Raw genomic sequence first — 144179 nt, forward strand, 5'->3', positions numbered from 1 at the left:
ATCTAGTGGTCGCCATATGCAATGACCAGGCAGATAATTTTCTAACAAACACAATGATTCAGGCTCATTCCGCGAGTTTTTTTAGGCGAGGCTTGACGGTTTTGCCTTGTGTCGTGAGACAACTGCAGTAAACATATATTCGACGCTATATATGCTGCAGTGTCCGACATCGTCGATGGTCATCAGAATTCGAGATCCAGTTGTGAGGCCACCAAGCCGGAATTATAAACCGCAGACGCCGGTTGATGGCAATTTGCAGCTTCTGTGTGGTGTCTTCTGACACACATCACGTTTCGCTGACGTACAACCACCGACGAACCGACGTTGATTTGCTAGCTTGATGCCAAACCCCCGTGTGTTCGAAGAGGTTCGCGTCTGCGCTGATTTGACAGAAGGGTTCGCTCGCTTTGCTGATCGACCGTTATATTGAGGGGGACAGTTTTGAAACACCACTGCCACGTCGGTTCGCCGGTGGTACAACAGCACATTGGAATTGATTGAATTTTGGTGCGTTGAGTGATCTGATTGGATCTCCATACACTTCGTTAGCTCGTAAAACAGACCTAGCCTTTATGATCTGTGCCCCTATGTCGATCTTGGTACCGCCGTCTGGCTGCCAAGGTATTGAAAGACCTTCTCGACCTTCTCCTTCTCCCCTTGCGATCGACCATGGGAGCCTTGTTGGACTTCATGCTTCCGATGGCTGTTTCAATCTCCTGCAGCGATGTTGCCTCAAAGTTGACGCGGGTGATGCGCCGTAGGCGCCCTAGGCGGTTCATTCCGAGGTGTTGAAGGTTGGTCGGACGTTGAATCTTGAAGAAGTTGTTCGAAGTGCCCAAGCCAACGTTTTAGCTGGTCATTTGAATCGGTGAGTAACTGTCCAGTAGCGTCTTTCATTTGCATCCTCGGATTCATCCTGTCGTCCTGAAATCAGTGTTTGGACTCACCCCCTATACACACCAGTGGATCTGACGACAGATACAGCCGTATTATTCTAGTCGATGGATGATCCACTGCTGGGTGGACAAAAGGTCGTCTCAACGTTTACCACACGGCTGATGGATGGAAGGATGGATAGACGATCTATACCACTTAGGCCTGGGACACACTGGTGGTGTTCGTACCATGGTACAAGTTATCAAAAAAAATATTCCAAGGCTATCTTGAATGAAGACAATTATCAGTATGAAACACATTTCAAGATAATTGTACCATGGCACGAATACCACCCTGTTCAAGGTTTTACATACCACATAGCTATACGATCGAGCAGACCAGCCCGCGCTGCTGGCTCTATTACTCTACAGAGTCGGTGAAAGATACCTGCGGCGTGCTGGAGCATTAGATGCTCGGAATATCAACAGCCGATCGTTGTCCTCTCATCGATGACGTCATTATGATTGATCATCAGATCACGACCCATCGCACAGTGGTTCAGATTTGAAAATACGTGGCAAAAATTGCCAAATCATAGTAGTCTGCTAGTTTTAGCCTAAATGAATATACTGAAACATATTTGAGCTCTCAATTTCATATTAATGGCATTTTCATTATTTGTCGATTTCTTCGAACGAATACCGAACAAAATAGCTGTTTTTCATACAATTTGGCTATACACATATCATTATGGCGCTAATGTTTTGGCAGCTGCAATTTTCCTTAATCAATTATGCATACTTAGACGAGTGTTTGAACCGAATATCTACGCGGGGAGTAGCTGGGAGCGATTTGTAAGACACTTTGAAGTTGAAGTATAAGAATTTCTCGTACTAATAATATGTGATGTCAATTTTAAATCCAAAAGTGTTATTTTGATCTCTTTTCTCATTGCAGGAGCCTAATATGCACAAGAACTTACGAATAAACTTCTGGAAGCCATTGAATTACTTATATTATTAGACTTTTGTAGTGGTTGAACTTGGTTGTGGGCATTTTTTTTTATTATCGTACAAATTCGGCCGAAGGGTCTCAGATTTTCATGAAACTTTTTTCACAGGCAGGGCTCATGGATATATGAACAAAAAAAAAATTAGCAAAATTCAGGGTAGCCTATTTTCATGGAAAACTCAGGTGGAAATTTTTGGTTTTCCCCTGACACTACTTACGTTGAAAAATCATAACTCAAGAACGAAGCATCGTAGAAACACAAAATTTTCCACAGTTGAGAAAATTCGTAAAGAAAAGCCGGATAAACTATGCCCGAACTCGTGCAAAAGTTACGAAAAAAAAATTCCGAGAAGGTTATTTTATAAGCTTTAACCCTTTCCTTCCAACGACTTTGAACGGCTATATCTATGCCAAAAAAGCGTTTCCGAAAAAAGTGGTAGAACAAAAGTTATTGCAAATTGGCTAAATTTTTCGAAATCAATGAAAAAAAAATTTGGTTGTAAATCAATAGGTTTTTGATTGTTTATCAATAGTTCAACTATTGAAACAAGTAGGTAGTAGTTGGGTTAACCTTATGAGGTTATAACCATATTCTAAAAATTATTGCATCATACTCATCTAATTCCGTTTGTCCGGAGTTTGTCGAAAATCGATGGTGCTCTAGAGCAACCATGGGAAGTAGAGGGTTAATCGCTAAAATTTTTGTAATGCACTTTTTTTAACTCAAGGCCAATTTTGTTGAAAAATGTCCAAATGTGTCATAAAAGATATTTCTTTGAAAAATCATAACTCAAGAACAAAGCATCGTAGAAACAAAGTTTTTTTAATGAAAACGAAAGCAAATTTTCTTAGGAATTCAACAAAAAAAATATGAAGTGGTAAAAGTTTTCCACAAAATTTTCCACCGTTGAGAAAATTCATAAAGAAAAGCCGGAAAAACTATGTCCGAACTCGTGGAAAATTTCAAAAAAATATTTTTGAGACGGTAATTTCATAAGCTTCTATCGCTGAAATTTTTGGAATGCACTTAATTTTCGTTCCTGAGTTATGGGAAATTTAGTGAAAATGACCATATAATATAGGCTTACATGGTCATTTCCACAAAATTGGCCATAATAACTCAGTAGCTGAGTGTGATATTTCCCACGCTGGATAAACTGGATAAATCAAAATTGTAGTATTTTGGGGACCATTTGAAGTATATGTTTTATTTATGATCCAAGATGGGATTAAACATGGTGCCCAATGCAATTTTAAATTGAGTGTTCTATATTGCACTCGAAGGAGTGATTAAGAAAGTCTGGCGTGAAGAGGAATGGCACTATGTATCATCGTTACACGATCGCACATATTCCTCGCCCTCGGCAAACGATATTGTTCGGCATCAATCTTAGGGCAGTGGGGCAAGCTTTCGCTCCTCTGTAGAGGGAGACAGGTAAGCAAGGAGGTAAGCGATGGATGAGGATGTGTTCAAAATTGTTGAAAAAAAAATATTTGTAAATCTTGGAATTTCAATATTTTTTGGGACTATTTACGACACACATACACAATAGATTATATGAATAAAGCTGAGTTAGTACATACTCTTTACAAAGTCTTCATCTCTGTAAAGATTAAAAAGTACTTACTTTTACTAGTAATAATTATTTATGTAACGAGTTGCAAAAAGTTGATTTTTTCAGCACGAGTCGTACATTTATCCAACGAGGCTTGCCGAGTTGGATAAATACGAAGAGTGTTGAAAAAATCGAGTTTTGCAACGAGTTCCATACAACATTTTATGCAATGATTTTTCCATTATACAACTCATTTGAGTTGCATAATGTTCATAATGCAACTCAAATGCGTTGCATAATGACCATTATGCAACTATTTTTCATACTGCAACTCATTTCAGTTGTATAATGAACCGGTACGGAAAAGTAGGCCATTATGGTACTGAAATGAGTAGTATAAAATAGAAATTATGATACTGAATTGCATAAACATATTTTACTCAGTTTTTACTATGTGGCCCAATTCTGTACAATCATTGGCGGAGCCAGCTTTTTCTTTTTTCTTACTCACTCTTCTAAGCAAGCAAGAGAAAGAGCGAGATGAAAGAGGAGGCAAGCTGCCCCCTCTTCCATCTTTTTCATTCTCTTGTATGTTTAGGAGTGTGAGAAAGAAAAAAGAAAAAGCTGGTTCTGCTAATGTGTACAATGAATAGACATTGATCATTGCAGATACCGCGCCATGCCCTAATACCGTGACCTTAAGGATGCTCTTCACTTCAAAGTGCCCTGTAAAAATCAAAAATCCATTTTCTTGATATTTCAAACGCTATATTATTGCTTATTGTGTGTATTATGTATAATAAATATGATTAATGGAATCCCAAATGTTTAATCTATTTGTTAAAATCAAAATTGTAAAACATAGCATTGTTCCTAATACCGTGTATGTGAACCGCATACATTGATGGTCCTTTGAATCATCACTATATCAATCATACTAAGCGCATACTTAAAAGAACCTGTGCGTCAAACGTTGCCTAGAGGTTTGTGCCATTGATTCATAAAGTAAAAATTATCAATGATATTTTCAGTTTGCAAGTTTTAGCCGAAACACGGTATTTGGAACACAAAAGAAACCATATACACACTTAAAAAATAGAGCCGAACTCGGTTAAAATTCAACCGAGTTTTTATCTGCTGAACGCTCGGTTGTCTGTTCAGTTCAACGTGGATCAACCGAGCGTTCGGTGTTATTTTGATTTGACCCTGATTGTCAAACCGCGTCAAACTTACCGATGAAGTCGGTTAAAATTTAGTACGAATAACGTGGCCAACCGAACATCGGTTGGATGGATCTTATTGGAATCTTTTTTTCGAACCCTAGAGATTTGGAATCATCAAACATTAATTTCGGACAAGTTCCTTGGCTGAATTCGCTTTATTAGTCACACTTTTCTGTTACATCATTTATCTTATGGCAATTGCAGTTTAAAACTTGTTACCACGAAGAAGATCTGCTTACTAGTACTGGATAAAAATTTTCGCGAGGTATGAGCTGGTACATAATCTGAAAATAGTAGTTATACACATCTTATTTGGCATTTGTGCCACCAGACAAACATAGTTGAAGCACTTACCAACATCTGTATTCTCAATTTAGTTGAAAATCGGAGTTTTCGACTAGCGAAGTTGGATTTTTCTACAAATCCGTGCGTCGAACCTAACTTCGGAAGTGGTGCGCTGTATAGCAAACCTGGTCGGCTATACAGCGCACCACTTCCGAAGTTAAGTCCGATGCACGGGTTTGGAGAAAAATCCAACTTCGCTAGTCGAAAATTCCGGGTTTCAACTGCACGTACAATAATAAGATTCACTTCAAATCCGGCAACACAATATCTTAAAAATTGCACAAAACTCGCACGAATCCATTTAATTGTAACGTAATCAACATTGAAGAAATCAAATATGGCGGCGCAAGAGTTGAGCCCGTCAGGTCGGTGAACGAGTTTTCTCGGTATCTGCCAACCGAATCCGTATACTTCAGAAGTAAACCGACTTTCTCGGTAGATTTGACATATCAGTTTGCCAAAGACTGTCCCTTCCAACGAACAGCCGGTTTTAATCGTCAAAATGCAACAAATCAACCGAAGTCGTCGGTTTTTCATATTCAACCGAATAATTCGTTTAAAAACCAAACCGAGTTCGGTATTAAAAACCTGAATTAATCCACCTATGGTGAACAGATCCCTTCTTACACTTATTAAAATTATTGTTGTATTATTCGTATGTAAGATTGTGATTTTTGGTCATTCTAGAAAATATTGTAGATTTGGCATCAAGTTGATTGCTTTCCATAATATAATCATCGAACATGGGCTCAACTACCAGAAATGCCAGCCAGAATCTCCTAGAATCTTGTATGAAATGATCAAACAATAGCTTACATATTCTGGAATGTTGTATCTCTTGTTAACTGCCAATCTATTAATACATGGGTAAGAAAATCATCGAGATACACTTTGTCAAATATTCTTTATCAGCTGAATAAATTAGATCCAAAGTACTTGGGACTCATGGTTATGGCACAGAGAAACAGACGGCTGAGAAATTTATTATGATACATTTTATCAACAATCTCTCAATAGCGTAAATTTTATTACTCCTAAGTACTCCTCGAAAGATATCTCGGAAACAAAATGTCCAAACGGAATGAAATTCAATAGCATACTACTAGGATGCTGCACCTTCCATTTGCTGATGAGAGAACTCAAATCGATTGACACACGGCTGGTCAATTTATTATGAGACATTTTTCAAAGACCTCTTAAAAGTTAAGTTGTATTACTCCAAAGTACTCCCCGAAAGATATCTCGGTTACAAAATGTCCAATCGGAATGAAATTCAAAAGCGATTTTCTAGGATGCAGTAGCTTTCGTTTCGGGCCTTAAGAACCCGAATCGGTTGATAGACGGCTGAGAAATTTATGGTGATACACTTTGTCAAAAATATCTAAAATAATTAAGTTGTACTACTCCCTAGCACTCTTTGAAAGATATCTCGGTAACCGAAGGTCCAATCAAAAAAAAATCAATAGCGTTCTACTAGGATGTAGTAGCTTTCATTTGCTTCCAAAAGAACTCAAATCGGTCAACAGACGACTGAGAACCGTGAGTAACATTTTTTTGTAACATACACACATACACACACACACACACACACACACACACACACACACACACACACACACACACACACACACACACACACACACGTGTGTGAAGTGGCGAGAGCTGCAAATGAACGATAGAAGAAACAATCCGGGGTAAGCGTAGTAGTTCCGTCTTCGTGTGGTAGATCCGCCGTCTGGGACTACCGGTGTCGTGAGCAATTAAGGTGTGGAGCTTACTGGCTCTCGGTCGGTATTCGGGAGAAATTCCTACGTCGGGGAACTCTCTGTCGGAGTAGGATAGATCCACTGCCGGGGAGTATCCGAGTAGTGCGCGTGAAGTCATTGTGCTCAATGGCACACGGGCGGTAACGGGAGAACGTCTTTCGTCGGGGACTTCTCTGTCGGAGTAATACAGATCCACCGCCGGGGACTGTCAGAGTAGAGCGATCGGGAAGAAGCACCGGAGCATGGTCGTCAGGGCGCCTGTGAACCGGAAGCCGTCTCCAACCGGAATCGCAGGACCGACCTTGGCATCTGCCCGGGAAGTCGGTAGCGGGAGAAGTTTCAATGTCGGGAAACTCTTCGTCGGGTAGGGTATATCCACCGTCGGGGACTATCCGAGTCGTGCGCGGAAACCTCGAGTGCTGATTGGCACTCGGGCGGCACCGGGGGGGCACGCACACACACACACACACACACACACACACACACACACACACACACACACACACACACACACACACACACACACACACACACACACACACACACACACACACACACACACACACACACACACACACACACACACAAAGGAGATAATCGTGAGCAAGTCGAACTGCCACAAGGAGCTATGCCGAGATGCCGACGCAAATCCCTGGGGTGACGCGTACCGAGTCGTGATGGCGAAGATCAAAGGTCCAGCGATGCCAGCCGAGATGTGTCCAGACAAGCTGAAGGTAATCGTGGAGGGTCTCTTTCCGAAGCACGACCCAACGACGTGGCCACCAACACCGTATGGTGAGGAAAACGACGGTAGTGCGGAAGCTCGGCGAGTCTCCAACGTCGAGCTGGAAGCAGTGGCGAAGAAACTAAAAGCGAGCAAAGCTCCCCGGGTCCGGACGGGATCCCCAATGTGGCGTTGAAATCGGTGGTCCTAGCTTATCCCGATATGTTCAGGACGGTGATGCGGAAATGTTTGGAAGAAGGTCACTTCCCAGACATATGGAAGGTGCAGAAACTGGTTTTACTGCCAAAGCCAGGAAAACCGCCGGGTGATCCAGCATCGTATAGGCCGATATGCCTGCTGGACACACTTGGGAAGCTGCTGGAAAAGCTCATCCTTAACAGGGTGGTACCGTTTACAGAAGGAGAGCATGGACTGTCACAGATGCAGTTTGGATTCCGTAAGGAAAAGTCGACGGTGGATGCTATCCGCACGGTCCTGGAGAGGGCCGAGAAGGCGTCCAAACAGAAGAGGAGAGGAAACCGGTACAGCGCCGTAATCACAATTGACGTCAAGAATGCGTTTAATAGCGCCAGCTGGGAGGCCATCGCCGTAGCGCTGCACAGAATGCGGGTTCCAGACTACCTATGTCGGATCATGAAAAGCTACTTCCAGAACAGAGTCTTGGTGTACGACACTGAAGCTGGACAGAGGAGAATGAATGTGACGGCGGGAGTTCCACAGGGCTCCATCCTCGGGCCAACGTTGTGGAACGCTATGTACAACGGAGTGCTAACGCTACAGCTACCCACAGGCGTCGTGCTCGTGGGCTTTGCGGATGATATCGTCTTATCAGTAACAGGCGAGTCACCGGAGGAGGTAGAAATGTTGGCGGCAGAATCGATCGGTATCATCGAAAATTGGATGAATGGAGTCAAGTTGAAGATAGCCCACCACAAAACGGAGGTGCTATTGGTGAGCAACTGCAAGGCAGTGCAGCGAGTGGAAATCTCCGTCGGAGAACACGCAGTGGCGTCGAAGCGAGAATTGAAGCACCTGGGTGTGATGATCGACGATCGGCTAAACTTTAACAGCCACGTCGACTACGCCTGTGAGAAAGCAGCGAAGGCGATCAACGCACTGTCGAGGATCATGCCAAACACCGGTGGTCCGAGAAGCAGCAAGAGGCGGTTGCTAGCGAGCGTGTCATCTTCAATACTGCGGTACGGAGTCCCAGCCTGGGGTGCGGCGCTAAAAACCAAGCGAAATCGGGGGAAGCTAAACAGCGCGTACCGGCTCATGGCCATACGAGTAGCGAGCGCGTATAAAACAATATCGTCGGAGGCAGTTTGTGTGATTGCAGGGATGATCCCGATCTGCATCACCTTGGAGGAGGACATCGAGTGCTACGAGCGGAGGAGGACCAGCCAAGTGAGAACGTTGGTGCGAACGGCCTCAGTGACAAAGTGGCAACAGGAATGGGATTCCACGGAGAAAGGAAGATGGACCCATCGGCTCATCCCTAATGTGTCGACTTGGGTGAACAGGAAGCATGGAGAAGTGAATTTCCACCTAACCCAGTTTTTGTCTGGTCATGGCTGCTTCAGGCAGTACCTACATCGGTTTGGCCATGCCGTTTCGCCCTTCTGCCCGGAGTGCGAGAACGTGGAGGAGACACCGGAGCACGTGGTGTTCATCTGCCCCAGATTCGAGGCGGTAAGAAGATCGATGCCGGCATTAAGCGTGGACAACATCGTCGACGAGATGTGCCGTACTGAAGAGACGTGGAATGCGATCAACAGAGCAGTCACAAAAATGATGACGGAGCTGCAGCGGAAGTGGAGGAGCGACCAGCAAGCTAGGATCGCTTGAAAATTAAGTGCACAGATGAGAAGCACTGTTTAGAAGCGACAAAAAGTGCAAAAGCACTGTAACAGAAGAGCGCATGAGCGCATTGCCCCCCCTGAAGCAGTCGCAGCAGTGGTACCAGGGGGATCGAGGCATCTAGATGTAGCAGAGTTTTTCCAATCGGTTTTCTCTGCTGGGGAGGTAGGGAGGAAAAAAAAACACACACACACACACACACACACACACACACACACACACACACACACACACACACACACACACACACACACACACACACACACACACACACACACACACACACACACACACACACACACACACACACACACACACACACACACACACACACACACACACACACACACACACACACACACACACACACACACACACACACACACCAAGGTTGCAACCATTCATTTGCAAAAATTTACATTCATTTGCTATTATCTCAGTTCAGAAGCATGCTATCGAAAAACAATGTATGGATGAATTTAACCTTGTAGTTTCATCTGAAAGTTTGCCGAATAACATTGCGCATTCCAAAGTCGTGAGCGAGCTGTGAAGGCAACTTTCCACAGCGTGAATGAAATTTATATTCACCGCGTGGAGAGTTGCCTTCACAGCTCGCTCACGACTTTGGTATACGTTTGCGACCCCAATGTTATTCGGCAAACTTTCAGATAAAACTACAAGGTTAAATTCATCCATACATTGTTTTTCGACAGCATGCTTCTGAACTGAGATAATAGCAAATGAATGTAAATCTTTGCAAATGAATGGTCGCAACCTTGACACACACACACACACACACACACACACACACACACACACACACACACACACACACACACACACACACACACACACACACACACACACACATACACACACACACACACACACACACACACACACACACACACACACACACACACACACACACACACACACACACAGGGGCAGCAGGGGCAGGAGTCCAGGGGCCTGACGAACCCCCCCTTCTGCGAGTCGGGTGGAAGCTTGGGAGTCTTCCCGAAGCGAAAACCGTTCACACACCCGTGTGAATTACCACCTTTGGCGCTTCCTTCGGGGAGTGACCGGGCTTCTGGTCTCCAGACAGCTCAAGAGGAGGATGCCTAGGATGTGGCGGGGGTTCAACAGTGGGCTCTGTTGGATCCTCATAAAAAGCCACACATCTGCAAGCAACTCCGTACAAGCGACCTGGTACCGCTTTCAAAGTGCCTTAGCCCAAACACCCGGAGTGCCAACCGGGTGATCCGACTGCTGATCTGGCTCTGGCACATCAGGATTGATGCCAGTAACATCCTGATTATGGTATACTGGTCAACGCAAACGACAACGGACTACGGACTACGGATCGGATGACGACGATGGGCTGACATTCGTGCCATTCTGCTTCCTGAGTAAAGAAGGGTGACACCTTCTTGAAACGGCGAGTGGGCTAATGGTGCGTCTGCCTCCGTCCCGGTAAAACCTTGGCAGGCCTTCGGAAACGTTCTTCACTTGTCCGTCAATTTTGATGGGTACTAGGCTCGGATGTAAAATTCCCGACTTACGCTGATCTGGCTCTGGACACGAACCCCATGAAGGTTCGTGTTCAACCCTCGCTTGGCCTCCCTGTTTCATAGACAACCAAGAGATCACGAAAGCGACTACGTACAGCGGGTGGAGATAGCGGCCCGGAGGGGGGACCCAATAACATAGAAGGAGAAAACGGAAGTAACAGCGGAAAGGTGGCGAATCCGTTCGCCAGAGGAGGATTGCTGAGGTCTCCGCCTCAGCAAACAGAAGGTGCAGAACCGCGGCAAGAAGCGGCTTTACAACAAAGTGCGGTACCCTCGGAGCAGCAGCAGCTGCCGACGAATAGTGGATGGAGCGTGCCTCAACAACAGCCGAAGGTAGTTGCGGCGAAGAACTTGACGGATGACCTACACGAGTTCGTCGACAAAAAGCATAACGTGCACAAGGACATCAAGGACTTGGTGTTGAAGATTAGGAGGGCTCTCGGAGCTGCTGTGAAAGAATGGCACAGCGTGATGCAGAGAGCGGATGAGGCAGAGAGCGCATTAGTAGCGACTAAACACGATCTTGCAGCAGCTACGCAGCGGCAGCAGCAACGAGCCACGGTCGAAAATATGGAGACGCCGAAGAACCATCGGAATACTCGCTCGGAGAAAAGAGGCAGAGATACGCCAGGAGAAGAGGAAGTCCCGAAGAAACAAAGAAGTGAACGGGAGCGCGCCAGCAATCGGAGAGATGATGGATGGCGCACTGTGGAGAGTCAGCAGGCGAAGAAGAAGAAGCGAAAGGAGAAGGAAGAACAGAAAAAGGAAGAAAAGAGGAAGGAACAGGAGAAGAAAGAAAATCGCCGGCCCCCTAGGCAGAGGAAGAAGGGTGATGCACTGATCGTCGAGGCGAAGGACAAGCCGACGTACGCTGCGCTCCTCAGGAAAGTGAGGGAGGACCCGGAGCTAAAAGAGTTGGGTGAAAACGTGGTAAAGACCAGGCGCACCCAGAAAGGAGAGATGCTGTTCGAGCTCAAGAAAGATCCGGCGATTAAGAGCTCAGAGTACCGGGAGCTCATTGCGAAATCCGTAGGCAGCGAGGCCACCGTGAGAGCACTTTCACAGGAGGCAGTGCTCGAGGTCAAGGATTTGGACGAGGTCACAACTGAGGAAGAGCTGAGAGTCGCATTGACCGAGCAGTGTAACTTGGAAGTACCGGTGACAATCTGAATCAGGAGATCGTTTGCAGGTACCCAGACGGCGGCAATCCGACTACCAGTAGATGCGGCCAACAAGATTGCGGTAGCCGGCAAGATCAAGGTCGGATGGGCGGTGTGCCCGCTGCGACTGGCTCCCCGAGTCACCAAGAAAATGGAGAGGTGTTTCAGGTGCATGGAATTTGGTCACCAGTCAAGACACTGCAAGGGTCCAGATAGGTCCAAACGGTGCTGGAACTGCGGCGAAAACGGACACGTTGCTCGAGACTGCACGAAGCAACCCAAGTGCATGCTGTGCAAGTCGGAGGAAGGAAATGGCCACCGGACGGGAGGCTATAAATGCCCGGCCTACAAAAAGGCGAAGGCAGGCCAACAATGATGCAGATAACGCAAATTAATCTGAATCATTGCGACATCGCACAGCAACTGTTGTGGCAGTCGACAACAGAGACGAAGTGCGATGTTGCGATCATCGCAGAGCCGTATCGGGTTCCACCTGAGAACGGCAATTGGGTAGCGGATATAGCAGGATTGGCAGCTATACAAGTTATGGGCAGATTCCCTATAGAGGAAGTGGTGGAAAACTCTTACGAAGGTTTCGTGATCGCCAAAGTTAACGGTGTCTTCGTATGTAGCTGCTATGCGCCTCTAAGATGGACCGAGGAGCAATACAAACGGATGTTGGATGCACTCACTGACACGCTGGTAGGACGTAGGCCAGTAGTCATCGGCGGCGATTTCAACGCCTGGGCCGTTGAGTGGGGCAGCCGGCAAACCAATGCAAGAGGATATAGTCTACTTGAAGCTCTGGCGAAGCTGGACGTAAAGCTGTGCAATGTAGGAACAGTCAGCACATTCCGCAAAGACGGTCGTGAATCCATCATCGACATTACATTTTGTAGTTCATCGTTGATGGAAAACATGGACTGGAGGGTGAGTGAGGAGTACTCCCACAGCGACCACCAGGCGATCCTCTACAAGATAGGCCAGAGAGCTCCTACGTCCATACAGAGAACTAGAACTTATGAGCGGAAGTGGAAGACGAAGGACTTCGACAAGGAGACTTTTACCGAGGCACTTCGGCCAAATAGCAATGCGGCAAACCTCGACCCAGGGTGGTTGACGGAAGCGCTAGCAACGGCATGTGATGCAGCAATGCCGAGGAAGATTGAACCTAGGAACGCTAGACGCCCAGCGTACTGGTGGAATGCGACGCTCAGCACCCTTCGTGCGACTTGCCTCCGAGCTAGGAGACGAGTTCAGAGGGCAAGAACTGCGGCCGATAGAGAAGAGCGCAAGGTTGCGTTCCGTGAAGCTAGAGCTGCCTTCAAACGAGCTATCAAGCAGAGCAAGGAGAACTGTTACAAGGAGCTATGTCAGGAAGCCGACGCTAACCCCTGGGGAAATGCCTACCGCATCATAATGGCAAAGCTGAAGGGCCCAATGACGCCAGTCGAAATGTGCCCAGACAAACTGAAGGGTATCGTGGAGGGTTTGTTTCCAAAACACGATACAACAACGTGGCCACCTACGCCGTACAGCGAGGGCGATGCGGAATTTGACGTAAACCGGCTGGTCTCCAACGACGAGCTCGTTGCCGTGGCGAAAGCATTGAAGGTGAAGAAGGCTCCCGGTCCGGATGGAATCCCCAACGTGGCGTTGAAAGCAGCGATCCTGGAGTATCCCGATATGTTCAGGTCAGTGTTGCAGAAATGCCTGGAGGAAGGCATCTTTCCGGATATATGGAAGGTCCAAAAACTAGTGCTGCTGCCAAAACCAGGAAAGCAGCCGGGAGATCCAGCATCGTACAGGCCGATCTGTCTGTTGGATACGCTCGGAAAACTCCTGGAGAGGATTATCCTTAACAGGCTGACCGAGTATACCGAAAGTGTTAGAGGGCTGTCCACGATGCAGTTCGGCTTCCGCAAGGGAAAATCGACGGTTGACGCAATTCGGACCGTCGTTGAGATGGCGGAAAGGGCATCCTTACAAAAGCGGAGAGGAGATCGCTACTGCGCCGTGGTAACGATAGACGTTAAAAACGCGTTTAACAGCGCCAGTTGGGAAGCTATCGCCGTAGCCCTGCATAATATGCGGGTCCCCGACTATCTGTGTAGGATTACAAGGAACTACTTCCAGAATAGAGTCCTTGTGTACGAAACCAACGTAGGGCAGAGGTCGTTTAGAGTGACAGCAGGTGTTCCACAAGGGTCAATACTTGGCCCTACGCTCTGGAACGCAATGTACAACGGTGTGTTAACACTGAAGCTTCCGGCAGGTGTCATTATCGTGGGGTTCGCAGACGACGTTGTATTAGCGGTATCTGGCGAATCAATCGATGAAGTCGAAGTGCTGGTATCGGAGGCAATCGACACAGTGGAAAGATGGATGAATGGAGTGAAGCTGCAAATAGCCCATCACAAGACAGAAGTGCTCGTAGTCAGTAACCGCAAAGCAGTGCAAAGGTTGGAGATCACGATCGGAGAGGAGAGAATTTCATCGCAGCGCGCGTTGAAGCACCTGGGCGTGATGGTCGACGACCGCTTAAACTTTAACGCGCACGTTGACTACGCCTGCGAAAAGGCGGCGAAGGCGGTTAACACAGTAGCGAGGATTATGCCAAACGCGGGCGGTCCAAGAAGCAGTAGGAGGCGCCTCTTGGAAAATGTTGCAACCTCAATACTTAGGTATGGAGTGCCAGCCTGGGCTCCGGCGCTAAAAACGAAGAGAAACCGTGGAAGACTGGGCAGTGTGTTCCGGCTCATGGCTATGAGAGTCGCGAGTGCCTACAGAACAATCTCTTCGGAGGCTGTATGCGTTATCGCTGGGATTATGCCCATCTGCATCACCCTAGAGGAAGACGTCGAGTGCCATCGGCGGAGTAACGTAAGGAATGCTGCTAGAATGGACTCGCTAGTGAAGTGGCAACAAGAGTGGGACAATGCGGCGAACGGAAGGTGGACCCACCGACTGATCCCAAATGTGTCGGCGTGAGTGAACAGGAAGCATGGGGAGGTGAACTTCCATCTGACGCAGTTTCTGTCCGGGCACGGCTGTTTCCGGAAGTACCTGTTTCGATTCGGTCACGCGTCTTCCCCTCTGTGTCCGGAGTGTGTGAACGTGGAGGAAACACCGGCGCACGTCGTCTTCGAATACCCTAGGTTCTCGGAGATGCGCAGGGATATGCGCGGCCTGACAGTCGACAACATTGTCGAAGAAATGTGTCGCGACGAAGCTACGTGGAACGCTGTCGACAGAGCAGTAACGAGGATGCTGTCCGCGCTGCAAAGGAAGTGGCGCGAAGACCAGAGAGCGCCGGAACGCGATCGGAGTAGGCTTGATCCACCGCCGGGGACATGACTGAGTCGTCCGTTGCGTAGTACCGGTTTTTGGTCGTCGGAGCGCCGGTGAACCGGAAGTCTACCACCAACCGGAATCGCCGGGTCGACTTCGGCACCTTACTGGTCGGGATGAAAACATCGGTGTCGAGAGAACTTCCACCGTCGGGGTCTTTCTCTGTCGGAGTAGGCTAGGTCCGTCCACCGCCGGGGACTAGACCGAGTATATCGCGGAGAAGCCCCGGAACTTGGTCGTCGGGGCGCCTGTGAACCGGAAGCCAGTCTCCAACCGGAATCGCAGGAGAGACCTCGGCACCTGTCCGGGAAGAAACGGTTTCGGAAGATGTTCCACTGCCGGGGAAGTCTTTGTCGGCGTAGGGTAGATCCACCGTCGGGGACTATCCGAGTCGTGCGCGAAAAACTGGAGTGCTAAAACGGCACCGTTCCTCGGAGAAACTCAGTATGATCCGAAGTACTTGCTGGTGGTATTAGAATAACAAATTTGGTGTATGTTTGTGCTAACTGTGTCGCTGAATGGCAATAGGTTAGGTACGAAAACGAGAATGACTAGAATAACAAATTTAGAAGCGACAAAAAGTGCATGAGCACAATAGCAGAAGAGCGCATGAGCGCATTGCCCCCCCTGAAGCAGTCGCATATCAGTGGTACCAGGGGGATCGAGGCGTCAAGGTGTAGCAGAGTTTTTCCAATCGGTTTTCTCTGCTTGGGAGGTTGGGAGGAAAAAAAAACACACACACACACACACACACGCACATACAGACATTTGCTCAATTCGTCGAGCTGAGTTGATAGGTATATGTGACTCGGCCCTGCGGGCCTCGGATCGAAAGTCGGTTTACCAAGCGGTATTTATACCCTTCTTATGGGTGTAAGAAGGGTAAAACTAATACCGTGTATTGGTACTTTGCACTCGCATTCTGTAAATATTTTTAATAGCATGTTTTTGTAAATATGTGACAAATTTATCACGCCTAACTTGAGAAGGTTTAATATGCTAATGATTGAACTAGTTACTCAGTTAACCCTCTAATACCCAACACCGCCTTTAGACGGGGTATAGTTTGAGGATTTTTGTAATTTTTGTTCCGTGGAAAATCAAAATTTTCATATTTTTGGCTGATATTTAGGACTGTTCTGCAGAGGCGCCTCGTCCACATGTTCGACCTGTTCTTGGAACGGGTATAGGCTGAGAATAAAACTCGCAAAATAATCTTTAAGTAGATAATATTATACAAAAAGAATAAACTAAATTTAAAACTCCCACCACACATACCCCATAACAACTTGCACACAAGGCGCTAACATCGTTCCCAGTTTATGAAGAACGAAAGACGACTCCAAGTCATCCACCGGCAGAAACCAACAAGAGCATGCGAGAGCCAGCCCTGCGCAGCTCTCTCTTGCTCGACTCTTCGAAACTACATGCCACCGGTTCCCCGATTCATGCGAACGATGGATGCTGTTCCCAAACCAACAGTTTTCTCACTTTTTTTGCCTCCGAACGGCAGTGTTCATTCGAATTCATTTCATTTTACTCTGTCGCTCATACGTTCCCTACTCGTCTAGAACCAGCAGCAGCGTTGTCAACGTTTCTTCCCATTTTTCACTTCCCGCCTGCTTCTCACGCGAACACGCACGCTAAGCGCAACCGGCTAAAGTCTTTAAAATCATGTTGAAAATTTACAGTTTTAGAATGCTAAAAAATGTATGTTGTATCGTTGTTGGAAATTAAAGGATTATTTAACAATATCTACAAAAATGGAATAACGAACATTGATTGCACAGTATTTATATAAATACTTTGCCAGCTATGCTTACCGATCAGGTTCTCAAATGTGTGTAAATGATTGTTAGCATGCTGGTCGGTATACTCTTTAGAGAAAAAAGCGATGGATACCAGAGGCACACAGCTAAACGCAAAGAGCTTCTTCAGTGGAAAGTTTACATGTGTGTAGCAAAACCAGAAATGAATGAAAGTTTAGACTGTGGTTTCTCGGTTTGTCGTTCTACGTAGGCTGAGAACAACTTGCGCAGCTAGAGCACATTTTGGCACACCCAATGTCGTGCGCGCTTGTTATGCATTACATCCAGCGTGGATGAAGCTGGGGGCCGAATGTTCTCTAGCTCGTTGGCAACGGTTTCTAAATTTTAACTTCGAGGCCATTACGTGCTAAAACAATTTATAGAGGTGGAAATTTCTAACATTTGCGGAAAAGAGAGCATGTTGGACATGATTGAAAAAAAAAAACAAGTATCGTCGGTGTGTGAAGAACGTTAGAAAATGACTTCCACCGAAAATGGATTTTTCTAAAAGTATGTTAGATACCAAACTTCGGAAGTCGCTCAAAGGCGCATCTGAATGCGAATCGCATCTTTATTCACGATGAAAATGCGAAAGATATTTTTCAGAAAATGGTTAACAAACAAGAAGATAAAAATCAGCTTATGTTAAAAACCACAATACTAAAACAAAAAAAAAAAAACAGCAAGCATAAATAGTATAAAATAACTCTAATGTGTTTTCATTTAGTAAAATAGTAATCTGTAGAACAGGTCAGTCTGCTAGTCACGAGACGCCTCTGCGTTCTGTATACCCTGGGCTTGGATTATATCTTCCAGGAAGCTTTGATTTCAGGCATGTGGTCGATGGCCTTTGCAGTAATGATTAGAATAGCTGAATGTATAATCAATGGCAAACAATTCTGTAAGAATCAGATCTCCAAGTCATCTGATATAGTTATACTGATCATGACGCTGCATAGTATATCGAACATTTGTTGAAGTCATTTATGTGCCGGGAAAATATAATTCCAAGTTGGTGAGAATATTACAAACTGGGGGAGGGTAATAGGCCCAGTCAGACCCCTGAATGGGCAATGTGGGTTAGTGTATGGGAATGCCATTGAAGGTTTGTAATATTCTCCGAGGCTTTCGAAATCCAACAGGGCGCGTCCCCGGGTTGCGGATAGGGGGAAAAGGGAGATTTTTCACATTTGTACTGTAATCAGCCAATGTGGTATTATCTCCTATGGTGTTGTAGTGCGAATGAATGATCTCATTCTATGGGAATTCGAACCTTGTAATGTATTGTTTATCAACTTCAATTTTCTAAGCTTGATAAGGTTTTGAAGACAAACATGAGATGAGAGAATTGCCTAATAGGAAAGTCACATCAGCAGAGCTTTTACATATGCAAATGCTATCCATGGGGTCATGTCTAGCATTTAATATGTATGGCAATGACTGATTCTTACCTAGCAGGGGTACTACAAGACCACGCGGACAATTCGATTAAAGGCTTAATTGGGGATAATATATTTTCCAGAACTGAAGGGACATTTTTTCCGGGGTGACTGGCGAGTCGGAGAGGGTAGAAGTTTCCGTTTGTTATAATTGACAAAATAAACAATCGGGCGCTTTTTCTTTCTATGACTTGCTTGGTATTTTGTGGATTATTGTTTTTTGGTTTTGGAAGGTATGCGATTCACTATTGAGCCTTAAAATTATTTTGCATCTGAATAGCATTGATATCGTCAAGTCTGCACCAACACCCTAATCCCACACCAAAATACCCTTTTCCTATCCCATGGCGTTTATGTGGTCAGCAAAGACTATTCAGCCATTACCCCTCCTTATCATCGGCTTTGGACTGACTTGCGCTCTCATTGCCCCACCAAATGCTGCAAAATGAAAATGAAAATGAAAATGAAATGATATTTAGGACTGTTCTGTATATCTGAAAATGGTTTTTGGTGTATTATGAAGCGTATTTACATTTTTTTAAAAATCATTGAAAAAGTTATGTTTCAGTCACCTTTTAGAAGTCATTGTTTATTTTGTATTGAATCGCTACAATTAACATATTTTAAATTTTTCTCAAATCATTCTATCCTTGTTTAATAGCTTAAGGGAATCGAAAACACTCTAAAATTATTTTCCTTAAAATTACACGGCAAATAAAATTTTCTATGAAAAAAAATTAAAATAATAATATTTCAACAATTATCATAAAATCTCAAAATGTTTTTATCTAAAAAAAACCGTTCCCCAAATAGGTTTCCAGGAAAAATATAAAAATGTGGGGATGTTGGAAAATAAAAATTAGAAAAATCAAAAACTGAAATTCACGAAATCGAGAATTAAAAGAATCATCTATATATCATCTACACGGTATTAGGGCATGGCACGGTATGTCAATATGACACTGAATACGAAATGCAAATATCCAATCCCCGCATAAAACCAGCTGTTGGAATTCGTAAATAATCAGATTGAGAACAGATTTAAATAAAATTGGATTAATTTTTTATCATACCTAGACTGAATTGAGTTTGAATTGAATACGCTTATTGTAATAAAATGGATTTCGGTAAAAATGAAGAGAAAAGTGTTGTATTCAATAATGAGTTATAACTCATATAATCAAGCAGAACAAACTTCATGAACCAGATCGTAACTTCTCACTGGTTCTTGCAAGGTTGAACAAAATATCAGTTAAAAATTACAAATATAGGCTGCACTTCCGCATTAAGTTAGGATTATGTTTGTAATTAAATACTAGAATAATGTAACATTTAGGTTTTCTTACGCTTTTTCGGCTTCTCCTTGGCGTCACTGTCGGACGAACTGGACGAATCCGAGTCGCTACCACTGGAACTGCTACTGCTACTGCTGCTGCTGCTGGAACTGCTCTCGCTGTCACTCGTATCCGAATCCGACGACGATCCCGAAGAATCCGAATCCGAGCTAGAACTACTGTCGCTTGAACTGTCTGAACTGTCGGAGGACGATGAACCGGTTTTTTGTTCCTTTGCGGCGGCGGTGTCAGGTTTGGGAATGGCGGGGCTGCTTGAATGCATTATAATTTCGTTAACTATAAAGTTTGTCTTGTACTGAACTATAGTGGTGACTTACTTTTTGTTTTCCATTTTGTTGAGATTCTTTTTCAGCACCTGTGTTCGCGAGGAGCGATGAACATATTTTCGCTTGCCTTTACACTCGTAGCTCCAATGGCCAAATTCCAAACATTTCTGGCAACGGATCCCTTTTGGAAAGGAGGCGGCAAGCTTAGCCTCCCTGAAAGATTCAGTAACGATTATTCATTATTGGTAGGACAGGATCTGCCGTTCTACTTACTTTTGTTTTTGAGCCAGCTTTATGGCTCCCAGATGCATTATTGCTGGTTATTGATTATATTGAAAATTGAATAGTATAAATAAATAACAAACACTCAGTCGTCAAATCAATTCAATCAAAAGGAAAAGTGTTTAACTACTACAATAATTAGTTTAATAAAAATAATTTTATATTTTACTATGTGAAACGCGCAGATTGTTTATTATTTCGGCATACTTGCACCTTTGTTTGCAAATTTGACATTAGGCTATAGGGCAGTGCATGAAATTATCTCCTTCTCTTTCACTCTTACAGACATTTTGTAAACAACAAGGCCACGAAACGTCAAAATCCCATACAAAATCAAAACAGTGCAGTGCCCTATACACTGAACAAAACCCCCGTCATATCTGTCAGAATTCGAGCAGTTAGAGTGGAGCACCGACACAAAGCAGTTTTTGAAAAAAAAAAAGAAAGCGGAAATCACTTAATGGTTCACTGCACGAGTTTATGCTGGCCTGCTTACACTCACAGAAAATCTGAAGTTTGAGCAGTGTCGGCACCTCCCAAACGTCAAATTTTCAGTGAGAGTAAGCAGGCCAGCATAGATTCGTGCAGTGGATCATATTTTTTTTATTCCCCATGGCTGCTCAGTCTCAGCATGTCTCGAGCACTGATCAGTGCCAGTTTTCAGCCGAAAATGAATGACTGTGATGATCATTTTTAGGGTCTGTTCGTACTAGACGTAACTCTTAGAGGAAATTCATCAAATACATTTGCCCGGTGTCTTTTTCGTGAGCACACTGCCACCTGCTGGTATAACCGCGCGAGACACTGTCGGCCACGATGGATTTCGATTTGACGTTTGCTAACACGCACACTACTACACAAATCGCCTGTAATTTTCGTTTGCATCTTTCAGCAGCGTGTACACTGTTTGTCTGTGATATGTTGATCGTTTTTCAGCCTTTTCTATGCGATAGAAATCGAGATTACCATCTTCAAAATCGCGAGGCAAATTGTTAGAAAAAGAAGGAAGATATGAAAATTAACACGGCGTCCCGTATCACCTTAATCGCCAATCGCCCCGGACTGCTCGAATTGTTCTCGAGAATAACCCCTTTCTGTGTAATTTTTATTGAATGTGTAAGACTGGTTGTTTTGGTTTAAAAACGTCATTCCTCTGGAATGGTTTATCAGTGATTGTTTTTCTTGCAAGTGGCAGCAGTTTTCCAAGTGTTTAGTGAAATTAGTACGAATAACTTCAAATTTTGGTCGCCAAAGTTAGTGGAAATACCTGTTTTTTGTTTGTGCTCTGAAAGTTGGTCGAAAAAGTTCTAAAAAGTATGTATTCAATTGGTGTAGCCGTCTCATGACGGAGGTGCAAAATTCCACGCAATTGCTCGCTTTACCAATTATCGGGATTATCGATTTTTCATACAAATTTTCTTCCGTCGTAATGTTGGAAAAAATATAATTTGTTTCCCAGCTGGGGAAGCAAAATAATGATTACTGTTTTTGTACACTGGAAATGCACGGCCAATCTAAATTGAAATAAATATTAGCTCAAACAGTAAATAACGGGCTGAAATGATATGTTCGATAATATGGATAATATTTAAGATATATAACGTTAAGCTAGAAAAATGCAAAGTGAGATATCCATAATAAATAAATAATGGAAATACCAAGTATGTCAAATCTACAATCAAATGCCATATAAGTGCGTAACATGTTTCGAATTGGTAAATAGTTACGAAGTTATAAAGCAGTTCATTGACCTGATGAAGCTACCTCAGTCATTTTAAATTACACCCACATACTTGTAAAGCTTCCTTAGCTTTGTGTAATATCAATTAGCTGTACAAAATTACATTTACCTACTGTGGTGCTAGCAACTACGCTCTTTCAAAGATAGCATGATATCTTATTTTGAGATGATTATCCTTATAGGTACTTGATTAGATACAAACGGAGTGAAATATTATCATAATATGATAATACAAATATAGAACTTCTTTTTATGTTGAGTAAGTGTTACATTAAACTTGCAACACTCGACATTATGGTGGCCCACACTTATATGAAAAACATATTATTCGCCAAGTCTTTCCTCCTAAATGAGTTGTTTTGGACTCCCAGAAGCTACGTTCAAAATTTGAACGAGATCGATTAAGTGCCCCCTTAGACTTAATCGATCTCGCTCAAAGAACTTTTTGGTATTCCCATACTTTGTATGGGAAAACCTGGCCAAATTATCCTACCAACTGCAAATGCTTTTGCAATTAACAATTTACTACAGATCTACTTATGAAATATTTCGATTTATCTTGAAAATTTCATAAAGCACATATGCTGCCCCTATTCGCATAACAGTCCCATGTTTGCTGGGTTTCCTATTCACATGAGACTGTTGTGCGAATGAGGGCAGTTTGGTAAGCACAAAACTGAATGAACTTTTCACGGAAAATATAAAAATGGATCGTTATAAGGCTTCTTAGAGGACTCCAGGATAGTTAAAAACTTCAGGAAGTAGAGGTAGGCGGGGCAATATGGACACCCGGGGCAGAATGGACACCCTCAATATTTTGAAATATGCGAACTTTTTTGAACTTTTAATGAATGGAGAATATAGTCCATTTATCTAAAACGTAGTTTCAGGAAAGAAACATTCAAAATTAAAATTATACTTGATTTTATACGAAAAAGTTGCGTCCTCCGTTTTTTGTGCATGGAAATTATAATTTTCACACCATCTAAAATAAGATTTAGTGATTAATTTATTGCAGGTCGATTAAAACATGATATTTCTAGAAAACATGCAAGTAATTTTGCTGTATCTACATGCTTAACATGTTTATATTTTCTTCTTTATTATATCAAAAATCAAGTTTGGAAATATCTTCTGCTGCCGGGGCAAAATGGACACTCACCTTTTTGAAAGAAGCGACAAGGGAAAAATATAACCTAAATCACAAACCAACCAAATTCTTCGATTTCAGTATATTTTCGGTTAAATGTTCACTATAGTAGACATAGGGTGAAACAAATTGGTCAAAAAACGAAAGCAGTGGAAAATAGTTGTTCTAGGCACAGCTGAGCATGCCGACAAAAACGAAGCTTTATCCAAAACTGCCTGAATTTAAATTAACTGGACAAAAATGAACTACTTCGGCGTATTATTCATCCATAATAGTTGTTTTGTAATCAAATGACTTTATAGGTGTAAATAATGTACGAAATTCGTAAAAGTTTCATGGTGTCCATATTGCCCCATGGGGGTGTTCATTCTGCCCCGTATGCTTGAAGATGGTCATGAAAATCTAACATTTTTCAAAACATTTTTTGAAGTGGATAAATCATTTTTCTTCGTGAGCATTCTTATGCAATAGATGCTAAATGGACTTTAAAAGGATACATGTATCAAAAAACTAAACTTTTTTGACATCTTGCCAGGTAAAGTTGGCAAAAACCTTAGGGTGTCCATATTGCCCCGCCTACCCCTATGCTGTTAAAAATTTATTGAAGTTGTGCTGAAAAGTGGTATAAAAAACTGAATGAATTCCTTATAAAACATATGAAATATAAAACAATTTTGTATTGGGATATTTAAAAAAAATTATAACGTTGAAAATACAACAAATTAAATACAATGCTTTTAAAACAGTTTCCAATGGAAATTAAAAATAAAACAAAACAAATTCTTCTTGTTTAAAACGGCAGATAACTTTTGATAGAAGAAAAAGACATCTCTAATTGTTTGATATGTTATGTATAAATGTCTCAGCTTTTAATTGATGCAAAAATTTTGAAAATCGGTGGTTGCCATCATGGTGAAAAAAAATGTTTTGGTATAAAAATCCTAGATGGCGGCCAAAATCAATTTGGCCGACCCAACTTTTTATAATTGTTAATAGTAGCTCTATCCAGAGCCGTAGCGTGGTCCCATGGCGCCCTTGGCAAGCATCCAGATTGGCGCCCTACGACAATTGAACATTGCCAATTTTCATTTTTTTTTTCAAACCATTTCAACAAATCTCAAGTAACATGCTGATGAATTCCGCATATGCATATGTTTAACAGAAATCCAATTCATGGCACCAGAACCTTATCGTTTAAATATAGTCAAATATTTAACAGTTAAGAAAAGTCGATATCTTGAATTTTGAGCTACCATTTTGGATTTAAGTCCGCCATCTTGGATATTCTGGTCGCCTGGACTCCAGACTTCTTCCTTATACCGGATATATTCATATTGCATGGTTTTTTTCAAAGTTTCTTCAGTTGGATTTTGTTGGTTCGAATGAGTTTTTGTTGAAATCTCTGAAAAACAAATCCTGCTGGAATCATTAAAGGAAATTATGCTAGAATCTCCGGAGGTATTCCTGCTGGAATATTCAGAGGAATACCTGATGAAAACCCAGGAGACATTTCAGCAAGAATTTCCAATAGAATTCATGGAATAATTATTGCAGGCAGAGGCGCCTCGTCCACATGTTCGACCTGTTCTTGGAACGGGTATAGGCTGAGAATAAAACTCGCAAAATAATCTTTAAGTAGATAATATTATACAAAAAGAATAAACTAAATTTAAAACTCCCACCACACATACCCCATAACAACTTGCACACAAGGCGCTAACATCGTTCCCAGTTTATGAAGAACGAAAGACGACTCCAAGTCATCCACCGGCAGAAACCAACAAGAGCATGCGAGAGCCAGCCCTGCGCAGCTCTCTCTTGCTCGACTCTTCGAAACTACATGCCACCGGTTCCCCGATTCATGCGAACGATGGATGCTGTTCCCAAACCAACAGTTTTCTCACTTTTTTTGCCTCCGAACGGCAGTGTTCATTCGAATTCATTTCATTTTACTCTGTCGCTCATACGTTCCCTACTCGTCTAGAACCAGCAGCAGCGTTGTCAACGTTTCTTCCCATTTTTCACTTCCCGCCTGCTTCTCACGCGAACACGCACGCTAAGCGCAACCGGCTAAAGTCTTTAAAATCATGTTGAAAATTTACAGTTTTAGAATGCTAAAAAATGTATGTTGTATCGTTGTTGGAAATTAAAGGATTATTTAACAATATCTACAAAAATGGAATAACGAACATTGATTGCACAGTATTTATATAAATACTTTGCCAGCTATGCTTACCGATCAGGTTCTCAAATGTGTGTAAATGATTGTTAGCATGCTGGTCGGTATACTCTTTAGAGAAAAAAGCGATGGATACCAGAGGCACACAGCTAAACGCAAAGAGCTTCTTCAGTGGAAAGTTTACATGTGTGTAGCAAAACCAGAAATGAATGAAAGTTTAGACTGTGGTTTCTCGGTTTGTCGTTCTACGTAGGCTGAGAACAACTTGCGCAGCTAGAGCACATTTTGGCACACCCAATGTCGTGCGCGCTTGTTATGCATTACATCCAGCGTGGATGAAGCTGGGGGCCGAATGTTCTCTAGCTCGTTGGCAACGGTTTCTAAATTTTAACTTCGAGGCCATTACGTGCTAAAACAATTTATAGAGGTGGAAATTTCTAACATTTGCGGAAAAGAGAGCATGTTGGACATGATTGAAAAAAAAAACAAGTATCGTCGGTGTGTGAAGAACGTTAGAAAATGACTTCCACCGAAAATGGATTTTTCTAAAAGTATGTTAGATACCAAACTTCGGAAGTCGCTCAAAGGCGCATCTGAATGCGAATCGCATCTTTATTCACGATGAAAATGCGAAAGATATTTTTCAGAAAATGGTTAACAAACAAGAAGATAAAAATCAGCTTATGTTAAAAACCACAATACTAAAACAAAAAAAAAAACAGCAAGCATAAATAGTATAAAATAACTCTAATGTGTTTTCATTTAGTAAAATAGTAATCTGTAGAACAGGTCAGTCTGCTAGTCACGAGACGCCTCTGATTGCAGGAATGCCTGGAAGAGTTCCCGAAAAAATACCTGAAGGAATGCTTGTAAAAAATGTGGAGAACCTGTTGAAGAATTTCTGAAAGAAGAATTTTTGAAGGAAATCCTGAAAAAGTTTCTTAAGAAATCTCTGGAGGATTTTCTAAAATAAATCCTTAGAAGGTTTTATGAATCCCTGGAGCAATCCATGGAAGGATTTCCAAAGAAACCTTTGGAGAAATTTTGGATGAAATCCATGGCAGATTTTTTAAAGGGATACCTGGAAAAAATCTGAAATAATTCCAAATTTATGATTTTTTTAGGAATTTATGAGGATGAAAAGTTTGCTATAGGAATTCGAACAGAAATTTATGGAGCAATCTCTAACGAACATGGAACAATTTCGGAATCAATGAAGATTTTCTAAGCAATATGAGAGATTTCTTCTTTCTAAAGGAATCTGTGAAAGACTTTCTGAAGGAAATTGGTTGTATTTCTAAAATAATTTATAGATGATTTTATATAAAAAAAAAACCTGAAAGATTTTCTAAAGGAATCCTCAGAAACATCTATAAATGAATCGGTGGAGGGATTTCTAAGGAAATCTCTGCAGAAGTGTCTATAGGAATTAATTGCAGATCCGTTACCCTTTTAATCTATTTTTGTAGGATTCTCTAAAAGTATTTCTGAAGAAAATTTTGGGAAATTTAATCAAAAATTAATTGAAGATTTTTCAGGCAAAATCCAAGAAAAAAAAGAAAGAAATCATCAATCATCTATCATCATCATCAACCCCTAGAAGATTTTATAAAGGGATCTGAGGAGGAATAGTTTCGGTAAGAATTTCAGGATATTTTTTTTAGATTTTTTCAAAGGAATCGCTAGAAGAATTTATGAAAGAATTTTTGGAAGATTTTGTGAAAAAAAGCTAGCAAGAAACTCCGAAGAAAACCGGGTGAAATTTATTGAAAATTCCAAGAAGATTCTATTTGTTTTGAGAAAATTAAAATAAAAACTCATTGATAGTTTTTGGGTGAACAGGGCTTGAATGGTTTGTGCTAGATTTCAAATAGTTTAAGCCCAAATATACAAAGTTCTTTTCAACAATCGTATGAACTGAAAAATAATTAAAATACTTTTTGTCAACACTGTAAAATACTTGAATGAATGCGACGAATTACTTCGGAAGTAACCGCAAGACATTGCCCAGTGAGAATGTTTAGGAATTTTCAGAAAGAAACTTTCACTGGAATTCTAAAATAATATTGCTTTGTTCATTGAAAAAAACTTGAATAGTTTCTCAAAATAAAATACATCGTAGATAAATTTCCAGGTAACATCGTGGTAAATATTCACAATAATGTAGAAAAATCTGATTGTTGAGAAATCGGACGAACGTCGAAAACACATGATCAATCTTCGATACTTTAGAAAACAGTGAAATCTTGATAACATTCATCCTGTTTGCTTTTAGCCTTAGGCCTTTTCGGCGCCCCTCTGAGGCTGGCGCCCTTGGCGGGGGCCAACCTGGCCAACCGCACGCTACGGCTCTGGCTCTATCTTTCCTCTTTTCAACAGCAATTCATTTTCAAGTGGTTTTTTGGAAAAAACTTTTGAGTTATAACGGTTTACATGAGCCACCATTTGACCAAAATCGAAGGGTCTGCAAAAAACTATCGGTTGGGTCCGATTGGTTGGGTCCGACTATTTAACTATCGGTGGGTCCATCAGTTTGAGTAACCAAATGCATTTTCCTTACTTTTTTAGCGAGGACTTTCAGAAAATCGCCATCCTAAACATTTTTGAAGACAAGGTGGAAATAGTGGGCCGGTCTCAGCGAGAATTACCCTAGTGTCAAACAGATACTGTTTCTTGAGTTCTTTCCTTGTCAAATATTTGACCCTGTGTACTTCAGGCCTTAGCCAGTTGAAGAAGCTGCTACCGACACGACACGGCTATCTAGGCTGATCGGGAACAGAAAGTAATATTGATGAGCAACTTCTTTCAAACCCGAACAGCCGACTTTGGTACCTACTCACGATTTTGAGCGCACAAATCTCTTTGTAAACAAAACCAGCGTACCTTATTATATAAGGCTTATTACAAGTACCAAATAAAAAAAAAACAATGTTCTGTTGTTTAAAGCTTGCACAGATCTTAAACGCCTGAAGTTCTCATGCACTGATGAAGCGAAATTTCAAGACGTTTGTCCTTAAATACCAAGTATTTCACCAGGATTTTCGTCTACTGTTCGTCCACTTCTGCTGTTCTATTTTTTCAAATATTAAATTTTATTGTTGTAATTGCTCGAAATTTCTGCAAATTTCGAATTTCAAAATTTAGCAAATTTTGTTCTTTCTTCATGTAAAAACTTACATAAATCGAGAATCATGGAAAACCATTGAAATGAGAAGACACTCGGTATAAGAAAACCTTTCTCTTTAATTAAAATAGAGCATAAAAAAAGCGTTCAAGACCTGCGGCGTTGTGGCAGCAGTGACAAAACAACCCGGCCCCAACCTGTTTGAACTTGTCTAGACTCTAGAATATGCGTTATGAGTAGAGGTTATGTCGTGAAAACTTGGAAGTTTGAAAGGGAAATATGTACCAGTTCCCTATCAGTTCAATGTCCAATAACCATTTTTTTGGTAAATTTATCGATAAAGCGAGTTTTTCTACCTAGATCCCATAAAAAAAAATCTGTAATGCGATTTAACAAAAAATACCCTCACTTTAGGAGGCCAATAGGAGTAATATTAAATCACAGAGAAACTCCCACAACACTTGTGCTACATTACGTTACAACGTCACGAAAACCTAACCGCCCAATGCTAATCATGTATGTTTGATAGCGGTAATGACTTACCGTTCAGACTAAGGCCTGAGTGACCTCTGCTGTACATAGGAGTCGTCTCCATTCCACTCGGTCCATAGCTGTATATCTATCTCCAGTTCCGCATTCTGCGAAGGGTCCGCAAGTCGCCCTCCACTTGATCGACCCACCTATCTCGCTGCGCATCCCGTCTTCTTGTACCGGTCGGATGACTCTCGAGAACCATTTTTAGTCGGGTGGCTATCCGACATCCTGCTGACGTGACCCGCCCACCGTAGCATCCCGATTTTCGCGGTGTGGACGATGGTTGGTACTCTCAGTAGCTGATGCAGCTCGTGGTTTATTCCGCCTTTTCCAAGTCCCGTCTGTCATCCGCACTCCGCCGTAGAGTGTACGCAGCACCTTCCGTTTGACAACTCCAAGCGCGCGTTGCTCCTCTGCACGTAGAGTCCATGCTTTGTGCCCATAGAGGACGACCGGTCTAATCAGCGTTTTGTAGATAGTTAACTTGGTGTGACGGCGAACTTTGTTCGATCGCAGAGTTCTGCGGTGTCCAAAATAAGCTCGATTTCCTGACGAAAGGCGTCTCTGAATTTCTTCGCTGGTGTCGTTGTCGGCGGCCACAAGTGAGCCCAATTACACGAATTCTTCAACCGCCTCAATTCCGCCACCGTCGATGGAAATTCGGTGTGGCGGGCGCGGTGATTCTTCCCTGGAGCCCTTTGCCATCATGTACTTGGTCTTCGACACATTAATGACCAGTCCGATTCGCCTGGCTGCATTCTTTAGTCGGATGTACGTATCCGCCATCGTCTCAAATTTACGAGCAATAATATCAATATCATCGGCGAAACCAGGCATCTGAACGGACTTCGTGAAAATCGTTCTACTCGGGTTTATCTCCGTTCTCCTTATTACACCCTCTAAAGCAATGTTGAACATCAAGTACGAAAGACCATCACCTTGCCGCAACCCTCTGCGAGATTCAAAGCGTCTTGAGAGTGTCCCTGATACTCGAACTACGCACATCACTCGATCCATCATCGCCTTGATCAATCATATCCACGATCGTATCAGTTTAACCGCGAATCCGTATTCGTGCATAATCTGCCATAGCTGTTCTCGATCGATTGTATCATACGCCGATTTGAAATCGATGAACAAGTGATGTGTGGGCACGTTGTATTCGCGGCATTTCTGCAACACCTGGCGGATGGCGAACATCTGGTCCGTTGTAGCGCGTTCATCCATGAATCCAGCCTGATATTGCCCCACGAACTCTCTTGCAATCGGTGATAGACGGCGGCATACAATTTGAGAGAGTATCTTGTGTAGGCAGCGCTCAGTAGTGTGATCGCGCGATAGTTTCCGCAATCCAACTTGTCACCCTTTTTGTAGATGGGACACACGGTACCTTCCATCTATTCCTCCGCTAATACTTCCTCCTTCCAAATCTTGGTAATGACGCAGTATAGTGCTCTCACCAGTGCTGCTTTACCATACCACGGGAAGCTGCAAAGTTTACGCACCGCTGGCCGTTATCATTTTATACGGCGTGCAGTATATTGTGAAGCAAGTACAATGATACACTATGGCCAGGGTTCGAGAAAATTTTCCCGACCGGAACGAGAATCGAACCCGCCGTCTCCGGATTAGCGGTCCATAGCCTTAACCACTAGGCTAACTGGAGACCCCGTATGTATTACCATAGCTGTTTTTATTATTTATTTAGTTTTTATTAACGCAGTCTTCTATATCACAAAACGAGTTTTATTATTTACCCCGACGTTTCGGCGCAGTTATGGCGCCTTCTCCAGGGGAAACTGTAATTATTATTAGTTTCATTACAATGTTTTAAGTATACTAAACATTTTTTTTAATTTACAATAGAGCATTCATTTTTGGATTGGGGTTGTGGCGAACTGTAACTGTCGGGGTTTCAAAATTTTGGTACCTACATGCTATAAATTATGGATATTTAGTGTTTCCGTTATGGATTTTTGGTTGGAATTATTTCAACTTACACTAACTGCGGTGAGAATCTAAATTTAAAAATTTGATCTCTATACTTTTTTGCGCGTTCTCCAGTTTGCCTAGTGGTTAAGGCTATTGATCGCCAATTCGGAGACGGAGGGTTCGATTCCTGTTCCGGTCGGGAACATTTTCACGACTCCCTGGGCATAGTGCTTCACAAAATACAAATTCATGCAATGGCAGGCAAAAAAGCCCTTCAATTAATAACTGTGGAAGTGCTCAAAGAACACTAAGTTGAAGAGAGACAGGCCAAGTCCCAATGGGGACGTAGAGCCTGTCCGTAACCCCATTATAACGCTTTTTTGTTGAAGCTCTGCGGCAGTATATGGAACATCTCCAGAACGATTGCTAGAACGCCGGGAATCATGGTGCTCTTTTAATGTGAAGAATATATGTAGTGTATAGTACTATATCAGTTAAAAATAATACTAAAGTAACAGCATGTAAACATTGACCTCACCAAAAGTGAATGAATTAATTAATTTTTCGGGCTGTTTCGCCCGATTACCGGTCTGTGTATTTCCTCCCTGTCCTACCTGCGCGTTCATGTCGCCGACAACGATTTTCACGTCACGCGGCGAGCAACCATGCATGTGGACAGTGGACGTTGATGATGCTGTAGTTGAAGAAACGGCCCTTAACTCTTAACATGCACATCCTTGCGTTGATCGGCTGCCACCCGATCACACGTTGTCGCATCTTGCCCAACACTATAAATCCTGTTCCCAGTTCATTGGTGGTGTCACAGCTTTGGTAGAAGGTAGCCGCTCGATGCCCGCTTTTCCACACTTTCTGTCCAGTCCAACAACGTTCCTGCAACGCCACGATGTCGAAGTTACGGGGGTGTAGTTCGTCGTAGATTATCCTATCACATCCTGCGAAACCTAGTGACTTGCAATTCTATGTTCCAAGTTTCCAATCGTAGTCCTTATTTCGTCGCGTGGGTCTTTGCCGATTGTATCGAGTCGTATTTTCTCCTATGTTATTCGCAATGGGGATTTTTACGGGTGGCTTATTGGGCCTACGCCAACACTCCTGTCTCGCCGGAGGGCCATCGTGCCAGTTCTGTTTAACGTCCCAACCAACACTGGGACGACCACGCTGATGGGGCTACCACATTTCTTACTCAGCCGCTGGATGCCAGAACAGACGCTGTTTGAGCCGCACCTCCTTGGGGAACAGATGCTCGGGTCGTACCTCCTCAATCTAGCTGAAATCAGAAAAACAACAGTGCCCAGGCTGCACTACCAGCTTATCACACAACGACACAACTCTTAGCTGGCGGTCTTTATCATCGCTTGACCCGTGGAAGCAGGAGGTAGGAACTTGTGAGGACCAGAGTTATGTTGGACGCTCTCCTTATCGACTCACCGTTTTGCAGCCCATAGCGGAAATGAGCACACATCAAATGGAAGTGAGGAGGAGGCGAGCGTCGCTAATGGCCAATCGATCAACTACCGATTATTTAAATCGACGGTTGATAACGTGATCGAATAGAGTTGGGCGTGCGTTTCCCTGTCATCGAATGCATAATAAGTATTATCAATGACCGTTATTGTGTCTCTCGTCACAATCAACGAATTCCTTATTGGTGCGATTGACCTTGAAACGATTCGTTGATTATGATAAAGCACCTCCGCAATGACTTTGAATGGGCTTACGAATTAATTTACGCGATACAATTAGCCAACCATGCTGCTCCATTTTAACGAAGTTCCGCTCGAGATGGCATTTTTCAAAGTGCAATCAAACAGGAACCCGCAGAGACGAAGGAAAACTTCCGAACATTGACAGATGTCCGGTCGGTTTGGTGGTACTGTGGGCACGCAGTACGCATGTCCCGGACCAAGCACACGCTCGCCGTCGTCAACGGTTCGGGCCTTTCGGGCATCCTTCGTGCGGAAACGTGTGGATGAGGTAGTAGTTTTTCATCCTGGCAGATGCGCATTTGCAGAACGATTTCCGATTTGGAATTCGATCGGTTGCCGTGTCAAGTGGTGGACGGAAGTTGAAATTCAGTGGAAATTTTCTCCCAAATTTACTGTGCTGGATAGCCCCTTTTCAAACTCCTAAACCTTCGGGTGTGAACAGTTTAGCACCGCAAAGTCCTTGCCCATAAAATCTGGTAATTATTTCATTCCAATCGTTGGGTAATTCTCTACATCTTGGAAAATGAAAAATTCTTTGTCTCTAATTGACACTTACTGGGAGTGAAAATTTTTCATGCCTAGGTGGATACTCTGATCAATAAGAAGAAAATAGCTTTTCACATTTGTGTCGTTTGAGTATTTTCATAGGAAATGCGAGCAAAGTGCTGTATTTATTGGTAAAAAGAAGTTGTGGCTTATTATTTTAGGTATTTCCAAGAACTTTTCATTGTTGAGTGAAATAAAGTGAATAGTGCAAGCATTTGATCTAGTAATAGCAAGGACTTTTCTCGTGTTACGTGATAGATTTTTCTTTTCGTCCAAATAGCAGTTCTTGAAAAAAGTTTACTAGAAAACGTGATAAAGAAAATCGGAAACAAGAAGAATTCAATTTATCTAAACGAGGAATCCTCGTAATTGCAGTGAATATGTTTTCCGGATTAACAAACCAAGTCAGCTCATGGATTGGAGCTGCCAAAGGCGAACCACAGGACGAGGAGGTTCCAACACCCCCGAATTCCGCTGCAACAGCTACGACGACGACAACGACAACAGCCCCTCCACAGGCAGGAGCAGACACAGCTGCGGCCCCTCTAGGAGATGAAGGTGACAAAAGGTAGGTGAAAAGTGCGATGGCGATGATCACATAGTTGTGCGAATATCCATAGCTCAGCGCATTGATCCGTGCTAAAATCCTATGTGAACTTTTGCGTATCACGCTATGATGCATGTTAGAAGAATTTTTTTTGTCACTTTCTGAAGCTTTATCGACTAGACTGAGAGACGACGTTTCTGTCACATCTCTGGCTAAGCTAGCAGCGAGAGTGAAAATTTCCAATCACATGATGCGAAGATTCTGTCCTACGCTTGAGTGCTTGGGGTGTTGCTGTTCGTATAATTATAAATTCTACTTTTCATTTTTCTATTGATACTTTGAAAAGAGTGTGCGAAATTTAAAAAAAGGCGGATTCTCAAGACACGAAGTAATCGAAATAAATTTCTATTCAAATGAATTTTTATCTTCATGATTCATGCATTTTTTCGTAAATTTGAATAGTTGAAAGCTACTGATAGTTACCATTTGAAATTGTTTTATTTTATGAAATTTATCTAGTGTATTGTCTGCTTCTTCTCATTTCCGATTCATACCTACATCTTCATTATTAGAACAGTGTTGACTTTTCAGTTTAGTATTCTATTCGCACTTGCACAGTAATTTACTGGGTTCTTTTACGACCTTGTTTGCAGTCCTATAGGGTATTGTACCATTTGGACAGTTGAACCTATTTTGGACACTTTTCGCTATGACTATAACGATTTCACACCAATAGAACACGATTGGTGAAGTACTAGATTTGTAGTAATGAGCTGAATATTAGTATGGTGAGAAGGTCAATTCTCCGTTTCTGCAATGAAATGGTGCAAAAAGCGTGGGTGTTATGATTCCTTGCCTAATTTGATGCTGTTTGAGCAAAACTTTGGGCAACAGTGTTGTTGTTTTCTCCATTTCTTGCAACACAAACAACATAGTTATCCAAAGTTTTGCTCAAACAGCATCAAATTAGGCAAGGAATCATAATACCCACGTTTTTTTGCACCATTTCATTGCAGAAACGGAGAATTGATTTTCTTACCATACTAAAATTCAGCTCATTACTAAAAATCTAGTACTACACCGAACGTGCCCCATTGATTTGAATTTGAAGTATATGGAAGTACAGTCGGGTCTCCTATTAGACGCTGCCACCCACTTTACGCCCACCGCGTTTTCCAGGCTGTCGTCTAACCAATTTAGTTCATTTTTTGTATGTGATGAGTCATAAAATAACCTTTCGGCAGTCGCGTGGTTGGCCACTACCGCCAGCACCATGCTCATGCGGAGTGAAAAAAGCGAAATTTGTTCAACGAGTTTTACAAAATACAACAGCGTGATCCCTCGAGGGATAAGCACTAACTGATCAAAAAAAAAAAAAAACAGCTGGATTGGATGCTAGACAGCCAAGAAATTGTGATGGGCGTAAAGAGGGTTGCTGCTCCTAATAAGATATTCGACTGTACATGGTCGGCGTTAAGTCAGACCGGACCATCTGTTTTTCAATGATTTTGGAAAAATGTCCTGTAGGCACATGGGATATCAAATTAAGCGCATTTTTTTTTCTGAAAAACTATAATTCGTCTATGTTATGATACATCTACATCAATATAACATCGGAAAGTTCTGAGTTATCAAATTTCATCGCTTATCTTTACCTGCCCAAAAAATCGTGTAGTCCACTGTGACTGAACGCCGACCATATATAAAAATGAATTTCTGTCTGTCTGACCCTTATGGATTCGGAAAGTACTGGTCCGATTGGCGTGAAAATTTGTATGCAGGGTTTTTATTGGGACGGGATAGATTCTTAACGTGGTTTGAAAGCAGTTTATGACATTAAAAATCGACGTTAGCAAATATTGCATAAAAATTTACGTAAACAACTCAATAATTATGTGGTTATTATAATAGGAAAAATATAAAACGTTGTTATTATACTGCCGTCCTACGCATAATTGTCCCATGTTATATGGGAATCCCATATAACATGGGACAACTATGCGTAAAACGGCAGTATAGGAAAAATATAAAACGATCGTAAAATATGTTTACAACCCAAAAAACGAAAATTTAAATGTGTTATTTCTTGGCTCCTATTACCGCTCATAATAGATCTATTCACCGCTTACTGGATTATTTTTCCATGGAGTCACATAAAATATACATTTATAAAAACAAAATAACTTTGATTTACCACAGTATCAGTTTATCCAGTTTTGTTAAAATTTACTCTCTTACGGGTTTTACTGTTTTATACCTGTTGGATATTTCTTCCGCTGTTTTGTCTGAATGTTCCTATGCTGCCCTGCAGCGCAGTGTGGAAAATATATTTTTTTAAGAACATGATTTCAGGTACACCCACTTCAAAACTTGGTGAAATGAAAGTTTTTTAATCTGGCAGCATGTTGTTACATTCACTTTTGTTACGATAATTTACTAAAATTTGATAATTTTTGTATGATTGACCCAAAATGAGAGGTGAATGGGGCATGAGCGGAATCTTCAAGGAATCTTGAAATTTCTGAAATCTCTGAAAGTACCACCTGAAACGAAATCAAGAAAAATCTCTGATAACTTCTGGCGAAATCCAAGTAGAATATTTGATAATCGTTCTTAAGTCATTTCAGCGGAAGTGTTTGACGAACCGTGGCGGACTTTATGGTAGACTAGCAGGACTAGAGTAATTGTCCCTGGGAATTTCATATTGCAATCGCTGACGAAATCACTGAATGCTTGAAGAACACTAGACAGCATCTAGGATTTCTTTGATCTCATAGATTTCTCATAGAATTGATGATTTCAGCCTTAGAAACCTGCCTGACTTCCTGCAGTAACCATTTACTCTTCCATAAAGTCCGCCACTGGTTCGTCAAACACTTCTGCTGAAATAACTTAAGAACGATCATCATAGTCACAATTGATAGTTTTTTTTGATAGAATTTCACGAATCTTATCTAAATATTTCGTAATTTTAATGTTGATATTCATTAGTTTTCTTCATCATAAGATACGAGACAAGAAGATTAAACAGCACATGACTTAGCATCATTCAGTAAATTATATCTAAACTTATTTTAAAGTTCGTCTGAATCCTATATTTAAGGCTTTGAAAATATTCATTCTTTTAAATTTTCCTTAAAAGGTTACATTTAATTTCCACTGTAAACTATGGAATTTCAGAATCGGGAAAATTTTCAAAAAGCTACCGGAAAAACCGGGTAAAACAGGAAAAACTCGGGAATTTTATTTGTTGTTCTGAGTGGCCAGCCTACGCACTGCAACCCCATTTCCTCGAAATCCGTCTCTTCCAGGCAGCATTTTTTCTTTGAAAAGGTGTGTGTCTACTGCTTCAACTTCCATTTGTAACGTTCTACGTTATTCCGAGTCTCATGCTTCTCCACCAAAATTTCTTCACTCTTCGTTCAACAAATAGGGGAACTGGGGGTAAGACGCCCACGTTAAGGAAAAGTCCTATTTTGACCACGAAACACTTTATAGTACACAATTTTTTGACACAAATATGAAGCATCAACATGTTTCCTTCCAAATGCAAGAAATCATCAACCAGTTTTATGTTTTGCTACTTAAAAATTCAAATTTGAAAAAAAGTTTGATTTTCAGCATTTTAGTTTGAATACGGGGTAAAATGCGCGACTAGCTATAGCTAACGCCAGGATGCCAAATTGTGCACATATACTTGCGTGCATGGTTTATTGTCGTGAACTGTATTGTTCGTGAACTGTATACAGTCGTTACATAATTATGGATCACCTGTAATTATGGGTCAATTCCATTTTACTGCACAAGGAGCTGTTTTACCAACAATTTAGACAAAATGACCCACGGATGTGTGATTAGTGAACTTATTTATAATGCAAATGTGCTATTGTATGGTTCTTATTTGTGTTCTTCACAATTTATGCCAAAATTTGGATCTCAATTACTATTTTAATGTAATTAACTAGGGGTGGGCATTTTACCCCACACATGCCTCAAAAGTTTGGACCCTTGTAAAAAACTTATAAGGGTCAAATTTGATATTTTTTTCACCTGAAACACAAATAATGGAAGTGTGCAAAACAATTTATGTGGATAGCGAGAAGAAATTTCTTGTAAATTATGAAATAAAGTACAAAAATTTGATAGGTTATAATTGCATCAAAAGTAACAAAAAGCATTTTTTGGTGTATTTTGTACAATTTTTATGATAAAAATATGTAAACTCAAATGTTATTTATTCTTATTATTACGATTGCAGTTGAAAAAAGTATAAAAAGTAACGTGGTTTGCCTAAAACAAGGGTGGCCCATCTTTCCCCCTATGGGCGTTATGGCCGCAGTTCCCCTACTTCTCCTCCAAAATCTCTTCACTCTTCGTTCAACAAATCGTTCCTTTGACCCTGTTCCATGTATCCGATTATGCCCTCGACTGCAGAGATGTCCATATCCTCAGTGTGGGAAAGAGAAATAGAAAATACACCACTCTCGCTGTGCATCTGAACAGGAGCCCTTCTCTTATATGTGGATCCACCACTGCGATTCGGATGCGCGCGAGCTTGGTGGGTAGAAATAAATCTCTTAGCTCCCTGAGCACTACACCCTAAAACGAAAGTACACAGCGAATGAGTAACTTGCGAAAAGACAAAGGATTTTTCACTCATATTTGCGTAGGACTGGATCAGCACAAAAAATGTGCTGATCCGATGTTACACAAATTTGCGTGAATTTTCACACAAGTTTGCATGAAATCTTTTGTCTTTTCGATCGCTGCGTGAAAGTTACTCCTTGCTCTGTGTACATCGATCTTTCCGTGTAGGCCACACAACAGTGCGACGAGAGAGATTTCAAATTCTCTTCGGTGAAAGTGTAAAAAATCACCCGCACGGAGAGACGAAACTACCCAAAAGTGAGTTCTTCCCACCCAACTTCGGGGTTGCGTGCATCAAGCCAATTTTGAGTTGATGGAATCGATGTTTTTGTTGGGTTGTTCCCGCTTGCTTCCATGTGAAAAAAATACCTAATTTTAAGTTTTTTCCACTCAACCGAAATTTTGACTAGGTTGTATTCACTCAAATTTGAGTACTGTGCTAGAAACTCAGTTTTGGCTTGACGCACGGAACTGCAAAAGTTGGGCTGTTTCTCTCTTCACTCTCTGACAACAACAGAAAGAGCGCATGAAAAGGGAGATGAAAAAGAACTCAAATTTGAGTTTAAAAGTACCTAATTTTGAGTTTTTCAGTTTCTCCGTGCGGGTGCGCGCTCCAGTGAGGTTTTTGCGCCAGAGTGCGCGCTGCGGTGAAACGCCGGAGAGTTCTCGCCCCGGCGACACCATGGTGATAAATCGGTGACTGCTGGGTGAAAACACGGGAGAGCGCCGGAGAGCGATGTGCGCGAAAGAGTGAGCCACACTCGATCCAAGGCGGACGAGCAAGAGCACGCACTAGCGCTTGGTCTACCTACCACCCAAAACAAGAGAAACTTGCTTCTTGGTGTGGTGAAAAATGTTCCTATCCCCAGTGTGGTCGATAAACTGACGCCGCAGTGAATCGCTACGGTGAAATGCCATCTCTGCTCGACTGCATAGCCAATGACTACTTTAGCTGTAATTCAGCAGTCCTTTAGAGGGGCCTCGTCGAGCTCGCCCTCGTCCGGTAATGCTATCTCGAGATTCTGCGTGTCGGTACCGTACATTGTTGATTACAGAGAGTATTGGGTGCAGTTTGACCATCAGTATAATCGATGTTAGCACCACGATGTCGTCGATATCGTCGGAGGAGTGCCGTTCACCGATCAAAACGTGGTTCAATTGGGAGTCCGTTTGCGGTGTGATTTCCAGGTGTAACGATAAGGGAGGCTGTGTTGGGAAACAGTGCTACGACTGGCCAGGCCATGTTCTTGGCGAAGGTGAATAGGACACTGTAAACACATAAGCGTAAAGAGAGCCTATAGCTCATTGGAGGTAGCTTGTGACGTCATGCGACTTTCAATATGACATTGAAAGGCACGTCATCGAAAGCATCCTCAATATTCAAGACATCACCCAAGCAAAATCTACGTTTCAGCGAGTGTTTTCTTGAAAACGTATGCAACTTTGTGTAAAAGAGTCACGGTGGACATCCCAAATTGAATAGGCATGTTAGTCAGACGAACATCACATATGTGATAATCGACAATGCGTTTCAAGCATTTCAGAAAGAAAAAGGTAACCAGATTAATCTGGAAATCATTCCTTCTTTAAACAACGCACGCACCCTTTCGGGATAAAACTATAAAGTATTTTCACGCCATGAAAATACCCAATAGAAAACTACAAGAGTTCAAAACATGTTTGAAATACTCAAATCCCACTGGAGAAAAATAGAACAAAACCCTATTTGCTCCTGAAGATTTCAAGTAAGCAGAGCTTTTTAGTGCTCACTAAATCGATTCTATAGCTACAATCCTCGGAGCAGAAGCTAGAGATTCGTAGCTATACAAAAGCCTGGTATATCCGGAGATATTTTGATTTTGAACAGATCAGAGTTCCTTTCAGGAATACCTCTTGCGGTGTGCACAGACCGCAGAGGACAAGCTTCTTTCAAAGCAATAGTTATGATATACTACAATGGAGGGCGTTGTATGTAGTAACAAAACCACAATGAAACTCTCTTGGAGTAGCAATTGAAATGAGTTATCCATACAATGTTATCGCAACCAATTAGTACAGGTTCCCTAGTTTGTTGAGCAGGGACGCCTGAATACGTAAAGTTTGCAAAGGAACATTCAAAAGAGCAAAGAAGGTCAAATAATGGAGACTCCTCATCTGACACATGCCAATCAGTCAATTAGCATAGCATAGCCGACCGTACACATCCTGGGGTGGCTGTCGATTGAGACGTTCAATGCGTCAGAAAAGTTGCCTGGGACTTGACAAACTTTTCATTTAACGAACTCTCGACACCTGGTCAGGTCCTTACGATCTGCGGGGATTCCGAGGAAATGTTGATTAGATATCTACTCAGAATATGTCCAAGAACTTGGCCCACTTCATAGATATCTGGAGTTGGAAATTGAATGGGGTGCTTTCCTTTGCGAAACAGCGTATGAGAAATTGTCATGGTTTAATCATTTACCTGATTACCACTGAAAGAGTATACATAACCATTAAGAAAGTCGCACAAATTTCGTAGGTGATACAGCCCTAGACCACAGCCTCCTTCCCATCGGATACCAAAACACAAAGATTGAAGACTTCTCTGACCTCTCGACAAGACTGACGCAATCCTACAACAGTCGAGAGTTGTCCTGGTCTCGTCCTTGCGACTGCTGAGGAATATGAAAGGATGGTTAGTTAGACACCTAAAAAAGATGTAGAAAGTCTACGATCTCTCAGGCCTAGGTGTCAAGGGAATATGGGTGTTATAGGTGTTGTTAGTGGAAGGGTACTCCAAAGGATGCGGTTGGGCAACTTGCAGGCACACCATAATTAGACTGCTTCGAATTAGTTATCTGCCCAATACGTCCTGGTTTCCTCGTCATCTTAATGGCATTTACTTGATATTTCGGTTGAGAACCTGAAATATTAGATAATATTAACATTGACATCGAATAAGCTAAATACATATTAGTGATACGGTCGCCACCGTTATAATTTTTTACAATATTATTTGTTTCATACAATAAATTTACCTGAATCCTGCTGAAATAAAACGTTGATTAGCAGCAAAATTTAAACAAAAATATTACATAAACATCAAAAAGTACATCAAACTTTGATCTTGAACTAGTTGTAAACTTCTGCCTGATTACTTTCAATCAAGATCAATTTCAAGATCAAAATTTGATTTGGTAGATCTTACGCCGCAACGCACCATTCTAAGGTGATCTACCCACGTTGCGGGAGCTGACACATGCCAATCAGTCAACTCATGACAAATTCTGCTCATGGAGGGTTGGGTTAGGTGCAATTCTATGTTAAGTTATCCATGAACTAACTGTACCACCTAAGTATTCCATCAAACATCAAGCATCAAGCACCCTTAGCAAATTTGTGCCTATACTAGCTTCCATATTCATACGCAACACGATGAAATTGAATATAATAACCACAGACAAACAGACGTAACACATGCGAAATTTCCATCGACCACGCTTTTAACGATCATTTTAAATTTTCATAGTTGTGGCTTCCACAACCAGAGGCGCGTGCATCGTTTTTCTATGCGTTTGACGTTTCACACTAGCGCCTTCTGTTGACGATATTGCACAACACAGTGATTCGTGCAACTTTTCCACCAGGTGATGGTAGTGTGAACTGGGCGATGGATTTCCATGAAAATCGTTCAAGGTGTTACGTCTGTGCCTGTGTAATAACATTATATTCTAAAAGCATTATTTCATCCTTCAGCAGTCACGCTGTTGTATTTTGTACAATACATTAAAAAAACTCGCCTGATCTACAGAAATCAACGTGGTGTTGGTAGCGGTGAGCAATTTCTGGAAGATTAAGGATATTTAGGACTAGAATTTCTTGGTTCCTGTATGAGTCCTTTTTAAATTATCTTCCAATACTATTTACTGGAGGAATTCCTCTAGAAATTCTTGAAATAATAAAAAAATCATCAGATAAACCTAGAGAACTTTTTAGGTACATCCCTGAAAAGATGATTGAAGGATTTCTAAAATTTCCTAAGAAACTCCTGAATGCATTTTTGAACAGAACATGAGAGGAATTTCAGAAGAAACAGAAGGAACAATCCCTGGAAGATTCCTGGATAAATCCCAGGAGCAATTCCTACAGGAATGCCTGGAGGAAGCCCTGTAGAATCCCTGGAAGAATTCCCGAAGGAATCTCTGGATAAATTTCTGAAAGTATACCTGGAGGAATTCCTATATAAATTGTGGGTCGAATACCTAGAGAAATATCTGAAGAGATCTCATGAGGAAATCCTAGAAGAAATTCTAGATAAATTTCTGAAGGATTCCTTGGAGGAAGTTCTGGAGAAATACCTGGAGGAATTCTGGGAGGAATCCCTAGAAAAAAAATGAATTTCTAAAGAAATTTATGGAGAAATCTTCGAAAGAATTTTTGAAGGAATTTCTGGAGGAGTTCTTGGAGAAATTAGTGGAGACATCCCTGAAGAACTTCCTGGAGAAATCCATGCAACAATTTCTGGAAGAAAATCTGCAAGAATTCTTAGAAGAATTCCTGAAAAAATCTTGAAACTATTCCTAGAGTAAATCCTGGAAGAATTATAGAAGAAATTCCTCGAGGAGACCCTGGAGAAATTCCTGGATGGAATCCTGGAGGAATGCCTGCGTGGATTTCTGAAGGAATCCCAGGAAAAAATTCTAAAGCAATCCCAGGAGAAGCTCCTGGAAGAACTCCTGGGGAATTCCTGGAGGAATCCCTGAAGCAATTCCTGGAGAAATATCTGGTGCAATTCCTGGAGGAATCGCTGAAAAAAATCCTGGAGAAATCTCTGCAAGAGTCCAAGGAGGAATCCCTGGAAAATTTCCTGGAAGAATGCCTAGGAGAATTCCTGGTGGTATTCTTGGAGGATTCCCTGAAATAATTCCTGGAGAAATCTTTGGATGAATTCCTGTAGGAGTCTCTGGGAAAAATCCCTGGAGGAATCCCTTGAAGATTTTCTGGATAAATTTCTGTATTAACTAGATGTTGGATTTCTCGACTATGAAGTCTCCAAACTCCTTGGAACGACAACGGGTTTAATTCGTCCCTACGTTTCGACAATGTTTATTGCCATCTTCTGGGGGAAAATCATTTGGTTGGTTCTGTGTTTCTATCTCCAGTTTTCTGTATTAATTCCAGGTGGAATCCTTGGAAGAATCCCGGAAGCAATTACTAGAGGGATCTCTGGAGGAAGTCCTGGAGGAATGCGTTGAGGAAAACCTGGAGGATTTCTTGGAGGAATCTCTGAAAAAAAAAATCTTGTAGGAATTCTTGGATGGATCCCTGGAGGATATCCTAGAAGAATGCCTTAAGGAATTTCCAGAGGAACTCCTGAAGAAATCTTTAGAAGATTTTCTGGCGGAGTTTCTGGAGGAATCGCTAGATGAATTCCTGGAGATTTTTTTAGAAAAACCCCTGCAGGAATTCCCAGAGGAATCCCTGGGGAAAATCTTAGACTTGTGGATGAATCTTTTAAAAAATCGTAGAGAAATACCAGAAATAATTCATGAAGAAATCGCAGGTTGAATTCTTGGAGAAATTCTGGAGGAATCCTTGGAAGAGAAGGAATTCCGAAAGCAATTCCTAAACAGTTCCTGGAGGAAGTACTGAATTATTTCCCGAAGGAGTTCCTTAAAGAATACAAGGGAGAAATCCTGAAGGAATCTTAAAAAGAGTTCCTGGGAGAATCTTTATAGGAATTTTTTAAATAAGTTGCTCCAGAAAGAACCACAGAAGGATTTCCCGAATTAAGCCCTGCAGAAAATCTTGGAAGAATCCCTGGAAAATATCTTAGAGAAATAGGGTGCGTGTACCAATTATGGCACTACCTAAGGAAAGCTTTTTATACAAAAATAACAAGAATACCAACGAAAGTCATCAATAAGCTAAAAGACAGCTTAGTTTCCATACTTTTCAGGAAAAATATAGAAACGGAGCCAAAACTACTTTTAGTATTTATTACAGCGTGTGCCAATGATAGGAACCCTGTACCAGTTATGGTTACATTTTTTAACTTCGGTTCCTTTTCGCACTATTTGCATGCATTCCTTATGGGGTTAGCCATAACTGGTACACTATGGCGAAAAAGGGTGCAAGGAAGCCGAAATTTTAAGGAAAATGATTTATTTCTACCATGATTTGAGGAAAATGTGGAGCTTAAATGAGTGAGACCATCTTTTGTGAATGTGATCTGTTGTTCACAAAATTTTTCTTGTTGATTTACATCGTTGAAGGGTGAAAATCATCTATGGCGAATAATTGGTACTATAGCCATAATTGGTACACTTACCCTACCTGTAGGGATTAACGGAGTAATCTCTGGAAATAATACTCCTGGAGGAATCTCTAGAAGAATTCCTGGAGGAGTTTCTGGAGGAATCTATAGAGGCATTTCTGAAGAAATCCATGGATGATTTTTTAGACGAATCCCTGCAGCGAATCCCAAAGGAATCCCTGAAACAATTCCTGGAGAAATCTGTAGAAATTCGTGGAGGAATCCCTTGAGAAATTCTTGTAGGAATCCCAGGAAGAATTCCCGAAGAACTTGCAGATGGAATCCTTGGAGAAATCCTTAAGGAATTCTAAAAAGATTCATTGGAGGGAATCCTTGAGGAATCCCTGTAGCAGTTCCTGAAGGAATCACTGTGGGAACTCCAGGAGGAATCCCGGAAGCAATTCCTAGAGGCATTCCTAAGGGAATCCCTAAACAGTCCCTGGAGGAACTACTGGAGTTGTTCCTGGAAGAAACACTGAAGAAATCTCGGAAGCAATCCCCTTAGAAAATCACAGGAAAACTTTCTTAAAAAAAACCTGGAAGAATTTCTGTTGGAGTAAATATGGAGGAATCCATTTCTCCAATAGTTTTTGGTCGAATTATTGTTGGATGCATGGATGGATTGCATGGATTCAAAAAAGATTGTTTTGTACAATGTTTAAAGGAACTCCTGGATTATTTTTTAGCTAATCTCAGATAAAATTTCCTGTAAGGGTTTCTGGAATATATTCCTGCTCTGAACCTCCATAGATAAGAATAAATTTCCGGAGGAATATCAAGTGAAACCAAAATATGAATTCTTGAAAAATTTTGTGGAAGCAATATATGATGGAATCACTGAAGGAAGATATGGAAAAAATCCTGTAGAAATTCGTTGATGCATCCTTGCAGAAGCATCTGTAAAAAAATCTGAAGAAATCGTGGGAGGAATTCTTGGTGCATTTCTTGGAACAAATCTTGAAACAATCACTATCGGAACCCTGCAAAATGCCCATGGAAGAATTCACGAAGGAGAAACTCCTGGAGAAGTCCCTTGTGGAATTTCAGAAAGAATCCTTGAAGAAGTTTCTGAGAAAAATCCTAAAGGAATTTTTGAAGGTGCCTTTGAAAGTATTGGTAAAGAAATCCCAGGTATTTTGCTCTTAGCATGACGTCTGTTTGAATTGGATACTAGTGAAAATTCGTGTCGCAGTAGCACATAAATGCACTCTATATCAGCATATGGTTCTACAAAGTCCTTCCTTTGCCCTACCGGAACCGGTTCCGCATATCTGGAAAATTTGGCATTAGACAAAAAGATGTCAAATTGAATTTCTGGAAATTTCGGCTTTCAATCTAACAAATTGCGTTGATTAATCGCCGACGTTACTGTTTACTGTAACCGCAATTTCTCTGTTGTCTACCAACAAATGGACAAAATATGCGACTCCCAGTGGCCCAATGGAGATTTTTTTTTGTTAAAGTGGGAATTGAACTCACACTCCGTTGGTTACAATATGTCTAAACGATTGGCGCCGCTAATTTAATGAATATTGAGGTAAAAATACGGTAGACTACCTTGGGCTGGTCATAAAACAGATACCGGTTGTTTGCACATAGACTGAAGAGAAAAACCGTAACAAGATAGTTAGTAAGTATATTATTATAAGATAATTGACTGAAATTTCATGTTTAAAAGACTTGGCCTAAGCTAAATTAATCATCACAATAATGCTCTGAATTACTGCAAAATAGTGGAAAAACTTCAAACATGATTAATTTCATTTTTCGTCGATAGAATATTTTGAACTAAGGCTTTTCTGAAAGGTTAGACCATAAACTGAAACCCTGTGAAAGAAGATTTTAGGTTCATTCAAGTTTGATAATATGTCGGTTCCTGGTATGCGTGGCCCCATCAAACCCTATCCAATTTCCAAGTTCTTGGACATATTCTGAGTAGATATCTAATCAACATTTCCTCCCCATCCCCGCTGATCGTAAGGACCTAGCCAGGTGTCGAGAGTTCGTTAAATGAAAGGTTTGTCAAGTCCCAGGAAACTTTTCTGGCGCATTAAACGTCTCTATCGACAGCCACCCCAGGATGTGTACGGTCGGCTATGCTATGCTATGCTATACCTGTTTAGTGGACTCTTGCCACTACAATGGATCAGGCGATTCGTAGTGTTATTCTTAGCCAATTGAGACAACCGCTACCGACGATCTGATCGGGAAAAGAAGTTGATGGTCAAGTTCCAAACGAGCCCGAATAGCCCAGTCGGAGGAGTGCCGTTCATCGATCAAAACGTGGTTCATTTGGGATTCCGTTTGCTGTAGTGATTTCTAGGTGTAACGATAAGGGAGGCTGTGTTGGGAAACGGTGCTACGACTGGCCATGTTCTTGGCGAAGGTGAATATGATGAGTCGTAGGCCCATTTTGTTCTTCAGCTGATGGGCACTAAAGTTTCCAATCGTCTGACTGAAATCCTCCTCCTGACCTATCTGAGTGAGAGCTATGCATGTTGAGTATGCTAAAATTGATGAATCGGCCCTTGATACTCAATCTGCACATTGAGGATATCGCCGTAAAAGCTGTTCCCAGCTCGCGTGTATTGCCGCAGCTATGGTAGGTGGTATGGTTACCTCTAAACGTTCGCACCATGGTTTCTATCCATCGCAACTCCTACAGCGCTACGATGCCGAGTCCGCGGTCCTTCAGTTCATTAGCGAGTATGCGGGTGCTTCCGATGAAATTGTAAGATCTGCAGTTTCACGTAGTTTTTTTTTTTTCGTCGCGTGGGATCCGGTTCGTTTCCTTTTGTTTGCTCGTAGGGAATGTCCCTCAACCCTCTAACAGGCAGAACACCAACCTGTGCCTGTGCCTCTAACTTTCCAGAGAACCAGTGTGCTTAGTTGAGCTTAAAGTCCTTCCCTGACGTCTAGACGCCGATCGCCGCCCCTAACTTGGGAAACAGACGCTGTTCTGAGCTGCTCATACTGGAGAACAGACGCTCAAGTTTGCAGAAGTAAATCATAATATGGCAACATAAACCACTATGCGGAGAAGTAGGTTCTGTCGTAGATGGGGCGTCTCGCCAGAAAAAAAACAAATACAAGAGAGAAACATGTTTAAATCTTTATTCTATGCAGATCAATAATGGCTATGTCATTTGTTCGACACTTCCAAATACACTTTCTACGCCTAACTTAAACGTCGCTAGGGATCTTAAAAGAGATTTTTGTCCTCTAGCTTCACGATTTATCCAATAATTGTATCACTGTCTAGCCTAGTAACGGCTATTAAATACTCAATCTCGAAACACTTGAACGTCATGTAAGATCGTTTGCACAAATCATCCGGCAGTCCGTTGGCAAACTGTTTCGCCAGGCAAAGAGTTTTTGCTTCCATCCATTCGGCACGATTCAGTGGCGTATCGAGCTGATGTTGTTCGAAAAGATTGTCCAAGTTAGCTCCATAATCGTCCTCGTAGAGTCCAGCCGCTATCAGGAGACATCTGATGTGGCAATGAGTTATCGGGTCGTCTGGGTATTCCAAGTTAAGATATCTGTACCAAAAGATTGCTGGCTGCAGGAGTAGCTTTACGCAGCTTTGCTCTATGATGCGTAGCTCCTCCGCCGTGTTGGGTACGAACAACAGTTGATGCGACGGTATGAATGACTGTACGTATGGAATTGACATTTTGTATTAGGTTTTTATATTACCGGAACAACGGAAAGGAAATAACTTACTGTCGTCAACAGCACCAACAACTTCCAGAGCCTCTTCATTGTTTTAGAGTTAGATGCATTCTACTTCTGGCTGGCTTATCCACTTTTGTTTTAAGTAGGGCTTTCTGAGCTCAACATTTTTTTTGGACGATTATCAATCAATGGAGTGCAGTCATTGTACGTGAGACTTACGTTCTTTTTAGTTTTCTTTTTTTGTATATAATCATTCTTAACTGTTGAGTCATAATAAGTGTGAATGAGCTACTTGAGTTCACAGTGCCTTGCCGGTGCTAGTATGTTCTGAACCATCTCGAAAAACTTTGATCCAACTGTGATTAGCCTGACATGATTGTTGTACTTTAATTAATATAAATAAGAATTATTGGTGATTGGAATTAGGTACCGTAATCCGGGGTCAAATTGATCACTTTAAAACAACTTTTGCGGATAACATGAGTGCCTGTTCAAATGTTACCAAAAGAATATCTATAAAACCAGTACCCTGTGGATCTCCATGGAACCATGTGACAGCATTTTGTTCAACAAATTTAAACTTTAAGTTAAGTAACTCCAAATATCAAAATTTTAGAAAAGCCACTTTGGGGCGAAATTGATCAGTATACAATTAAGCATCGGCTGGAAAGGAAAATTTCCTTCTCCGCTTAATTTTGCTCTTCTAAAACCGAATAACGCGTCTAAAATCTTACAACTAGTGAATTTAATACTTAAAATGCAAAATTAAATTTTGAAATTTTCCTTTAAACGCCTAAAGGTAGGCAATTTTATATAAATTAAGTGATTTTTATCACAATAAATGACTATTTCCCTATAAAATGAACTTTTTATAACTATTTCATGTTCTGATTATCTGCATAACATCCCAACCAAGGCTCCACAAAAATGTTAAAACAGAGAATTTAAGGGAAGTCCTATTTGCAATTGATTGTTTAGTAGCAATGATTTCAGCTTATTGAAAAATACATTGCAAATTCCTTTTAAAAATAAGGCAAAACTAACTTTTTTCTTAAAAATTAAAAGCCAACACTCATCTCTAGGCATCTACGAATCAGATGACGTAAAAAGTTTAAGATCATTACGACGCTTAAGAGTTCCTAGTATGAAATTACAATGTAGTACCCGAGTGATCAATTTCACCCCGCTGATCAATTTGACCCCGGTTTACGGTACAATATAAAACTTTCATCCAGTTTTTAACTGGCTGTTTTTATAGTGTTGTTATAAAATTACAAATGGTGGTTGTGAAAGGAACGGAATAACCTTAAGTGTTAAGGTGCTCGTACCAAAGCGTGTACGGACGCCAAATATTTGACCACTTTTGACAGATACATTTTAGCAAGTTGTTTGACTTTGTTTGCCCCTATTTGTTTTTAGAGAGTAACACATATTTTTTTTTCTCTGGTACACCTTGGTCAAACTTTAACTGTTAAAAGTGGTCAAATATTTGGCATTGGGCAAAGAGTGTCATTCTAGCTTTAGGACGGATGTTCTAAAGGATGATCAACTTCCTTTAACCCTTTATAAGGCAGTGGCAACTATATTGCCACCTTATACACATATTTTTTTCTGTTCGTTTGGAAAATTTTTACAACTTCTGTTTTAACTGATGGACACAATAGGCCTTTGTGAGCACTCATGATTTTTTTGAGCCATAACTAATATGAATGGGCTTTTTTAGAACAAAATGTCTCTCCAAAAACCGCCATTTTTGACTGCATAAAGGTTTATAAGCTCGAACTTCTGTTGTGATGAGCGAAATGAAAATCGAATCATGGGGAATGAAAGGCCTATGTTCCTTTTACTTGTGGACAAAATTTCAACTTGATTGCTTCATTACTATTAGAAACTCGGCCTTTTGAAAAAAATGTACTATAATAAATGGACATGTACTAAAATTGTCATATCGTCCAAAATAATTGACCAATCGAGTTCAAATCCACACAAGTAACTCATGAATATTAGGGCAATAACCTGTCAAAAAATCAGCATGATTGATAAACGCACCACAAAATAACAACATTTTAAACTTTGTTGACAAAAAAGTTGAAATTTAGACCAATTTTTTTCATACAAAATCGACCATCGAATTTTTTGAAAATAAAAACGTTTTTGTTCGTTACACCACATGTACTTTATATTCTAATGTAGAACGAGTGGATTCCGTGCCTGGTTCTCTCGGCCTTATAAAGGGTTAAAATTTAGTGTAGTTTTCCTACCAATGTGGATAGGTTGTATTCGAAGCGGAAGCTTTCGCTTTATAGCAAGTTTATGGTAGAGACAAGCATTTTTCAAGTTTAATATTTTAGCTTTGATTGCTGATTTAGTATCACACAGATAAAAATAATGAGGATTACATGTTATGTAAACTTCACTGCAGTCTTTTAAACTTCCAGTTTTGACAATTCAAATATTATTGATAACACTAGTTTACAGCATTTTTGAACTCGGTAAGCTGATGATCGTTTTTGGTGTAGAATCAAGCCCTGAGTTTGAAAACGCGAAGGAAAAAAAATACAGTAGAGCGCAAAATTTTTCGACTTTCCATACATGGTTGATGATTTGAAATCAATTTTTGTTCTATTTTTAAGCAAAGTCGCTCACTTCATACATCTCATTCTCCGAAATCAATGCTCCGATTGAGCTGAATTTTTTACTGTAACTCGCCTACATATGATATGTCAAATAAACATTGAGAAAGAATTTTTAAATTGTTTTTTTCTTATTGAAAAAAATACATTTCTTCATATATTTTTTGGAAAATTTGCTAAATTTTAAGGAGATCGTCCCTAAAACTCGCCAATATCTTGAATTTCATCAATCTGACGCAAAACCAACATTCAGATGATCGAGTGGTATTATATTCAGCTTTTGATTTATGGAAAAAGATTTAAAATTAGTTGATCAAAACCAAGATATTTGAATTTCATTAAATTCCATATTTTAAAAAGCTATAAAACTCGATATTGAGCTAAAACTTAAAAACTGTTCCACTTTAAATTTTTTGAAGCACGGTTTCGAAATCAGCGCTAAATTATGCTTCAAAAATTTTGGTCGTTGACCGAAGTTCACGACTTTCGTTTTATTTTGTAAACTAGTGTAATTGTTGTATTCTTTAATCACTTAACCTAATTTACAGTTTTTTTTGTCCACTAGGGCACTGCGTGAGCGATTCCAATTGGAAGCTGTACTTACACCACCGACGAACCAATGTGACAGCTAGAACAAATAAATAATTTATTCAATAATAAACAATTATTCAAACTTGTTGTCCCCGACTCCATGATGAAAAATAGCGAACACTGCCGCCACCTCTATTACAATTCGCGATGATTTGATAGCTTCACCCTAAACCCCCGTGTGTTCATATAGAAACTGGTTCGCGTCTGTGCTGATTTGAAGTGTTCGCTCGCTTCACTGGCCGACCGTTAAATTCAGGGGGGATTGTTTTGAAACACCACTGTCACTTCGGTTCATCGGTGCTTACACTTTGTACATCGCCTAAATGTATTATTCGTATTATTCCATTCTAATTCAACTATATCAAACTGGTTGCCTTTGCGCTGCTTTCACTTTCTACCCTATCATGGTAGAATGACGAGCACGAGGATGTTGATGTGTTCATGTTGGTTGTTCCTTATTCCAGTCCGATCGGGAGTCCATTATGAGTTGCCGTTCCCCGATGTTCAAATATCCGGGTCCGTTTGAACCATGGGCTCAGAAAAGGGTCAGTGTCAGCTGCTCACAGGGCGAAAGAGCAACTGACGAATGTGCCGGGGCTGGAATCGAACTCATGACCATCTGCTTATAAAGCAAACTTGTGACCAATTGCGTCACGGGCCCCGGCCGATTATTGATATATGTAAAGAAGAATAGGCACATTCAACGTATCTAAATACCAAGGTAAGATACTCTAACTAATATTCATGTATTAGTGAGAATAGTTATGAAATTTGCGCAGATTTGTATGGGCACATCACTATTTAGCAAACTATTTTGAGAAATTAAGCACTCACATCTTAGAAGTAATTGGCTTCTTTAACGGTGTTGAGATAGTTCGATATTCAGAATCTGCATGTCAACCTGAGCCGAAATCCAAATTTTCATAAATTTTGGTGTCCGGGAACCTATTTAAAAATCAATTTGAAGTTTGTTTGGGAGCGATTCGTCGAATCACCCCTCGTCGCAGTTTGTACTGGGCGGAGCTGTCAAACAGTTGCCCAGCTGTCAAAAGGTGATTTCAAAAAATCTCTTTGAAATTGATTTTAGAACAAAGTTCTAAAAATCTGAAAAAATCATAGTGACTAAGAAAAATGTGCTCTTTTATATAAAATAAAAAAATCAGTACATTTTTCGAAATTTAAAAACCCAATTATTTAATTGCATCTCACTGGATTAAAAATGACCTCCATACAATAAAACAGGAAATACAATCAACATTTGAAAATTTGTGACATTTTTTTATTTGGTTCTAAATATAGGTAGTTTTACAGCATTTAGAAGCTTCCAAAATACTAAAACTTCACAAACTTTGCAGAAATATGACATTTTAGAGTAATAACGCCAATTTTTCATAACTAACGCAGATGTGTTGGTGCGTCTCGTTATTGACCTTGGTATTTGGATACCGTCGTTGGGGGTGAGAATGGGTCAAAAAACGATACTCAAATTTGTTTGATTGTTTGTTAAATAACAAATGCAATTGAAGTCGGAGTAACTTTTTATTTGGTATGTATACTCTCCTATGTGGTAATGATAGTTTAGCAAGAAAGTGTCACGTTATATGAATTGCTTAGTAAACTACAAATGATTGAAAATTGACCCAATCTCACCCCTTAGAGGGGGTGAGAATGGGTCAAAGTATTCGAAGTCACCTATCTAAGAATATAAATTAATTTTATTGATTATATATAGTAAACCTACTTAAAACACAATGTTATCATGGCGAATAAAAGCTTAGGTAATTTTAAAAGATGATTAATCCACCTTAAAGGGCTAATACAACCGAAAAAATGGTTGAAATTTGATAAAATAACGTTTGAATACTGTATCATCATTTTTAGCCATCATAATCATCCTCATTAAGAGTTTCAACCTCCATGAGAGGAGGAGAAATACAATGAGGGAGGGACGAAGAAAGAATGAAAGATTGATTGTAAAAAAAAACATGCTAGTTTTTGTATACTGCATAAGAAATGTTTAACCAAACCCTCCGTTATAAACTCTTATGTACATGATCATTGGCCTCTATATTGCTAAAGCAAATCACTCCATCTCAAGATAGAGGGTCGTTCAAATATTATGTCTATTGTGTGAGCTTCCGATATTGCAGTACACTAAAGATTAGCTGATGATTAGAGGAGCTGTCCACGCGCATGGGTGTATTGTTATAAATGATTTTAGGCACTAAACGTATTAACACACTCGTTTGACGCTTCTCGACATATTTTTGAAAGAAAGCGTGCTTTAGTGAAAATACGGTAAACATGGCACCACTCTAACGTCAAATGGGGACTGGATAACAAGTTGAATTTTTAGTTAAGGTTATGTGGACTCGATAACTTGCTTGACCCAATCTCACCCCCATTCGTAATATTTAGACATAGGGTCGAAAATATTAAGTTTTTAAATAAAAAGAGCAATAACAGCCCGCTTTTTTTATTACATCAACCAGGTAATACCTACAGCTAACCATTTATAAGAAAATTTATGGTTAGGTACTTGTGTTAAACATTACAAAGGAGAAATTTTTTCAGAGTGATTTACTAGTAGTTTCATCATATAAGTTTAGCCACAAATTTAACAAAAAGCGATTATTGCAAAACATCTTATTCTGCATCATGACGTGTAAAAACATCTCCCCTTTGAAATAATATAAAGTTTTCAATATAAATTATCGATAGTTATTGAGCTATTTCAAATTTTATGTTTCTCTGTTTTAATAAACAGTTTTTTTTTTTCGATCTGTGCAAGTATTGAAACAATCTATCACAGTGTAGAAATGCTCCCCGAGCCGTTTTTATCTGGAAAAATAGTTTTAGGCCTAAACTAATAGCTATTAGCGTGGTTCAAAAAATCGTTTTTGCTTCATACCGCTCATTCGATTCGTAACCAGTTCCTTAGCCTTCTCCCAGAAAAATTGCAGTGATGCCGATCGAATAGTGTAATCATCATGATCAAAGATTTTCATTCTGGATAAAAATCGATAACTAATTAATGAGGTGTCGGATTTGAATGTGGTTTTCGGCAAAGTTGTAGCTGATAGAGTAGCCTAGGAGAACTAAGAGTCAACTAGCACTCTAGGGCTAGGGATCTAATGCTACGGTCAATTGAACGAAAACCATCCTTTTCCCATAGTAATTCCCATACAAACTTTGAAGGGCTTGTGCACTCTCAATTTTCAACCAAATCAGCTCATTTTCTGGGAGAAGGCTTAGAAACTGGTTACGAATCGAATGAGCGGTGTGGAGCAAAAACGATTTTTTGAACCACGCTAATAGCTATATGCTAGATTGTATTTTTTTCCCGGAGTAACACTTCGCGAAATGACATTTGGCGGAATAAACCATTTTGCGAAATGCACCGTTTCGCCGAAAACCATTTGGCGGAATGTACATCATGATAAGATTCAAAATTCAAATCAGCACTGATCAACATTCCAAAGGAAATGATTCATATCAATTTTTCTTTTTTTTTTGTAACAGTAAACTTTGAAAGAACAGTCTATCAATAAAAGAAGGGGAATTTTCTGATAATATTAATTTAGCAGTGATCATACCAAAAATAGTATAATGCATAACATTTATGAGAGAGCAGCATTTGATCAGAAGAAGGAAAAGTGTCTGATTGAAAATAACAGCATATTTGTAAAAAAACAGCGTATGTTTGAAAGAAGAATAAACTGGTGACACAAAAATGAGAGTTGTTCTTACATCTATTATAAAAGTATAAGCTAGTTAGACATACCAAAACAGAGAAAGCTGGTAAGGTATCGCTAAGGAGTGTTATTTGATTTAAGGGTTACGCGGTGGTCGCCCGGTTTACAAATAGCAACATTTTGATATAATGCTCTCAACCAATAAGGGTAAATGTGTAGTAGCTGAGAAGCAGGTTGAAATTCAGAATTATGATACTAGGTTATTAGGCCGAAGGACATTAGCCTGAATGGAAATTAGGTTGAATAATCATTGGGCTGAATAGAAGTTAGACCAATTCGATAATAGGCATTGAAAGATTTGCCTATTATTAGAAGGAGGAAAAATCTTCGAAGAATGAGTTAGTTGCTGGTTCACCAAATAACACTGTAGCACTACAACTTAAAAATAAACAACCTGTTCTTAAAGGAGGTAAAAATCTCAGATGCAGGTATCAGTTTGATGACCAGTAAGTTTGGACAACCTACTTAAAAAAAACAATTCTCCTACGGAGTTAGCAGTAAGACCGCCAATATAGATACGACATAGGGTAAACAGGTATAATATGCCCCCCCTAAGCAGAAATGGCAATATATCTGAAACTGGCGCCTTATTCCATCTATTGTTCACTGCAAATCGTTGATACTAAAGTTAGTGAAGTGTTGCATGCGAACTTTGCCTTACGAGAGGTGGCTATGGAAGCTTTGAAACGTTTTTCGAAAACGTTCCAATATTTGCCTTTTCAAAACAAACGGGGCAATACGCCCCATCAAAAGAAAAACGTCCAGCCCGGTGATAAAACTGTCCCAGGGGATAATTCCACCACATGCTTATCCTAGAAGGGTCTTTCAACAAGTGTTTAACTGCATAAAAGTTGCATAGTAACAAAGGCGAACAGAACTAGCTTCGTTTACAATGAAGTCAGCTCACAAGAGGTAAAATATTACGCCAAAAGCCTCAATTTCAGACTTTTTGATATTTTTATTGCTTTTCTGTACCAATCCACGAACGGACCAGCTTGATGGCAATAATTCTTCAATATTTGAGATTTCTAATCGATCACGCATGTGAAAAGCGCTTGAATCGCTAGAAAATACAGAGGGGCGTTTTGCCCCGGTGGGGCGCATTATACCCTTTTACCCTAACAGTGCAAATCGAAACAACAGCCCTTGATTTAAAGAAAGATAAATTGGTAACAATATGGTCAGCAGCCTAGCTACCAAAAAAATCTCTCACAGAAGTTAACTACGAAAAAAACTCTCTTATGAAGTTAGCAGTTGGATCGCCAGCCAAAATGTTCAATAGTCTAACTTGAAAGAACAGCCTATAATCAAAAGAAGGTCAAATAGTAATGAATTTGATCGCCGCAAATTGCACAACACATAACCAGCTTTTGATAAAAAAGAAGGTAAATAGTGAAAAATTGAACATTTCGGTCGCTAAACAACAATGTTACTGGAAAGAACAGTCTTATTTTAAAGAAGGAAACATCTGATGTTGCTAGCGCTTTAAGGTACAATTTATGTGACATGTTTCCGCGAAACTGTACATTCCAACGAACATTGATGACTCGCTTTGGGGGGTCCATCAAGGTAGCATTCTGGCGCTCAGCCAGCTTCCCGAGTGGTCCTTACTACCCCTTTGTCCTCGGAAGGCGAGCAGGATCATCAACCAACTGTTATGCAAACATCAAGAATGGATACTACGTGCAACGCGATTCTTACCTGCTGAAGACTCAGGTCCTACCAGGGTGTTCTCCCCGCGACCACTTAATCGCTATAACGGTCGATTTCGACTGCAAGGCACCGGTTGACCTAAATTGCCCAATTTGAACCCTTGGACCACTTCTTGTCTCCATTGCACCTCTTCGATCGATTTAGCGTAGACCTCTAGTGTATTATCGTCAACGAAGCCGATGATGGTCACGCGGAATGGTGAATTTAACCTCAAAACTTCTCTACAGTCTGTTGAGGATGATCCGCTCGACTACTTTCACCTCCGTAACTTCCTCTCCCATCCGAACACAAACCTGCAGCCTGGCGTAACATGCGCCATTTTCGCCTAAAAATAGCATAAATATCACCACACTTACTCATTTAAAATGGTTCCTTGTATATGCACTGCTGATCTGACGGTACTGGAGCAGCAACTACGAGTGGTCAATACTTCATATTATTTGTAAATTAAATAAAGCGTGAAGATTTTTTGGAACATTCCACCAAAAAATCGTTTACAACGGTCATCACAGTTAGGTCCTATAAAAATCTTTGTTTTGTTTCCTTTCCATTGGCGTTATGCAACATTCTAATTTATTGCACCCATAATCCCAGTTTTACAAACCTATGCACCGATTTTACTGCAATTCGGTTTACTGAGAGCCAACAGGAAATCGACTTCAAAGCACTTGAACGTCAGGAAAGTTCGTTCACACAAATCGTCCGGTAAACCATCGGCAAATTGGTGCGCCAGGCAGTTACTTTTCGCATCCATCCATTCAGTGCGATTCAGTTTGGTAAGTTCTTTGAACTGTTCGTAGATATTGTCCAGGTGGGCTCCAAACTCGTCTGTATAGAGTCCAGTCGTTATACCGATGCATCTCAAATGGCAGTGCGTTATCGGGTCATCAGGATACTGAAGGTTCAGATACTTGTACCAGAACGCGGTGGGTTGCCGGAGCAGTTTCATGCATATCAGCTCGACGGCCCGAAACTTTTCAGCAGTGTAGGGTATGAACACGAGTTGATGCGTCGCTATGAACAACTGGAGGATTAGATTGTATGTATTATTTTCATGTGGGCGAAACTACGAGATATTGGACACTTACCGTTGCTAGCAACAGAATTACAAAGGAATTAAGAAACAACTTCATAGTTTTAGGCTTGGTCGTGTTCTGCTTTTGCTAGTTGATTCACTTTTGTTTTATGTATATGATTCAGCAATTTCGTTTTGTTGTCACAGCTTATCAGTCGTTGGAATGTATTTGAACGTGAGAACTTTCCTTTTTTGGTTCCTGGTGTGTCCAATATAACAATAAAAACGTCAGCATGGAACTCCTACAAACTTCAGTCTTTCCGAAGTATTCATATGTTTCCTGATCGTTTCTCGATCACCGTTTATGGTTTTGTTTAACTATACTTGCTACCTGATTTTTTTTCAATTCAAAACAATTCACTTTTTGTATTTCAGCTTAGATTACTTGATGCTAGTGACGTTTCACAATACTGATTGGATATAGCGTTCTTGTTACAACAGTCATTTTGAATATTGTCATTCTCCATGAAATGCCAGATTCTTCGTCTATCAAGCTGTTAAGTGCGCAGCAGCACTTTCGGTCATTCTTCAAATGTAAGATTTCAAAGGCTTCTATTATATGTAGGTATATGAGTAACACAATAATAATACCTATGATAATTCACCATCGAAGAGAAAAAAAACATTTTTTTTTTGTGCGTGCGAAAAAAGGCGTGTGCGTCTGCTTCTGATACGAATTGTGCGTTTTAGTAGACATGGAAGAGCTTGCGCTTTTTCCTTATCGTTATTTAGTTTTTTTTTGTGGCATCTATGCATACTGTCTGGGCCGGAATTTACTACGTGACGAAAGGACTAAATTGGAATCCGGTAATGATAGCGCTACATAGTAACATGCCATTCTGTCACTCTTAGCCAGGCACTGGGTCTGGCTCCTTGATTAAAGGAGAACGGGTTTCGTCTAAGCCAGACGGTTTGGCTAGATGGTACGCATAGCAGTTACAATTTCGAACAAGTGCGCAAACTACGTATTGTGGATTTACCGGCTACTTGTATTCTTGAGTAGCCGTTACAAAGTATCCGTTTTCATATAAAAATCAACTTGATTGGCAAAAAATCAATGTCGCTGTATAGCTAGTGGCAGCGAGAAATAGCGCATACAATAAAAATGTTTAAAAACATTTGTAAGTTACTCTTTTTATAAAACGGCTACTTTGGAGGCCATACTGAAGCGACCGGTAGAATGCAAGTAGCCGGTAAATCTACAATATTATTAATATTGATGATAGGGCTCTATTGCAAGAAAGTTAGCCACCTCAGACGATGAATCGAGCATATCTTGTAAACCCTGACGATACACAGTGTTTGAAATAGTTGATTTTGCGATCAAAATTAAATAACTTGAAAAATATTGATTTTAGATTAGATATATTGGGTGTCCTCGATGGAGTTTCTTGATATGATAACGCGCTCAATTTGCTATAATGAGTTTAGTGATTATTCCACCTAAAAGTGATAGAAATTATTTTTGCTGAAATCAAAATTAGAGAATTAGTTTCTTCAGAAAAGTTATAGATAATTTTATTACAGGAAACTTTGCCAAAGACAGCAATGCTCAATAAGGTATTGTCTATTTAGAATCCAGTCGGACAAATGACGTATATCTCAGGGATGGAATAACAAACATAAAAGGTGAAGCCCTCAAAACAAAGTTCTAGCATAGCATATGAAAAGGGCCTAAAGGCTTTTTGTAAACAAACATATTTCGTACGCTGTAGGGCCCATCTCAATCGACCCATGCACACCAACACCCTTATCAGAAAAAGCAATCTTCGGGCTATCTGTTAAGGGTGCTGATTAGTATGGGACACGCTTGTATGAAAAAAAAATCCTCCATAATTTAAATTGACCAATGTTCTTGCAGAAAACTCATCCATGAATCATTCCTTCGAAGACCGCAAAACGATTGGATGCTTGTGAAAAAAGTTATTTAATTATTGTCGGGCCGCCACCAAACCGGACTTCGCACAATCAAATCGCGACGCGACCCAACTCACGACGTTTTTGATTCATGTCAAAAGTAGTGCACATCCTTCCCGTTGTTTTCAGCAACACAGCCCACTAGACGCGAAACAGTTGCGAAACTTGTGGACCAAGAAAATTACAATTTTTGATTGAATGTCTGTTTTGATTCCAACCGGATAGACAATATTACCAATTAGTGATTCGACGAATGGCTCATTGCTTTGTTTTATCAGCATCACTGCTGCTGTCGCTGTAGCATGGGGTGGCGCGAGACATCACCAACCCAAACAACAGTAGCAGCCAAAGTAACAGCTGCAGTGCTGCTAATAAAACAAAACAATAAGCTATTCATCGGATCTCTAATTCAGGCCAAACATTTCAATAGGTCCTATCTGCATTTGAAGATAGGAAGAAGAAATCTTGGTGAAGTTAATAAAATTCACGGTTCAATCAACTAAAATTTCCTATTAGTTTAGAGATAACTAGAAAAAAGGTTCAATTCAACTATTATATAGTTATAATAACTATGCATCATAGTTGAAACAACAATACTTTTTTGCTGATTTGATTGAAGTGTATGGTTGATTTAACTGTATTAATAGTTGAAGTAACTATATTTTTGTTGAACATTTTGACAGCTCATTATATAATTCGGTAGAATCAATTATATTTTATTGGGATTTCTAAACAATTTTAACCAAGTAAATAATAATTTCGAATTGTTTTTCTGCCAAGGAGTTTATTTTTTTCACGACTTGTTTGCGTTAGTGAAAAGTTAGGCATGATTTATGCGATTACTAGTTTTGCCGTTTTTGGTGTTGAACCATTTTTGTGTCAAGTGTTGCACTCATTAATTTCCTGAGGAAAGCGAAACTTGTCGTTCGTCCTGTAAATGAATATGTAGAACTTGTATTGAAGTTGTATCTGCAAATTTTTAAATACTCAATAAAATTACCTGAGAAATTCGGCATTTATTCAGACCGTAGAAGGTTGATTCGATACGCCCGTAAAGGTGGTCGTACTATGTCGAAGTCATTTGCTGTAATTTCGAAAAAAAAAGCATCTAAATTTAATGCTTTCGTTAATAATTCTATGCTTTACTGAGCTGTTCGATGGTCTGTTACGGAAGACGAGTTTAGAATATCCTGACTCAAAAAACTTTTACTTCGATCCTCTCTTGTACAGTGTTGCTACTCTCAGACGCCATGTTGAAATGAACAAGAACATGCGCTTGGAATCGACATCAGCATTGACATGGTTCATTCAACTATATATCATTTGTTTTATAATATGTTCAATTAAATTCAACAAATCCATAGTTGTTATTATTATTTCATAATTAATAAGAATATATGGTTGTTTGCAAAATAAAACATTGTTTATGTAACTGTAGAAACATATTCATAATGGCAAAAAATCATGACAAAAATAACTATAAGGTCAACAGGCTCAACAACTATCAAAAATATTATCTTGACATGACAAAAATCTGTTCCGTGTATAAAATAAACTTCATAGCGTGTCGAACAGGTGAGGAGTTGCAAATGGCTCTACCCCATTTGGCATAATGCCGTTTGGCATAAACCTATTTGGCATAATGGCCATTTGGCATAACGGCCATTTGGCATAACAAATATTATGCACATTCTTATCAAGAAGGCTGTTCTTCGTGTTATGCCAAACGGCATTATGCCAAATGACCATTATGCCAAATGGCCATTATGCCAAATGGCATTATTTCAAACGGCGTTATGCCAAATGGCATTATGCCAAATGGGGTAGAGCCTTGCAAATAACGTATTTTTATTAATGTTGTCGACATAGCAATGCATTTTTCAAATATGTGCTAATACAAACATTATTTTAGTTTTATCCAACATAACACAGATGTTGACCAAAATATAAAGAGTAACACAGCGGTTCTCAGGATCGTTCAAAAAAGGTTATCGATATTAGGCCCACTTTTTTCTTTCTAAAGCAATGAGATATTCACAATTGTTCCGGAAAAGATCATTTAGTGCAGATCTATTGTCGAACCCTGTACAAGTGGGACTTTTTCGCACCAATGATGCTTCTTAACAACTATGAGGACTCCACCTACGCGCTCTAAATTACGTGTCGAACAGATGCGGTCACAATAAATATCATATTGGAAGACAGTCTCAAGTTAGTGAAACCCGGGTGCAGCCAAGTCTCAGTAAAGGCGTTGAATTCGTAATCACAACTGCATAGTTCAAGAAACAGATCAATGTGCCGTAAACCGGGGTCAAATTGATCTCCGGGTTGAAATTTATCTGACGGGTTTCAGTAAGATAAAGCAAACTTTAAATAGTTTCCGTCCAGGTATTGTATGTTGGAATGAATAACTGCACGACATTGGTAAGGAAACTATTCAAAGTATGCTTTATCTAACGGAAAAACTTCTGAACAATTTCATCCCGAAGTACAATTTGACCCCGGTTTACCTGAGCGCATTTTTCCAAAATTCTTAGGAATGAAATCAATTCAAGGTCAAGCTCTCAAACGCTGCGATAATTTGCTATCTTGAGAAAAAATATAAGGTCATAAGTGCAGCATATTGTTTTTCTCTTAAGCCTTAGGTGTCTTTTGAAGTCAATACAACCTAAATATGTTGTACATAAACATATTTTAATATATCATGGCTAACTTTTGAAAAGGGCTTACTTGTTATTAAAAAAACTGCAATTTTTGTGTAAAAAAATAAAATAACGTATTCGCCAAATAATGTGCATATCTATGGCTTCGAGTACACGGGGTCAAATATTAGATAAACAATGAACTAAAGAGAAAACATCTGTTCGACACTAATGAAAATTTGATCGAGTCAAACCAGATGTTTGAGCATTGGTTTATGGTTTGTTAAATATTTGACCCTGTGTGCTTGCGGTTTATGTTCAAAATTAAACATTTCAATTGATGGTTTCTTCAAAAATGAAAGTTTCAGCTTGAAAACAAGCATATCAAACAAACATTATTTATTTTACAATAGAAAAACAGATCCTATGAGAATTCATTGCTGTCGATTTTAAATCAATTACGTCGAATCAATCAATTAAACATTTTTTTGGTTTTGCCTATTATTGTTTTTGTTCGGGGTGAACTGTCATTTTATCGAATGAACTGTCATTCTATTCACAGAAATTAAATTTGTTTTGTTTATTTAACCATCAAAACAAAGGGATTGGATCGCAATAAAATCACGTTATACTCAGAAAAATTAGCTCTTTCGATAAGGATATAGAAAAAAGCAATATTTTATTCACTAAACAACCCAATTCGAGAAACAGTTAGAATATTGTTGTCTGCAATGTTCAATGAAATGCTCTGCCCCTATTCGCATAACAGTCCCATGTTTGCTGGGTTTCCTATTCACATGGGACTCTTATGCGAATGGGGGCAGTGCTCGTCATTGTGAATACGTCATTTGGAGTAAACAATGAAAAACGGGTTTTCATGTATTGTGTTGTTCCTTGTTGTGCATCGTCCTGCATGGGGTGAACAACGCAGTTAATCGATTACGTTAGCCATAATGGACTACTCGCTTTGCGCGCAGCCACAGTTGATCAGCAGGAGTAAATCAATATAATTTTGAATGGCGAAATGCATCTAAACTTAAATTACTTGAAATACAAAGCTTTTCCCGAAAAAATATTTGGTAGGCTTAATAGTGGTCACCATTGTGCACAACCACTACCAAATATTTTTTCGAATAATGTGTTCCACTTTGAAGAATTTGCCTTTAGATGGTATTCGCCATACAATATTTTTGCGATTTACTTTTAGCGATTTTTCGCGCATAGAAGCTAGCGCCACATTGGTCGATGCGGAGAGTAGGAAAACAGCCGATGTAGTTAATTCATTGGGTGCGATCGTCCGACAATATGAAACTTGGTAAGATCTTTCCGATTTAAAATTTGTACATTATATTGTTGTATTTCCATATCTCTTAATTCGCTATTTTCACCATCATGTCATCTTTGCAATTCCATCCACGATTTGTGCAAGTATTCGTGCTATGCTATTCTATGCTATGCTTTTTTTTCTTTTCCCATGCTATGCTATATAGATATTATTTATATTATGTATTATCAGTAATTTATATTATTGAAAGTTACGCCTTTTCCCAAACTTGATCTTGTTCCCAAAGGAACATTATATGTGGGTCAAACAAACTACAGGAAACAAATATGCATCCACACGATCAAAATATTTGTGTCCGTCTGCTTGTATTCAAATTATCGGACTCGCGTTTTCGAGCTCCGTGTAGAATGCGTTCTTGTCATCATCAGTGCTTCCGGAGTGATGGTAGGGCAGTTCCGATTTTAAACATGTCAAAAATTCAAAGCTCCCATATGTTCATTACCATCCTTGGTGCAAAACTAGAGTTCTGTCAAATTTTCAGTCAATTTGGTGGTGATTCAATGGTGGCCCAAAAGCGAAATAGGTTTATATGGGAATTACTATGGAGAATGTTCAAAAAAGGTTCTCCACGTTGTAGAGTATTACCACATGGATGAAGTCATAGGGTCAAGGCCAAATTGAATTCTTCTAATCTCAATGAGGAATGTTGCCGAAGGCTGGAACTTATTTCGAAAATCGGGAAACAAGGTACTCCACAAATTCCCGCTCGCATGCGCACCCTTCTACACGACGTCCTGCAAGGTGTACAAGAAGGTATAGGTAACACGCATACCATGATTGCGCGTCAAGCGCGTCGATCGAGCTGTGGTGTTCTGTTGGATAAATATTGATTAATAATTTCTGTACCGTGAGTCGAAACGAGTTGCGGTCTTCGGCAACATTCATCATTGAGATCTGAAGAATACAATTTGACTTTGACTTTATGACTTCAGCCATGTGTTATTGCTCTAAAGCGCGTAGAACCTTTTTTGAAAATTCTCCATAGTAATTCCCAAATAAACCTATTTTACTTTTGGGCCTCCATTGAATCACCACCAAAATGGCTAAAAATTTGACAGAACTCTAGTTTTGTACCAAGGATTGTAAAGAACATATGGGAGCTTTGAATTTTTGACATGTTTAAAGTCTGAGCTGCCCTAATGTACCTACACGTTAAATAAATGTGCTGATCCTCAACCTGCACATTCTTTCCAAGCTTCCAATCGTAAATCCTTCTTGTTCGTTGGGGTCGTTGCCATTGGTCTCTTTTGGTATTATTTTGTTGCTGGCTTACTTTTTCGATTTGTTTTCTTACGGTTGGCTCGCATCCCGAATACAAATTGAGATGTAGCTAAGCATTAGCAAACAACATCAATACACTTAGTACTGTCGTTTTATGTTGTAGCTTTAATGTACTCTGACTTCAGCTTGACATATGAAAACATGACAATGCATCTGACTCTAATGTTACATTAGCATCTAATGTCATACTGATGTAAAACGATGTGTATATGAGCATCAAGATACATAAAAAAACGTTAGGATCTGATGATACATCAAAATGTAACGTCATGCTGATGTAAAAAGACGTACTCATGAGCATCAAGATACATCCGAAAACATTAAGTTCTGATGTTACATCAAATTGTAACGTCATGCTGATGTATAATGATGCAAGTATAAACATCAAGAAACATTCAAAGACATTAGGCTCTAATGTTACATTTAAAAGTAACGTCATGTAATGTAAACCGATGTTCTCATAAACATCAAGATACATCTAAAAACGTTAGATTCTAATGTTACATTATGAGCTAATGTCGTACTGATGTTGAACGCTTTACTCTTTAAAAATCAAGGACATTAGATTTAGACGTTCCCTGATGTCTCCTACATCAGGATTACATTGCGATTTAGATGTGTTTATGCAAGGTAGCATACATCAGAAAATCAAATGTTTTTGATGTCATGAACAATACCCAGAACATCACAACCTGATGTTTTCAGACATTTCTTGATGTGCAAAAACATTAGATTTAAATGTTTACAGAAGTTTTTTAATGTGCAAAAACATAAGACTTAAACGTTTTCTGATGTATGTTGATGTATGTAAACATTAGATGCAAACGATATTCTAATGTTTTACGATGTAAAAAACGTTACCTCTAGACGTTTACAAATGCAGATACATCTGAAAACGTTGGGTTCTAATGTTAAATTCTAACCCTAATTTCGTACTGATGTTGAACGACGTATTCATAAAAATTAGGAAACAACCAAAAACGTTTACTTCTAATGTTACATTAACAGCAAACGTCATGTCATGTCATGTCGTTATGTGCATAAACATCAAAATGCATTCAAAAACGTTATCTTCTAATCTTACTACATTATACGCCAACGTCATGCTTAAGTAAATTGAAGTACGTAAAAACATCGAAATAAACGGGGTGACATCAGATTCTAACGTTGAATCACGAAGATATCAATCGATAACGAACTTGGTTCTCAAATTATCTAAAGGGAAGTGTCGGCTCGTGTATTGCGCATATCAAAAATTCTGATATGCATTTTTTGAAGAGGGTTACCGGACCACATGGTGGTGACCCTCTTTGGGCCTAATGTGCCCCTTTAGCAAACGGTAAAGACAACACCTCAAAATTAAAGGTAACATGTGAGGACATTAGAAAAACGTCAGAATATAATGTTTCTGTACATGAACAAACATTTGAAAACGACTAGATGTTACGTTTTTTACATCGAAAAACATTAGAATAACGTTCGAATCTAACGTTTACATACATCAGCATACATCAGAAAACATTTAAATCTAATGTTTTTTCACATCTAAAAACATATGAAAACATCAGGTTCTGATGTTCAGGGTAATATTCTTGACATCAAAAAACGATTGGTTTCCTGATGTATACATTATGTTACCTTGCATAAACACATCTAAATCGCAATGTATTCTAACGTTCAACATCAGAAAACATTCAAAACATCTGAGAACATCAAAAATACATGCGAATCGCATGTTTCTGTGCGTCAAAAAAAACATATAAAAACGTCTAGATTTGACGTTTTGTACATTGCAAAACATCAGAAAAAACGTTGGAATGTAACGTTTTCATACATCAATATACATCAGGGAACGTCTGAATCTATTGTTTTATACATCAACATACATCAGAAAAACGTTTGAATCTTACGTTTTTGTACATCAAAAAACATCTGAAAACGTCAGGTTTTGATGTTCTGGATAATATTCTTGACATCATAAAACATTTGATTTCCTGATGTATACATTATGTTACCTTGCATAAACACATCTAAATCGTAATGTATTCTAATGTTCAACGACAGAAGTACATTAAAACTTGATGTTGATGTACACATCAAAATTAAATGTCAGGCTAATGCAAATTTTTATTCGGGATGCCCGATGACCAACAACACGCTTACTTTCCGGTGGACTAAGGTGCACGGCTTAGCTAAGAGTCTTTCACTAGAAATCAGACTAAAGCATAATTAAATTTCATTTTTATTCAAAATAATAACGTTCTCTTAAGTTAAAAATAACAAACTTTGATATTCAACATATTGAAATTCGCATTTTGTGATGAGTTTGTGTGGATTACATGGATTTAACCGAACAACATCGTCAGCATTATTTTCTCGCAAAATTCTACCGCATTTCGGAACCTCCCAAGAAGGCACTAAATTCATCCACAAAACACATAAAAGCCAAATAAACTCTTCGATTTAAATCACGTGGAATTCCGTTAGCGTAAGCGTTTTGGATGCAACAAATCTTCTCTTGATAACACTCATCACAAGTAAGACAGGTTACATTCTTGTACTGTTCATACAAGTTATCCAGCTTTGGTCCTGTTTCATCGTTATAGTAATCCGCCATTATACCAAAGCACCTCACGTGGCGGCGGGTGATGGGATCGTCTAAATATTGTAACTCCAAGAACAAGTTCCAGTATATCTCCGGTGTCTGTTGGAGTTCAACGCATTTTGCCTCCACACCACGTAGCTCTTCCTTGGTGAGAGGCTTAAACGCAGCATGGGAGATTACAAAAAGCTGAAACAAGAAAATTGAAAGCACAACTATGCAGGTAACGACAATTCGATTTCTGTTTTTTTTTACCGCAGAAAAAAGTAACCAAAATTTTACGATCGCCTCCATGGCTTCGCTACTGTAAGCCGTATGAAACCAATTTTGAGAAACCAACAGTTACCTCTGTTATATACAACAGTTCATTAATCAGCATACCAAACATATCGGTTACACATTACAAACGAACGTGACAGAAAGCCAGAAAAGAAATTGCTTGAGTTCACCCCTATAGGGATGGGTTGGCATATACAGAACGTTCAATTGAGGAACTCACCTACTTTCGAAAACAGTTGAAAATTCCCAGTTGATTTTTTTTTGTGGTTTTCTATCACGATTTTTTCCTCAACTATGTAACCGATGATGTGGAAATTTAGTCTCGAAAGTGCCGGATGTGTCGAAGACCGCAGAAGGATCCGACCCTTGCGACAAAAGTTGTAGCATTCAGATTATCTGATGGTGCTTGACATTTAACATGTAAAGGAATAACATCAATAATATAAACTCAATTTTTGGCCTGTATTACCAAACGTAGCGTCGTTATACTTTGCGATCTTCGGCAAAGTTTTTCGGCATATCCAGGGCTATACTTAAACGTCATTAGGTAAATAGTTTTAGACAAAAAAAAATCAACTTATGGCAAAAATTCTAAATGGAGGCTTTCACATATTTTTTTAACTAAATTGAGTTTGATTGACCCAAGGTCGTAGCCAGCTTTTCGGTCAGGGGGCAAGCACCCTTAGAAAATTTGTACCTACAGGGTGCGGCAGGAAAAAAAATGCGAAAATTTCAAGGGGCTATCACTCGCTGAATATGGGATATATATGACTATTTTTTATGACAGTGTATCAGTCAACGTCTATATTTTACCACTACAAAATAAAAATGAACATATTTGATTTTTAACATGTGATAAGGTAAGCCTAAAAAGTTGGTACCGTAAAACGGGGTATCTTTGATAATGCGGGTAACTTTGATAGCGCGGCAGGCTTTGTATAGTTTATCTTATAACTATGATTCCTTCAACCAGTTAAGAAGAAGACAAACGTAAATCAATTCTATACATATGAAAGTTCATCTTAGACGTATTTTCATTAAAACCAAGTTTATATACAACTTTTTGGACAAAAAATAAAAATTGTTGATATTTTTGTCATTTGTCAACCCCTTCAAACAATCTGCTATACGACTTTGTTACAACTATTTTTTCAGTGAATGGACTCTTATTCTCGAAAGATTCATGATAGTAGATTCCAAATCTGGCCTTGAATCTTTTAACGAAGTGTGTTTTTACGAAATGGAAGAAATTTTGTAAGCTGGGATAAAAATTTCCATACATGGATAAACGCCTAAAAATATGCAATGCCCATGTAATTTCATGTAGATAAATCTGTGTTGTTCAAAATTTGTTAAAAAACTACCCAAAAAAAAGGAAACTCACCATGAATAGCATGTTATCATATGTTGATGTACCGTTAAGCATATATTATTACAAAGATAATGGTTTTTGATAGCTAAATTCACTGTGTTTTCCACTCAATACTCCACAAACTCATTTTCATATGTAGCATTTAGTAAAAAATCAAAGTTTTGATATAAAAATTCTATCTGATATATTCCACAAGGCTTCTCTCATCATGTTCATACTCCTAAGATTTCAATCTGTGATTATTTTTCAAAATTTGATGTGTTTTTCAGGGCGTTATCAAAGTTACCCAAAAATGAAAATCTGAATCTCGCTCATATGAAAAACTAAAAGTTAACCGAAATATTTCAGAAGATCGAATCTTTCAATTGTAATTGATAACTGATACCCCAGTACTTGTTTAAAAAATTTAAAAGTCGGGGAAATATTGTTACATGGAAAAATATTGAGAAAATTCGCTGAAAAACTATCAAAGTTACCCCGTTTTACGGTATTAATAAACTGCGCGCCCAATGGCCATAAGACAAAATAGTAAAAAGAATTAGGTTCAATTCGATGAAAAACCAGGCCATACTAATCCAGAGCCATGTAGTTTCACATACCAGATGAAATAAACACATATATATGATGTTATTGTATAGAAAATCAAAAATTATGTTTTATCAGGTATGAAATTTAGCGACCCGTGTATTTTTCAGTGGTTTGAAAATTTTGATTGTCTTCATATTCAGGATCAGGATGTAAACATTTTATTATGTTTCCAGTTCAAAACCGAATTAGCGACATTTTTTCTTTTACTTCCGCTGCTTTTGCCTTGCGTTTAACACTATGTCGGAAGTGGGGCGCTGTATAGAGTACCAGGTGTACAATACAGCGCCCCACTTCCGACATTGTGTTTAATGCAAGGCAAAAGCAGCGCAAGTAAAAGAAAAAATGTCGCTAATTCGGTTTTGAACTGGAAACATAATAAATTATTTTTTATAAAATTATTCTGTTAGAGATCATGGCGTGTTGAAACATAGATTGGCTAACGTCAAATGGACGAACATGAGGATTGAAGTTGAAAAAACCTTTTCGCATTTTTCCCTGCCGCATACTGTACTAGCTTTCAAAACTAAACGCAACACGATGAAATTGAATATAATAACATTATATTCTAAAACCATTATTTAACCCTTCAGCAGTCACGCTGTTGTATTTTGTACAATACGTTGAAAAAAGCTCGCCAACGTGGTGCTGGTTGCGGTGGCCAATTTCTAAAAGATTTAGGATTTTTATTTATTTCTTCTAGAGCTCAGATTTTTTTTTTGTTAATATCTTTTCTGTTAATATCAAAATATTCGTAAGAAATTATAGCTAAACTTAAGAATTACGAACTCTTTTGAGGACAACACCCGAATTTTCTTCATGATTTCCTTCAGCATTTTTTTTTTCAGTACAACATAATGGAAACCTGTCCGAAGATTTTTTTTTTTTTCTAAATACATACTATGTCATCTAAATGTCTGCTTATTAGCAATCTTGGAATGCCCTGGATCTCTATTCATCTAAGAACAAACCTTCAGTCGAATTGTTCCGAGTACATCCTTGTCGGAATCTCCCTACAGTTTGTTGCATATACTCATCTCAGAGAAAATCCGATAGAAATGTCAATGGACGTATTTCCGGAAGGGTCCATGGAAGGTATTCTCGTAGAAGCCTTGAAACTATCACTGGAGGAAACTCTCGAGTTATTCATGTGAGAATTTCTTGCAGGTATTTCCGGAAAACTCTCAAATAATGGAATTTTTGAAATAAAAAAAAACCTGGAATTTATTTAAAAATAAATGTCTGGAGGATTTCAAGAAGGAATTCCTAGAAGAATTCTTGGTACACTTCCTAAAAAAATTCCGGTAGAAATCTCTGGGAGAATTCTGAAAGAGTCTTCCCTGGATGAATTCCTGAAGGGTTCCCTGGAAAACGTCTGAAAGCACTTTAGCATGTAAGTACTTATATGTTTAAAGTTAGTCACAGTTTCTACGAAATCAAAACCTGCGCTGTCGCGACTCTTTTGTGGCATGTGTGTTGCTTGGAAGAATCCCTGAACTACTTATTGTCTCGCTTATTGTAGGAATTCCTGATGGAATCTTTGAGTAAACTTCTGATGAAACTGCTGGAGGGATTCCTGAGAGAATCCCCTGATAATATCCTGGTTCCTGTATGTATCCTTTTCAACCTTCCTATTGCATCACGTTGGGTTCGCTGGCATAATGTATGTTTTGGGTAAAAAAATACCCTAATGCCAAACGAGGCTTAAATTATCTTCCAAAACTATTCGATTTCTGAAGAAATCTCTTGAGTTATTCCTAGAAATCTTAAAGAAATTTTCGAAGGAATCCTTAGAGGAATTCTTGGATAAATTCCTGAAGCAATTCCTGCAAAAATCTCTAGAGAAAATCGTGGAGGAATGCCTGGAGGAACCTCTGAACAAATTCCTGGTGTACTCCCTGGAGGCCACCCTTGAGCAATTCTTGGATGAGACTCAGCAGGAATTCCTGGATGAAATCTTGGAACAATTCCTGGAAGAATTTCTGCAAAATTCCTGGAGAAATCTCCAGGGGAATTCAAGGAGAAATGTCTAAAAAATCCCTTGAGAAGTTTCAGGAGGGTTTCCTGGAAAATCCTTGGAGGAATTTCTGGAGGATTTCTTGGAGGAATCTTTTAGAAAATCCCTGCAGAAATTCGTGGAGATGTCCCTGGAGGAGTTCCTTAAGCAATTCCTAGAGAAATATCTGGAGGAATTCCTGGAGGAATGCCTGTAAGAATCCCTGAAAAATTCTTGAAGATTTTTTGAAGAAATCCCTAGAATAATTTCCCGGAGAAAATCTTGGAGGAATTGCTGACATAATTTCTGAAGGATGTCCAGGAGCGATTCCTGGAGTAATTCCTGAAAAAAATTCTGGGGCAATTCCTGGATGAATTCCTGAAGGAGTTCCAAGAGATATTTTTGGATAAAATCCTGGAAGAATGCCTGGAGGTATTCTTGTGGGAATTACTGGAGGAATCTCTACAGAAAGCCTGGGAGATTTCTATTTTTATCATTTTTTCACTTTTGAAAAATCTATTGAGAAATTCCTGGAGGAAATTCTAGAGGAATTTCTCGAGGAATTCCTGGAGGAATCCTCGAAGGAATTCTTTAAGGAATCCATGGGGAAATCCTTGCAGAAATGTATGGGAAATCCTCGAAGCAATTCCTATAGCAATATCTGGAATAATTCCTGGAGAATCCCTAAAAAAAATCTAAAAGTATTTCTGGAGAATTTACTGGGAAGTTTCTGAAGAAATTCCTTAAGGATTTCCTGGAAGGATCCTTGCCGAAATTACTGGAGGAATCTTTGAAGGGATTTCTGGAGGAATCCCTGGGAAAATCACTGGAGAAATTCGTGGAGATATCCTTTAAGCTAAGGAGAAATACCTGGAGGAATCCCTGAAAAGTTCCTGGAGAATTTCCTGGAAGAATTTCTTAACAAATTCCTAGAGGATTTCATGCAGACATTTTTGGAAAATTGCTGACAGGATGTCCAGGAGGAATTCCTGGAGGAATTCCTGGAGAAATTCCTGGAGAAATTCCTGGATGAATTCATGGAGGTATTCGTGTGGGAATTGCTAAAGGAATCTCTGGAGAAATTCTTGAAGCAATAACTGGATGAATTAGAGAAATTCTGGGAAAAATTTCTAAAAAAGTTCCTTGAGAAATTCTTTAATGAATTTCTTGATGAATCCCTGGGGGAATCCTTGGAGAAATTCGCGGAGAATTCTCCTAAGAAGTTCCTGGAAAATTCTTAGCGGAATTCCTGATGGATTTTCTGGAGAAATCCCTGCAGCAATTCCTGGAGGAAAATCTGGAAGAATTCCTGGAGGAATTCCTAGCAGTGAATCAAAATTCAACCATCGTGCAACAATAACGACAATATCGTAACCTGAATTTGTTGCGACATTCTACTCAATGCGGCATAGGTTTGTCCCAACTTGAACAGAATAGGACAAAGATAGTGCACCACGAGTTAAGAGATTTTAGAGTCATGCATTGTGATTTTCGAGCGGTAACTTCGAGTCGGTAAACACTGTAATGCTGCTGAAGATGTACCATCAAAAAGTTTCGATTTTGGGTTAGTATGATTATTCACGAGTTGAAAAGTACGCAACAAATTCAGCTTCTGTTTTAAATGCAACAAAAAAAAAGAGATCATGTCATTATCTGTTACCAGTTGGGATAAAGAGTAATCGCCGTGTCTTCGTTGTGGCTTGTTTTGTGCCTCTTTTGTCTGACAATTCTCTTCACTGATCCCAAGAAAAATTCCAGAAGGTATTCCTAAAGAAAATCCTAAAAAAATTTCTGAAGGAATCCCTGAAAGATTTCCTGAAAAATAACTGGATGAAAAGCTGACAGAATTTATGAGGGAATTGGGGTAACTTCTGGAGGATTAATTCCTTGAGGAATCGCTGAAAGAATTCCTGGAGAAAATTCTGCAATAATCCCTGGAAGAATGCCTGAATTAATTCCTAGAAAAATCCCTAAGAAAATTCCTGGTGCAAGTCCTCCCCCCCCTGCCCCCTCTGGCTACGCCCATGATTGACCGTCCGTAGTTGGTACTCCAGTATCGCCAGATCTGCTACACTCACACAAAACCACCATGTCAGATTGCATTCGCTTACCTACGACCATACCGTTGAGTTCTTTGTGCCTGCGCAAGTTCATGTAAGGACGGCAGTGTGTTATAGGGAAATGACTGTGTAGCAGAGGGTTCACGTTGGTGTATGGATGCCAGGCGTAAGTTGATAGCTTGTGAAACGATTATTCTGAAGATGATGCAGCATAGTTCGCAGATTGCATAACTGTAGGCATCATATGATTGATTAACATTGTGATGCGAAGTTGACTTTTTCAACCCGTTTCTAGTTAATCAGCTATCGAGTGAAGCTATGAAAACTCTAGAAACTGTTTTACAATAAATTAAGAGTGACCAACCTGTTCTGTTTTTTAACTGATTTGTTATATCTATCAGTCATTAAGCCAACGACTCTAACCACTGGTTCTATCTTTTATCTTTCTTTCCGTAGCCCAACCAAAAGCGGTGTATTTTCTGGCGTATCGTCAAAAGTGACAGGTTGGCTCGGAAATGCATCTATGCCGTCAATGCCCGCGATGCCATCCATGCCAACGGTTTCAATGCCAGCGATGCCTGCGATGCCTTCCATGCCCTCAATACCCGGCCTACGTAAGCAAAACCAGGACGAAAACGGTGGCATCACGAACGAAGGCCTAGCCACATCGCCAGAAAAGACGAATCAAGGTATAGCCGCCGGAGCGACGGATGCAGCCGACGACGAAGACCGGTCCAGGTATATTAGGTAAATGGGCCGATACATAATTGATTGAAATTATGCTAGTTAGTGAGACGGAAACACTCGTAAAGAAAAGAGGAAACGAAATGAGAATGTTGGATAGCTCAGAGAAATATGCGAAATTCAATTTGCATCCTCCTCGAATCAATCGATCGTGTAGAGAGTTTTGTGCGCGCAAAAAGTGGCGCAATTTTGCTTTAAAGAAGCTGAGTTGAATCGACATGTTTTATGAGTACCTACTACTAATATACATGAGTATATTTGCATTCATTTTCTCTGCGCTAATGCTTGCTTCCATTTTTAACATGTATGCCTTTCTCTATTATGAAGTGTTCTTCTAACGAGCCTGATCAATAGTCGGTTTTAGATGTACTCGTACATTTTTAATGTCTGCCGGAAGCGATGTAGGAACTTTTAGACTACCTTTTCCTAAGTGTATTATACGAATGAACAGTTACTATCATCCTACGAACAAGTTTCCCATTAATAAGGAAAGTTATAAAATATACTCTCCAATAACGTTGATTCTAGTTGATTTTGTTTTCCGTTTATGGTTTCATTTCATTAGATGGTTTTCTTTCGGTTTGTTGTTTTTATTATCGATTTGTGTTTAAGTTTCTTAGCTATGTGATGTACGCAAAAGAAATTTTCGTGATGTGTAGAATTACAGTAAATAGCACTTCTCCCATCATTCATAATGTCACTCTCGTCATTATCATAATGGTTCTCGTTGAATTTATCGATTCATGTTAATTTTCTAAAAAGCGATGTAAACTTTCATGATAAATATGTCATTTAGTGTTATTAGGTGATATCCTTACCACACTGTGATCATAAAGGAATGTTTTTCATCGCGATATCCATGCTTTCATATTATCATCCAATATTTCTTTCTTTATATTTTCTATATGAACGTGGTACTCATTGCCTGCTCGTTTTTCATCAATTCACGTTTAGTGACATTGCAACTATACAGTTCACTAGCTTGCTATTTCTTTTCCCATTGTTTCATGTTTCATCAAAATTGAATTCGGTGTGGGTATAATGTTTACATTTTATGTGGGTGAATTGCCGCGATGTGTAAAAACTCTGACTATGGGTATTGTGCACCTAATTGTAATGCAATGTGCATTTACTTTTTTTAAATACGCGAAAACTTCTCAAATTTTGACTGTAAGTCGAATTCGTTGTTGAATTACAGGGTAGCCCAAGTTCTTCCCGGCCTAACAACGTAAACAAACGATTTTAGTCATAAATCATACAAGTTTCTCAAAAATTGCCATCTATCAGAAGCTGCTAAAGGAGTTACAATCTGTTACAATGAGAATCTGCCCGAATTAGCAGTAAAAATTGCCCTATATTTTCATTTCTGGAAAATCTGTGGCTTCGTAGCCGTGCGGCTAGTGTTACCAAGCACTTTGTCGCATCGTGCTGAGGAGCGCGGGTTCGATTCCCGCCGCAGCTGTCAGGAAAAGTTTTCGGCTGTGCCACTGGGCGTTGCATGCTAGTCCGTTGTCTAGTGTCGTGCTTCCTTCAAAGAGCGAATAGCTCACTGAAAGCATTGAACGTGTCCGTGTCTTTTAAATCACAAGCAAAAGTACAATGATACATATTGCCCTTTTACTGGCATTTACCAGATTTGCTAGTATGTCTGAAATATGTTGGAAAAACTTGTAACTAGAAGGCACGAAATGTTGCTAATTGACAAATTGAGAGATGAAATTTGTGAAAAAATCGCATTCTGGTGGGATTTGAACCCACGACTCCGTATTCGCTAGACCGGCGCTTTAATCAACTAAGCCATAGGACAGGTAATGAATCTGCGGAATAGAAAGCCAAGCTGACTCCGAAGCCACACCGTGAACACTCCTTTTTCACAAACCCATCTCTCTTTCGGCTTAGACGCCAATCCACAACACACTCGCGTTTGTGCCCACTAACTACACTGCCCCTTTTGGCATGTCAGTCCCATGCTGTTTCTAATGCGAATCATATTTTTGTCTCTCACGAGCCCATTTAAAATAAATTTGATATTTTTCTCGCATCATTTCACAGCTCAATGTGCCACGAAAAGTTTATGCACCACATGAAAATACTTTTTGGAAAACATTCGGAGTTATAGTGCAAAACGTAGGCACTTTGAAAAACAACATGGGACTGACATGCGAAGAGGGGCAGTACAAGTGTATTCAGCATGGTATTCAGAAGTTCTTCAAGTAACTTGTCACCGTTTCATGTAGGTTTTCTCAAAGATTTTTCAAAGATATACCTCTGCTATGGATTTTTCAAGTTCCTCTTGTTATTTGTCCAGTTTTTTTTTCTAGAAATTCTGTATTCTTTGGCATGTGTCTCCTGGAATTTTGTCTAACGGTTTCGGACAGATATTTCTCCAAGAGCGCTCCGATTTTGCTAGACTTTGCTAGAAATTCTTAGTAGTTTTTTTAGAAGAAAAAGTATGAACAAAAGTGCTGGTAAAACATCTTCATTCACTTGCTTCTGCTCAGAAAATCAACATGACCTGCGTTCATTTACGAATCAAAAGTTCAATTTTCTTCCAGCCCTCAGTTAGTCCATTCCAGTTGAAAGTACCTTTTCTTAAACAGTGCAGAAAAGGAAAAAAACGCAAAAGTACCTCCTTACTCGCGGATTTGGTGCGAAAGATTTGTTCGCGAGTATTTGGAGCGAGTTTTTCCACCCTCCTCGTTACAATCCTGTATTGGACGAGTACATTTGACATTACAATAGGAACAATGAGAGGTCGTCGTCACTAGTTGCTATCTGAAAGACTATAATATCGATTAGCATTAGCTAAATCTTAATATTTTTGGCTCAAAGAGAAAACTCCGAATTCTCTTTTATGTATTTTGAATCCACTATCCACGCACGCACGAACTGCAATTTTCAACAACAATTACTATATGTTTTATAATAATGTCTTTTCATTCCATTAAAAAAAAAACAAAAACTCGTTCACAAACTCTTTGCACTTCAATGTTTCGCATATCTCTGTACCATAATCAATTTCACAATCGCTTCACGCAGCATCCAATCACGTTAAATAGCCATGATTCTCCTGAACACTACCGTTTGCACATCTCATTTCATCGCCCTATCCTCTGGACAGCGCTTTTCTGTTTTATGCACTTTCGTATCATAACTTTCTGAAATATCTTGCCAATACGTAACTTACGCACATAACTAATTGATATTCCAAGTAACGCAAATGTTTCCAAAACAAAACAATAGTAACCGTAGACTATATTGCAATGCAGATAGAAGATCACAAAAATTTCTTCATTTGTGTATGGCCCATTTGAAATCTAGTTTTAAGTGATATTATTTGAACATAAATGTAGTTTTCGATTCCATTCCGTTTATCAAGTATCGTATTCGTTTCCATATGTAATTTTGACCAAGGTATCGATCTCAGTTTTATTTCGTAATCATAGCGTCACATTACACCACGCCACATGAGTAACCCAAGATCAAACTAATATATCCATTCATAACGCGAAGTTTGCGATCTATATTTGGGGACATGACCAGTTGTTATCGGTTAAGAACAGTTATTCACAACATGCTACTGCTTCAACATCCATCACAACAACTAAGACAATTTTTACCAACGTTTTGAAATCATGTCGTTTGCTGGGCGATTTGTATGGTGATTATGAGTAAACTGGACGTAAGTGCCTAAAAGAATCCCCTTTTCTAAATCTATATACAAAACTGGTAATGTTTCTTAAACGATCTGCCTTATGACTAGATTGTTATTATTTCTTTATTATAAGCATTTTCAGCCCAAGGCTGGCTCATCCCTTATGCCTTAGCCCTGGAGCTATATTTTTCAATTAGCTGATGACCTACGACCAATAATCAAGGTGGTAATATTCGATCATATGCCCATTATATTTTGGCAAACAAGATTGTCGATAACGTGCGGAACCACTCCAACTAAAAAAAATAGTATGCATGAGCAGAGAGCAGAAAGACGAGCTCAAGGCCTAATTAAATTTAGGTTGTACAAGCACAGTCTATTGATTTTTGTCCAATCTACTCCACTTAATACACCCTCTTCGGCCTTTCATGCTCATGTCTATAAGTCAAAAGCACCGTAGGGATGGCTCATCATATACCTACCTATATCCAGAACGTTGGGGTTATCTCGGTGGGCCGGTTTGATTGAGTTAAGGTTAATTTTAGCTTACATCCCGCACGTACCTGCCAGAACAAACTCTTTAAGAATATTGCCGCCAACAGCTCCAAGTCGCCAAGCAAACGACATGACCGCAACACTGCTGATAACCATAATTTATCTATATATTTGGTATACAATATATTATCTTTTTTCTTCTCATCCCGTCTCCTACTTATATTGTAATTTGTACAGACCACAGGAAAGGTACACTTTTGTTCCATAAATTGTTTCAGCTTCAGATTTTTTGGTCCATTTTTCCATAATCTTGTTGTTATATTTTGCTTATTGAAGTTCGACACTATCAATACTTTGAGTTGGTATTCACATAGAAGCTTCGTACAAGTTTGCTTTTGGCAGCTTTTGCTAGTTATAATCGATGGTAAGATGATTAATTATGCAGATCCTTAATTAGAGCATTTCTCATACATAGTAGAGTTGGATTCAAATGAAATCATTCGGTGCACAAATATTTTTACAACAACGCGTATATCATTATGTGTGACTAATCAGTCGTTTTATGGAAAAACTTGAAGTAAAAACCTGTATGATATAACCATTATTTTACTATAGTACTGATTTTCCGATCATTTGTCAGATCACTAGAGTGGGTCAACGTTGTATGGAGAAACTTTAAATTTGATCGCACCAACCCGGAACAAAGCTTTTTCAATCTATATTAGCGTCCAAAACAACTGTGCAAAATTTGGAAGTGATTGGTTGCGTCCCCGTATTCCGCATTGCGATTGAAATTTGTATGGAAGTTAGTATGGGAAAACGTACTTTTTTGTATTTTACTCATAAGTTGAATTCGTTTGTTTAATACCACGTGACTAATGACGTTAAAGTATAGCCTAGGATATGCCGAAAAACTTTGCCGAAGACCACAAAGTGATCCGACGCTTGTGAAAAAAGTTATTTGCTTGGTAACTTAGGCCAAAAATTGAGATTTTATTATTGATGTTATTCCTTTACATGTTCAACGTTAAGCACCACCAGGCAATCTGTACGTTTTAACTTTTTTCACAAGCGTCGGATCACTTTGCGGCCTTCGGCAAAGTTTTTCGGCATATCCTAGGCTATACTTTAACGTCATTAGTTGGATGGTTTCAGACAAAAAAAAATCTATGAGAAAAATGCAAAAAAGCACGTTTTCCCATAGTAAATTCCATACAAATGTCAATCGCAATGCGGAATACGGGGATGCAACCAATCGCTCCCAAATTTTGCACAGCTGTTTCGGACGCTAAAGGGAATCGAAAAAGCTTTGTTCCAAAAAAATCGACTTTGTTGACCCAGTCTAATAGTCACCTACAATAATACAAAAGGGTTTGATGATTGAACGCTTACAGCGCCACCTAGCGGCAAAATTCGAAAACTTAAAATTTTTGTGGTGTATATATGTATCACATCATCGGATGTGATGTCTTTTCTTGTAGTTATGATTCTCTGGCTCGGAGTGTCATAACTTTTATCGATTGTGTGGGCACTAAACAGTTTCGCCCCTTTCAAATATCCTGGAGCAGATCATGGTGAGATATTACGGTAAAGTATATTCCGAAAGTGGGTCGTGCGTCGTATGAAGTAGCAAAGAGTTTCAGGCTTATTAGTTTGACCTCTTTTCTTCTGAATTGGGTTTTTAAATTAAGAAAAATGTATTGATTTTCTGATTTTATACGAAAGAGCACCTTTTTCTGAACCACCATAATTTTTTCAGATTTTTAGAACTTAATTTTGGTACCTAAAATTGATTTCGAAGAGATTTTTCGAAACCACCTTTTGACAGCTGGCCAACTGCTTGACATCTCCATCCAGTACAAAATGCGACGAGGGGTGATTCGACAAATCGCTCCCATACAAATTTTAAACTGATTTTTGAATAGGTTCCCGGGCACCAAAATTCATGGAAATTTGGATTTCGGCTCAGTTTTGCATGCAGATTCTGAATCTGGAATTAACTCAGCACCGCTAAAGATGCCAATTGCTTAGAACCCATTGTCGATATTATCACATACGTGATGTTCATCTGGCCAACGTGCTCCTTCACGTGAACCAACATGAATCCAATATACCTTTCAATCTGCTAAGTCCTCTGTAACTCTTTTACACAAATATGTTTACAATATCGAGACATTGCGTCGAACAGCGACTAGCATATTGAGTGTTTGTGGATGTCCCAAGAGGGAGTCTTGTCACCACTTTTGTTCTGGTAGCAGATATGCTATTAAGGCAAGTCAATAATAGCGGTGTTCCTACTTATGGTTTTGCTGAGCACTAACTATCAATAACTATTCAATCTGAGTAAAACATCCATTGCGTCGCTTTGGTTCTGAAATCAATGTGTCTTGATTGATCAGGTTAAGTACATTGGAGTCATTCTTGATTTCAAGTTTTCCTGGACACCTCACATTGTGATGTGTCGTGTGTCCACGGACTGTGTCCACGGAAAAATCCAATATGGCCGCCCCATGGATCCTGTCCAACACACCTCCTGCAGCGCTACGACGCCGAACCCGCGGTCCTTCAAGAGATCGGCGAGTATGCAGGTGCTGCCAATGAAGTTGAGAGATTGCCAGTTCCACGAACCGAGTTTCCAATCGCAAGTCCTTTTTGTTCGCTGGGGTTGTTGTCGTTGGTCTCGGTTCATATAATTCTGTTGCTGGTTCTCTGTTACAATTTTTTTTTACGGCTGGCTGACATCAACCTCCTACTTTCTGGAGGACGATAGCACACTGTTGAGCTTACGGTCCTTCCCTGGAACTCAGACGTTGATCAGCTGCCCCTAACATGGGGATCCCACGCTGTTGTGAGCCGCTCCTCCTGGAGAACAGACGCTCAGGTTTACAGAAGCAAACCCCCTCCCCCCTTTCCCTGTCAGCCTACGACCAAAGTTTCCACCGGGGTTGGTTACCCGATCTTCCCTAAGGTTTCTCATAGTTTCTAGCCGGTACCACGCGGAGGATAGGAGTTGAATTGCGCAACATACTCAGCCTTTAACCGTGCCAGAGCCGACCTACTGATCCTGAAATATCAATTTTGGACGTCAAAATTTGACGTCATTCTTATCGTCCTTCTACGTTGATCAAATTGACGTTAAGTACTATAGATCATTTTTTTTTCACACTTCTGAACGATTTGAATCGTGTCTATGATGAATTAAAAAGAAAAGTGTTCTATCCAATAAGATCGAAAAAGCTAATAGGAAGAACATGCCGCGATATAGGGGAGTGGAACCATCTCGGCAGGGGTCCTATTTTGGGCACTTCTCTGCTATAATTCAGCCAATTCTGAACCAATTGACACAATTTTCGGAACGCGATGAGATACGTCTAGTATCTAGCCGTGTACAAAATTTCAAGTCAATTGGTTTGGAATTGACTGAGTTATAGCGAAGAGTGCCAAAAATACCGGCCGCTGCCCAAGTGGTTCGCTACCCTAGGCATACCCCTATGAACGGAGTGCGAATTCATTCCGAGAAAGCTACTGATCGATAGAACTTGTGATGAAAACAGAACATACATAGGCTGTCGGGTGCCTGAAACTTTTGCCAGTCTTGGTAAGGTGGTATGAACTACCAACCAAGCCGATCTGTTTAAAAGCACAGGTCGTACGGCAGAAGTTTCACGCATGCGTGAAACATGCGTTCAATATACATGGCCTACTTGCCTAATTTCACCTTCTAAAAAAATATCACACTTGTTCGCTACCTAGCGAATACTATCATATCTATCATTTCATTATCCACTTTGATCTCTACTCCCATATACTATGAGTAGAAAAAGACCGATATAGCCATAAAATCATCAAGTTATTAGGGGTATTCACTAAACAGATTAAATTGCTGCGTAAGCCATGATTTTCTGCTTATTTGAAATGTTTCATGATTTTGCGAATGAAATAATCGAAGATTGCCTTGGTGATCGCGACGTTTAATCAGTTTAATCAGTTTACGCTGTTAAGTGAATCCCCCTATTATGATGATTTGTTCTTAAGTTATGATTTTACAAAGAGAACGACAATTCCTGAAAAAAAAAAACACATTTTGAAAAAAATACTAAATATAGGTAGCTTATAAAACTTCCTTCCAAAAACATTTTTTTGAGAATTTTTCTGGACTTCGTAGCAGTGGCGTCGCGTAACCTCACTTTTTACCTGTGCACCGACCCTAAAACTTGCAATTGCAGGGTATTTATGATCAAAATCGAAATAGAAATGAATGAATGCAGCTATTCTTGTAATTTTCTAATTATTACAAGCAAATATGTACAAAAAATTCAAGAATTTATACTTGGTGCACAGGTAAAAAGTGAGGTTACGCGACGCCACTGCTTCGTAGGATATGTTAGCCAATAGTGAACTCCTTTATATTTTTCTTTAATTTCCTGCTCAAATCTGTGTTTAACAGTCAACTTCCATCGAGAGATGATGATTCCTGTTCCTAGCCAGTAGTTCCAAGTAGTTCATAGTGGTCTTTGAATTCTCGGAAAAAGCTCGCCACATGACTGGGTAGTGTGATGGGTTTAGGGACAAAAAATCTTCTTTTTTTCTTTTGTTGTTAAAAATGTATGGACAAATTAAGTGATTTTAATCTTCGAATGAGTGTAATCAGTTTCGTACCTTTTAATTCCGCCCTGATTGCTTATCCTTTGACAGATACGCGTATTTCGACTACCACTTGTAATCTTCCTCAGTGTCAGTTATTCACTCTTTTAATGTATCCACTGATTTTAATGTTTTCACAGAATAATGGGGTTTTAAAGTTGGGTAGTACTAGTAAAAATACAAATAGTATTTCTCTTCGAGTAACCAATTTTCTTTTTTAAATTTCACACCAAAATTTTGAAATGCTTCCAGCACAAAAAAAGAATAGCAATAGAAATTGCTGAATTTCAGCAAGGCTTTGCTGATTATCTGTCAAAATTGCTGAAATAGTTCAGCAAACCGAAAAAAAACCTTCGCTGATGCACAGCGATTTGTATTACTGAACGCAACTAGCACAAAAAAGCAGAAAAGTTTGCTGATTACCAATTTCAAACCAATTGGCTTGAAATTTTGTACTAGACATTGGTCGTATTGGACCGTGTACAAAAAATCAAACAATTACCATTGACTGAGTTATAAACAGAAAGGGCCCAACATAGAAGCCCCTGCCCAAATGGCCCCACATCCCATGCCAGGTGCACATTTGTCAACTTAATTTCATTAGGGAAAAATCTCCTAGTCCGGCACAGATGCCGGTCATTCTGTGTAGGGCATCTACGACAAAGTAAACAGTGTCGTAAAACTAAAGCAATTACCTGACCTGGTCGTCTGTGTCGTCAATCGTTGGGAAAGTCTTCTTTTCTCATGGGGGAACTGAAGGGACCGTTAAATTAGGAAAAATGTTACATGATGCGACATGGTTATTGCATTTGCAACTTGCAAATGCAAATGGTTTTGCAAATGTACATTATATTTGGGAGCGTCCATAAATGACGAAGTAATTTTTGAGCCGCTATTTTTGACACTCCCTTCCCCCTTCGTATCTCATTTTCCTATACCTAATACATGGATCATTCATAGCTTAATCAGGGACTCCCCCTTCACCCTGAAATGCTACGTCAGTTATGGACGCCAACTTTATGCAATTGATTAGAAATTTTGTATCAGAGAAATTTATTCAACCATGTTTTCAAATGTGATCGAAGCCAGACCGCTTGACAGTATAGACAGTTTTCTATTCCTATTCCATGGAACAGCAGAAACATTACTAGGATAGACAACGGTGTCTGAGGGACGCAATCAACAGTTACTGGTCGTTAAAAAGTTGAATGATGAACAATGATTACCGAGTGCAATCATTTGCATAAACTCCGTAAATGAGAGTGAAAGTTTAGTCATTTTTTTTTTTGCTTTTGCTTTATCATGGAAAAGCATAGTAAAAAATCGTATTTCTATCGAGAAAATTTCTATGCGGATCAAACCAATTGATGCGGGTTCCGGAATACCTATAATGGCTGTCAGTATAGTATTGGACTACAGGGGCATGTTTCCGGAAATATGGATTTTGTGGAACTCAGGGTGACCGGACCGGTCCATTCGCATTTTGTAGCTACCTGTGGACCCTGTTGCCATTCTACGCATCAAAAACATTAAAAGAAACCTAACCCTCCTTACTTTGAAATTCGGTGAAACCCTCCAATAAACATGACATACGAAGAGCTCCGAAGAAATCTTAGAAACAATGATGAAAACACACTTTCCGTGTTCAATCGTTGCTTTCACTGATCAGAATGCATCTATATCGCAAACTGAGGCCAATGAAACCAGGAGATATATTCATGAAGATGATGAATCAACTGTGTCGCCGAAGCCCCTCGGCGTTGATACCACCTTAACAATACCAACCCTGCCAGTCGACACAACCGTCTGTATGACAGCGCGTCACGTATCGGATGACAATGAACGCTGTCAGGGCAGATGAGATGACTAAACAGATTGAGGACAAAGCGGATCGAAAAGTGAAGTACAATCTACGAAGATCACGTTATCTGTTACTTAAAAGCTATATTTTACGCTAAAGTTATTTTCTTAATTACTATTCTTACATGCAAGTGAATTCTCAGGTAGAAGAGTTTGTAAATTTATAACTTGGCCTTAAACTAAACATTTATCCTAAACTTAGAATCTATATGTACAACTCTAACCTATTACGTACGGAGAAGCTGGGCGAAATCTAGACTTGATTGATTAATTCTATGAGGACTGAATAGCAAAACAGTGTGTGCAGGAAGTTAGTGCCGGAACGAGAGTAAAAGACACACATATATGCACTAAACGTAAGGAATTACACATTAAAACTTAACCCTAAAACATGCCCTAAAAATATTGTTTACATGCACAGGAATTAAAAACGGTCCTAAACTTCGGACGAATAAAGGCCGCTACGAATTCGGAAACCATACATGGTCTTTTATTGTTACCGCGATACGCTAGTAACAAATTTTTTAATTCGTTTACCGAAGAACGATGTCGGACTCGGCCAATGCTGCTGCCACTACTGGTAATCAAGGTAAGAGCTTAGCTAATCAATCTGAAGACGCGCATGTAGACCCCCCTAACGAACCCCAAACGATGAACCCAAATAAAGATACCCTTCTCAAACCCGGTGGGGACAAAAAGGCACCCTCTGTCAAAAGTAGGTCGTCGAAAAGTCGGGAACACAATGTCCCTTCCCCGCGGGACAAACAGTCTGAAACGATCGGTCACAGTTGTCAAACGTGTCGTTTCGCGGATCACAGCCGGATGGTGCAGTGCGATGATTGTGATGGTTGGCACCATTACAATTGCGTGGGCGTCGATGATCGTATCGCGAAAAAACAGTGGCGGTGTGTGAAGTGTGATGATAATCGGAAAGTTCGTCGCAGTTCCAAAACTACGAGGACGGAAGCGCCAAAAAAGAAGGCTACAGGCAAAGCGAAGAAGGAATCCGGGACGAAGCAACCAGATCTACAGGAACAACGGAAGCACCTGGGGGATCAGCCGGCAAAGTGTATAAAGGCAGCATCGGTGAAATCGGGAACTTCGCGGAAGTCGTCCAGAGCACAGCTGGAACTGCAACTGCAAAAACTAGATGCTGAGCGAACCCTGCTGGAAGATAAGAAGAAGTTAATAGAGCAGCAGTACAGTGTACTCCAAGAACTCGCCGAACTCGATGAGCAGGTCGAAGGCGCAGAAGACGGTGATGAAGTAGATGGGGCTTCCAAAGTGGAGGATTGGCTGCGTGACGGAGTTAACTCGGACACGGATGACGAGAGCACGGACTCAAGCGAAGGTGCAGACGAGGACATCGGAAGTTCATCGGAGGAAGACATCGATGACGATCCTCAAGAAAACGGATCGAAATTCAATCCGATTCGGCGCTCTACACCAAGGATGGACCCTAGGAGCATGCAGAAAAGTGTTACACGCAGCAACCAGTTAAACTGTAGCCTGAACCGTAACCAACTCGCAGCTCGTCAAGTTGTTGCGAAGGATCTGCCACCATTCACAGGGAACCCCGAGGAGTGGCCGATATTTTTCTCCACCTACGAAAGCACGACTCGGATGTGTGGCTACACCAACGACGAAAACATGATTCGGCTGAGAAACTGCTTGAGAGGAGACGCCTTCGCCGCAGTGAAGAGCTTTTTGCTTCATCCGTCAACTGTGGATAGAGCGATAAGTGCCCTAAAACTGCGTTTTGGGCAACCGCGTTTCGTGATTCATTCGCTGAGGGACAAGATAATTGCCATGCCGCCGCTGAAGCCAGATTCAATCAACAGAATGATCGACTTTGCGCTGGCAGTTCAGAATCTCGAAGCAACGATCGATGCGTGCGGACAGAGGGACTTGATGCGAGATACGTCGTTACTGGGCGAGCTGATTGGAAAGCTCCCTGCTTCGATGAAGCTGGAATGGGCGAGGCATACCCGCAGCCTGCGGAAGGTCAACCTGGCGGCCTTCAGCAAATGGATGTACGATATGGCAGAAGACGCTTGCCTAGTTGCCGAGCCACGCAGGAATCAAGAAGTACATCAAAGTCACGAACCGCGCAAAAACTCAAAGGCATTCCTGAATACGCACACCGCTCAGCCGAGCTGGAAGAAGGAAGATCAGCAGGCATCACCACCAAGTATGACCAGATCTATAGGGGCACAAAAGAAGGTCTACTCTCAGGCCTGCATCGTTTGTAAGGGAAATTGCGCCACTCTCGCTAAATGTGGAAGGTTCCTAGGGCTGTCTTATGACGGACGGTGGTCTACAATTCGTGAAGCTAAAGTCTGCAGGAAGTGTCTGAAGCAACACAAAGGAGGCTGTGAATCGAAGCAATGTGGTGTGAGCGGATGCACCTATAAGCACCATCCCTTGTTGCATAAGGAACTGAATGCAGAAACGGCGGCGGTAGTGAAACCACAACGTGAAGAGCAGTCCTGTAACACACATCAGTCGGGGGCAAGTCCCATCCTTTTCCGTTATGTTCCAGTCATTGTGTACGGCTGTGGTATTGTTGTACACTGTTACGCCTTTCTGGATGACGGATCCTCGAAAACGCTCATGGACGAAGAGTTGGCAAAGGAACTGAACCTTTCCGGAGAACGCCATCCACTTTGTCTAAAATGGACTGGCGGTTTGCATAGATCGGAAGACGAGTCACGCAGCGTTCAAATTGAAATCTCCGGACTGAAGGGAAAGCGCTTCCGCTTTGAGGACGTTCGTACCGTTACAGAGTTGCAGCTACCCAGTCAAACACTGGATGTTCAGCAGCTACAGTCGGAATACTACTACCTGAAGGGGGTTCCCGTAGAATCCTATCGTGACGTCCGGCCGAGACTCCTGATCGGAGTTCAACATGCACACGCAACGCTGGTGAGGAAGAGTCGCGAAGGAAGGCCCGGTCAACCGATCGCTATTAAAACAAACCTTGGCTGGACGATATACGGCGGCGCTCCGGCAGAACAATCTGTGAACATGGTTCATTACACAAATCACGTCTCTTGCTGCGATCACGATACCGAAAAAGCTGATGAAAATCTCGGTCAAGTGGTGAAGGAGTACTTTTCACTCGAAAGCCTTGGCGTCACATCACCAGTCAAACAAATTCGTTCCCAAGAAGATGAGCGCGCTATGAAACAATTGCGGGAGCTTACCCAGTTCAACGGCGTGAGGTACGAATCAGGATTACTATGGAGGCGAGACAGCGAACGTTTACCAAACAATAAGGCGATGGCATTGAAACGCTTCAACCATCTGGAACGCCGCATGGAGAAGGACTCTGAACTAGCTCGGATAGTGAAAGAGAAGCTGATAGAATACGTTACCAAAGGCTACGCACGTAAACTAACCACAGAAGAACTGGCAGAAAACCACGAACGTGTCTGGTATTTACCAGTTTTTCCCGTTGTTAACCCGAATAAACCAGGCAAAATTAGACTCGTCTGGGACGCGGCTGCTACGACGAATGGAGTCTCGCTGAACTCTGCGCTCCTGACCGGACCAGACTTGCTGGAACCGCTAATGCACGTGCTGTACAGATTCCGGCAAAATCGTTTCGCAATTTGTGGAGACATACGTGAAATGTTTCACCAAGTCGCTATTCGCAACGAAGATCAGCACAGTCAACGTTTTTTCCTGAGTGACGAGGAAGGCCAGCCTGAACCCGGCACTTACGTCATGCAGGTGATGACTTTTGGGGCCTCTTGCTCACCGACAACTGCCCAGTTCGTAAAGAACACGAACGCAGAACGCTTCAGCAAAACACATCCAGCTGCAGTCACAGCGATCGTACGGTGCACATACGTAGACGACATGCTCACCAGTACTGAAACAGAGCAAGAAGCAATCGAGCTAGCGAAATCCGTCTGGTTCGTCCACAAGGAAGGAGGATTTGAAATCCGCAATTGGATGTCCAACTCGCCCACAGCTCTGGCAGCCCTCCACGGCGACTTGAATCATGAGAAAAGTCTCGACTTATCGTCCACTCTCGCAACTGAAAAGGTGCTAGGCATGTGGTGGTGCACACAAACGGATTGCTTCACGTACAAGATAAACTGGAGCAGGCTTGGCGAAGACTTGCTGACTGGCGAACGCTACCCCACAAAGCGAGAAGTTCTCCGCACCATGATGACGATCTACGATCCACTTGGCTTAATCGCTCACTACCTAATGTTCCTAAAGGTACTGCTACAGGACATCTGGCGAACGGGTATTACTTGGGACGAGACAGTGAATCGAGAGTGTTTCGAAAAGTGGCAGATGTGGTTAGGGCTTCTTCCGGAAATCGAGAGTCTCCAAATACCACGCTGCTTTCGCCTTCAAACGTCAGCAGGAGAAAACACGGAGATCCAATTACATACCTTTGTTGACGCCGGTGAAAACGGCATGGCTGCCGTTGCGTATCTCCGTTTCGTGGAAGCAGGGACTGTTGAGTGCTCGTTAGTTACAGCGAAAACCCGCGTAGCGCCGCTTAAATACCTGACTATTCCTAGATTAGAACTCCAAGCGGCCCTCATTGGCGCAAGGCTAGCGCACTTCATTATCCAGGGATTGGACCTTACAATCTCTCGATGTGTTTTCTGGTCAGATTCCAGGAACGCGCTCTCGTGGATATGCGCAGATCACCGTAGATATAGTCAATTTGTGGCTGCCCGGGTTAGCGAGATCTTGGATCTAACAAACGTTGCTGACTGGAAATGGGTTCCAACGAAATGGAACGTGGCTGATGAAGGAACCAAATGGCAGCGACGTCCTTCATTCACAGCTGAAAGCAGATGGTACAAAGGGCCTGAATTCCTTTGGCAACGAGAAGAAGAATGGCCTTCTGTGCCCATTAAGCTCGAAGAGACCACTGAAGAGTTGCGCGCCACCATTCACGTCCACTACGAAACGGCAAAGTCGGAGTTCCCGATAGAGAGATTCCGTGACTGGAGAAAGCTGATACGTACGACGGCACATATTTTCCGGTTCATTGCGAACGCCCAGCCGAAACGGTTTCCTCGGCTAACGTGCGGCATCACAAAGGAGGAAATGCGCAACGCAGAAACCTTCCACTTTCGGGCTGCGCAACAAGACAGTTTCCCAAACGAGTTTGCTGTTCTCCTTCGGAACGATAGCAAAGTAGCGATCCCTAAACGAAGCCCGCTATACAAGCTGAGCCCCTTCATCGACGGACAAGGTTTGCTGCGCATGGCAGGCAGAACCGCAGCGTGTGAATACCTATCACCGGATACTATTAATCCCATTATTCTACCTCGTGATCATCGGATAACGCACCTCGTAGTACGAAGTTATCACGACAAGTTTCACCACCAAAATCATGAGTCGGTGATAAACGAAGTGCGCCAGAAGTTTTGCATAAGTCGACTGCGCCGCGTTTACGCCAAAATCCGGTCAGAGTGTCAACGTTGTAGGTTGAGAGATGCACGCCCACGACCTCCAGCAATGGCAGATCTTCCTCCATGCAGACTGGCCGCATTTGTCCGCCCGTTTACCCACACTGGGGTAGACTACTTTGGCCCTATGGAAGTATGTATTGGGAGAAGGGTTGAGAAGAGGTGGGGGGTCCTACTAACATGCCTTACCATACGCGCAGTCCACATCGAATTAGCTAGCTCATTAACCACTAACTCTTGCATCATGGCACTGCGCAACTTTATTGCCCGGCGCGGAACTCCAGCTGTATTTTACAGCGACAGAGGAACCAATTTTATTGGTTCTGAACGCGAACTGAAGCAAACTTTGAAGGCCGTCGATCAGAACAAGATGGCACAAGAGTTCGTCAGTTCCACGACATCCTGGAGCTTCAATCCACCGGCAGCCCCTCACATGGGGGGAAGTTGGGAAAGGCTGATTCAGTCCGTAAAGCGGACCCTGTTGGAGCTCAAACCGTCTCCACGACCAACTGGTGAGGAATTGCGGAACGCGTTGATAGAAGTCGAAGGTATCCTGAACGCTCGACCTCTGACACATGTACCCATCGAAGACGAAGCAGCTCCTGCGCTTACACCAAACCACTGGCTACTAGGAAGCTCCGATGGGTCCAAACCTTGGTCGTTGCTGGAAAATGACTCGATCGCGCTGAGACGTGGCTGGCACCAATCCCAAATACTCGCCAACCACTTTTGGGAGAGATGGCTACGTGAATATCTGCCGGAGATAACAAGGCGCACCAAATGGCACCAGAGGGTCGCGCCTATCAAGGAAGGTGACATCGTGCTGATCGTCGATCCGGAACTCCCGAGAAGCTGCTGGCCAAAGGGGCGCGTCATAGGTACAGTCAATCGCGACGGGCAGGTACGTAAAGTAACAATACAAACCGCGAAGGGAGTCTACGAGAGGCCAGCTGTAAACGTTGCGGTTCTTGACGTCAAGGGCAAAGAGGAGTTAGCGAACTCAGAGATGGAGTTCCCAAACTGGGGGGGACTGTCGCCGAAGCCCCTCGGCGTTGATACCACCTTAACAATACCAACCCTGCCAGTCGACACAACCGTCTGTATGACAGCGCGTCACGTATCGGATGACAATGAACGCTGTCAGGGCAGATGAGATGACTAAACAGATTGAGGACAAAGCGGATCGAAAAGTGAAGTACAATCTACGAAGATCACGTTATCTGTTACTTAAAAGCTATATTTTACGCTAAAGTTATTTTCTTAATTACTATTCTTACATGCAAGTGAATTCTCAGGTAGAAGAGTTTGTAAATTTATAACTTGGCCTTAAACTAAACATTTATCCTAAACTTAGAATCTATATGTACAACTCTAACCTATTACGTACGGAGAAGCTGGGCGAAATCTAGACTTGATTGATTAATTCTATGAGGACTGAATAGCAAAACAGTGTGTGCAGGAAGTTAGTGCCGGAACGAGAGTAAAAGACACACATATATGCACTAAACGTAAGGAATTACACATTAAAACTTAACCCTAAAACATGCCCTAAAAATATTGTTTACATGCACAGGAATTAAAAACGGTCCTAAACTTCGGACGAATAAAGGCCGCTACGAATTCGGAAACCATACATGGTCTTTTATTGTTACCGCGATACGCTAGTAACAAACTGTGTTAGAAGGTGCCAGGAGTGATGCATGCATTCTGGCTGATCAAATTATTACTGAACAAAAGGTTGAATGGGCGATTGATTCCTTTGAACCCTTCAAAGCGCCTTGTAGGGATGGAATTTTTCCTGTACTACTGCAGAAGGGTAAAGAAATCTTAACACCTATTTTAACCAAGTTATTCCGATTAAGCTTATCATTAAGCCATATCCCTACAGCTTGGAGAGAAGTGCGAGTCACTTTTATCCCAAAGGCAAATAAGAAGGATAAATCATCACCAAAATCCTTCAGACCCATAAGTTTATCGTCCATTATGTTGAAAATAATGGAAAAAATACTAGGCGAGTATATCAAATCGTCATATTTAACAAAAAGCCCATTGAGCCAAAACCAATTTGCATATCAAGAAGGCAAATCTTCGGTAACAGCAATTCATAAGCTGGTTACAAAACTGGAAAGATCCTTTAAAGCAAAGGAGATTTCACTTGCTGCGTTCCTTGACATTGAAGGAGCGTTCGATAACACTTCTTACGATTCAATGAGGAATGCTATGTCAAGACGTGATTTTGACAGATGCATTGTTGATTGGATAGGAGAAATGTTATCTAAAAGAGAGATTTCATCTAACCTTGGCAGCTCATTTATTACCGTCAGAGCAGTAAAGGGTGTCCACAAGGGGGCGTGCTATCATAATAGTTGATGATCTCCTCAAAAAACTGGAAGCACAAGGCTTCGAAGTAATTGGCTTCGCTGATGACATAGTCATTCTAGTTCGTGGTAACGTTATCACTAACAGAATGCAAACTGCCTTAAATTTGGTCTCCTCGTGGTACGATAAAGAAGGATTGAACATAAATCCTTCTAAAACCACGATCGTACCATTTTCACGACGGAGAAAAAAAAACAATTACAAATTTAAAATTGAAAGGAACTTTTTTGGAACTCTCAAATACAGTCAAGTATCTTGGAGTATATCTTGACAGTAAACTAAATTGGAACTTACATCTCGAGCAGGTACTTAGTAAAGCTACAAGTGCTCTATGGATCAATAAGAAAACTTTTGGTAAAAAATGGGGATTGAAACCAAAAATGATCCACTGGATTTACTTGGCAATTGTGAGACCCAGAATTACCTTTGCGTCACTGGTATGGTGGCCTAAAACAAATGAAAGATTAGCACAAAAGAAGCTGGAAAAACTTCAAAGATTAGCTACTCTTTCAATTACCGGTGCAATGCGAAGTACACCGTCTAAAGCGCTTGACACTTTACTTCATCTACTTCCACTGCATCAATTTGTTCAATTAGAAGCTGCAAAGAGTGCTTTTAAGCTCAAAAGAACTACACAACTCTTTGAGGGTGACCTGAGCGGGCATCTCAGTATTCTGAAAACAATTAGTATCGGCTCTCTAATCTTACATAATAGTGATTGGATGAGAAAAAGATACAATTTTGAACGCTCTTTTGAAGTGATTAATCCTGGGCGAAATCTGTGGACAAATGGTGGCCCAGAATTACACCCAGGATCAATCGTATTTTACACTGATGGTTCGAAATTGAACGATCAAGTAGGTGCAGGAGTGACTGGCCCCGGGATCAACGTATCAATTCCTATGGGCAAATGGCCTACAGTTTTTCAAGCTGAAATCCAGGCGATTTTAGAATGCAGTAATATTTGCTTACGCAGAAACTACAGACATTCAACAATTTGCATGATGTCTGATAGCCAAGCAGCTCTAAATGCTTTGAAATCAGAATGGAGTTTAAAACATGGGAACATGAGAAAATAAAATCCAACTGGGAAAACACCACTTTTGCAAGGCAGTCGAAACGTTTCATAAAGCCGGACATTTCAAACACTCGCAAAATTCTAGAACTTTCTAAAAAAGATCTTAGTTCGTTTACTGGCCTTATAACAGGTCATTGTCCGAGCCGGTATCATCTGAAGCTAATTGGAAAACTTCAAGATGATGTATGTCGCTTCTGCGGCATAGACACAGAAGACTCGGAACATTTGCTATGCCATTGCCCGGCAATTACAGCTAAAAGAATTAGGTTCTTCGACAAGGGGCTGATTGAACCCTTAGATGTCTGGAGAACAAACCCCAATGCGGTAGTGCAGTTCATCCGAACTGTATCACCGTGTTGGGATCACGCTTACAGTCAAGGTTTGATTATTGCTAATACCAATGGTGATACGTCAACTTGACATAGCTAAATAAAACTGGGGCATTTGTCACAATAGATCTAAAAACTGGTCGCAGTGACTTATATACCCAACAAGGAATAAAAAAAACATGACATATAATCATGTGTTACTAGAGAGCAATGTGTTTCTAGCAGAGTTTTAACTTTCAAACGCCAAAACAAGTGAAAATTTTCAAGTGCACACATGTGTAGAACCACAATGACGATTTGCATGGAAAAGTTGTTCGGTTTGTAACCCGTCGGTGATTACCAATCGATCAACTTTTCAGCGCAAACCGACATTTGGTTCTTCAGATTTATGCTCTTGAAAATTCGTGTTGTGGTTTCGTTATATCTTCACCTTGAATATCGAGAAATTAAATTTGAAATGTCTACCGTTTATCCTGCCGGCACCACTAGGGCTAATGCGCCAAATATTGTTCTTCTCATTTGAACTGTAACATATTCTTTCTTGTGTATGGTTTAAATAATTAAGTTGAAACGTATTTTTCGTGTCTGCATAATTAATCTTCAAACTTTGTCTTGCACTGCTTCTATAATCCATAAATATAGGGCCATACTATTAGTAAGAGCTTTGCTTTTTTCCAGTTCAAACTGTAGTAAACTTGTACGAAGTATTTTGATTATTCACAGGTATTTACTTGTTCCACAATAGTTTTGAATTTTTACACTATTACACTATTTACTCACATCGAACACGATATAGTTCCTAAGTATTACCATTTTCCAATAGCTATGAAAACACGTATTTTTCGCATTTTCCCCTATAATCAACTTTTTGAAATATTTTTTAAAGAAGAAATCTAGTTTAAAACTTTATGGATTTGACTTTGTACTTTGTTAATTTTACCGTTTTTTCGATTACCAAACTAAACCGCCACTTGCTGAACTTGGAAGAATAACACCTCGGTTTTCGTTTCATGTTTTCATTTCCAACACCAGTGCCACAGGAGGAGCTGATTCTCGTCCCGCCACAGGCCCCGGAACACCAACAGACGAAAACGCCGGACAAATTGGTCAAGGTACTAGCCAACACATGTTGTTTCTTCTTTACAGTATACGATGGCGATGGTGGCAATGTTGATAGTGCTAAACAATTGCTAATACTTCTTTCCAGTTACCCACAAAGTCACAGCTGGAGCCAAATCGATCGGGTCGTTCCTGTATTCATCGTTCAATAAGGCCGGTGATAAAATTAAACACCTAAAGGATAATGTTAGTTGGCACCGCCATTTAGCGACTTCGGCACAAGAATGATGAAAGCTCTATTGTTTCCTATTTTTCCTCTCTAGACCCTTCTCGGCGAGTTCAACAAAGAGCAGGAAGCATTCATTAAGAACCAGCAGGGAGGCAGCGGTCCAGGTGCTTGCCCATGGACCGGTCACGCAAACGAAGCCAAAATTAAAGAAGAAATCCTCAGTCTGTCAGCGGTAAGCGTTGCGGGCTTTGGTTTTTGAGGAAGTAACAACAGTGCTAATTAAATTTATGCTTTCTCCGCTCTGTGTCTTCTTGTCGTCGGCAGGATCGTCGGAACTTTGTGCGAGCACCACCAGCCGGGGTTGAGTTTGAATTCGATTATGATGTCTCTTATCCCATTGCGTTAGCCATCATGAACGAGGACAAAGAGCTAGAGAAAATGCGATTTGAACTAGTACCTAAAATGTAAGTGACTTTTTTCCATCAATTAGCTGTCGTTTAATTATTAGTTAGGCTTTGTTTTACGTTTATTTTAACTAAAATATGAAAGAACTATGGTACAACGATCCGAGATGATGAGAACGATCCGAAAGATAAAATGTATTTGTTTAGGGATTTTATTCAGTACTGCAATTTTCAAGATTTTTCTGTACGCTCTCCCCCACTTGTAAGATCTTTTGTATGAAATCCTTAATATCCGGTAACCGTACACTGGGGCAAAAATTTCTTAAGAAATTCATTACAGCGCTCTTATGAAAAATCTCATAAGAAGGCTCTTATGAAAATCATAAGATATCGTATGAAACGTTTCCCGAAAAGCCAAACATATTATTGCACTCCAGCCGTTCCAACTTTCGAAGCGTCGATGGGCGCGTGAGTAAAGCACGCGTTCTCTGATTTCGACGTCCCTGGTTCGATTCCAGGTTGCGATTTTGTTTTATATTGCGCAAAAATATTTCAAAAGATGTCTTTTGAAATGATATCATAAGAATTTCTTATGGAAATCAAAACTTTTTCTGATGTCGAAATTTCATAAGACAAACTTATGCCCTTCTTAAGATGAGTTTTCTCAGTGTACCATACACGAAATTTATAATACTTTCGAAGCAATCGAACGAATTCCTAATGTTTGTCTGTAGCCTGAAGTCATCGATACCCGGCTGATCACGAATCTGAAAGAATCGTTAGATATCACCCTAACGAAGTTTGTTGAGGGCTGCAAGCCTAACCTAATGAACGTTAGCAATGAAATAGTCTCAGACTATGTTTGGGAGACCCGATAGTGCTCCGGAACCAGTTCCGGTACCGCATCGAAAGTAATCAAATGTACCATGCGACACATCACATCACAGCTTTTTTAATAACCCGAGGAACGGTTACCTGTAAAAAAGGCTCATACCACATTAGAGACTACTAGTAGGGTTGCACAACCAGCAGTTGGTGCTTCGCCGGAACTACGAAAATAAATTAAATCAATGCAATATGTGCATTAAATGTGCAATAAATATGTGTAAGAGAACAAAATCTTGACAAATTAAACCCATATAACAAACAGACGTCTCACTATACTCACTACCTATCGTTCTTGTTTTCAACGGTCAATAAAATATAGCCTAAAATGTGCATAAAAAACTTTTCCGAAGACCGCAAAGTGATGTGTGGTTGTGTATAAAGTTATATCTTAGCTTGTTAGTATCGTCTTGATATTGATCAGCCTCCAATGTTAGTGAAGGTGCTCAAGCAGTCAACTGAGAAGTCTGATAATATTCAGCCATGCTTATACGTTGAACATAACGTCGGACTATGTGCCATCAATAAGTTTTAAGTCAATGGCTTTGATAAAATGCTTGCTTTTCTTTAAAAATATCCGGATTCAGGAACACTTTGGCTTAAGTCGACGGAATGATTGTGAGAATATATTCGACGAGAAAGGCATTTTCACCACTAGGTGGATTATTTTGTTTTTTTTTTTTTTATAAATATCTCGTTTTGTCGATGAGCGGATTATATGGGATGATTGTTTGGCGATATTTTTTACAAATCCCTTATCAATTTTTGGCGGATGCACGCAAATTCGCCAGACTTTTCCTCAAAGCTTTCTAACAAATTTCTTTCAACATTTATTATGACATCCTCACCGAGAATTCTGGTGGATGCCTTATACTATCTTGGCGTGTACTCAGCTGATTGAATTCCAAAATGTGTAGCATATTCCACGAAAAGGTCATTGTAATGCCTCGGCAGATTACTGACAAGATGTGTAATAAATTATTCCCAAAACATCAGAGCTATTCAGTCATGGTTTCTCGATTTTGACGCCCCTTTACTGGTACACTTGCTGATACATTCCCATGAATGAATTGCTGGAGGAATCTCTGAAGGAACTGCTTGAGTAATTCCTGAAGGTACTGCTGGAATAACTTTTGAAAGAATCAATGGAACAACTTTTGAAGAAATTCCTGATAAAATTTCTGAAGTAATTCTAGGAATATTGAAGAAATTCTAAAGATATTTTTGAAAGTATCGGTGAAGAAATTTCAGAAGGAAGTAAAAAAACTAATGAATTCCTGAAAGAATTTCTAAAAAAAAACATATATTTTAATAATCCATACCTGGATTTTCTGAAGAAATTTTAGAATAAATAACTGAAGAAACACCTGGAAACCCCTTGAAGAATACCTTACAAATCCTTTTGAGATATTTTTGAAAAAAAAATCCTGGAGAAATCCCCTAATAAAAATCCCAAACAATTTTTTTAATGAATTCCTGGAGGAAGCCAGAAATTCCTAGAGTTATGCTTGGAGGAAATTTTACATATAGAAATACTCGGCGAAATTTCTGATAAAATCTCTGTGCGAATTTCTGCAGCAATCTCTTCAAGAATGTCTTCTAGGCTTTCCATAAGAATCCTTATAAGAATCCCTGAAAGAATCTGAAAGAATCATTGGAGGATTTTCTAAGACTCTATTAAGAATTCCTTGGAGCAATTTCTGGAAGAGAACTGTCTTGAAGGAATATCTAAAAGAAGGGTGAAGAAATTTTGGAAATTTCCTTTATAATCTATTGTAGCAATCGCTTGCAATCTTTGGCAAAAGTTCTTTAGAAAGCTTCTGGTAAACATTTGAAGGAGTTCTGAATGTTTGATTCTCAATGCATTAGTGAATCATTTTCTAAAAAAAATCCATAGAGTATTTTTGAGAAAGTTCATGGAAGGTTTTCTAGCTGAATGCTTTGAAAAATTTTTGGAACCTCTATGAAAAAAAAAATCTGAAGAATTTTTAGATGAATTTCTTGAACAATATTTGCAAGATTTTTTGAAAGGAATTCTTGAAGTATTTTGTAAAGCAATCCATGCAACATTTTTGGAAGCTATCCGTACTAGACTTTTTTCAAAGATCTCGTGGAGAAGTTTATGTAAGACATTCTAAAGTCTAGAGGAATCCCTAGAAGATTTTGTGAAAGAATTTATGACTGAAATTTTTCAGGATTTCCTGGATGATTTTTTTTAAATTAATCTACGAGGAGCTTCCAAAGGAGTATCTAAAATAATTTCTTTAAAAATCCCTGGGAGATTTTTTCAGGAACTCGTAAAATATTTTTTAAATTAATGCTTGGATACATTTCAGCATGGGTGCATGAAAGAATTAGGTAAGTTTCTATAGGAATCCCTGCAGAAAATTTCTGAATGGATCACCAATTTTTTTTAAAGTCGCTGAAGAAATTTATAAAGAAATCCCAGGAAGATCCCGACTAGAAGATTCTAACAAAAATATAACATTACTAGCTGACCCCGGAAAACTTTCTCTTGCCTACTGCGGGTTTTTGACGTTTCAAGTCTTTAGCCAAGCTCAAGTCCCCGTTCAAAATGTATGAAAAAATGATTTTCAATAACTCTCAATTTTTCGATGTTTTTTGCCTCATAAACCTTCCTTGGGTGAAAACAAACAGAACAAAACTAATACGACCAAAATTGGACCTTCCGTTCGCAAGTTATGCGCGGTCCCACGTATGCCACTGCATTTTATATATACAGCCATTCCATAGAAAAACGATATAGTGCATCTCCGATTGTCGTGATACTTGGTGGGCTTGTAGTTCTTCGGAAATAATTAGACCCGTATTTTTTTTTATTTCTTCATTAGGGTGACCAATTTTTATGTAGTCCAAAAAATCAAGATTTTTCAAAACTAAAAATTTTCAAAAAATCGTAACTTTTGAACCATTTGACCGATTTCAAACTCCTTTTTTTGTTTGAAAGCTATTGAATTGTAGTTTCCAGGAAAAATACGTTAAAGGGGCTAAAATTTTTTTTATTTTTTTTTTATTTTTATTTTTGTGTATTTTAACTTAAATGCTAATTCTACACTAGGAAGGGGCTAAAATGTAAAGAGTACTATAAAATATGCAAATACATTAGTTTTTTCACGTTTTCATGGTCTCGGGACCAAAGAGGTACCCTGGTTTTATATTTTTATCAGAAAATTCAGGAAATTTGGCGTAACATATCAAAAAATCAGAAATGTATGTTGTTTTGTTTTTGAGATATAATTTTTTGAATATAGAGAGTCATGTATTTTAGTACTAGCTACTCTAAAATTGCTTGAAATTGCAAATTCTCATAAAACTATGCTTTTTAAAGTGATTCCTGGTGGTTTTGGTATCCATAATATTATAAGGAATCAAAATATAATCAAATTTAAAAAAGTGTCTTGTATGGGAAAATTTGACCTTTTATTTTCAAAAAATCATATCTCAAAAACTAAAAAACGTACATCTCTGATTTTTTGATATGTTACGCCAAATTTCCTGAATTTTCTGATAAAAATATAAAACCAGCGTACCTCTTTGGTCCCGAGACCATGAAAACGTGAAATAACTAATATATTTGCATATTTTATAATACTTTTAACATTTTAGCCCCTTTAACGTATTTTTCCTGAAAACTACAATTCAATAGCTTTCAAACAAAAAAAGAAGTTTAAAATCGGTCAACTGGTTCAAAAGTTACGATTTTTTGAAAAATTTTAGTTTTGAAAAACCTTAATTTTTTGGACCACCCTATATGAAAATTGGTCATCCTAATGACGAAATTAAAAAAATACGGGTCTAACTATTTCCGAAGAACTACAAGCCCACCAAGTTTCACGACAATCGGAGATACACTATATCGTTTTTTATGGAATGGCTGTATATAGATAATAGATAATAAATTATAACAAACCTTGCTATTTATAACTTTATTGGGATATAATCAAGTTTTAATATCTTTGGTTTAAAAATTCTGGATAAATATCCATAGGAATTTCTTCAGTAATCCCTCAAACAATCTCTGAAATAATTTGTGAAAAATCATGGAGGAATTGGTGAAGCAATTCATGTCAGATTTCGTAAAAAATGTGACATTTATGGAAGAACGCATGTGAGATTTTCTGAAATAATCTGTAATATGACTTTTATTTAACAAGAAAAGGCGACGAAGTAGATAGCAGTACACCTACCTATTCGTACTGACACATTATTCGCCAACCAGTAAACATTCCAGACAACCAGTAATCGTATAAGATGTTGCATAAGATGATAAAGTGGAGGCCATATGCGTGCATGCCTCCATTTAGGCGCATGTAAAATGTACGCATATCGCCTCCACTTTAACATCTTATTCAATATCCTATACGATCACTGGTTGACTGGGATGCTCTATCAAGTGCCTGACATGCATCTCTAAATTTCCGAAGCACCCCTTGAGGCAATTAAGAAGAAAATCGTAGAGGATTTCCATTCTTTACAGGAAAAATATAGAAACGGAGCCGTAACTACTTTTAGTATTGATTACAGCGTGTGCCAATGATAGGAACCGTGTACCAGTTATGGTTATATTTTTTAACTTCGGTTCCTTTTCGCACTATTTGCATGCATTCCTTATGGAGTTAGCCATAACTGGTACACTATGGCGAAAAAGGGTGCAAGGAAGCCGACATTTTAAGTAAAATGATTTATATCTAACATTATTTGAGGAAAATGTGGAGTTTAAAAAAGAGCGACTATCTTTTGTGAACGTGATCTGTAGTTCACAAATTTTTTCTTGTTGATGTACATCGTTAAAGGGTGAAAATTAACTATGGCGAATAATTGGTACTAAAGCCACAATTGGTACACTTACCCTACGATGTTAATCCTATTATTTTCAAGTTGGGACAAACTTATGTCGCATTGGGAGGATTGTCGCAACAAAGGGGCCGTTCATAAACCACGTAGACTTTTTGGGGGGAGGGGGGGGTCTGACCAAAGTCTACGCTCCATACAAATTACAAAATTTTTGTATGGACAAAAGTCTACGAGGGGGGAGGGGGGGGTCTGAGATTGCCAAATTTTGGTCTACGTGGTTTATGAACATCCCCAAATAAAAGTTGCGACATTGTCATTATTGTTGCGCGATGGATGAATTTTGATTCACTGGTTAGCTACCTTCCACAAATATTATATCTAAACAAAACAAACCATGGCAAACGGACTGCAGAACTGTTTCTCTTATTATTTTGATTCTACGCGTAGTTTTTTTTTTTTTTATTTCTTGGCAAACATGAATAATGGTAACTTTAAGCACCACAACTGTTCAGAGAAATCTTCCCTTCACTTACATGTTTTTATCTACAACATTTCAGCATCACGGAAGAGAACTTCTGGCGCAACTACTTCTACCGTGTTTCTCTGATATGCCAAGCAGGAGATCTGGGTACGCTAGGTGACAAAAACGAGTTCGTCAGGCGAGGAGTCAGTGAAGATACAGAGGGTAATGTACCTTGACACTATTAGATGTCCTACTAAATCTAGCTATATTTCTTTCTGCTCAATATTGGTGTCTATTAGCCTTAATCATATCTTGCGTAGAACACATTAAACATGATGATGTTTTATGTTTTGTATTCTTTTCATGCCTTGGTTTATATTGTTTTCATTTTTCTTTATTTTTTCACTTTCTGCCGACAAGAACCACCAATAAGTCGCGAAACAGTGAAAGAGCCAATTGTTTCGAGTACAGGCGAAAATGCTGACAAAAAGGTGCAACCGTCGGTGAATGAAACGGAATTTGTGTCGGAATCGTTCAAAGCTAGTGAAGAAGCTCTCGAAGAAGTGAGAGCCGATATGAAAAAGCTCGGAATCGATACTCTTGTCAAGCAGGCTAGCGAAGGCATTGGTAATGCTGCCGAGAAAAGTGGTAAGATCTGTGGTTGATGTTCGGTCGAATTTGGGAAACGGCAACGGAAATCGCAACAATTACTGATGGTTCTTCGCGGCATTTTAGGTTCTGATGTACATGTATATACGATTTTTTTAGGTTGAAGCATTCATATGTTTTAAGTATTAACGATGGCATGATTCAAAGGGATAACTTTAATTTACTTTCAAAGATAAATACAACAACTATTGAACTGACCTGAGCACGTGCGTACGTGTGTGATTATGAAGCAATTTTGCACAAATCAGATTTGCCAACACGCACAACCCAAATGTGAAATGCATGGCTTAAATGAAAAATCATAATATCTGGTATATAAAATAAAACGTGATAGAACAATTAGCTCTCGCCAAATGCGCTACTTACAGTCTACCACTGATATCAATACTATATAGATAGAAAAAAGCATGGCATACTAACGCATTATCTCGATAAGAAAATAATTATTGTACTGAAAAGTCACAATTTTGGTACCAATATTTAATTGACGAACAATCACAACGTTTTTAGCATTTTGCGTTCGGAATTGAAAATCTTGGATGACACGCACAACTATCAATGTATTTTTGTGCATTGATTAAAATCAGTCGGACTGTAAATAACATCGAGATATTGCATAATTATGTGATTAATTAATATTAGTTTAGAAGAGAACTAAGTAGGCGCAATCGTATTACTTAATACCTAGTTCTCGTTTCACTAAGTATACGAATCATTTCAGCCTCTCAAAATGTTATTAACAGTTCTAGAAATGGTAGGTTTTCTTGAACAATTTTAAATAATCCCAAACCGCCCCCTAGAATATGTTGAATGATTTTATCGCCATAAACCATTGTTCTACAAAAACACCACCAACAGCTGACCTTACCCTGATGCTTCTCTGAATACACGTTTTTCTGTTTCAAATCTCAAGGTTTTTTTTTTTCGTTAGGCAAAATAATTACTTTTTAAATACCATAAAGCATTTTGTTTATATCCTGGAATGTTCAAGGTTATTTAACCCCTACGGGACGACTTTTTTCACCAACCTCGCCGCTGGCGCTGTAGAACGCGTCAGCGAGGTGCAAATGACCCAACCGTCCTGAAAGGGTTAAACGACCAGCTAACAAAAAAGTTATGGCCTAAACCATTTTCAAAATGGGTGCACCTCGGTGTGCACAAAATTACCAAAATCACATTTTATTGTATCGATAATATCTGCGACAATATAGTAAACCGATTTTGATGAAGTTTTCATGTTGTTTTAGTTACATACCCTAAGGAACATTCTGAGGTTCATTTGGTTTTGAAGATGTTCTGTTTCCAATTTAAAAAAAAAATCTTTCATTTTTTTCGAAAACATTTTTAAAGATTTTTTTTAAGAATGAAAATAGAAAGAATGTCCTCTCTTGTCTTTTTATGTGTAAACGTCAAGCGACAAGACAAGTGGCGCTCTCTAAGCTTATCAAGGTGGAAGCTCTCTGTAACAGTGTGTTTGATTTGTCATAAGAGAAGGTTGTGTGCGTATGTTTTGATATTCGTATACAATTAGCTGAAGATTGAACTTTCATCCGCATATAGAGCTGCGGTAGTGTCCCCCAAGCATCAGCGGAGTGGGCATTCTTGATATTGTTATTCTTTGATTTTATCGTCACTCTTCCTTTTAAATCAGAACATCTGTGACAGAATCACAACTCTCTAATAATCGAACAGGATAATACTAAGGTTAACTATTTCCTAGCACTTTATTTTGTAAATACCCTCTCTTGTATAATTTACCATAGCAAATCCACAAATCCGCATTCCTACCATACCCCACAAAACCTACACGAGGTCAACCTTTTGCCATTTCCAGGTAATCACCTTATGAACGGACCCGTCTTAAGAAATTGCTGTAACATTCGGTTTCCGTAATTGCCCCGTGAAACCCAATTAGAATGGTATCATCCCGGTATGCACACTACATCCTCATTGTGATTGGTGCCTTTTTCTAGAAATTAATCATTTGCCAGTTATCCTGATTCTAGCTCGTACCTTACATGCATCCTGTCGTCCTACATAACTTATTTTGATAATGTTTTGTGTTGTCCTGATTTGGTATGCACCATATTTCAATATATATTCCTCTTATGAGTAACACTACTGTAAGGTAATCAAAGCACACGTAGCGGATAGTGCTTGCGATGGTGAAATTTTGTTTGATTTTAATAGAAACGTACGAATTTATTTCTGAGAAATGGACTTCTATGGTAAACTGAAATATTATATTCCTAACATTCTTGTATCATAAAATGTATAATATATGTTAGATTAATTTTGTCTGACTTATCACTTCGTGTTTTACTATGCTGAGATATTACTATCACTGCAAAGGGTGTTTTTGCTGGTTTTGACGGACTATTAGTAGAGTTATCAAGATATGCATTTTCCTTAAGCTGTTTTTGTATTGCATTATTATCTTAGCTGATATAAGTTTTCATAAACTAAAACTTGTGTATATCTTATTTTGATTGTTATCATACAGCACGTTCAATAATACATTCTGAGTGTCTAATGTATATTATATAGAATGTGGCTAAGTGAAACAGATTCAGTAAGATGGAACCCATAACAAAAAACAAGATTAAAATTTTATAAAATTTTATATTTCAATTTATTTTCTAAGTTTACCAATGCCACTATCATTTTCTGTTTCAACTAGCCACCAAGTATAAGGCTTAGTCACTTACACAATGATTGTCACCTAAGAATGGATCCTCATAACTTCTTAAAGACCTTTAAAAGGTCCTTTTCTTAAGATGGACCTTTTAATTTAAGGTACCCCGGGGCAACCATTTTTTTAAATTACCGTAATCTGGAGTGAAGTTGATCACTTTTCCTCTATTTTTTTTTACAATGAAATCAGGTACAATGCAAATGATTCCAAACAAATATCACTGAATGGACCTGTATTAAGTTCCGTATACGAAATTATTACAACAAACTGCAACAGTTTGTAAAAAAAAATCAAATAGCCAAATTTGAAAACTTTCAATTCGGGGTGAAGGTCATCAATCAATAACATAACATTCTAAGATTGGAAAATTATTGAACAAACTTAATTTGATGATGCAAAATCTGAATAAGTTTCTAAAATTCTCACAACTGATGTTTACCCACATTAAACGCCTTATGATAGGCAATTTATTAAAAAATCGTCTTGCTTGCTATTTTCAAATATAACTTATATGTTAACATGAATTTTAACTAAAACATGGGTTCAATATGCTTACCAAGAATGAATAAAAGTCTGATATACATATAATACGTCGATGAAAAGCCATCTTTTGAAAGGTAGTCTTTTTACTGAGTCAACACATCCAAAATAGTCGATATTTTTTCATGTTAAATCTGACACAATTGGCAAAAAAAAACCTTCAAAGAGTCACACAATTGATTTACGTCAAAAGTTCTTACATTGAAACAGAATTGTAGCATGCTCTACAGTTGAAGGACATGGATTCCATAGTGATCAGCTTCACCCCGCTGATCAACTACCCCCCAGATTATTGATTATTGATAATTGTGTTAATCTTTCTTTGATGTTTTCCTTGCGCAAGCAAAAGGTACATGGTTCATTTTTTAACAAGTACTGGCTGTCTTAGTACGTGTTAAGTTACTTTAAAAATATTCAGTTACTTTAAAATATTAATATTGATTTGGGGTAACATTGATCATGATCATTAAAAACCCTATTGCTTAGGCCTGAAGTACCCAGGGTCAAATATTTGACAAGCAAAGAACTCAAGAAACAACATCAGTTTGACACTAATGAAAATTCGATCGAGTCAAACAAGATGTTTGAGCATTGGCCTATTTTTTGGGACAAATATTTGACTCTGTGTACTAACAGCTTTACTAAATTCGGGGTCCCTTATTTTGAATATGTTGCCTAAATTCTTACAAGTTAAGTACTTTTTGAGTTATTTTAGGATAAAAATCTCTAAACCATGATAAACGCCTAGTACAGAAGTACACACTTTCATATATATATATTCTTGAAAATATGGCTACTCAACTAACATTTTCAGCGCTATAAGCTTCAGTCATTTGAATTCTGTTGTGTAACCATCGAATGGAAGCAGTCAGTGCTGAAAAAATGGGAAGCTAGTCAAATACAAACCATAAGCTAATATACCAGTGCTGAAAATTTCATTTCGTCATATCTAAATTCAACTACCTACAGCTCACTTTAGAAGCTGAACCTGAGAATACGGTATGTGAAAAACTTGTGCGGCTAGACCAGTTCTGCAAGAAAGTCACGAAAAAACCGTTATTTTTCAAATATTTAAGGTAAATGTCACGGAATATCTTCGGAAAATGCCAAATGATATTCACCGTGAATATCATTGGCATTTTTCGAAGGTAGTCCGTGACATTTACTTTAAATATTTGAAAAATAGCGGTTTTTCCGTGACTTTCTTGCAGAACTGGTCTAGCCGCACAAGTTTTTCATATATCATATTCTCAGGTTCAGCTTCTTAAATGAGCTGTAGGTGATTGAGCTTAGGTATGACGAAATGAATTTTTCAGCACTGGCTAATACACGGCTGCAAAACTCGGTTTTCAGCTACCAAACTCGGTTTTCAGAAGTCAATCGCTTTTCACTAGGACTGCCTTTACTGCACTCTATTTCAACTCCGGAAGATTTCTCGAAAGATGTGAAAACTTGAACAAATCGATTAGGAGTTCTCACTAACAAAACAGCTGCTACTATACAGTACCATTCGTAATACATACTGACAAATCCACAAACCAGCAGCGCTTTCAAGGCCGTTGCGATATCATCACAGCTAGAAGCTAGTAATAACGAAACTGTTGGTATATCAACACAGCTTGTCGGATGTGAACATTATTGTCAAAACTAACTTTAAGCGGGATATATAGCTACAACAGAACTACTTTACAGCTATCCATCTTTATGCTGTGAAAACTTTTATCCAATTCCGGAAGATTTGCCGGAAGATGTGCAAATCAAATAAGAGTCCCAACGAATGAAACAGCTGCTTTTATACAGTACATTTTGTATTTTTGCCAAATACACAAAACAGCAGCGCCTTAGAACTTGTTGACGCATCCACACAGCTAGTTCATTGTAAACATGATTGTGTTTGACGTTTGAAGTTGGGTAAGGTTTCTTGTGGCACAATTATAAAGCCTTGTCTGGAGTAAAACAAAACGGGCTATTTTCTATGCTATTTATGTGTAGTAGCGCGGCAGCGAGAACATCATCGGGACCAGTGGATACGGAGATCGGGAGTTCGATTCCAAGTATCGGCAATTTGAAAAGCTATATTTCCAGTTGCACTTGTATTGCGTCGCGGAAGATATCCATAACCTAATTATTTTAATCAAATAATTTGGGGTTGCCGTATAATTATTATTTAACAACTGTAAAAAGGCTGAAAAAGCGCCTTCTCAAGATGTTATTCAGTTAGTGGTTACATAGGAGCGGAAAAAAGAGCTATGACTTGGTGGCATAGAAACTGCTCGCACAGCTAATACATGTGCATTAAGTTCGTCAGATTCATAGAAGCTTCCGTTCATATGCTTGCATAGAAGCTTCCGTTCATATGTACAACACAGTAACTCAGCATCATGCCGTATTGAGGACGCTTTGTTGACGTCTTGGTTGACGTTTATATCCACAATAAATGTTAGTTTGGTAAACCATTACTTGATCTTATTATGGCGACCGTGACATATTTATAGTCACACTGTTGGCGCAACACATATCAAAGCAAAATGTTTCATGCTCACTAGAGCCACCTACTAGCGCTAACATACAGTAGACGTTCGCTCGGTTCAAGCGCTTTAACTGCAATGATTTTTAACTGTAAGTCCGCTAAGTGCAACAATTTTGCAGTTATCGCACCGCTATCCGTCAAACTGAAATGTCAAAGCCGATGCGATGTTTTTTGCATGCACTTTTGTTGCAATGCGATATTTTCCGAATGCACATTGGCTGCATTTTGCAGCAACTGACTGTTCTTTGACGTCTGTCAGTTGTTGCAGTTATCGAATTTCTTTTGGTAAGTGAAACGTAAACATGTTGCAGTTATCAAACGTCTACTGTATACCCAATTCTCGATTTACACGAGCGATTGCGCGAGCGTGTAAAAAAATCCGAAATTTGTTTGTCAAAGGCATATTTGTTCATGATTTGTCGATAAATCCTTGTGAGAAATCACATTACTTTTTTACGCGGTACGTATCTCCCCCATGCAAAATGAGAATCGAGTATAGTAAATTACGTACTCCTATAGGAGAGTTTCTAAATTTTTCAACAACGTTGCAAGACCAGTCCCACAAGAAACATTCAAGGTCTTCATCGACACTTCAAAAATGCCCATTGATATTCATTATAATCCCGTAACGTGCTTATTGGTTAAGCAAGCCGTATATCTACATTTCACCTGCTTACTGTTCTATCATAATAATTAATCTACAAAACTGCCCCTTATTGGCAATTGTACTGCTACTGAAAATGTGACAACTGTTGCATAGCACGATCTTTTCAATCTCTAAGCAAAAAAATACAGTCCAGTACATCTGAAATTGCATAAATGGCCTCTTTTTTAAGCGTAGAGTAAAGTAAGAAGGATTGGGAGAGGAATAGAAAATGCATCGGGAGAAGAAGCGTGGAATTTTAAGCATATATTAGTGTCCTTTTCGATAGTCTGAGGGATAAACATTTAATCAGTCGTATACTAGGCCAAAACCTGCATTTAAGCATATACGGCTTATTTTGCTGTAAAGGCGCATTTCAACTGCTTATTGGGTTGCCTGGGTAATTATCAATTGGATTTTCGAAAACATTCTATGACAATGTCCTTAAATACTTATCAGATTGCTTTGATCTGACATGGAGACCGTGATGTTGAGGCAACATCGCAGCAAAAAGAGCCACCTACTGGAGAAAATATGCAGGGGATAGACAAAATGATCGGGACAGGCAAAATTTTCACTTTCCGAAAAATGTTCAACTAACTGTAACTTTTAGAAAAGTGCATCGAATATTCTCAAATTTTTACTGTAAGTTCTTCAATTAGTTGTGAATCAGTGGACAAAATTTGGAAAAGATTAGACAATTCTTCACGAAGTTATAAAGATTTTTGAAAAAGATAAAATTATCCGATAGCCAACTTTGAGGTGTTATACCTCCGGATTCAATGAACCGATTGCAATGAAATTTTGACCATTCATGACTTATATAATGAACTCTGGAAAACATTTGACTTAACTTAAAATTTTTAACAAGTGAAAAAGTTATAGCGATTTTATTTTTTTCACGATTTTTTAGTAAATTGGTCTATTTTTAATATGCATCCCATTACTTTTTCAATTTATTGGCGGCTATGTTGTTACTTTCCCACAAAACGCATTTATATATAAGTCAATTAGAGGGAAACTAAATGAACTATAATTTGCATCTTGAATTTTGAAACGATGTTGATGTTTTGGATAATTTGGTGTTTTATTAGAAAAATAATCCAATCGTTATAATTTTCTTCCGTGTTAAGAATATTAAAGTAAGTGGATGGTTTTTCATAGTTCATTATATAAGTCATTAATGGTCAAAATTTCATTACATTCGGTTAATTGAATCCGGAGATATAACAGCTCAAAGTTGGCTATCGGATAACTTTACCATTTTCAAAAATCTTTATAACTTCGTGAAGAATTCTCCGATCTTTTCCAAATTTTGTCCACTGATACACACCTAGTTGAAGAACTTACAGTAAAAATTTGAGAATATTTGATGCACTTTTCGAAAAGTTACAGCTAATTGAACATTTTTTGAAAAGTGAAAATTTTGCCTGTCCCGATCATTTTGTCTATCCCCTGTTCCTGTACATCCGATTCTCAATTTTGAGTGGGTGTCCTCGATGATGTTACAGTTCAAACATTTTTTTAAGAGATAGATAGGTGTCAGATAAGGCCAATTTTGGCGTTTTGAAATTTGTGAAAAAAACCCTCACCGTTTTTTTTTTGCACGGTTGTGTAGAAAAACATCCATAATATTTTTTTGTCTAACTCGTATTTTTTTTCCTAATTTTTCGAAAAATCATATTACTTTTTACACGGCACGCATCGCCCATGCAAAAAGGGAATCGGTTGTATAGTAAATTACGTACTATAGGAGAGTACTTATTCTTTTCAACAACGTTGCAAGACCAGAAAGTCAACGAAAAAAATGTTCCATTCCAACTTAATCTTTCAAAGTTTTCATCGACACTTAAAAAATGCCCATTGAATATCAATTGGATTTTCGAAGCCATTCTATGACATTGTCTTTGAATATTAGATTGCATTGAATATTAGATTGCATTGATCTTACATGGCGACCGTGACACATTTATAGCTACATTGTTGACACAAAACCTATCAAAGCAAAATGTTTCATGCTCACTAGAGCCACTCACTGGAGCAAATATTAACTAAATTACGTACTATAGGAGAGTATATTACGTACTACTGGAGACACTAGCCCTCCAACATGACTCATTATTCCACGATAATTGCAAAAGATCTCAAAATAGATCACTGGTCGTTAATGAATTAATGCAAAATCACTTGTCAGTGCCCATTTCTACGAGAAGCATATTTCTTACTTGATTCATGCCATCATAATGAATACAGAAATAAAGTTTAAAGATTTAGTTCATATGTTAGTTCTTAGTTATCCTATCCTTTCGTCATAAAATAGTACGATCATTTTGTTTTATCATCCAATCATAGATAAATACACCAACACATATTCGAACAGATATGATCAATCCGCGAATGACGGATTACATTCAGCTACAGCAAATGTAGAGTCTTGAAACCGATTTCGCAAATAGGGTTGCCAGATTCACTTACTGTGGCTATATAGTTACTGGTGGAATAGCACTCTGAAGCTTTCTGAAGCTTCCAATCAAAAACATACTTTAGGCTGTTTGAATCGACTTTAGTAGATGTATATGTGTACAACTGCACTAATTCGGTGTGACAGAGCTAACGTTTGGAGGAAGTTAATCTGGCAACTCTGTTTTCACTTGTCCATATAGTTTCAATATCATTTTTGATTTCCTGTAGCGTATTGCAATAGTATCATGGCACAACTTTATTATGTGTATTTTTATGACGTATGTTTTCCAAGTCCAGCTTTCACTGTAAAATATTGAATTTCTCGCTTATCAAGCATTATTTCTATATTAAGTTGATTTTATAGCTTAGCTAATATTATGTGCGACGGAATTATGACTAATAGTATACTTTTCTTATTCCTTCTTGCTTTCAATCAACAATTGATAATCAAACAGCCTAAAGACGTAGTTACAATATTTAAGAACATAGACCCATTACGCCCGTATCAAGACAGATGGTCATGGAAGACAGCAAACAAACGTTACAATATTCATGAAAAGATATGTAACTAACTCCAAAAGTAAAAAATAATTACCGATAGTTTCATACCGTAAACCCATCTTAGCTAATATACAGCAACACACAAGGATGGAGCAGGAGGATTTTTCCCTTCATATAACACGATCATACGAGCACACAAAGAAAAATCAGAATCAATTATGCCATACCTTAAATTTTAGTATAATCCCTGTACAATTCAAAACACACATCTTGATGTAGAGCATGGTTACGTTAGTATGTATATTTGGAGAAGCCATAACGAGTCCTGAATCAATCAGAAAGTGTTCTCGTTCTATTCTGAATTGTTTAGTTTATTTCTCGTGATTCGGTGCTAAAGACCACCGATAGTTATCCCTGACAAGTATCGTTTCCATACCTAAACTACTCGAAAGTAAACTATCAAACACAATAAGTGTACTTTTCTGTCTTGATGTGATTTTTCTCGTAACCTCAGAGTAATGTTAACCCCAGAAGAAAGCAAGGAAGGCTATGCGAAATATCTAATGGCTTACCACTTGATGGCATATGTTTAAGAGATCCGGTGAACGAACCTCTAATATGGCTGTGGCTTGTCTTATTCACAAACACCTATCCCGGCATTGATCGAAAGCCCGATAAGATGAAAACCAAAATCTATTTTATTCTAATTCACAACCCACCGAGGCCGAGATTCTCGTATAAAAATAAATTGCGCTGATTTATCTTCATATATTGGAGCCACAACTTGTCCGACACATGCACCTGTTTAATCTTCCAACCAAATCTAACCTAAATATTGTTAAGCTGCAGACATTTTCCCCGAAACCGAGTTAAGATATATGTAATTGGCTTGAACTTGTTTTCTTTGGTTCAGTAATTTTAATTTTCACAACCCGGATACAACTCCGCGTGAATGCCATTTCAAGACGCTAAGCTGTAACAAAACCCAAGAGTAGTCTGTATAAAACCACATATTTCGCGTTGAACTTTACGAAAGATTATCATTAAATAGCAGTATTCATATATATACTAACAAATCGAAAGAAGGGAATGAAATTAAAGATTTTTTCAATGTTGTGCATTTCGTTAAAATCTATACATCTTTGACGACAAAAATAATATATACAAAAACCATTAAAAGAGGAAAAAAGCTAAAACTAATTATTCAAGGGTGTAGGATGTTAAGAAACTGATAAAGGGAAATATTAAAACATACAAATATTAATATATGTACTTATTTAAAGAAAATATTTAATTCGTTGAAACTCAATTACAAAGAAGAGAAACCACACGTAATTTAAGAGAAAAGACAATACAACCCAACAACGTCGTTGAGAATCAAGATGAATCAAAGTAACATAGGTGAACGCAAAAACAAAAAAAAGTAACCAGTCCGAAATCGTGTGGAAACAGCATGGGTATGGCATGGGGTCATACATGCGCAGCAAAGAGCGACAGACGAAACGACGAGCACATTAGATCGATATATGTACTTAGGTCGAAACAGACAGAAAGGTAAAGTTTTCAGATTGGCATGCAGAAGTGTACAGAAGTAGAAATGTTGGAGAACTCTCTTCAGTTGCAACTCTCTAGCTAAAGTCTGCTGTCGACTAGTTTACATTTGAACACGCTTACACATACAGACGTTTAACAATTCGCACACACACATATCGGAGTTTTATATTTGAAAATAGGCCACAACGATGTCTGATTTAGTTTGGAATTCCGGTGTCTGCATTTAGTGGATCTCATACAATTTGAAATATTAGTAACGAATGATACGAATTACGAATTTGGCAAATAATATGGAAGTGCACAAAGAACACTAAGCGGAGACGCAGACTCTGCACCAGTTGGAATGTCCCGTCAGAAAATCGAATAAGTTACAGAACTGTTAAATAACGACTTGTGAATTTTCTTTTTTCCGGAACTTTTCTGGAAATTTTCATGATAGCTCTAGAGTCTTACAATACGATTCAGAAATAAGAAAAAGAGGCAGCCAGCTTTTTTATTACTCTCTGGGATTCGAAAATGTATTTTGACTTCTTCATGATCTGTTGCTAATTATTCATCCAAAAAGTTTGAATATTGCTTAAGTTAACGGTGATCATAAAACTTCAAAAGAAATTATTGACTAACTCCAACCAATTACATTTTGAAATACCACGAGATTTTGAAATCAAAATATAGAAAATTCAGTGATCGCTCTGATTGGTCATGGTAGAGAGCCTGAAGAAGACGGCACCTGGTTTCTTTTCGCTCTATTGTTCAAGCAGGCATTTCAAAATTTGTCATCGTTTGACAACAGATAATGATAACGGAAAACGCATGAAAACTTCAGTATGATGAACAATACAGCACAGTGATATTCTCGCGATACGCTGTCGAACATGATGATTGTTATTGCTTTTTTCACTGAAAATTTTCCTTGCTTCGCTGAACAACATGACGTTTTCTTCCAGCGAAGGCTTACGCGATACAGAAAATCGCTGAATTTCACACTAACACTGCAGAAAATCTGTCAACAATAACTCAATACACATGCATTTTTAGCGAAAAGATCTATTTGCGTGACAACAATCCACTCCCATGACTACCGGGCGGCCGCCGTCAAATATCAGGATTGCCAACTGTCCGGCGACTGCTGTTAGTTTTCTTTGTCGCCGAATCTGGCGCTGGGTCTTCGGCGCGGAAACCCAAAGGTGGGAATAAAATTTTGGGGTTTGCGCGCAATACAAAGAAGGGTAGCGCTCTGATGATGCCTTTCAAGTTCGTTAAGTTGTCAAAGTTTCCAATTCAAGGCAAGCAGCAATAATAGAGTTAATAAACTATAGAGGAAGAATGTCGCTGGCGTCGCTGCCGAAACATCTCTTGCTGGCGGAGATAGGCCGGGCTATAAGTGTCAAAGCGAAAAAGTATGCAGTTTGACAGATAGATACCCGACATGTTTGCGAGCGAGAACAAAGGGAACAGCAGCGACATTCGTCCTCTATAGTTTATTAACTCTATTGCAGCAATGAATCGCAGATTCCTGAATTCAAACAATATCAGACCTACGTCGGCAAGCTATTCGTTGAATTAATTGTTTGGTTTGCGCGTGATACCACCTTTTCTCTCAACGCGGCTTCACTCTCTGTTTGCCTACAAAAAATCATCAGTCAAAAAGTTCTATAGCAAAATTATGTAATGCAATAAACTGTATAGACAAATATAAATTTTAAGGCAATTAAAAATAAGCTGTGATTAATTAAACATTGGAAACTACAATGAAAAGAGTGTATTATCGGGTCGGCGGACGAAGCTAGCAGATCACTTATTTTAACCACAAAAGAGCAGATTATATTAAACGGAGCGTGATTCATTATGGAAAGTGGTGCATCCATGTGTGAGGGTGTGTACATATACATCGCCACTTCCTGTAACGACACACCGTTCTAGAGACAATGAAAGGATGATTCTAATTACGATTGTTTTTATCGGATTCAGTATTTATCGAAATGTAACACGATAGAATTTTAATTTCCACTCAACATGACATAGATAAACGGATGTAGTTTTTGATGTAAGCCATTACTCACTAGGCAGAACACTGAAGGGGATCACCAGTCTTCATTCATCAATACCAGAATCAACCGATATGAGATTGACGTTTACCTTCAGTGCATCAGTGCTGCCAACTCACAAACGTTAAAATCAGCTTTAAACGCCTTCAACGATGAAAATTACTCGAGCGTTGTATCCGTTTGTCTGTGCTACTACTATAATGGCAATAGGCGAAAGAAAAGCGTGATGCTATTGTTCAATAGGTTCATTTATTCACACAACTAGTTGATCGTTATTTATGCCAACAGCGTGCGTAACTCTGGTAATTATTTAGGTTGGTAACGTTAACGTAGATACGGATAGATTAAATAGTACAATAAATAGCCGAGAAAAAAATGAATGCTTTACCGCAGGACAGTGCTTTATAGCCACAGTAGGTAACAAATCTAACGAGATATTCGAAAAACCACTTTGCTTTGCTGTTGAATCATTTAGAAAAAGGACGATTTTCGTTGTGGGTTATTGGTTTTTAAAACGCTTACTCAATTTAATCCGTTTCTAAAAATTTCCGTTTTCCTACTCCCCTTCGAACATCGACACCACCAATCTGCGCACCTCGAATAAACGCAATTGTTATTTGAATTCAAAAACACACAATGTGGACCTTAAACACGCCACCAACGAACACTCCATGCGTAGAAGAGCAATGGGAAAAGGATTTGGAAGCGGAGCTGCAGGATTACGAAGTGGTAAACGATGGAAACGATCGCTCCAACTGGGAGAAAGATGTGGACGAGCTGTTGGACGACGAAACCGATTTGAAATAAAATAAATGTTTCAATCAGTTGCTTTGTAACGTGATGAATTGTACTGTAAATAAGTGAATGAGGTCTGATAAGATTAATATTTAGTGCTTATAGGTAAAAGTTTTGTTGTAGATTCATTCTCCGTTTAGTGGTGATCCGAAATCATTTTCACATTTTTCAATTATCGCTTATTTAGTTTAAGTAGATGAACTGATTTTTGGTGAAAATAATTCCTTTTTTTATACATTAAATTAACTGTGATTATGTCAGTTTGTTATGACTAGCACTTATTTTTACTGTAAGGGCTTATATCTATCTGAGGATTATGAAGAAACGCGCTGAAGGACACATCGTATTACAAAGTAATTGATCCACATAAAGCTAGAAATCAGGTCTAAACAGAAATAAAAATCGAAGCTTCATCTAGCACTCACCATTTATGATGAGATTTTGACGAACAACAAAGTTAAGTATGACGTCATTCGATTTTTCATTGTCCTTCTGCTGAAAGCACGAACTTTTCTTTTCCTCCAATTTGTTACTTTCCAATCTTCTAGAATATACAAGCGTGCAGCAGTCCAACAGCCATTATTTGAAAAGGTTTTAATAAAATACTTCTTCCAAAGAAACTTTTAATGAGTATTCAAATGATTCTCACTCGGTTTTCCAATTGTATTGCTCTGAAAACGACTTAGCAACTTATAAATAGTAAAATGTTGTACGGTACTCAGACTGGTGAACATTCTCATACCGGCGAGAAAAAGAACGTTTTACCTAATCTATCATTGTTCATGTATTAAAACACCGAGCCCTTTAACGTGACATGGAAACTATTGAAACTAATCTACTGTACTGTAAAATAGTAATCCCACTACACACACGAAATAAGTTCATAAATTCAGAAACCGATGTTTAGCTACGGTAAAATCGCTGTGAATTATAAATAACCAAACCCAACCAGACCTGACTCTTGATCATTAGACCAACTTCAACATCTTCAGTCAAACTTTTCGTTCCTTCTCATAACCATTCTTCAATCTAGGACACTTCTTTAACATTTCCAAATAAAAAAAAATGATTTATCACAAGAATTTGCTGAAAAGTGACGATACTTCAATCCATTTTACGAAATTATACTGATCATGCAACACTTCTTCCAAAAAAAAATTCTCTACGATTATTAAAAATGACAAACGAAGCAGAATTAAATATAACGTTTATAAAAGGCTAAGAGGCACTTGAACGAAAAAAAAAACACAACACAATCTAACGTGAGAACTTAAGAACACTAATATCAAACACAGACAAAAGAAAGAATAAGAAACATTTCATCGCACAGATTTAGAGAAAGCAAAAGACAAACAGAATTACACAAACAGAAGGTTAGCCTAGTCGACTTTTCGTTTTTCATAAAACAAATTCTTGTTCATTGTAAACAAATGGAACGCCGTACAGCGCCGAGGGGCAACGCTGTGCGCATCTTTAAAATACGAAAAACCAAACTAATTCCACACAACTCAAACTGCTGGCAAAAGGCATCCCACTAAACAACTCGATCTGTTCAGTAGTGACTCTTAATGTTCGATCGAGCCGGAAGGAGATGCTGCAGTTTTTAGATATTTAACAACCAGCAATCAACAATTGTTTTCGGTTCTTTTCCTCTTTCGTTGATCTTCAATCTCTTCAAACTCGTGAATCCGACGAAATTATGGATGCATTGTATTCTGTATTTATTGACAACTGGAAATAAGATTGTTTGATATATTGAACTAAATATAAATATACATATTACGATATACTACCGAATATATAGCATTAATATGTGTAAGAAATCAGTAATAACAGTAAATAAAATAAAAAGAGGGATATTGTGAACATTCAATGAATTGTGGCATTACTTTTCATTCACACTAATACATACCGAACTATCCTAATACATACCGAACTATTCAAATCTGCCGGGAAAGATTGCTTCAACAGGGAGAAGAGGCAATTTGTCCACTGTTAACCGAAATATTCAAAGCGAGATCGCAAGATCGGGAGATTTCTACCGATTTCGGAGGTACGCACAGCTATCTGTTAGATCTATGAAGGGCTGTCCTGAACTATCGCCCTTACTGTGCACTATGGGGTGGCTCCATACAAACAGGAGGCTAAAAATATGTTTGCGCCAATTTTATAATGTCTTGTTCCTATTCGTATGAAAAACACCTCATGAATACTTTTAAGGTCTCCAAACTCCTTGGAATTCAGTCCTACTATATCTATAAAAGTTGTATCAATAAACACGTACAGTAATTGTGATCCATTGATGTTATGTTTTGTTAAGGCATATGTTTTGAGGATTCCCACATCATCTTTACCACAGAGAAATAGACGTCGCATTCTATTGATCACCTTTTTAACGATGCAAATATTTGGTAGTTGGTCAATTGGCCACGGGCGGCGCTCACATCGTTTTTGCTCCTGTTTGACGTTTGCTCACTACCGCTATCTAGTGGTTGCACGGCCAAGCACAGCATGAATAGTATTGGGTGGTTAAAAACAGACACGGACACGTTTAGTACTTCCAGTGTTTTTTTTTTATTCTGGTGGGCCATGTTTACGTCCAGGTTCTATTGTATTTTATACTGATGGTTCTAAGATGGGTGAAAATACTGGTGCTGGAGTTTTTGGCCCCTGTATTTGGTCTAGTCCCACCGCAAGAGGAACACCACACCAATCGTTCTGCCAATTAATTACCTGCATCGGCTGTTTTCCAACTCTCCGCATCGACCAATGTGGCGCTAGCTTCTATGCGCGAAAAACCGCTAAAAGTAAATCGCAAAAATATTGTATGGCGAATAGCATCTAAAGGCACATTTCTCGAAGGGGAATAAATTATTCGAAAAAATATTTGGTAGTGGTTGTGCACAATGGACACCACTATTATGCCTACCAAATATTTTTGTAGGAAGAGCTTTCTATTTCAAGTAATTCAAATTTAGATGCTTTTCGCCATACAAAATTAAATGGATTTACTCCTGCTGATCAACTGTGGCTGCGCGTCAAGCGGGTAGTCCATTGGAAGATTATGCTGACACCAACATTTGGTGGCTCCATAGAGGAGATACTGCCACCAACACCACCGATGAACAATATTTGTTCCGTTCGCGAATTTTGAAACTAGAGCGGGGCCATTTCCAATCAGAATCGTAATATTCTGATTAGAAACCACCTCGCTCTAGTATCAAAGTTCTCGGACCGAGTGAATCCGGTGCATCGGAGGATAAGTCCACAGACAAACAGATGTACCGCTTGGAACAAAGTGCAATTAAAATCATCGTCACGAAAGCGTAATCGCCCAATGCTAATTACGCTGTACTTCGCAAACCCACTGAGTAGATGGCGGTAGTTAGCAAACGTCAAACACTAGCAAAAGCGCTACGAGCGCCATGAGGGAGAGATTTGCGAACTACAGAATATTTGAATAGTCCCTTAAAAGAGGAAACGATGGGAAGTGGGTGGAGTGAGACGTCTGTCTGTCTGTCTTTAGTCCATTTTACGAGCCGATTTTATGAATGGAAATTTGCCAGGAGGTGGCGTCCTAAACCCATGAAAACCCATTGTGCTCATCACGCGCCAAGCAAACAATCGACCACCATCAACGTGCACGTTGGATGGTCGCTTAATATTTACCAGGCATGGTACACTAATTACGTAACGCAAAAATTGACCTTTTCAGACCCCCTCCCTCCCCCCATGTAACGCTTTTTGTATGAAAAGCCAAAAAAAATTGTATGGATCGTAACGCTAAGCTAGACTCCCCCCCTCCCCCTATAGCGTTACGTAATTTGTGTACGATGCCCTACAAATGACGAGAAATAGTGTGAGGGCACCGGTTTTGTCCAGTCTAAGGGAAATCTTTTTTTTAAATAATAAATAGGGGTAGGCGGGGCATAATGAGCAGCTTAAGCATTTTGCAATCAGTGTGTAATTTTTACGTATAATCCTCTTTTGAACCTTAACTGGCAAAAACTAATCGTTGAAATTTCGAATTTAGCTATAAATGTTTAAAATTCAATATTTTTAAAAACGTATAAAATCGTGGATTGCATTTTGGGGGTGGGGCGAGCACCCTAGGTGTGGCAGGATGATCAATCGCTGTTTTGTACACAATCAAATGCTAATTGACTGTTCTTGTCAATGATAAAGCATGCCGGCAAGAACCGATGAGAATTTGAGGGGATTATGGGGTTTAATTTGTAGGGAACTGCGGGGTTCCATGGAGTTTACTATTAAGGCATTTTTAAACGATGGAAATATACAGATACTGATTTTTTCAAAATAATAAATTGAAAATTTATAACAAAACCTTACTACATGCATCGTAGTGGAGAAATTAAAAAGTGAAATTCGTTTGTTTGAGATGTTAATCATTTTCATCACTTTCCACCAGTTGCTCATTTTGCCCCAGCTCTTTAATAGTAGTTTACGCAACAAGGTGCAGAATGAAGATTTTTAATTACGACGAGTGCTGTAAAAATCGAGTTCTGCACCGAGTTGCGTACAACGTTTTTTTGCAATTTCAAAAATTACCACTTGATGATAGTTTTTAACAAAATTTTTCATCAAACTGCACACTGATGTTCATAGCCATGTTTTATGATATACATATAATCATAGTAGGTTATACTGTGCAGTTGTCACAATTTTTCAAACTTGCGTCCAGAAAGCATCAAGAAGTTGATCAAAACTGAAAATAGTGCTGTAATGGTCCATTACGCAACGCAAATCAGTGCTGTAATGTTCATTACAGCACTGATTTGCGTTGCGTAATGAACCATTGCAGCACTGTTTTCAGTTTTGATCAACTTCTTTATGCTTTCTGGACGCCGTTTTGAAAAATTTTGACAACTGTACAGTATAACCTGCTATGATTAGATTATCTTAAACATGGCTATGAGCATCAGTGTGCAGTTTGTTGAAAACTATCCTCAAGCGGTAATTTTTGAGCTTGCAAAAAACGTTGTACGCAATTTGGTGTAGAACTCGATTTTTACAGCACTCTTCGTAATGTACGAATCGTGCTGTAAAAATCGTCATTCTGCACCTAGGGGCAGGACAGATCTAACGAGAGCAAATCTGTGTTCGAGGTGTTGCTCAGAATTCCTCACAGTTCCTCAGAATTTCTCCCATTTATGCCAAAGTGTGATCTGGCACCAATGTCAAACTGCAAAGTGTTGCATGTGCTGAATGAAAATTGCAGTTTTGGGGATGTCTTTCGATAAATTTCGTCGATCATTGCTAAAAAGAGTTACTCAGAAATTCTCAGAGTTGCACTCGTTTGCACAGTGTCTTGCCCCTAGTTCTGCACCTTGATGCGTAAACTACTATTTTTTATCAAAACAAATATTTTGCAAGTGTTACAAATACATTTCATTGACCCAGGAAATATCAAGAAACTTGATAGATACCTACTACGTTCTTATTTCGATTCCAAAACCTTATTTTAGGTCAGCTGATTTTTATAATATTTTCCCAGTCATGACCTAGGATAAGGATGCGTCACGTAGTCAGCCGATTTGAGACCATTTTGCTGTCAAACGGAGACCAGTCGCTGATTGGTTGAAAATTAAATCCGTTTGCTGCGATCAGACCGCTTTGTTGTTGGTTTGGCCGTGTTGCTAGTTTGCAGGTTTAGCATGTGATACCAATATTCAAAATCTTTGCATTTTTCTATTCAAGTTTAATTGACTCAAATATGTCAGCAATCAAATGTAAATCAACCTAAAGTGACTTGCATGTCTGAACATTGATAGAATTCATTGATTTGGTACAAAATCAATTGATTTTTCGATATATTTCACTATTAATGAAAGTACTTTTCATTTGATAGCATTTTTACTTGCAAGTTATGCTATTCCAATTGTTAATAGTGATTTACGGCGCGAAATGTGCATCAAAATTTCAATTGTTAAATTTAAATTGTGTGAATGATTTGGATTAAAGTAAAGTGGCAGCACTGGATTTTCATCTTCGACAAAATCGAACGAAAAAATAACAAGGCAGGCGAATTTCTGTTGTCACATCCTATCCTAGGTCATGACCATCTTCACGCATTTTGACCATTTTTTTTTTCAAAGCAAACGGCTTTTTTGACAAATTTTTCGTCATCAATTCATTGGATTTGAGATAATTAAGCTACGTTAAGCTGCTCGTCATGTTCCGCTTACCCCTATACCGAAGACCACTGCTGAAGATCGGGATTCGCTGTTATCAATACACGTTTATACAAAGATACCACCTTAGCTCAACAGGTGGCGGTGGCGTTGGTGACGCTTGCCGTCAGTATGAAAAAATAACAGAGTTACATGTCTTCTTGGTAGTCTTCGCCTATACATATATATATATACATATATATATATACGTCGAGTTAATTGAAAATTTTGTATCAGGTCAGACACATTGAATAAACTAATAAAGATGCAAAGGAATTATTCTTTAATGGGCTTCTTAATTAGTCATGTTTTATTACTGTAATTAAGTGAACTACTAAATGATTCATTTACATTCATAACATAGAACAAATTCAAGAAACATAATCGAGAGTTACACAAAGTTTGGTTTTTTGCAACCAATGATTAAAACCTGAGACATTACAACAAATTCTCAAAATTATGTCCATAACCTCTTTGTAGATCCAGCTCATAGAGTAAACGTTAAAAAATGGTTATACCTTTACAGCATAACTTGGTCATCTCCGACCAAACCTGACACTTTGGGTTCATCCCGCTCATCCGGGGTATCTTGCGATTTGCTGAACTGTGCAGCCAGCAGCTTTGTCCTTTGCTCCTTCTTCTGTGCTACGTTCACGTAGATTGGCTTTCCAGCGATGAGCCGCCCGTTCATGTAGAACATTGCTTTCCGGGCAGCGTCCGCATCCGTACCAAAGCACACGAATCCGTACCTTTTCGACTCGCCGCTTTCGCTTCGAGCTACCTTAGCGGAAGTGATGGTCCCGAAAGGGGCGAACATTTCGCGCAATCTGTCGTCACCGATGGTGCCGGCCAGGTTCTTGACGAACAGGTTTGCCGATTCCGGCCTGCTCATCTGCTGGAGGCGGTCTTGAGGGCGGATCATCATGGTTTCGACACGCTGTGTTGACTAGAAGGTAACAAAATAGATAGATTGGTCCGGTGTTAGCAGAAATTGCAATGAATAAGCTACACAATAATAAATAACGTACACAATAATGCAAATTTAATATTCGATAACAAATCGCTGATAAGCCCGCAAGATTAAAACCGATAAAACGCGCTGGATTCGCAGTTCCGAAAACGTAAACAGCGGCTCACCTGTTTCACTGCCGTGCACTCGGCAGCTCCCGTTCCTTCACAATAAATCAAGCATAACTTTTCAAAAGGACGTAAATAGCTTTAAAGATAAGATCTGCATATTGTGTATAATATTCAGTGTTTTTGATTTTTGATTGATTTTTTTGACGTTGAATAACGTCCTTCGGCAACATATAGGGGTGTAACTTCAGAAAAACTAAAAATCGGCCGCGTCACGAAAAGTGGTCAGCTTTTGAACGCTAATAACTCAGTCATTTATGAACGAATTTTAAAAATTTTAGCACCGATCAGACGCAAATATTTCCAGCAATGATGTCAATTAATAACAACTATTGATTTTCAACAGCGAACTATTGAAAATTTAGGAAAAGTGAACCCATGTTTTATTCAGCCAATCACGTTCGAGCGCAGCTTTGGACTTTTCCGTCGAGCGCCTGGCAGTATAAAAGCTATTTCTTCTTCCCCTTTTCCTTCATTCTTCATCAACACCTCGAGGGGAACGCATCGGCAGAGAGCTGTGTGCAGTTTGCTCCGTTTGCGTTTTCCTTTAGTGTTCTTTGGCAAGCCGAGCGCGGTGGTCGGTGCCTCTTCGCGTGCGGCAGCTCGTTCGTCAGAGACGGAGGAGCACGGCTCGGTTTGCATTTTCGCTCAGCATTCTCTTCTCACAGCACATTCTCACGCTGTCGACCGCGGTAGACGAACGGACGCGGGACGGGACGCACCGACGACAACCGAGCAGCAGCGGCGGTGGTGGAATAATTTATCATTTCCCCAGTTCGGAAGCGGATGGGCGCCGACGACACGGCAGTAACGCGGTTTGGTTTTGTGAAATCAAAATTCTCAGATCAAAATTAAACAGCCATTATTAGGGCTACAATTTTAAATTCCACGTAAGAGTTGATTCGAACTCCTGCAAACATTTTGAAACCTACTTCGAGAGCACCGCCAGCAACCTAGAAGCAGCCGCGGCGGTGGCTCATTCGCATTTTCCCAGTGCGGTAGCGGATGGGCATGGCAACAACTGGGAATATTTTAACCGCTTGATAATCTATTCTAAATTCAAGATACGATAACAAAAGCCTAAACTTATGCGCGCATCATAAATCTGTTTGAAATTTCTACAACTTTGAAAAATGGCAGGTTTGCTGGAAATGAAAACTGTTAACCAGCGCTGCCAAATTTCAATAAGAATTTTAGAACTTCAAATATCTGTAATCTTTAGAAATTTTGGTCGAAAATACATGACTTTTGTACTATATACTGTCATTCCTTACTAAACATTATAATATTGGTTAATGCTAAGCCTACCTACTGATTTGGCAATGGCTAATAATTATACTCCGCTATAATAAATTAATGCAGATAAATTTGTATGGCATTGCTGAATTTTACTCCCCTCACATCTAAACAATCACGTTCGAGAGAGGAAGCCAGGCGATTGTGCCGTATAAAAGCAAACTGCTTCTTCTCATCTTCTTTATTCTTTCGTGACCCCTCGAGGGGATCGCATCGAAGGAGCGCTAGCCAGTTTCTCCGTTTGCGTTTTCCATCAGTATGCTTTGGCAAGCCGAGCGCGGTGGTTGTCGGCTGTTACGTTGAGCACATAGTGGCTGAGGTGCGATGCAAAGAGAAAAGAGATCGGATAAGCGGCGAAGCACACTCTGTGGAAACTATATGCAGAACGCATGAACCGTACATAGTAGATGAGTTGCGATGAGTGCGCAGATGCGATGGAGCTGCTTCGACGCATGTGATCGCAAGAGAACGCAAGAGAATGCTTGTTTGGTATGGATTTTATGATTGCGCTCGTTGTGTATGTAAAGCAATGCGGATTTAATGAGTTGGGAATGCTAGTAGGTAATATAAAATGCGTTAATATGTTGTTTTTAAACATAACTCAATGCTTTTTCACATGACATGCATTTTAATGAACCAGACGTAATAAAAATTAATCATACTGTCTATCGATCACCATGTAAAATAACATATTTCATTGCATATATGTTCGGGATTTGAATCAAGTGATCAATGTTTGATATGGTCGTTTGTTCAGTGCATGTTATTCATGAGCAAGTTATAAAGTTTAAGGTTTTATGGTATTCAACTTAATTGCTAAAAGGATTCTGATTGAAAGGTTCTGCTTTTTTTCTTTGTCAGGCAAAACTAGATCCCTTAACGAAAAGAGTGTGACGTCGATTTTGATTGATACTCTTTTAACTAATATAAGTATGATGAATATTGTGTACTTATTAGAGACATCTTTTCTCGTTGATATCGCCAAAAATTTTGTAATAAAAAAACCTATACCCAATAATACATACTTGCCGAATTTTTGTTTCTTTTTGCCGAGGTCAGCACAATCAAGTAATGTTTTAATGCCGAAAATCAGTATAACAGTCTCATATTCATTTAAATTGAAATCAACACTCAGATAGACCAGTTCGGAAAGTAAAAATATGTGTATACATAAAGACATCACGCGGATATAATTACATGTTATATGTACATTCTTTTCTCAAATAATTAATTCAATAATCTCAATCTTGTACAGTTACACCAGATTTTTTTGAACTGGTCGGTTTTTGCAATTGCAACAGGATCAAAACTGACTAAATTAGAGCAAAAAAACGGCCCGCGCAAAACAAAAAACGGGTGCATTTTATCTTTCCGCTCTTATAGATGAAACGATCATTTCACTACCCACATCCAAAGAAGCGCTTCAACATACAAGCGACTTCATCGATCAAATCACGCGAGTCGTTGATGCGCACGAAATAGGCGAAAAAGGATGTGAAAACAACATGCGCACCCTCATTGAAAATCTCATGCACTATGGCCTATCAAACATCCCTCTTCTCATCTCATAACTTATCGCATCCGATCGCATCTCACCTTACCCACTATGGTCACAGCCTTACGCTCCCCTACGCATCGTTGTACACGGCGCCAGTGGAGCAATCAGCCAGTTCAGGCCAAACATGTCTAAAGGTCCTATCTGCAAAAGAGAGGCTCTCTTTGGTTTCCCTCTCTTTCGTTAATATCTCAGCTGTTTATTTGTATTATGATTGTCTCCTTGCATTGAACGATGGCCTAAACAATCGTCTTTTGATTTGTACTGGAAAAATAGTTGAAAAGTGTACCATTCCATTGCAATAACTGAAAGAGAAAGTGAACAAAGAGAACCTCTCAAATGCAGATAGGACCTATTGAAATGTTTGGCCTGAGTTCAAACTGGTGCGCGGCAACAACGAGGGCTTTCTTTTGCCCCGAGTTTGCGCAGCATCGCCATCGCAAAACCCCCATCGGAATCAACGCCACCGATGCCGTTCTGGATTTGGTTGGTATAGCTACCGATTTTCACCTCATACAACAATGGATTACCCGCTTTCGAAAAAATTGCAACAGATGGCGCTAGTGAGCAGGAGTTTTTTACCTTTTAAATATATGAAAGCGGCGTCGGTGGTGTAGTGGTAAGCGTGGTTGCCTCTCACCCCAGTCGGTCTAGGTTCAATCCTAGTCGACGCCGTCGGTATTTCTGAGACAAAAATATCTGATCACGCCTTCCCTCGGATAGGAAGTAAAGCCGTAGGTCCCGGCCCATGTGTTGATGGGTTCGATATGTAGGGTGTCAGGTGTGTGTGGATGTCTCCCTGACCGTCCGTGTTTAGGCTTAGTACCAGAAATAGGCGGACGTTAAACTAGAGCTGATGCCGAACGGTGTCGGCTCGCCAGAAATAAGAAGAAGAAGAAGAAATATATGAAGAAAATTACAAAAAATGGTTTTTTGACTCAATAAACGTTTTGTCAGAAAAAATATTTGGTACAGGTTGTAGGTAATAATAATAGCCATCAATGTTACCAAATATTTTTTGTCACGATTTCGAAATATTTAAAATATTTGAAAAAATGTTCAAATTCCCATACATTTTTTCGACCGAAAACTTCTGCCTCGATCTTGGTGCTCTTCCTTTTCCTATACATGGCATCGAATATAGTGGTTTCTGCTTTTAGTGGTGTTGCGTGTACGTACACGCTGCATTACACGAACACTACGTGAGTTACTGGTTGAAAATAGTAAACAAAGATCAGCTGTTCCCGGCAAAATCAAATGGGCATATTTTCAACCAGTAGATTTGCATTAGTGTTCGTGATACCGCGCTGCGAAACCACTATACATGGAGTCATGTTTACTTTTCCATCTGTCAAACGAACAGAAAACAAAGAAAAAGAACAAGCAAGCACAAAGGTTTGGAATCAGCTTCAGCAGTCAACAACAGTCAAAAATGAGAAAAATACAAACGGTGCGATCCGGAACGCCGGGCAACAATCTTCGTCGTCCGCAGAGAAATTTCGGAGCTCCAATTTCTATCAGGTTTGTAAATATTATCCTTTAGATAAGCTTTAAGTTAGGATGATGTGAATACATATAGGTTAGTCAATGTTTTTGTTCTTTTTTTTGCAGAACAGCGACGAAGAAAATGCAATCTGGCCAAGAGTTCTTATTTGGCAGCTAATGGTCCAAACGTTTGTAGGGAACCTCACGCCTGATGAAGAACCTGACGTCGACGCTAATAGAAGCTTGTGGTGCTGATTGATTGATCCAGGCTGGCTTTTACGTTGTTTTTTATTGCCTATATTCATACACGGTTAGACGAGACGGAACAAACTTCGGATGATGTGCAGATGAGGATTGCCCAGGTGTTGGGCCCCTTTGTGCTAATTCTAGAAAGCAGTTCAAATACAGCAAGGTAGGAATACGAACGGGAAAGGTGATGCGGGTGGGGATCTTTTAAGTTGGGCCCTTGGGTCAAATGAAGACGTGGATGGCGATATAATTACATACCCGATCGAATGATGTATTCTGACTATCACTAGTTGATTCATGGAAAATTAATATTCCATTTATGTTTTCCACTATACTAATGGACTTTTTTTCTGGCTCGACATGCCAACTGGAACTTAGTCTGACTCTCTTCAACTTAGTGTACTTTGAGTACTTCATCAGTTATTCATTGATGTGCTTTTTTCGCCTGCCATTGCATGAAACTGTATATAGTGAGGCAAGCACAATGATACACTAGGACGTCGAGAGAAATTTTCCCTGACTGGAACGGTAATCGAACCTGCCGTCTTCGGATTGGCGATCCAAAGCCTTATCCACTAGGCTAACTGGAGACCCGGCACCGCTTAAACGCCAAATTTTCTGTGAGTAAGCAGCCCAGCATAAAGTCGTGCAGAAGTCCATTCCATACATACATTGAGGGGTTAGGGTGGGGGCGGCTCATAACGTCCGGGACCATAATGCCCCGGTTCTTATGTCTTAGGTTCTTATGACGCGTTCTTATGTGAAAGTACGTCAAAAAGTTTAGATGTGCCTTAAAATTTCGTGCACCACATTTTGACGCGTCTGCATGCTAGAACGTTGTATCACGGACAAAAACGCCATAAAGATCTGGGATATTATGGCCTCGGACATTAAGGTATTGCGCTGAAATCCAGATTTTTCAGAAAGCACGATGGCCTGACCTGTTCATTCTCTCAGATGTGTTTCATATAGCTAAAATTGTCGTAAATATGATCATTCAAATTCAATTTCGAGGGTACCAGGGTACCGTGCTGGCATTCTACGTATTCTACGGGTGTATTTTTTTTGCTATTTGTTCAAGATGCGTTTCAAGAAACCGCTTCAGGATTCCTACAACAGTTCCTGTCAAGATTTCTTCAAGAGTGGTTTTAAGGATTCCTCCAGGAATTTGTTCTGAATTTGTTTGAGGGGACCTTCTAGAAGTTTTTCAAAAATCCTTTCCGAGGTCCATTTAGGATTCTTTCCAGAAATTCCTCTTGGGATTTCCCTAAGATTTTCTCAAGGGTTCCTTCAAAAATCACTCTGATGTTTCTGCAGAAGTAGCATCAGGGATTCCTCCAGGGCTTGCTTCAGAGAATCCTTCTGAGATCCTTTCGGAGCATCTTCGAGAACTCCTTCAAGAATTGATTCAGAGATATCTTTCCTTCCTTCGGAAGTTGCTTTCCAAGAGCTCCTCCAGGGATTGCTTTTAGCTTCTAGGAGTTTCTTAAGGCATTCTCCAGTAGTTTTATCAATGATTCCTTCGCAATTTGCTTCAAGGATTCCTGGAGTTCGTTCAAGGATTCCTTCAGGAGCTCTTTCTGGGATTCCTTCAGGTGTTCCTTCAGGAATTCCTACTGGAGTACCTAACTACCTACCATTCATCCAGAAGTTGCTTAAGATAACCCTTCAGGGATTTCTTAAGGAGTTTATTCAGAGATTCCTTCAAAAGTTCCTTCAAAAGTTCCTTCAAAAGTTCCTTCAGAAACTGCTTCAGGAATTCCTTTGAGGGTTTCTTCAGGGAATTCTATCAGGGACTCCTTCTGGATTTCCGACAGGGCTTCCTTGCAGAGTTCTGCCAGTAATCCTTCAGGCATGCCTTCCACGAGCTCTTGCAGGGTTTTCTACAGAAATTCTTCTAGAGATTGTCCTAGGAATTCCTTCAAGGGTTCCTCCAGGAGTTCGTTCAGGGGTTTCTTCAGGAGTTCGACCAGGGGTTCCTGCAGGACTTGCTTCAGATAAATCTTCTGGGATTCTTCCAGGGATTCCTTCAATAGTTTATTCGGAAATTTCTCCATTAGAAGTTCTTTTTTGGCTTTCTTCAAGAGTTCCTTCAGAGATTTTTTCATTAGTTCAATTAAGAATCTTTCCAGAAGTTCCAGCCAAGATTCTTCCAGAAGCTCATTATGGGGTTTCCCCAAGAGTTCCTGCAGGGGTTCCTTCAGGAGTTGCTTAAGAGATCTCTTCAGGGAGACTTGAAGTTCATTCAGGACTTCTTTCAGGGATTTTCAGGACTTCCTTCAAGAGTTCCTTCAGAAGTTGCATCAGGGATTCCTTCAGGAGTTCCTTCAAGAATTCTTTTTTGGATTTTTTCTGGAATTCCTTTTTAATTTTTTTAGGAATGCTTTCAGGGACTTCTTCAAGGATCCTTCCAGAGCTCTATCAGCTCAAAAAGTTCCTTCAAGGATTCCTTCAAGTAGTTCTTGCAGGGTTTCCAGAAGGAATTCCTTAAGGGATTTTCCTGGAAATTCATTTAATGGCTCCAGTAGTTAATCCAGAACTTTTTTCAGTAGGTCCATCAGGGATTCCTCCAGGACTTTCTTCAGAAAACCCTTCAGAGATTTCTACCAGTAGTTCCTTTACAGATTCCTCCAGGAGCTCATCCAGAGATTGCTTCAGGACATCAGGTGTTTGGCAGGGGAAACTTTATGAATTTATCCAAAAGTTTTTTAGGGGTTCGTCCACAAGTTACTTTAGGAAGTCCTCCAAGAGTTTTTTAAGGTTTTTATACAACAGGTATTTCAGGTATTCCTCCAAGATTTTTCTTGGAGCTCCTTTGGGGATTGCTTCAAAACATTATTAATGAGTTCCTCCACGAATTTTTCAGGAGTTCTGTCAGGGATTTATCCAAGAGGGATTTAACCGAGAGGGATTCATTCAAGAGTTATCTAGGAGTTCTTTCAAGATTTTATCTTGAACGTTTTTGAAGGATTCGTCCTGGAGTTCCTTGAGGGATTCCATTATGAATCCTTTCAGGATTTCCTGCAGGGATTCCTCTAGATCTTTATTTAGAGATTTCTTATAATTCCTCCAGGACTTTTTTTTTTCACAGATTGCTTCTAACTGAGATTTTTCAGATATACCATCGGAGATTTATCAAGAACTCACTTAAAAGATTCTTCTAGGATTTCCTTAAAATATTCCTCCTGGATGTATGCTAAGATTCCCCTACAAGTTTTTCAGGGATTTCTCCAGGTTTTCCATCAAGTGATCCTTCCAGCAGTTCCTTCAGCAATTCCTTCATGAAGGGCGTAGCCAGGGCTGTTTTTGACTAGTAAAAATGAAATTCCAGATTCCAATTCCAGATCCTCGTATTTTTTTTAATGTATGCAGGAATTCCTTCGGAAATTCTTGGAGGAATATCTTCGAAAATTCCTGAGGGTATTCCTCCCTGGCCAAGTTCGCAGGGGTTGACGGTATTAAAGTGAAGGAGTTTCATTTTGATTATTGTAATGTAGTGTTCTTTAGTGAAACATATCACCTTTTTAACACTTTAATGCGCCTCCAACGGTTCATCACGAACCGGCTGCTGCAGATGGAGTATGGCTGATCATATGCATCAGACATGCTCGATAAACATGGAGGATCCGCCAGGGCTCATTAGAGTCTATTCCCAAGCAATAGTTCCAAGTCGGTTGGATTTGAGAAGGTTTTGATGATCGTTACAAATCCTAATAAAAGCATTATAGGATTTGTGACAGGTTTTGGAACCTTTTACAGCCAGCTGACTTCAAAATGTTGTTTGGGCTCTATTTCCCACGTTTCTCGGTTGATTTTGATTAGTAATTCATTAATGTCATAGTTGCTTTTTCGAATTTTTACAATGTTGGTCATATTTTCTTTAAATAAAGCAATTAAAATCGACCGAAGAATTAATAGTGGGAAGGAGATTTGCAGCACTTAATTGTGCTGATAGATTCGAAGCTAACGTGCGAACACTTAAACGCATTGTTGACGTCAATGCGTTCGACGTGACAGTTTGGACGAAAAACTGATTGCTTTTTATTAACTGAACAACGTTACTTTTGTATGACTAGGTTGACATTTCTAGGCCGCGCATGAGAATATGACATGGTTTATCTTGGTAGGACCGATAGGACAATTGAACGAATTTGAACATTTTTCATAGTATTTGTAGGAGGACGAATACATAATAGTTGACAAGCAATCTTTATTATTTTAAAATTTTATTGCAATCAACTGACCAACTTGACGTATTTTTGTTTATCTCTTAGATGGCATTTGGACACCAACAGAAAAATATCAGAAGTTCAGTTGCATGTTTCTGTGGGTTTTGGACCGATGACAATTTAAGGACACAAGAGATGAACACAGAGAAGTAGAAAACGATTAGCGAAATCAAGAAAACAATTTGACACAGGATCGACTATATTTTAACATACAGGGTTTGATTGATTCGATGAAAAAAAAAACAAACATACGACAACTGACTTAACGAGAAGAAAAACATATTGAACCATACCACAAAATCGAACAAGACGACAAACACAAACCGTGTGACCATAACACTACATAGGCAAATCCTGACTGACTGGCCAATTGAAAACTTTCCAACCTTCTACCGTAACTTTCTGAGTCAGTAGGCAACAGTGTCTTAATGGATATCATTTTCCGCGTACGGCTGGCAAACTGCTTCTGAAAGATTACGTACTCTTTTCTATCTTCGGGTCTAGTGTAGAGGTTTCAACTCTATTCAGAGTGCAGCTAGAAACCTAGCAAAAAAAAAAAAAAAATTCCTGAGGGTATTCCTTTGGAAATACCTGGAGAAATTCTTTTGGAAATTCCTGAAGGAATTCCATCCAAAATTCCTGGAGGAAATACTTCGCAAATTCCTGAAGGATTCCTTCGGAAATTCCTGGAACAATTTCTTCGGAAATTCCTGGAGGAATTCCTTCGGAAATTCCTTGGGCAGTTCCTTGGGAAAATATTGGATGAATACATTCGGAGATTCCTGGAGGAATTCTTTCAGAAATCCATAGAGGAATTCGTGAGGAAATCCTTAGGTGAATTCCTTTCGAAATTCCTGGAAAAAATAATTCCAAACTTCCTGAAGGAATGCTTTTGAAAATTCCTGGAGGAATTCCTTCGGAAATTGCTGGACGGATGTCATTGAAAATTCCTGGAGGAATTCCTTCGGAAAGTCCTGGAGGAATTCCTTCGGAAAGTCGTGGACGATTTCTTTCGGAAATACTTTTTGGATTTTTTTTTTGGAAATTCTTGCAGGAATTCCTTCGGAAATTCCTAGTGGGATTCCTGGAGGAATTCCTTCGGAAATTCTTCCTGGAGGAATTCTTTCAGAAATTTCGGGAGGAATTCCTTCGGAAATTGCTGGACGAATTCCTTTGGAATTCCAGGAGGAATTCCTTTAGGAATTCCTGGAGGAATTCTTTCGGAAATTCCTGGAGGAATTCCTTCGGAAATTGCTGGACGAATTTCATTGGAAATTCCAGGAGGAATTCCTTCGGAAATTCCTGCAATAATTTCTTCGGAAATCACTGGAGGAATTCCTTCGGAAATTGCTGGACGAATTCTTTTGGATATTCCTGGAGGAATTCCTTCAGAAATTCCTGGAGGATTTTTTTCGGAAAATCTTTTTAGATTTTTTTTTTTTGAAATTCCTGGAGGAATGCCGTTGGAAATTCCTAGCAGAATTCCTTCGGAAAATCCTGAAGGAATTCTTTCGGAAATTCCGGGAGGAATTCCTTCGGAAATTCCAATAGGAATTCCTTCAAAAAATCCTGGAGGAATTCTTTTAGAAATTTCGGGAGGAATTCCTTCGGAAATGGCTGGACGAATTCCTTTGGAGATTCCCGGAGGAATTCATTCGGAAATTCCAGGAGAAATTCCTTCGGGAATTCCTGGAGGAATTCTTTCGGAAATTCCTGAAGGAATTCCATTGGAAATTGCTGGACGAATTCCATTGGAAGTTCCTGGAGGAATTCCTTCGCAAAATCCTGGAAGAATTCCTTCGCAAAATTCTGGAAGAATTCCTTCGGAAAATTCTGGAGAAATTCCATCGGAAATACCTTAAGGACTTCGTTCGGAAATAACTGGAGGAATTCCATCGAAAATTCCTTGGCGAGGTCCTTCGAAAAATCTTGGATGAATACTTTCGGAAATTTCTGGAGGAATTCTTTCAGAAATTCCGCGAGGAATTCCATCGGAAATTGCTGGACGAATTCCTTTGGAAATTCCTGGAGTAATTCATTCGGAAATTCCAGTAGGAAATTCTTTAGAAGTTCCTGGAGGAATTCTTTCGGAAATTCCGAATGTCCGAAGAAATCCCTCCATGAATTTTCGAAGGAATTCCTCCAATGAATTTCCGAACAAATTCCTCGAGGAATTTTGCCAAGGAATTTCTAAAGGATTTTCAGAAGCAATGCCTCCATGAATTTGCGAAGGAATTCCTCCAGAAATTTTCCGACGGAATTCCTCTACGAATTTCCAAAGAAATTCGTCGAGGAATTTCCAGAGGAATTCCTCCAAGAATTTCCGAAGAAATTCTTCTAGGAATTTTCAAAGGAATTCCTCTGTGAATTTTTAAAGGATGTCCTCCTGGAATTTCCGAAGGAATTCCTCCATGAATGTCCGAAGGAATTCCTCCATAAATTTCCGAATGAATTCCTCCAGGAATTTTGCGAAGGAATTTCTGAAGAATTTTCCGAAGGAATTCTTACATGAAATTCCAAAGGAATTCCTCCAGAAATTTTCCGACGGAATCCCTCCACGAATTTCCCAAGCAATTCCTCGAGAAATTTCCGGAGGAATTCCTCCAGGAAATACCGAAGGAATTCCTTCATAAATACCCGAAGGAATTTCTCCAGGAATTTTGCGAAGGAAATCCTAAAGCATTTTCCGAAGGAGTTCCTCCATGAATTTCCGAAGAAATTGCTCCAGAAATTTTCCGAAAGAATTCATTCACGAATTTCTGAAGAAATTCCTCCACGAATTTTCAAAGGAATTCCTCCAGGAATTTCTTGAGAAATTCCTCCATGAATTTTCGGATGAATTTCTTCAGAAATTTCCGGAGGAAATCCTCCAGGAATTTCCGAAGGAGATCCTCCACGAATTTTCAAAGAAATTCCTTCTGCAATTTCCGAATAAATTCCTCCTGGAATTTCCGAAAGAATTCCTTCATAAATTTCCGAAGGAATCCCTTCAGGAATTTCCGAAGGAAATCTTCCAGCAATTTCCGAAGGAATTCCTCCTGGAATTTCCGAGGGAATTCCTGCAGTAATTTCCGGTGGAATTCCTCCAGGGATTTTCAAAGGAATTTCACCTGTAATTTTCAAAGGATTTCCTGCCGGAATTTCCGAAGGAATTCTTTCATGAATGTCCTAAGGAATTCCACCAGGAATTTTCGAAAGAATTTCTCCAGGAATTCCTTCACGAATTTCCGAAGGAGTTCCTCCATAAATTTCAGAAGGAATTCCTCCAGGACTTTTGCGAAGGAATCGCTCACGGATTTTCTCAAGAAATTCCTTCATGAATTTCCGAAGGAATTCCTCCAGAAATTTCAGGAAGGAATTTCTCCAGGTATTTCCGAAGGAATTACGCCAGGAATTTCCAAAGAAATTCCTCCAGGAATTTTCGAAGGAAATCCTCCACGAATTCTCGAAGGAATTCCTCCAAGAATTTCCGTGGAAATTCCTCCAGGATTTTCCCGAAGAATTCTTCCATGAGTTTCCGGAGGAGTTTGCCCAGGAAATTCCGTAGGAATTCCTCCAGGAATTTCTCCTGGAATTTTCAAAGGTTTTTCTCCTGAATTTCCGAAGGAATTCCTCTACGAATTTCCAAAGAAATTTCTTATGGATTTGCCTTGAAATACCTCCAAAAATTTCCGAATAAATTCCTCTAAAAATTTTTGACGGTTGTCCTCAGAAAATTTGCTTAGGATTTTCCGAACATAATCCCCAAACGTGTTTCTGAAGGAATGTTTGAAGAAGTTTCTCAAGTTTTCGTAGGAGTTCCGCAATACATTTTTGAAGGAATTTCTTGAGGAATTTCCGAAGAAACTTCTCAAGGATCTTTCGCTGGAATCCCTTGAGGAATTTCGTAAAGATTTATAATAAAAACCGAACGAACTTATCAAACAATTTCTCACGAGATTTCCGACATTTCAGACATATCTCAAAAAAATTTCCAAACGAACTCCTTTAACAATTTCCGAATTTTCCTTATCAAGGCATTTTTAAAGGAATTCTTCAATAAATTTCCGAATGAGTTCCTCTAGGAAATAAAAAATCACAAAAAGCATTTCTTCAGGAATTTCCGAAATATTTTTTCAAGGAAGTTTTGAAAGATTTTAAAAGAAATTCCTTGTGGAATTTCAGAAGGGATATCTCATGAGACCTTTAGTGGATTTTTTTCAATATTTTCGAAAGAATTGCTTCAGGAATTTGGGAAGGAATTCTCACAGAAACTTCCGGATGAATTCCTCCAAGAGTTTTTGAAGGTAGCTTTAGAATGAAGAGCTTTAGAAATGAAGGAAATCCTCAAGAAATTTCTGAAGAATTTGTCAAGGAATTTCCGGTGGAATTCCTCAAGGATTTTCGAAATAAATTCCTGAAATTATTTTTTAATTGATTCCTTCAAAAATTTCCGAATGCATTCCTCTAGCAACTTCCAAAGATATTCCTCCAGGAATTTCCAAAGGAATTCCTTTAGAAATTTTCAAAGATTTTTTTTTTGGTAATGCCGAAGGAATTCATTAAAGGATTTTTCGAAGAAATTTTTCCAAAAATTTGTTAGTTAGCCGGGGCCCGTGGCGTAGTTGGTCACACGTTCGCTTCATATGCGGATGGTCATGGGTTTGATTCCCAGCCCCGGCACTTGCAATTTTTCGTCAGTTGCTTTTCCCCCGAGAGCAACTGACACTGACCCTCTTCTGAGGCCCATGGCTCAAACGGACCCGGATACCTGGACATCGGCGAACTGCTACTCATAATGGACCCCCAATCGGACTGGAAAGGAACAACGGCCATCCATCATCATCCTTGTGCTCATCATTCTACTAGGTATAAAGTAGAAAAAGTGAAAGCAGCAGAAAGGCAACCAGTTCGATAAAGTAGAATAAGAATCTAGGCGCTGTACAAAATGTAAGTACAGCTGTCAATTGAAATTGCTCACGTAGTGCCCCAGTGGACAATAGAGCTGTAAATTAGGTTAAGTGATTAAAATAAAAAAAAAATGTTAGGGTATTCCACAAGTAAGGGAACGTCCATAAATTACGTCACGCTTTGAGGGGGGAGGGGGGGTTCAGAAAAGTGTGACAACCCATACAAAAATTTTAGAGGTCTCATACAAAAAGTGTGACATAGGGGGGAGGGGGGGTTGAAAATGGTCGATTTTTGCGTGACGTAATTTATGGACGTTCCCTAAAGGAATCTTAGTTTGATTGGGATTTTTGAAAGAATTCCCAGAGAAATTCTTAAAGTATTTTCTGGAACTTCTCAAACGGATTTCTGGTGGAATTAAGAATGATATTTGTAAAGAATTACTGGGGAAATTCTCAAAAGAATGCATGGTGAAATTCGTAATAAAATTTCTGGAGGAATTATTGAAGAAATTTCTGAAGGTATTCCCAACGGAATTACTTCAAGTTTTCCGAAAGTAATTTCTGCTGGAATATCCACATTAAAATAACCTGGAAAAATATTAAAGAAATTTCTGGAGAAACTGCTGGATAAATTCAAATTTATGATGGCATTTGTTAAGAAATTCCTGAAGCAATATCTTGAGGAATTCCTCAGGATTATAATCATATATGATTTTTCCATTGAACCATTCCTGTTAATCACCCATATTTCATACTTCACTTATATTTTTTTAAATTATGAAGTATTTGAACTCCTTGTTACTGCAAAGTGGTTTTCAGCGTAAGGGTGCTCGAGTGTTTATTCTGACTAGTGATTCCTTCAGGATTCCCTGAAGCTCCTTCATGGATTTTTTCACTAATTCATTTAGGAGTTTCTTCGATGTTTCATCCAGGAGTTCCTAAAAGGATTTCTCAAGGATATCAGAAAGAATCCTTCCAGGAGTTCCTTCCATAATTTATCCAGGAGTTTATATAGATTTTAGTAGGGATAGCTCCAGTATCTTCGCTGTGTTTCGCAAGTGTTCACAAGGTAACGGTAGCAGTCTTAAAACAGGAGTAAAAACGATGGGAGCGCCGTAGTTGCCGAACTAAAGAGTATTTGAATTAACCGTTGAAACTGTAAACAATGGAAAGCATAGACTGTGATGCTCACTAAGACGTCTGTTAGTCTGTGGTACCAGTATGGTGTAAGGTTTCCTAATACATAATATGAATAAAAACTATGTTTGAACATAAAACTATATATCGTTACAAAGTTGGGAATTCGTTCCCGTTTTAATTGTTTTTATTTTTTTCTATTTATTCTTGCAGTTTCTTCTGGCAATCGAGATTATTCAATATTTATCTTTCCGGTACCAATTCCACATGGCAAACACAATCATAGACACAGGCCCGGATTAAGGATTGTGGGGGCCCGGGGCCCGAGGGGATGTGGAGGCCCCTCGGAGAGATGACCAAAAATGTTTTTCCTTATTTTCAGTACAGTACTTGAGTAATATGAAAAATAAAGCTAGTGTTAGCAACCAAAAAAGGTTTTTGTGGGGGCCCCTAAAATGTGGGGGCCCGGGGCCCGGGCCCCCCCGGCCCCCCCTTAGATCCGGCCCTGCATAGACATCACCATCCTGGCCTCCTGTAGTATTGGACAAGCTCAAAAGAATCCCTATTTTACTATTATATTTGTTACTTATTTCTTACAATAAAAAAAAACAGGGGGGAGGGGAATTGGTGCTCTCTGAAGTTTCCGAAAATCCAAGGGTAAGTTCACCATAGTCTCCAACTCGGTCTCCAATGTTAAAACTTTCGAATAGTTCATAAGTTATTCTTGCATTGAATTTTCAGTTAAAAGCTGCGACCTAACGCATTTAATCATACACTTTCTCCCAACAACTTTGAAATACTTTATAGGGAATTTTTGCAATTAGTCAGAAATAATCGATACTGGTTCACAAAAGTTCTCTCAAGATGCGAGGTGACGCATTGCAAGCTATATCATATTCTTTTTCATAAAACTTTGAAATACTTTATAGGATTTTTTTGCGATTAGTCAGAAATAATCAAAGCTGGTTCACCAAGTTCTCTCAAAATGCGAGGTGATGCATTTCAAGTCATATCGTATTATTTCTTCTTCAACTTTGAAATACTTTATAGGAAATTTCAAGTCATATCGTATTCTTTCTTCTTCAACTTTGAAATACTTTATAGGAAATTTTTGTGATTAGTCAGAAATAGTCGATACTGGTTCACAAAAGTTCTCTCAAGATGCGAGGTGACGCATTGCAAGCTATATCATATTCTTTCTCATAAAACTTTGAAATACTTTATAGGAAATTTTTGCGATTAGTCAGAAATAATCAAAGCTGGTTCACCAAGTTCTCTCAAAATGTGAGGTGATGCATTTCAAGTCATATCGTATTCTTTCTTCTTCAACTTTGAAATACTTTATAGGATTTTTTTGTGATTAGTCAGAAATAGTCGATACTGGTTCACCAAGTTCTCTTAAAATGCGAGGTGATGCATTTCAAGTCATATCGTATTCTTTCTTCTTCAACATTGAAATACTTTATAGGAAATTTTTGCTATTAGTCAGAAATAGTCAAAGCTGGTTCACAAAAGTTCTCTCAACATGCGAGGTGACGCATTGCAAGCTATATCATATTCTTTCTCATAAAACTTTGAAATAGGAAAATTTTGCGATTAGTCAGAAATAGTCAATACTGGTTCACAAAAGTTCTCTCAAAATGCGAGGTGATGCATTTCAAGTCATATCGTATTCTTTCTTCTTCAACTTTGAAATACTTTAGAGGAAATTTTTGCCATTAGTCAGAAATAGTCGATACTGGTTCACAAAAGTTCTCTCAACATGCGAGGTGACGCATTGCAAGCTATATCATATTCTTTCTCATAAAACTTTGAAATACTTTATAGGAAAATTTTGCTATTAGTCAGAAATAGTCGATACTGGTTCACAAAAGTTCTCTCAAGATGCGAGGTGACGCACTGCAAGCTATATCATATTCTTTCTCATAAAACTTTGAAATACTTTATAGAAAAATTTTGCTATTAGTCAGAAATAGTCGATACTGGTTCACAAAAGTTCTCTCAAGATGCGAGGTGACGCACTGCAAGCTATATCATATTCTTTCTCATAAAACTTTGAAATACTTTATAGGAAAATTTTGCTATTAGTCAGAAATAGTCGATACTGGTTCACAAAAGTTCTCTCAACATGCGAGGTGACGCATTGCAAGCTATATTATATTCTTTCTCATAAAACTTTGAAATACCGTCAAACGGGGTGACTTGCAACGGCGGGGTGACTTGCAACACTTGATGACTTGTGTCTATGTTTATCAACAAAACATAAAAATAGGACGTTTACATTCCAAAACTCAGTTGAACTATAAAGTGCACATATTGTCTGAGTAGTAGCCACGATTTTTACTTTTATTAAAATAGTTCCAACAAAATATTCATAAATTTAACATTAGTCAGAAAAAGTAACAAAAATGTGACCCTCGAATCGTTGACTGCAAAAGAATGAAAACAAAATTTCCCAAAAATAATATTCTATATGCGGATTCTATACATAATGAGCTATATGAATTTTCATTTTACTTTATAAAAATATTACAATATCTTTGTTATATTCATATGTTTTGAAATATTGTACCAAGACGGGGTGACTTGCAACACTCATTTTCTTAACAATTCAAAGTCCAGAAAAACGAAATATTGTTGTTTTACTAATAATTCACCAACAAAAGTCTGGAGGATCATCATATGAACTGAAAAATACATAAAAACTTATGTTAAATTAACAATTAGTAACTTGGTGTTTTTGAGCTTAATATTTCCATATAAAAATTCACAATTCAGTTTTCTATGTAAAACAAATGCAAAAATATGAATGTTAGCCCAAACGATATCCCAATAGTAGCAACAATACTTATAAAATATGCTTGTTACTAAAAATTTGTATCTGCTTGTTTAAAAAGGGATTTACATTAGGTGTTGCAAGTCACCCCGCACGACGTCTTGTATCAAAAACGACCTTATTTGGCTTTTTCAACATGAAAAAATAAATCAATCTATAAGTTGTTCACCCTATTTTATGGAGGGGCTGGCTATTAAAACTATTACAAATACTTTGAATTTTAAAATTGAGTTTAATCAACATTTTTTGTTGATTGAAGCTGAAAAGTGTTGCAAGTCACCCCGTTTGACGGTACTTTATAGGAAATTTTTGCGATTAGTCAGAAATAATCAAAGCTGGTTCACCAAGTTCTCTCAAAATGCGAGGTGATGCATTTCAAGTCATATCGTATTCTTTCTTCTTCAACTTTGAAATACTTTATAGGAAATTTTTGCTATTAGTCAGAAATAGTCAATACTGGTTTACAAAAGTTCTCTCAACATGCGAGGTGATGCATTTCAAGTCATATCGTATTCTTTCTTCTTCAACTTTGAAATACTTTATAGGAAATTTTTGCTATTAGTCAGAAATAGTCAATACTGGTTCACAAAAGTTCTCTCAAGATGCGAGGTGACGCACTGAAAGCTATATCATATTTTTTCTCACAAAACTTTGAAATACTTTATAGGAAAATTTTGCTATTAGTCAGAAATAGTCGATACTGGTTCACAAAAGTTCTCTCAAGATGCGAGGTGACGCATTGCAAGCTATATTATATTCTTTCTCATAAAACTTTGAAATACTTTAGAGCAAATTTTTGCGATTAGTCAGATATAATCAAAGCTGATTCACCAAGTTCTCTCAAAATGCGAGGTGATGCATTTCAAGTCATATCGTATTCTTTCTTCTTCAACTTTGAAATACTTTATAGGAAACTAGCTGTACCCGGCAAACTTTGTCTTGCCTACTGCGTTTTTTGACGTTTTAAGTTTCTATTGTGGCGTTAGCACTAAATTGGTTTCCGAAAAAACTTCATTGACTTCCGCTGCCTTTCCTATACGTTAAACATCACGTCGGAAGTAGTGCGCTGTATAGAAAACCAGATTTACTGTACAGCGCACTACTTCCGACGTTACGTTTAACGCAACGGAAAGGCAGCGGAAGTCAATGAAGTTTTTTCGGAAATCAATTTAGTGCTAAACGCACAATAGCCAACACCAAATCCCCGGTCCCCAGTATGAAAGATCGATTTTCAAAAACTATCATTTTTTACATGTTTTATGCCTCATAAACCTTCCTTGGGTGAAAACTAACAGAACAAAACTAAGACGACCAAAATCGAACCTTCCGTTCGCAAGTTATGCGCGGTCCCACGTATGCCACTGCATTTATATATATATATATATATATATATATAGATTTTTGCTATTAGTCAGAAATAATCGATACTGGTTCACAAAAGTTCTCTCAAGATGCGAGGTGACTCACTGCAAGCTATATCATATTTTTTCTCACAAAACTTTGAAATACATAATAGGAAATTTTTGCGATTAGTCAGAAATAATCAAAGCTGGTTCACCAAGTTCTCTCAAAATGCGAGGTGATGCATTTCAAGTCATATCGTATTCTTTCTTCTTCAACTTTGAAATACTATAGGAAAATTTTGCTATTACCTAGTCAGAAATAGTCAATACTGGTTCACAAAA

At 39.3% G+C, this 144179-nt stretch overlaps 4 protein-coding genes and 1 long non-coding RNA gene across 30 annotated transcripts; 3 read left to right on the forward strand and 2 right to left on the reverse strand.

Moving 5' to 3' along the window:
• Positions 1-19887: 19887 nt before the first annotated feature.
• On the reverse strand, positions 19888-20850 carry LOC109417350 (zinc finger CCHC domain-containing protein 10). 3 transcript variants are annotated; one of them, XM_062860509.1, is made up of 4 exons: positions 20787-20850; positions 20609-20651; positions 20387-20548; positions 19888-20320 (listed from the first exon to the last, which is right to left on the reverse strand). In XM_062860509.1, exons 2-4 carry the CDS (start codon positions 20644-20646, stop codon positions 20047-20049), a joined length of 474 nt encoding a protein of 157 aa, XP_062716493.1. In that variant the 5' UTR covers positions 20647-20651; positions 20787-20850; the 3' UTR covers positions 19888-20046. The 3 variants fall into 3 exon arrangements, with proteins under 3 accessions (XP_062716493.1, XP_019547002.3, XP_062716491.1); XM_019691457.3 differs by lacking the exon at positions 20787-20850 and having other exon boundaries at positions 19888-20317; positions 20609-20704; XM_062860507.1 differs by lacking the exon at positions 20787-20850 and having other exon boundaries at positions 20609-20704.
• Positions 20851-21745: 895 nt separating this feature from the next.
• LOC109398814 (synapse-associated protein of 47 kDa) lies at positions 21746-119367 on the forward strand. 21 transcript variants are annotated; one of them, XM_062856134.1, is made up of 12 exons: positions 33153-33480; positions 33712-33859; positions 33926-34118; positions 75023-75304; positions 79698-79709; positions 96230-96309; positions 96405-96502; positions 96580-96717; positions 96810-96949; positions 103147-103274; positions 103473-103700; positions 117375-119367. In XM_062856134.1, exons 3-12 carry the CDS (start codon positions 33931-33933, stop codon positions 117500-117502), a joined length of 1422 nt encoding a protein of 473 aa, XP_062712118.1. In that variant the 5' UTR covers positions 33153-33480; positions 33712-33859; positions 33926-33930; the 3' UTR covers positions 117503-119367. The 21 variants fall into 21 exon arrangements, with proteins under 21 accessions (XP_062712114.1, XP_062712109.1, XP_062712120.1 ...); XM_062856135.1 differs by having other exon boundaries at positions 33831-33859; XM_062856130.1 differs by lacking the exon at positions 33153-33480 and adding an exon at positions 21746-21839 and having other exon boundaries at positions 33834-34118.
• Positions 85840-93067, forward strand: LOC134289723 (uncharacterized). Of its 4 annotated transcripts, none has more exons than XR_009998638.1 (3): positions 85840-86320; positions 86386-92919; positions 92985-93067. XR_009998638.1 is itself a non-coding variant. In XM_062856108.1 (3 exons), the coding sequence occupies exon 3, from the start codon at positions 86511-86513 to the stop codon at positions 92562-92564; it is 6054 nt and encodes a 2017-aa protein (XP_062712092.1). In that variant the 5' UTR covers positions 85840-86107; positions 86167-86320; positions 86386-86510; the 3' UTR covers positions 92565-93057. The 4 variants fall into 4 exon arrangements, 2 of the variants coding, with proteins under 2 accessions (XP_062712092.1, XP_062712091.1); XR_009998639.1 differs by having other exon boundaries at positions 86386-92706; positions 92766-93056; XM_062856108.1 differs by having other exon boundaries at positions 85840-86107; positions 86167-86320; positions 86386-93057.
• A 4516-nt stretch (positions 119368-123883) lies between the features above and the next one.
• On the reverse strand, positions 123884-124854 carry LOC109417355 (uncharacterized). The gene is made up of 2 exons (XM_062860510.1): positions 124819-124854; positions 123884-124627 (listed from the first exon to the last, which is right to left on the reverse strand). The coding sequence occupies exon 2, from the start codon at positions 124604-124606 to the stop codon at positions 124202-124204; it is 405 nt and encodes a 134-aa protein (XP_062716494.1). The 5' UTR covers positions 124607-124627; positions 124819-124854; the 3' UTR covers positions 123884-124201.
• A 4174-nt stretch (positions 124855-129028) lies between these two features.
• On the forward strand, positions 129029-139947 carry LOC115268334 (uncharacterized). Its single transcript, XR_003898233.2, has 3 exons — positions 129029-129190; positions 129281-129566; positions 139872-139947. It is a non-coding gene; the product is annotated as an uncharacterized LOC115268334 (long non-coding RNA).
• Positions 139948-144179: the final 4232 nt, after the last annotated feature.

The sequence above is a fragment of the Aedes albopictus genome, chromosome 3 (assembly GCF_035046485.1).
Source record: "Aedes albopictus strain Foshan chromosome 3, AalbF5, whole genome shotgun sequence".
Lineage (NCBI taxonomy): Eukaryota > Metazoa > Arthropoda > Insecta > Diptera > Culicidae > Aedes > Aedes albopictus.

What these genes read in the sequence shown, in the direction of transcription:
- LOC109417350 (XM_062860509.1), bottom strand. Translation starts at nt 20,646, where the DNA reads ATGCATCTGGGAGCCATAAAGCTGGCTCAAAAACAAAA. An exon ending in AAGCTGGCTCAAAAACAAAA is followed by an intron (nt 20,549 to 20,608) that starts GTAAGTAGAACG and finishes TGAATCTTTCAG; the next exon opens with GGAGGCTAAGCTTGCCGCCT. An exon ending in AACAAAATGGAAAACAAAAA is followed by an intron (nt 20,321 to 20,386) that starts GTAAGTCACCAC and finishes AATGCATTCAAG; the next exon opens with CAGCCCCGCCATTCCCAAAC.
- LOC109398814 (XM_062856119.1), top strand. An exon ending in GGAGATGAAGGTGACAAAAG is followed by an intron (nt 34,119 to 75,022) that starts GTAGGTGAAAAG and finishes TTCTTTCCGTAG; the next exon opens with CCCAACCAAAAGCGGTGTAT. An exon ending in AAATCCTCAGTCTGTCAGCG is followed by an intron (nt 96,718 to 96,809) that starts GTAAGCGTTGCG and finishes TGTCGTCGGCAG; the next exon opens with GATCGTCGGAACTTTGTGCG.
- LOC134289723 (XM_062856107.1), top strand. Translation starts at nt 86,511, where the DNA reads ATGTCGGACTCGGCCAATGCTGCTGCCACTACTGGTAATCAAGGTAAG.
- LOC109417355 (XM_062860510.1), bottom strand. Translation starts at nt 124,606, where the DNA reads ATGATGATCCGCCCTCAAGACCGCCTCCAGCAGATGAGCAGGCCGGAA.